At 39.9% G+C, this 142,741-nt stretch overlaps 1 protein-coding gene across 4 annotated transcripts; it reads right to left on the bottom strand.

The window, feature by feature from the left end:
• Positions 1 to 56,653: 56,653 nt before the first annotated feature.
• Positions 56,654 to 116,097, bottom strand: LOC126354138 (calcium-independent phospholipase A2-gamma-like). Of its 4 annotated transcripts, none has more exons than XM_050003536.1 (9): positions 115,143 to 116,097; positions 114,133 to 114,538; positions 92,726 to 92,863; positions 91,183 to 91,337; positions 84,581 to 84,699; positions 84,296 to 84,501; positions 78,693 to 78,884; positions 68,886 to 69,087; positions 56,654 to 57,955 (listed from the first exon to the last, which is right to left on the bottom strand). In XM_050003536.1, the coding sequence occupies exons 1-9, from the start codon at positions 115,196 to 115,198 to the stop codon at positions 57,699 to 57,701; spliced, it is 1,731 nt and encodes a 576-aa protein (XP_049859493.1). In that variant the 5' UTR covers positions 115,199 to 116,097; the 3' UTR covers positions 56,654 to 57,698. The 4 variants fall into 4 exon arrangements, with proteins under 4 accessions (XP_049859493.1, XP_049859492.1, XP_049859495.1 ...); XM_050003535.1 differs by having other exon boundaries at positions 114,133 to 114,561; positions 115,143 to 115,576; XM_050003538.1 differs by lacking the exon at positions 115,143 to 116,097 and adding an exon at positions 114,804 to 115,118.
• Positions 116,098 to 142,741: the final 26,644 nt, after the last annotated feature.

The raw sequence follows: 142,741 nt of genomic DNA, 5'->3' as shown, positions 1-142,741 counted from the left end.
TGCCACTTCAATTGACTACATTGTCACAAATATTCAATCAGAGAATTATACTGTAAACATTGCTGAAAACAATTTATCTGACCATACTGAACAAATAATTACCATAAATCAAAACCTAAAGGACAGAAAGTATAATATTAAGTACCAGCCAATACACAAAGAAAACATAAATAAGTTTACCACCAATCTGGCTAAGGAAGGTTGGACTGAACTACTAGATAAAAGCAATGAAAACAATGCTATTATTTTTATAACAAAGTACTGTGAATACATCAATGAGGCTTTCCCCTACAAAAACAAATGTGTCTTTAGTAAAACAAAACAAAATAACTGGATAAGCAGGGGCATTATGGTATCCAGTAATAGGCTCAAAGAGCTGCATGGATTAGTTAAGTACAAAACAGAGGGTTCAAATCTTAAGATGTATTATGATAGGTACAAAAAAATATATAAAAAAGTCATAAAATGTGCCAAGAAAAAGGCTATTGAGAAGGCCATCAGCCTTTCAGAAAATAAGGCTAGGACAGCATGGCAAATCTTAAATGAAGAAACAGGTCATAGAAGGAATAAAAAGGACTGTCCCAAAGAAATTAGATGGAATAACACCTTAATAAAAAGCCCAGATGCCATAGCAAATGTCTTTAATAACTACTTTGTAAATATCTGCAAGCATATGACAGACAATATCAGAACTTCAGCAAATAATGCTTTAAATGGGTTAAAGCTGAATAATCAGTCATTAAGTAATTCAATCTACCTGTTTCCTACGAGTGAAACAGAAGTAATTAGAGTCATAAACAACCTGAAAAACACTAAGACACAGGATGTTTACGGGATCTCAAATATGCTGGTGAAAATGTCTTCTACCTTTATAGCTAAGCCACTTGCTAAATTATTCAACGAATCAATGGCAGAGGGGGTGTTTCCAGAAAGCCTGAAAATAGCAAGATTAATACCGCTATATAAAAAGGGTGATGCGAAAGAACCAGAAAACTACAGGCCTGTGAGTATTTTACCAATAATAGCAAAAATTTTTGAACGTATTCTGCACAACAGGTTGATGAAGTTCTTTACAACATACAAAATATTATCCAGAAGTCAACACGGTTACCAGAAAAACAAGTCCACCACTACTGCTACAAAGGAACTTATTGACTATGTGCTAGATGCTTTTGACAGGGAAGAAACTACAATAGGGATATTCTGTGACCTATCCAAAGCATTTGACCTAGTAAATCATGAATTGCTTCTGCAGAAATTAGAATTCTATGGGATCAGAGGCACGGCACTTGACTTATTGAGTTCATATTTGACAAATAGATATCAGAAAGTGGAAATATCTGATGAAAAAGGAAATACATTTTACTCTGACACACAGAAAATTACACATGGTTTACCACAAGGAAGCGTGCTTGGGCCACTACTCTTTTTGATTTATGTAAATGATCTCCCCAGTGGCATCCAAAATAAGGCCATCCTCTATGCTGATGATACCAATATTGTGATAAAGGGTGCAAACTTAGAAGAATGTGCTCCAAACACTGAAGGGATTCTTTGTTATCTTGATACTTGGTTCTGCAACAACAGATTAGTACCAAATTACAAGAAAACTAATTTTATCTGTTTCAAAAATAACAGACCCAAACAAAATTTGATAGGATTAAAAATCAATGACAACAGTCTTGAACAAGTAACAAGTGCGAAATTTTTAGGTCTCTACATAGATGACAAACTGTCTTGGTCAGAGCACATCAATGCTGTATGTCATAAGCTTAACTCGGTTTGTTTTGCAATTAGGAAGCTAAGTGAAATTGTTAATATGGAAACTCTGATAAAATATTACTTTGCACAATTCTATTCCATTATGTCCTATGGAATTGAGCTTTGGGGGAGTGCATCAAATATGAAAAAGATCCTTATTATACAAAAAAAGGCAATCCGCATAATGACAAGACAAAAGTGGCGAGCCACTTGCAAACCAAAATTTAAAGAACTAAATATCCTAACGGTAGTAAATGTCTACATCTACAGAATTCTAATACTCACTAAAAAACACATTAATCTCTACCAAACGAACGAACAGGTACACCAATATGAAACCCGGAATTGCTGGAAACTAAGGGCAATTCAGCATCAACCAGCCGATATGAGAAAGGGACTACATACATAGGAATGCGCCTCTATAACTGTCTACCAAATGTCATCACAAAAGCAGAGAGCATAAATGAATTTAAAAAAGGTATTAAACCAATACTGACAGAAAACCCATTCTATACTATACAGGAATACTTTGATTACAGCAAAAGTATGAATAAATAAGGTATGATAATAAACTTGTATAATTGTAGACTATCATGATTACTAACTTAGGTGATTTTAACATGTGTTATTATTAACTTTTTATAATATTGTTAATTTGAAGCTGTATAAGTAAACCCTTTTCATTCAATAAAGGGATATTTCGACTACAGCAAAAGTATGAATAAATAATGTATGATTATAAACTTGTATAATTGTAGACTATTATGATTATTAACCTATGGGATTTTAACATGTATCATTATCACTTTTTATAATAGTATCAATTTGAAGATGTATATGTGAAATTGTAATGTATTCTCAACTTCAATGTAAAACATGACAATGCCTATATGTAAAGATACAACATGTATCAAATGTATTACATCAAATGGCTGCTGAATAAATCAATCAATCAATCAATCAAGCTGTTTGTCAACACCTGTGTGTCTTCTACTACCCGTGCTGCCATCTGTGTGCCAAGTCGTCCGCCGTCTCGCCGCCGCCCTGTGTCGAATGTCAATACCAAGTGTCGTCTTGTAGACCTCTCGCTCAGCACCTACAGTTAAAGGCAGCCTGCTCCGTTCTCCTCTTCACCTCTTCAGCGGTTGTATACACCACTCATCGTCATCCACTGCCATCAAACGTCTGGCCATATTAGTCATCTGCACATGACCATCTCTTACACTCACTGTTGCCAGATGGAGCATGTTCAAGAAATAAATAATTTTTATTCATCACTGATCATTTTACAATGAAATAGACTTCGTCATTGTTGTATCATACAGGATGTAGCCATACATATGGATATATAATAACAAAATATACTAATGTCAATTAACTGTAGTATACATAATAAGTACCATAACAATAAGATAAGCTAGGGGAAGAATTGCAAGAACTAGTGTCTGTAAGTTATAGGTGTGAAGTCAGGGGCGCCGAATTATAGAAAATATTGGGGGCCCCCGGGAAACTTTCTAAATTTTAGAAGAAAAAATTGGGAGTTTTAAAGTTTTTTGAAGGATTTTAGAGTCATATGATCGACAATAGAACCCCGAACTCTAGACTCTCGATAATTCGACACTCCGAGAAACTCGACAAGCCAGACACATTGACTTTAAAAAAAGAAAGAAAACATAAACACGCACGGTATTTTCGTAAAAAGCTACTTTAATTTACAGTAATAATCATGCTTATGACTATTACAGAGCAGTTAATATATATATATAGCTCTGAAAAGACTGAAATTATATTTAATTTAACCCTAGACTATCATTAAAAGAATAAAACATTAAATATTGCTGTCGCACAGTAATAGCACTTTGATTAATAAGTGGAATAGCTAATTTAAGCTTACTTTGAATAAGGCTCAGGGTAAATTATATAAAAACAATATCTGAAAGTTAATGCTTTAATACAGTTAATAAAGTTAATAGAGTATGCCTAATACATTCAGTCAAAAAGTATATAAATAGTGGGGTTTAATTGGGTCTTACACCCTAAAAATATTTAAGTATTTAAAAATAACTAATACAGTACGATAGTAATACAGTAGTAAACTAGTACTAATATTTCGAACTGAAAATTTAACATTGTGTATATATTTAATTCTCTATTTTATAAAGATTTTTAATATTGCTCTAAATGCCATTATTAGGGCTGAGTGTCTACAAAGGTACAAATGTCTACCGTCTAACTGGATTGCTGACAGTGGGCATGAAGAACAGCCAAGTTGTTCAATCGCTTCTGTCCCATTGTTGATCGGAGATATGACTTTACACGTCTAAGGCCGCTAAATGACCGTTCTGCTGTTGTTGTGATTGGAACAACTTGGCGAAACTTAATGCACTTCATTACTTCTCATAACATTTTTGAAACTGTAGGCTCTTGTTTATATACTTTCTTACATCAGGCATGTTTTTAAGACCAGTTGTTGTTTTTTATGAGCGATGTCAGCAAACATATTCAAGTGTAAGTGCAGTCTAGGTCACTTTCAAAAAACTCAGATGATTTCTCCAAATTTGTTTCACCTTTGTTTACTAGAAACAAGTACCCTTGTTCAACTGCAATGACCTGTGTGAGTCCAGTTGAAGCAATCCGCTCAGTCGTGCAAGATTGCACCATTTCACAAACGTCAATGTAAATAGCTTTGTAGCATTCCTTTGGGGTTTTGAAAGTGTGCAGTGAGCTGGCTTAATTGTTTTCATACTTCTTTGGTATACTACGATTCCGAGGAAGCGAAGGATCATCAACTTGTGAAGGTTTTCTTTTAAACACAATTCCCAAAAGCGTTCAAAACTATCACGTCCTCTGTTCACTATATAAATCGAGACCTCATATATTTTTTCCAGATCAGCAACACTTAGATGAGGGCATTGAATTTTTTCATTGACATCCTCTACTGGGTTCATTGCATGGCAATAAAGACGTAAAAAGAAATAAGTTTTGAACTGTAACTTTGACTCAAGGTAGCCTGCACATTTGTAACCTGCCTCTGCTTTGTACTCTGCAGAAAATGTTTCAAAAAGGCTCTAGAATTTCTTCAAAGTTTTTCAATATTCTCAAGATACTAGAAGATTGCATAGTCCATCGAGTCGGACAAAGGGATCGTAGACCAGCTTGGTCGTTGGCGCTCTCACAGCATATGCTTCTGAGAAGTCCCATCCTTTTGTTGGATTCCCTTACGGTGTTTATTAAGTCTGTCTACAACTGCCAAGTCTAAACTGTGAGCAGTGCAGCGTACATAACGTGTTTTTGGTCGTATATCCAAAACTAACTTTTTTAGTCTTTTGAACTTACATCTCATATTCAAGGCACCATAAAAGCACTATCCTCTTAAGTTATCCATTGACAAATCAAGACGAGCTAAAACGTCTTTTAAAATATTAAACAGAGTTTGTGATTCAGTGTTGGGGGTCTCGTATAAACCAATAAATTCTTCGTTGATGATTAAGGAATCATCAACAGTACAAATACAAAATGACACTTGTTTGTGAAGCGAAGAATCACTTGTTTCGTCAACCAGAATAGAAAAATGTTGTCTTCTTTACTGAAGTCAATACTTTTCTCAACACAGACTTTCCTTGTAGATAAATGATCTCGTTTTGAATATCGTGGGACATCCACTTATGGGCTCAGCTATGTCATTCTTTCGGAGTTCCAACAATTGAAAAAAAATTGAGTTTACATCTTCGTGCCCTCTAATTGCTAGTCCTTGTCGGCACAGAAATCGCACAGTAGTAAACATTGTCTCAAGAGCTAAACGGCCTTTCTTCATATCACGATCTAACTGTTCATTCAACTGGGACGTCACACTTAGGTTAGTGACAGAATGTAGCTTCAGAACACCTTCTTTATGCATAAACATATTCTCATCAAGACGGAATTTTTTCAAACACTTTTTCCAGTTATAAAACCCTACGGAAGCAAATGCATCTTCTTTTTCTGAAGAATATTGTAATAGGTTTTTAGCATCTGCCTCTTTGCAGGTTTTGCAAAAACCTTTTTCATAGATGCTTCACATTCTAGCCACGTTTATTTGATCAACCAAGACTTCTGAAATGATCTTCCCTGACCGGATTTTCCAGGTTTGAGCTGTGAACGGTTCTCGCCTGAAGACCACAAAGCAACTGACGACACAATAATTGTTGGTGGCTGACTTGCAGTATCATCAACTTCCAAGCGCACCTTTTTGGTAACAAATTTATCCATTGCAAACTTAATTCACAGAACAATAAAAGACTAAAGTAAACGAATAAAACATAGCCATATAAAATAGTCAACTAGACATTAAAGTCGGAACACTAAACACATCTGCAGCATGCACTGATCGGAACTATCAACACTGAATGACTGCTGCTGCTCTCATCTATTACTTTCCCCTCTTTGGGGAAGTGTGAGGGGGAGTTTGTAGCCTTTCGGGTTTTACTCCCCTGTGTACGTGTGTGTGATTTTTCTATAGTTTATTGGTGTCTGTGATATGTGATGATTGTTGTGAATGTATCTGGTACTTGCCTGAGGTAGGCGAGATTATTGGTGTTGTATGGGAAGGAACAGGATTAGGGATTGGGTATTGGGATTTTCTCTTCGACTTGATCGTCGAAGATCGTCATAGGGCGCTTGTGCTTATAGCGGGACATGTCATACCGACCTAGGGAGTGGATGAGTGCGTTTCCAGATCTGTAAGAACCCTTATAGAAGGCCCTTGCCAGATCCTGGAAACGCTCTCCGAGGAATGGGATTTCAGCTGCGGCGTGCAGGTTGTCTGTGGGGAATCCAAGAGGTAGATGCAGTACCCTTCTGAGGGCGCGGTTCTGCAGAATCTGGAGTTTGTCCAGGTGCTGCTTTGCCGCGTATCCCCAGACAGGGCACGCATATTCCATTACTGGCCGGATCAGGGCCTGGTACACATTTACTGCTACTGGGCAGGGAAGGGAGCTGGTTGAGTTCAGGATAGGGTATAGGATGGACATTCTGGCGCAGACGTTCCTGTGGACCTCGTCTATGTGGGGTTTCCACGTAAAACGAAAGTCCAAGGTTACGCCAAGGTACTTGGAGGTTCTGCGCCAGGGGAGTCGCTTTCCATTTAGGTGAAGGTGGAGGGGGGGGACGTTGAGGAGGTTCGCGCCTTCCGAGCCTGCGTGTAATCAGCATTGCCTGCGTCTTCTCAGAGCTGATGGTGATGCGCCAGCGACGGGCCCAGGTTTCTGTGTCGTCTAAAACCCTTAGTAGCCTACGAATGACCAGGTCCTTGTTCGCATTTCTCTTGTAGAAGGCTGTGTCGTCCGCGAACTGCGCATTGTGCACCAGTGGGGCCGTTGGAGTGTCCGCAGTGCACAAACTGCACAATACGGGCCCCAGGACCGACCCCTGTGGCACCCCAGCACGATTACGCCTTCTGGTGGAGGTGGCAGTTTCTACTTTGATGGAGAAAGTTCTATTCGGGATATCGCTCTTGATCAGCTGAACTATGCTCCCGGGAAACCCTTGTGTGTACAACTTGTAGAGTAGCCCTCTATGCCATACTGAGTCAAAGGCTTTGGCTACGTCTAGTAGCACTATCCCGCAGTAGCCTCTGTGGTTGAAGCCCTCTGTAGCTGCTTCGACCACTCTCATGATCTGTTGTGGGGCAGAGCGGTTCTGCCGTAACCCAAATTGGAAATCCGGCAGCATTTGCTCTCTGGTAATATGTTCTTGTATGGGTCTTAGCAGGAGGCGCTCATAGAGTTTGCTGAGAGTTGGAAAGAGGTTAATCGGCCTGTAGTGCTGCGGGAATAGAGGGTCTTTCCCTGGTTTGTGTATCGTGACCACTTCCGCATGTTTCCAGCAAGCTGGGAACTCGCGGGAACGATTAATCTCGTTGAGGACGTACGCGAGGTGAATGACTGCGACAGCAGGGTGTACTTTATATAGCCCCGGCGTCGTGATGTCTCGAAGCGTCAAGGCGACGCGAGGCGGAGGGGTGCAGGCGCTTCTGCTGCAGTCCTTTTGATGTCGCCATGGCCGCAGCGCTGGTCCGCCGACGCCAGACTTAACCGAAGCTTCGCACACCGGGACAAATTCTAAGAGTGCCCACAGCTCCATAACACTATCATGATCCACACCACTCATTTTCAGTTAAACTGCTTACTACCGTAATAATTGTTTGTTTTAGCTCATTACTGAATGTATTTTAAAAGGTAGCTATCATTAGACAAGGCAAATAAAAAATTCTAACATAATTTTGTGATTTTACAAAGCATAATGTAACAAATAAATTTCTTAAATTATAGGTGGGGCTCCGCCCCCCCCTCCCCCCTCCCGCTCAGCCCCCCTGGAATCGGTACTTGTGGATGTAGTATGGTACAAACACAGTGTGACAATAACTGGATAGAGTATGCAGAACATAGTAGAAGCATAATTGTACAGAACAATAGAGATTAGAGCCCACACAGAGGCATACCGACAATCCTTCTTTCCACAAACAATACGAGACTGGAATAGAAGGGAGAATCGATAGAGGTACTCAAGGTACCCTCCGCCACACACCGTCAGTATGGATGCGGAGTATGGATGTAGATGTAGGACATAAAGAAAGCAATTATGATACACTGGACTAAAGGAAAATGCTAATATCCCCCTCAGGCATCTCAAATATTCTTAAATATTGTAAAATGGGTGATTTGATACTCATGTGTATCATTTAATTTTAAAAACTTTTAGATCCATAGACTGAACATAGATTGGTAATTTGTTGAAAATTTTGAGTTCTTACTACGCTGTGCCTTGGTATATCTAAATTAGCCTTGGCTCTGACGTTTCGTTCATGGGTTCCTAAGCTTCAAAGTGAGGTGTGAGACACAAGTTTTTTTTTCACATATGCGATTGTTATGTTCCTCCCAGTGGAGTTTGGAGTCAATGTAAATACCTAAAAGTTTTACTGACTTATTTTCTGTTTCATTAGACAATTCCATTTGGAGTTGGGTTTCATCAGTGTTACACAGGAGTTTATTAGCTACAAACGAGTCCAAGGCTGTATCAAGAGTTTCTTTTGCACAATAACACGAAACGAGCTGCCCTTCTTTGCACTTTTTCAATGGCCTCCGTCAATCCTACCTGATAAGGATCCCATACCGTGCAGCAATATTCCAGCAAAGGGCAGACAAGTGTAATGTAAGCTGTCTCTTTAGTGGGTTTGTCGCATCTTCTAAGTGTCCTGCCAACAAAGTGCAGTCTTTGTTTTGCCTTCCCCCACAATATAATCTATGTGGTCTTTCCAATTTATGTTACTCATAATTGTAATTCCTAGGTATTTAGTCTTTCACATAACAATAGTCAATGACACAATAGGCTCAGAGCTGCATAAAAACTCCATAGTTCTTCCTCTAAAACATCTATGTGATGCGCAGTAGGTAGGATTTTACTATCCCACACTCGTATCTAGAATATCATGTGTTCGAGATGATAGAAGCTGAGTGGTTCTAGAATTTACACAGAAATTCTCGAATCACTACATATCATCCCCCCCGCCAGATCGAGCATGCGATATTTTATACATAATCATTATGCAAGTAATATCATCAATAATAACATTTCATATCTTAACAATAAACATTTTTATATAGGTTTATATACATATCTCTCCTTTCTATAACAACAATCTTTCTGCTATTGTTTCTCTATTCTTTTCTTATTTTACTTTAATATTAAGACATGAGCACTCACTTGAGGTTTTAGTCAAATTTTCTAATATTTAGGAATCATGAGGATTTTTTCTCTTTTCTTTGTTTTCTTTTTCAATCAAAAACTTCAGGTGTTTATGACGCATGAGTAATCTATTTTCCATTCTTATCTTTTTGCACTACCTTTTTCCTAGTATGTACTATTTTCATTAGTTGTTACTTGGAGGAACTCTGGGTGATATAACAGTGTTCTTTTGACATTCATTTACTTCTACAAAACATAATAATGCTAATCATTCATAGAATGTATACTTTCCATTATGATTCTTATAAAATTTGTGGCTTTTGTAACAATACTGTCCCCTTCTCCTAGGATCAGCACCTATTCCTTACTTTTGGGTTGACCTTATGAAAGCACTTCCTCTTTCCATTTGGTAGGTACGCCCCTTGTAAAACATCCCTATTTTTTTAGGCCACAGGTCGTCCTATCTCCACATAGGTATGCCTGCCCTTTATACTTAGTGAATGCTGGGTATGCCCCCCTTATCCTTTCTGAGTAGGCCTCATGGTTCATTACGTTAGTATACATTTCTATGTATAACATAATTACGTACTTTCTGGTAAAGATATAAATCTATCTTAAGCTTCACATTTATTATTTAATACATCATTTACACCCTAGAGTCCTCCTCTACTTATTAACTTCTATACTTTATATAGATATCATGTTAACATACACTATTCATGTCCTACTGTCCTTCAATTCATTAGAGTATTAGTTATACTGACATTTCTTATTGATAATCATGGTTAACGTTCTCTCCTGCTTCCATTTTCTCTCTTTGCTCATGCCTCTTTCTTATTTTAGATACATCTTTTCTTATGTATATTTGATATAGAACTGTCATAGCTTGCTATATAGGTGTGCATATTTTTAGATTTACCCACATTTTCCTCTAAAACACTTGGCGGTACTCATATTGTGACAGGCTTTCTAGTCTGTAATTGTATGTTTGTGTCTAAGTGTGTACTTGTGTATATGCAGATGTGTGTTCATGTAGTCTGATTCTTCGACCTTCTTATCTAAAGATAAGATGTAGGTTATTAGAAACCATGGAAATAAGGAAGGACTTCAATGATAGAAGTTTATGATTATGGAAATAGGGAAAAATAGACTGGTCCTCAAATGAGAAGCAAGAAAGGCAAAAATAGATATGGATGCTAGGATCGATGAAGAGAAAGAAGATAGCCCCAAAGACAGGAAACCCTTCCCCCCGTCCCCCTTTCCCCAGAATCCCTACTTCTCAGGTACTTGAGTGAAATACTGAAGGAGGTTTGGTGCTAAATAGTCTCCAACTGAATGGACTTGTCCCACCTCACCATCGAGGTCCCCGAAGGAAATCCTAGCAAGCCTATGGATACAGCAAATGATGAAGGGTCAGGCACATTTGTTTATGAGGGTTGTTTGAAAGGTGTACTGTGTGTTTTGTATTAGTCATGATTTACACAAACAGATAAATCATGCCGTTATCTACAATACCCACCTCTTTCAAAATTTATACAAACCCTCCCATCTATATCACATCTCATAAAAAGTATAAAATACTCTATACAAAATAGAAAAGCTATACATTTTGGTATCACCATTGTTTAACTAGTCACATCATATTATATTATCCATAAATATAATAATTTATTCGGCTTATGTTGTCTAGATATCACTTCTTTTCAGTGATTTTCTTAAGTTGTTCTCTGTTTTATAGTCATATTCTGTTTTCTAAGTAATAAGACTCTAGGGTAGTTCTACATTTTAAAGAATAGATGACAGAATAGTTTAAGATTTTATAGGAATTTGGTGCAGAAAGACTATTTTGGAAGAAACACCGAAAACAACTCAGGATCCGACAGTCATCACTCTGCCCATTAACTCAATGTTAACATCCCTGGGGGTATACAATTTTACATCTTTTATATTGTATTTCCCCTTCTCTGATCCAGTTGTAGGATCTACTAAAAATAATGTCTTAGGATGGATCACCGTTTATACCCAGTATGGTACCTCATATTTTTGGAAAAACTTCTGGGTCTCTTTCTTCGGAGTCCAGCTTTGAAGATGTTTTATAAGGACAGGTCATCGACTTGGTATTGAGATTCTACAGCTTTTTCGTTACGCTTATTTACTCTTTGTTGCACTTTCTCAACTAAATTCTTGGAAACTATTTCTAATTCACTTCATAATTGACACCCGGTTGTTTAAGCCAATTAAAATATTTAATTAGAGGTTCTCCTATAAAAGGTTTGTCTATAACTTCTAAACGTGTCATCCCAGTTGATAAATGGGGTAACTCATTTTTTGTTGCCCACGAAGTATGTTTTTCACGGCAGTAAGTACGACATAATTTTACAATTTCCTTCATTACTCGCTAACATGGGTTTGACGATGGGTTATACTTGTATATTAACACTTGTCAAATACCTTCCCATGCTAGGAATTCTCTAAATTCATTACTGACAAATTGTGGTCCATTATCCATAAGAAGCCGTTTTGGTTTACCTACTTCTAGGAAGTATTGTTGTAAGCAGTGTATAACTGTTTGTGTAATTGCTTTTTTAACGGGATATAGTTTAATATATTTTGACCAGCATTCTATGAAAACCAAAATATATGTTACTCCTCGCTTTCCTTGTGGAATTGGTCCACAAAAGTCTGCTGCTGCTGTGAGGTCATGTAATGACTTATGAATAATAGGATATATTTTGTATTTCACATGAACATTATTCAGTAATAAAACTTATTCATATGGGATATACATTTTTTGATTCCAAAGTGTTCATACCCTGTGTGAACATACCGTTGATGTTCGTCTTCCATTACCTTCAGAATACATAAATGCCAATGCTGTGGTGTTACGCTGTCTCTCCAAAACAAGCTACGATTTATAATTTTTCATTTTCCTAATTGATTAGGAGGTAATGAGTTCTGGATACACACAGAAAATATTTCCGTGAAATAGCGATCATGACAGATATTTTCTGTTATTCTTTGAGCCATTTCCTTTACTCTGATGATCGGATATTCTGCTGACATAAAATTAATAGCAAAAATAACATCAGGTCCTTCCATACGTTTCAATTCTTCCATTCCTATGGGTAGCTTAGACAAAACATCAGGTACACTATTTTCAGAACCTTTTACGTACTGTATCTTAATATCGTACTCCTGTAGGAAAAGCGTCCATCCCATTAGCCTACTGTGTAGTAATCAACTACTCATCAGAAAGGATAAAGCTTGATGATCTGTATAAATATGTATTTCTGATCCCCATACTAATGTTTGAAACTTTTGAATATGCCACACAATAGCCAATAGTTCCTTTTCAGTAGCTGTGTAATTTAGTTTGTGCTTATTTAGATTATGGCTAACAAAAGCTATGGTTCTGTGTTCTACATTACTCAGATCCCATTCTCCTTGGAAAAGTTTGGCAGCAATACTGTAATCAGATGCATCTGTTGAAATTTTAAATGGTTTGCCCATAACTGTATGAGGTAATATGGGCGCCTCAACAAGCGCTCTTTTAACGTTTTCAAATGCATCATTTGCACCTTCATCCCAAGTCCATGGTACTCCCTTTATTAATAAATATAAAATTCTTGGGTCATTTAACTCTTGCCCCCATACACATCATTGATAGTATCCAGCCATACCTATAAATCTTTTTAATTGTCTTAAATTTCTGGGGTGCAGACATTCTTTGATAGCTTTTACACTTTCAGGGTCTGGTCTAATTCCCTCTACCCCTCCAATATGCCCCAAGAACTTAAGTTCTTGGTGCTCAAAAAACGATTTTGACAGCTTCACCATAATATCTTTCTCTTTAAATTTTTTCAGAATCTTGCATAAAGTTAGACAATCTTCTTCCCAAGTATCTGATATTAGAATTTTGTCTACATACATTAACAAATCGTTCAATAAGTCTCTTCCTAGTGCTTCATCTAATGCGCATATAAATACAGACATAGAGATATTAAGTCCAAATGGCAATACGTTGAAATGATATGATTTTCCATTAAATAAAAGGGCTGTATGTTTTTTTGGATTCTGGATGTAATTTTATCTGCCAGTATCCCATAGTCAAATCCATTGTGCTAAAGGATCTTGCCTTTTCAAATTTGGACAACAATTCATCAATATTAATCGGTTGGTCGCTCTCCGTCTCTATACATCAATTCCATGTACAAGTGTCTAAGACTAACTATACACTGCCTGTAGCTTTCTTTACCATGACCATAGGATTATTCATCATACCTGAACTTCTTTCTATAATATTATTATCAATCACTTCGTTAATCTCATCCCAAACTGCTTCCTTCAAACTCAGCGGTATTGGATACGGTTTGCAAAAGAATGGAGTGACATCTTCAATTTTGAACTTACAGGATACAGTCGCTGATGTTACCTGGACAGAAAACAGTACTTCATACTCCATTAAAATTTTATATAAATCTTGCCTTTGTTGATCGGTTAATACCTGGGATTCATTAACTTTGTATAATATTTTTAAAAAAATATGTTAGTAACTACAAAAAGTTATATAGAAGGGTAATTAATCTAGCAAAAGTATTAAGTAATGATAGACTAATTAGGAAGTCAGACAATAAATTAAGTACCACATGGGAAATTGTTAAAAGAGAAATAGGAAAAAGCTCTAAAGATCAGGATATTGTACTTAAATCTAGTAATAACATTGAAATAAAGAAGGAAATCTTGTCCAATTGCATTAACAACTACTTTGTAAGTGTGCCTGATAAATTAAGGAAGAGCTTTACCAAAGAAGGGAAAACAACACTAAAAGTAGTCAGTAGCATAATAAGTCCCACTAATAAATATGAAATATTGAAAGTAATTAACGGTATGAAACCCAAAATGTCTGGATGTAAAGTGCCAATGACAACAATGAAAAAAGCCACCTCACAAATCTTGTAACCACTGGTACATATTGCCAATTTATCATTCAACGAATGTGTGTTGCCCCAATGGCTGAGAATTTCTAAGGTTACACCATTATTCAAAAATGGGGATACACATAAGATAGAAAACTATAGACCTATATCCCTCCTTTCATCTTTATCAAACATTTTTGAAAAACTGATGAAAATTGAAGTTCCGGTACCTTACCAATGCAGCTTCGACAGTTTACAATTACAATACTGATTGCTGCTTGGTCCCCGCATGTCCTGACTTCGCCCCGCACCCTTTGAGGCTGTTGCCCTTTCTGTACTTGCCCTAGGCCATCTAACCTAAAAAACCGCCCAGTCCACGCCACACAGCCCCTGCTACCCGTGTAGCCGCTTGCTGCGTGTAGTGGACTCCTGACCTATCCAGCGGAACCCGAAACCCCACCACCCTATGGCGCAAGTCAAGGAATCTGCAGCCCACATGGTCGCAGAACCGTCTCAGCCTCTGATTCAGACCCTCCACTCGGCTCTGTACCAAAGGTCCACAGTCAGTCCTGTCGACGATGCTGCAGATGGTGAGCTCTGCTTTCATCCCGCTAGCGATACTGGTAGTCTTCACCAAATCAGATAGCCCCCGGAAGCCAGAGAGGATTTCCTCTGATCCATAGTGACACACACCATTAGTGCCGACATGAGCGACCACCTGCAGATGGGTGCACCCTGTACCCTTCATGGCATCCGGAAGGACTCTTTCCACATCTGGAATGACTCCCCACCGGTATTCACACGGAGTGCACATTGGTTTTCTTCCCCTCTCTTGCTGCTATATCCCTAAGGGGCCCCATTAAGTGCCTACATGTTAAAACAGCATGTAAAAGAACAACCCATTAATTCAATGTTTTGATTTTCAACATATTATATAATGTTAATTTTGTGTGTCTGATAGAAATTTGTAATTTTCTGCTGTGCATATTCTGGACAGTATTATGAAAATTCTTATATCATGTACATGATGCAAAGGATGATAATAAATGAAATGAAATAAAATAAAATATCAGTTCGATGTGTTCCTTGGGCCACATTATTGATATTTGTTGACAATTGTTATATAGCTGTTAATCGTAGACACTGAAACTCAGTTGTTTGTTTTCAGATGTAACTATCTGTCATTAATGGTGTCCAACATCTACTGTCACCTCTACCAAAGTTTCGTCAAAGTTTGAGATGACTTTAAACTCTTATAACCAATCCAAGCCAAACAATACACCTCTATTAATATTCTCAACTATTAATAGTGTTTGATGAAATAATATATTTCCCATACTGCAGTTCACTTGAGTTTCATATTTCACAAGTTTACTTTTGTTCCTGTTATACTGAATATGTACAGTCCAGTCACTGGCAATAACAGTAAGTGCTGTTTATTCTGCAGCGAGTTAAAAAATGCATTTGAGATGAGTGATACCTCACTTCCCGAATCTATAAATATGTTAACCTCGGAAGTTTCCATTGTCCCTGCTATTATATGCTGTGGGTTATTAGCGGCTAAGATTGGTTCTTCAAGTAGCAACCATTCCTTTGTGGGTATTCTGTGTGTAAAATTAACATACTTATATGGAATAAGGCATCCTAATGTATCTCTACGGCCTGGGCCCCAGCCCTGGATCCAGGCCGAACAATGCTTCCCTCATTACTACCAATTACAGATTGGTTACCGAAACGAGATAATACTTTCCCTTTTTGTGTTCTTTGGTTACTTGGTACAAATTCTTGAGAATTTACTGGATCCAAATTTCAATGTGGATTCTTCTTTTGATAATAGCCGTTACAACTTTCTTATTGCACTGATGTACTTTTGCTATGTTTGTCTCTTGCTTTTTAAAGTTATTCCCGCCATTCCTTATATAGCTTGAACTTTCACCTTGGTGTATAGTTTTGTTGCGGTCCTTATTTATAACATCAAGTGTGTCTACAAAAGACAACAACTCATCTATCATTTTCCAACCACTACATAAGATGTCTTTTCTCGCATAGATGTGCAATTGTCTAATTAAAATACATACCAATCCCTCTTCTTCCATTGGCTTATCTAAATACTTTGCTCATATTAATTGTCAATTGAAATATTTCCTCATAGTAGCCCAAGTATTATTGTGATATTTTTGGGTCCCATAGATCTGATATCAACTTTTCTTGGGCACTGGTAGGCCAGTATTTCTCTTTAAATTTCTTTTGAAAGACCTCCCAAGAGGAAAAATTCTCAATATTGACAATTGTGCTGTAGCCCATTCTGAGGCTTCCCCTAGAAGGTACCCCACAGAAAATTCGATTTTCTTAGAATCTTCCTAATTTTTTAGTAATCTTTTTAAGAAATGGGTCGGATCTACATCTACATCTACATCCATACTCCGCAAGCCACCTGACGGTGTGTGGCGGAGGGTACCCTGAGTACCTCTATCGGTTCTCCCTTCTATTCCAGTCTCGTATTGTATGTGGAAAGAAGGATTGTCGGTATGCTTCTGTGTGGGCTCTAATCTCTCTGATTTTATCCTCATGGTCTCTTCGCAAGATATACGTAGGAGGGAGCAATATACTGCTTGACTCTTCGGTGAAGGTATGTTCTCGAAACTTCAACAAAAGCCCGTACCGAGCTACTGAGTGTCTCTCCTGCAGAGTCTTCCACTGGAGTTTATCTATCATCTCCGTAACGCTTTCACAATTACTAAATGATCCTGTAACGAAGCGCGCTGCTCTCCGTTGGATCTTCTCTATCTCTTCTATCAACCCTACCTGGTGCGGATCCCACACTGCTGAGCAGTATTCAAGCATTGGGCGAACAAGCGTACTGTAACCTACTTCCTTTGTTGTCGGATTGCATTTCCTTAGGATTCTTCCAATGAATCTCAGTCTGGCATCTGCTTTACCGACGATCAACTTTATATGATCATTCCATTTTAAATCACTCCTAATGAGTACTCCCAGATAATTTATGGAATTAACTGCTTCCAGTTGCTGACCTGCTATTTTGTAGCTAAATGATAAGGGACCTATATTTCTATGTATTCACATCACATTACACTTGTCTACATTGAGATTCAATTGCCATTTCGTGCACCATGCGTCAATTCGCTGCAGATCCTCCTGCATTTCAGTACAATTTTCCATTGTTGCAACCTCTCGATACACCACAGCATCATCTGCAAAAAGCCTCAGTGAACTTCCGATGTCATCCACCAGGTCATTTATGTATATTGTGAATAGCAACGGTCCTATGACACTCCCCTGCGGCACACCTGAAATCACTCTTACTTCGGAAGACTTCTCTCCATTGAGAATGACATGCTGCGTTCTGTTATCTAGGAACTCCTCAATCCAATCACACAATTGATCTGATAGTCCATATGCTCTTACTTTGTTCATTAAATGACTGTGGGGAACTGTGTCAAACGCCTTGCGGAAGTCAAGAAACACGGCATCTACCTGTGAACCCGTGTCTAAGGCCCTCTGAGTCTCGTGGACGAATAGCGCAAGCTGGGTTTCACACGACCATCTTTTTCGAAACCCATGCTGATTCCTACAGAGTAGATTTCTAGTCTCCAGAAAAGACATTATACTCGAACATAATATGTGTTCCAAAATTCTACAACTGATCGACGTTAGAGATATAGGTCTATAGTTCTGCACATCTGTTCGACGTCCCTTCTTGAAAACGGGGATGACCTGTGCCCTTTTCCAATCCTTTGGAACGCTTCGCTCTTCTAGAGACCTACGGTACACCACTGCAAGAAGGGGGGCAAGTTCCTTCACGTACTCTGTGTAAAATCGAACTGGTATTCCATCAGGACCAGCGGCCTTTCCTCTTTTGAGCGATTTTAATTGTTTCTCTATCCCTCTGTCGTCTACTTCGATATCTACCATTTTGTCAACTGTGCGACAATCTAGAGAAGGAAGCACAGTGCAGTCTTCCTCTGTGAAACAGCTTTGGAAGAAGACATTTAGTAATTTGGCCTTTAGACTGTCATCCTCTGTTTTAGTACCATTTTGGTCACAGAGTGTCTGGACATTTTGTTTTGATCCACCTACCACTTTGACATAGGACCAAAATTTCTTAGGATTTTCTGCCAAGTCAGTACATAGAACTTTACTTTCGAATTCATTGAAAGCCTCTCGCATAGCCCTCCTCACACTGCATTTCGCTTCGCGTAATTTTTGTTTGTCTGCAAGGCTTTGGCTATGTTTATGTTTGCTGTGAAGTTCCCTTTGCTTCCGCAGCAGTTTTCTAACTCGGTTGTTGTACAACGGTGGCTCTTTCCCATCTCTTACGATCTTGCTTGGCACATGGTTTTGAACTTTGTCCACTGATCCTCAACACTATCTGCACTTGAGACAAAACTTTTGTGTTGAGCCGTCAGGTACTCTGTAATCTGCTTTTTGTCACTTTTGCTAAACAGAAAAATCTTCCTACCTTTTTTAATATTTCTATTTACGGCTGAAATCATCGATGCAGTAACTGCTTTATGATCACTGATTCCCTGTTCTGCATTAACTGATTCAAATAGTTCGGGTCTGTTTGTCACCAGAAGGTCTAATATGTTATCGCCATGAGTCGGTTTTCTGTTTAACTGCTCAAGGTAGTTTTCAGATAAAGCACTTAAAAATATTTCACTGGATTCTTTGTCCCTGCCACCCGTTATGAACGTTTGAGTCTCCCAGTCTATATCCGGCAAATTAAAATCTCCACCCAGAATTATAACATGGTGGGGAAATCTACTCAAAATATTTTCCAAATTATTCTTCAGGTGCTGAGCCACAACAGCTGCTGAGCCCGGGGGCCTATAGAGACATCCAATTACCATGTCTGAGCCTGCTTTAACCGTGACCTTCACCCAAATCATTTCACAATTCGAATCTCCGTCAATTTCCTTCGATACTATTGCTCTTCTTACCGCTATAAACACGCCTCCCCCTTCACTGTCCAGCCTATCTCTGCGGTATACATTCCAATCCGAGTTTAGGATTTCATTACTGTTTACGTCTAGTTTCAGCCAACTTTCTGTTCCTAGTATTATATGGGCGTTGTGACCGTTTATTAATGAGAGCAGTTCTGGGACCTTTCTATAGATGCTCCTGCAGTTTACTATTAGCACATTAATATTGTTATTCCTTGTTGCATTTTGCCTACTCCTGCCTTGCCGTGTCTCAGGAGGCGTCTTGTCGGGCCTAGGGAGGGAATTCTCTAACCTAAAAAAACCCCATGTGCACTCCACACATACTCCGCTACCCTCGTAGCCGCTTCCAGCGTGTAGTGCATGCCTGACCTATTCAGGGGGACCCTACATTTCTCCACCTGATAGCGGAGGTCCTGAAATTTGCACCCCAGCTCTCCGCAGAATCGTCTGAGCCTCTGGTTTAAGCCTTCCACTCGGCTCCAAACCAGAGGACCGCGATCGGTTCTGGGAACGATACTACAAATAGTTAGCTCTGATTCCACCCCGTGAGCGAGGCTTTCCGCCTTCACCAACTCCGCCAACCGCCTGTACGAACTGAGGATGACCTCTGAACCCAGACGGCAGGAGTCATTGGTGCTGACATGAGCAACAATTTGCAGTCGGGTGCACCCAGTGCTCTCTATCGCCGCTGGTAGGGCCTCCTCCACACCTCGGATGAGACCCCCCGGCAAGCAGACAGAGTGAACACTGGCCTTCTTCCCCGACCTTTCCGCTATTTCCCTAAGGGGCCCCATCACCCGCCTAACGTTGGAGCTCCCAATAACTAATAAACCCCTCCCCCCGTGTGCCTGCTCGGACCTTGCTGAAGGAGCAGCCACATGTCCACTCACAGGCAGAGCGGGCGATGCCACACGGCCAGCCTCCACATTGACCCTCCGCCTCGTGCGCCGCGAACGCCGCTGAACCCGCCACTCCCCTTGGGGAGAGGGTGGCCCAACCGCACCCGGTACCTGCGAAGATGTCTCGACAGCAGGGACAGTGGGTGAAGCATGTAACACCTGGGGTGTACCTTGCGACGCACCAGACTCCCCACTGCCGCTACACTCCGAGGCAGCAGCCTGAAGATGGCTGACCGCAGCCATCAACACGCTCAGCTGTTCGCGAAGAGTGGCCAGCTCCTCCTGCGTCCGTACACAGCAGCCACACATCCTATCCATCCTAAGAAATCAATTTACTATAGAGTGTTAATCAACTTTTAACTAGACTGCTAATTCACTAAAGGTGGTTGATTATTGACTAAACTGTGATTGCTAACCACTTCTTGTAGAAAACAAGGAAAATAGCACTACCTGTCTCTGGACTGTATTCAAAACAAACACTAGCACTACTAGCACTATGGCTGACTAAAGGGACACTCTGACTGTATTCAAAACAAACACGAGATCTATGGAACACTTAATAGCACTCGACTATTAAAGCTTCCTAAAAGCAAAAACACGCAGAAGAAGAAGTGACAAGTAAGAAAAATACAGTTAATACTTAAATTAAGGTAGCTCGCTGCACAGCAGACGTGGAGCAGACGGCGGTTAGGGCGACACTGACACTACTGGCACTATGGCTGACTAAAGGGACTCTCTCTGACTGTATTCAAAACAAACATGAGATCTATGGAACACTTAATAGCACTCGACTATTAAAGCTTCCTAAAAGCAAAAACACGCAGAAGAAGAAGTGACAAGTAAGAAAAATACAGTTAATATTTAAATTAAGGTAGCTCGCTGCACAGCAGACGTGAAGCAGACGGCGGTTAGGGCGACACTGCATGTACATCTCCGTCCAGCTTAAATTTAGAGAATTGTCTAGATAACCCAGAATTAGCCCCCCATTGTAAATCAGTCACACCTTCACTAGTGATGTTAACCTTTTTTCTACTTTATCCTGAATAAGCTTGAATTCTCTCCGCAAGTCGTCTATACCCTTCCTGGTATCACCAAGTTCGGAAGACAGAATAAGCAGTACGTTTCCAGAGGTTATTCTCAACTTTTCGATCTATAATTTCTTCAAATTGTTCCTCCAAACTATTTCCATATATGACATCAGAGTACATTATTTTCTCTTTGAAGTTTCTTTCTACATTATCTACTCATGTACTGACACCTGTAATTTGTGACTGAATAATGAGTATTAATCCATTATTCTTATCTGCACTCTCTTTCAAAGTATTCAATCCCTGCTTTACAGCAATAAACTTAACATTACACTCATTTTCAAAGGATCCTAACTTTTCACTAATTTCGGATTCCACATTAGTACATCTGTCCTCAATGTTAAATTCTAACTTTTTTGATAAACTTTGGAAATTGTCATCCTGTTTCTGAATAAGGTTAGTAAACATTTGATTTACATGAGTGGTCAAGGAATTAGTCAATTCATTCTTTAAATCTATTTTTAAATTCTTTACTCTTCTTTTTAAGGCATCAAATTCAGTCTTAAGAGCACCCATGCCTTTGCATAGATTACTAAATTCTTTGCTTTGCGAGTTGGCTTTGGCATTTAGCATACCTATATTTGTCGCTTGATTATATAGAGTTTCATTCTGGGCATTCAAAACTTCACTCTTTGTATTTAATTGTGAATCTAATGAGTTTAACTTAAATTCTGAGCATTTAATTGAGAATTTACCAAACTTAGTCGCACTCTGAGCTTTGATTAAATTAACCAACTCAGCCCAGTCAGGTGTTTCTTTGCTAAGTCTCATAGCCATAGGGGGTTCTAGAGTGTCCTCAACTTGTTGTTGTATATTGTCCATGTTTTTATAGGCTTTAGCCCTAGTAAGCATTTAAAACTAACGTCAGATACTATAATTACACAATAAAAGTTCACTCAACAGGATGTACCACTTCAAACCAAAATAATGAAGTTTTGTTTCATGCTCACCCAGCATAAAAGTCTCATTGTGTAAGTGAGCAGGTATAGACGCAGGTCAGCACAGGTGAACAGCAGCTGGCACCGGCGGCGTCAGATGTGCTTGGTTTCCACGTCTGCGTCTCCGCAATGTGTGCGAGAGTGGTATACTCGCCGCACTGGATCTTCTTGGTTGAAGTGTTCTACGTGTATTTCTTCTTACACGAATGCGTCAAAATATTCTTTGCTGTTTTATAGTTGTGAATTTTCCATGTCTTCACTATTTTTCATTCAAATTTTGCTTCATTGGATACTTGAACATATTCCAATGCCTCAGAGTAAATGCCTTGTCATGTTATGTTTGGTTGCTTGGATAACATGTAACAACTTCTTCTCTAGTTTTTGACTTATATTTCCCACCTTCTCTGGTCCTTTCACACAGGTCACCGCGTTCTAATGTTTTTGATGGCAATTTAAAGTGTGAAGTAGACGTTCAAAGTTCCCACTCCTTTTATAGAGGTGACTTACTTTAGATTCCCAGACGATCTTCTTTGCTGGCTAGCTGGCTCGTGGTAAACTCTCTTGACTTCATCTCCATAGAATGATGCTAGGTACTGGTATATTTAAGCCTCTCTCTTTACTTGTGAAATAAGTAGACATGCAAACTTTACTTTTCATAAAGCAATGGTATATTTGAACTCCGTACAGAATAAAATTCTTACTTTTCACATACATATATGACTTCCAGTAAGTCACTCACTCCCTCCAATGTCAGAAACAAATTTAGTTACATTGATATAAGACTCTACTTCATACAAATCATAAAATAGGTTTTGCCTCTACCAATGCTGGATTAAGAGTTTACAAGATTACTTTTTCAACTGTTCTTCTTTCACATAACAATAGTGAGAGACACAATAGGCACAGAGCTGCATAAAAACTCCATGGTTCTTCCTCTAAAACATCTATGGATTGCCCGACAAGTACTTGTCGGTGCCGTTCAAACGTCGTGTCTACTTTTTTCTCGTGGCAGACTTTAAACTTACACACACAAACATGTGATCTGCAGTAGGTAGAATTTTACCATCCCACACTTGTATCTAGAATATCGTGTGTGCAAGACAGTAGAAGGCTGAGTGGTTCTAGAATTTAGACAGAAATTCTCAAATCACTACAATAGCTCTTGGAGACTCCATACTTATTAACTGATTTTCTTGCAACAAAATGTTTGCATTAACATCAGCCACATCTGTTTTCAAGGCTCTCCCTCTTATAGCATTGATAAGGTCTGCCACCGACTTCCTTAATAGACATTTGAAACAACAGAAAATGTGTTCTTTTAGATACTTACAGTAATATTATTTTAAAAAATGGCAAAAACCAAATATTTTGCAAAAATGAAGTTGAATGATATTATTTATAAACCTGACATAATAAATATAATAAATCTGACCAAGAACCAACTGAATATGTTTCCCTGTAGGTATTTACAGTAATATTTTCTTGAAGATGTAGAATTAAACACACTATACTGAAAAAAGCTGTGCATAGTAATCTCAAATATTAACCTACAGTAATTTAATGGAATCAAACAGTGGAAATTCCAAATAGAAATATCAACAATGTAGAAAAAGATAGGTTGCTACTTATCATAAAGAAGACATGTCAAGCTGCACACAGAGACAATTAAAAGACACTCACATGTAGCTTTCGGTTGCAGCCTTTGTCAATGAAGAGGACACACACACACACACACACACACACACACACACACACACACACACACACACAAAGCAAGACCTCACGCACACACAGTCACCAACTCCAGCATCTTGGACTGGATTTCAACATCACGTAGGATGTAAGCAGCAACCCAGAGTGGGTGAGGAAGGAGCAGAGTAAGGGGAAGACAAAATTCATAGCAGTGAGCATGCAGAATAAAATGCAGGTACTTTTGTCGCAAATTGTATCACTTTTTTAACACAAATCCAGTACACAATACAATACAAACATCTCAGTCATGAGTGCACAGTAAGACAGTAGTGAAATAGAAAGATGAAGAGATACACTCATTATTGCTCTTAAGATCAGTTTGGCATGGCCACATCAATTTTGGTAGTCAGTATGATGCCACAGAGGGTGGAGCATCAAGGACTGGATGGGAGGGGCGTCCTACTCCAGAACGTAATCTTGCAGGGATGCTGGAGGGCAGAGAGGCCTGCTGTAGCAATACTTTAAGCAGGTGACTAGATATCAAATTCCATTGTGAAGGTCGGATGTTTGGCCTGTGAGGCCACATTGGTATAGGCGAATGCAGTTGCCAGTTGTCCTCTTACTCTTGGTCCCCCAGTATCCAAGCTGGCTTAAGGTGCTAGTTGTAGACTATTGATCATTTATCATTAAATAGGATGGAGAAGATCTGTTCAATGCCTTAAGCATGAAAACTCACCTTACACTGTAAGCATGATGAGGCAGCATACAGATGTGAGTAATGTGATGTCTGGATGGTAATGCTTCAGTCCTTTGCTAACTGTGACACATCAATGCTGCCACCACGCGTCAGTGCAACCAATCCGTAGCTTTGAGCATGGTACGCTGTTGTGTGTAAGAGTTGCACTTCACACAGTATACACAGTTCTTCAAAAATAAGTAATTCAAGATTAAAAATTTAGCACAGCATTGATGCAGAGGGAAGTTTGTTGTAAAGCATCACCCATGATTATATCAGCTGAATGACCCAGTATTGGACAATTTGCAAAGCTTCTCTTTAAAAACAGCATGTGTTCTCATCACCTTTAGGATCCACCAAGTCTAAATCCAATAAAGCCTGGGTGAGCAACACATCAACATATCTAAATTCATTGTCATCCTCGCAATTGTTAATGAAGTTTCCTAACCTCATCTGTAGGTTCCTCGTGTTTCCTCAAATTCCAATGCGGATGAAGTCCTCTAATGACAGTTAATATATGAAGTTTTTAATGATGAAACTGATGTTTAATATCTGCCAGTTTGATGCATTTTTCGCTCAGTATCTCTTGCAATCCAAGACTTTTCCTTTTGGTGTCCATGTGTAGTTCATTAGTTGCACCCAATTGATCATTAGGTGAGGACTGTAAATGCTGTAGCTTGCACACAGGGGATCTAAATTCTTCTGCAAGTTGTAGAACAGTCCTAAACAAGGTCTCCTGATCATACTCTGATGCTATCACTGACTGTTGAAGAGCACTCCTTTTCTCTCAAATGACACAAGTGAAAATAGTTCCCAAAACTGCCCCTAACAGGGCCTCATTCTCATCTGCTTGCATGGGGGTCCACATAAGAGTCTGACCATTTCCAACGTCAATGTTGCGTACAGAAGAGCTATAAGTTGAAATAATCAAATGATTTGTCACCTTCACTTGAGGTGAGAGATCTGCAGCATGAGGAAGGATAAAGGTGTTTCGAATCTTGCTGATCTCGGCATCTGGGTCAACCAAAAAATATTGGTTGGTACTAGTACTCAAGTTAGAGGCGAATTTTGTGGACAGATGTTGATTCAAATGGCTCTAAGCACTATGGGACTTTACATCTAGGGTCATCAGTCGCCTGGACTTAGAACTACTTAAACCTAACTAACCTAAGGACAACACACACATCCATGCCCAAGGCACGATTCGAACCTGCAACTGTAGCAGCAGCACGGTTCCAGATTGAAGTCAGATGTTGGAAGCGAATTAGTTTGATTCACATGGTTGGAGTTTTGGCTTACTTTCATAATATCACAAACTATGATGCCTGATGGAGATCACGAGTGGCATTTTGGTGCTTGCGTGGAGCAGACTACTTAATGTGCGGCAGCTCTGAATCACATTTGGAACCAGCACCATCGGGCGATCTATTGGTACTGGTAGCACTCTGAATGGTGAGTGGTGATGGTTAGTTTGTTTTTGTCCACTGATTGTGCTGCATTTAAGTTGCCAGGAGTCACCGATGTGTGGTGGGAGTAGTGGAAGTCTTGAGATGCCTCCAGTCCTGCTCAGCCACTGCCCACTGTGGTGAACATCAAGATGCCTTAGACAGCTCTGTAGGTATCACGTTATGAAACACGGGATGCACTATGCTGTGCTTGGTAGTTGCCTGCTATGCTGAAGCACAATATGGTTGCCGAGAACACATTCCATTCGTGACTGCTGGGTCGCAAGAGTATTCGTCTTGCAACATGAAAACATTGTCTGTCATCTGTAATTTAGTCTCTGGTGTGAGTCCTCCACTACACATTAAGAGCACTTGAACCTCTTGAGGCAGTATACTTGCTCATTGAGTTGCTCAGAATTGTTTGATATTAATGTAGGATCCATCAGAATTCGTTGATGGCACCAAAACTGTGAGGGTGTCTGTCCATTCCTGTGCTCTGGGATTTGTTGCTCATGTGACTTGCACAGTCTTTGAAGTGATGCTATCTTGTCTGTCTCAGATTTGTTAAAAGCAGGTGGTGATAACATAACATCACTGATAACAAAAGAATACTCTCACATGTGACACAGTAATGCAGAGTGTTCTGCTGTATTCTCAATAATGTTGGGATTGGAGAACACCAAATTTACAATGGTGAACCAGGTTTGTGGTTTCAATAACACATGCTGATCAGCAGAAACATTGCTGGAAAAGTGTGCATTTGGCACTAACTGAGTTGTCTGGGGCTACTTTTGGGCATAACCCTATCAGTTGGCCATGATGAGGTAAAAGACATGGAAATCTTCTGGTGTGGTTAAGCCAGCCAAGCTCCACCTAGGGTAAGAATGGAATCATCACTTTCAAAACCAGAGCAGAAGCTCATGCAGAATTGAATGAAATGTCCTGTAGCACACACCGGTATCACTCTTTGTTGCTTCTCTGCCACAGGTTAGTCAATCAGATCTGTGGGAGGCAACACAGAATGTCACCATTAAGGCTGTACATAAAATATCATATTTTTTTCCAAAAAATATTGATATATATTGGCAATATGCAATATATTGTTATAAAAATGGTAATATTGAGTACTGATATTTTTATTTTAGATTATATATTTATTCACAATTTTTGGTAAATATCTAACATTGTTCTTCTGACATTGTAGTAGAACATAATTTTACTTTTGCTGTGTGACGGAGTCTTACTACTTTTTGAGTTTTCATCATTTCCAATCTTTCTCTTTAACTGTGTGAATCAAGTACATGTAGCACAAAGAAAGTAGTCCAATTGCTCTGGAGTGTGACAGTGTGAATGGAATAAGAAGATTTCTGATGTGAACAAATATTATTACACCAGTTGTGTTGAAAAAAACTTTTTAACACAACTAGTGTGCTGTTTCTTTAGAGTGGCATTCTTAAAAAACAGTTATCGAAAATGGTGAACAAAAATCTAAATGATGATGAGAGTGCTCTTTGCAGAGGGTGGAGACGTGTTAGGGGAAATGCTAACATAATTGGCACTTGGCTGTACCAACAGAAACAACAGCATTTAGCTTTACCATGCAATTTTGGCACTGCAGTTGCTAGGTCACTGGCATTGACAGAAATGAAAAAAACAGGGAAGTTGACATAAAGTGTTCTGGACAAACCCAATATGTGACAAAACTAAAAGATGGACCCATTGAATGGCTTCTGTTGTCCACTTACATGTGATTGCCATTGGTAACAAAGTGGTTATTGCCAAGCATGAACGTGTATCATGTTCCTTTAAATTATTGCTCTAAGAAGGGTAGGCAGGCTGCTAGCTTGTTGATGTACAGAATATCTAATAATAAATCAATACTTAAATGTACAGCACTAAAACTGGTAGTATATTTACAGTGTGCAGATGATATTTTTATAGGCTGGTACGTCGATATGTTTTTGGTTGATATATTGATCCTTTTTTTCGATATATTGAGAGCCAATAATGACTTTATTTTTAGATATCGATATATCGGATTCCCGATATTTTTAAAAATATCAACAGCCCTAGTCACCATATGGATTCTACCTACCCATTTACATTTGTGAGAAGAAGGTTGTAGCCATTTTGACTAGCAGCTTCATACTTGGGTGACTCCATATTTGCAGTCTGTGAGAAGCACAATCAAAAATGGTGAAAGATCCCAATAACCTTTGATGGTGATATCCATTGTCTCAGTGGGAAGGTAGTGCTGCTTGTTTTGTGAGTTCATAGAAAATATATTGTTGTCATGAGTCATGAATGTGGGAACTTCGCAGTGCTGAGTATGCAGATAGTGTCACCGTGAATTGTATCTCTTTATTAATACAAATCCACACAAAAAAATACAAGACTTCAGTCATAAGAGTGTACAGCAAGACACAATGAAACAGGAATATAAAGACAATAATCAATACAAAGAGACACACTTGTGCATTGTTGTATGTGTCAATTCTATAAGTCTATATCAATTTCAGGGGTCAATACCACCACACACTCTATAGTCAGCAAAATGTAATGTTTCTGCACAATCAACAACATGTCTCAAGTGACCCCAACTTTACAGTGAATTTGAAAATCAATATTTCCAATACATAACATGAGTCCAAAATTCTTTCGTTGTTTAGTGGTCATTGAAGACATAAGAGAAGTTATAATTTAAAAATAAACCAGGTTTACACTATTAAATCACAACAATTAGTGGTCACTCCTATTTCGATAGCATTTTTTGCAAATTTTCTGATCACTTTTAAATATTTTAAGCTAGTACTTACATTGATAACAAATTGTATCCTTTAATTTGAGGGCATCCACAAATTATCAAGTAAATATTGCTCAAGTTGAAAAACATAATTATGGCCACCCATTGTTGCCAGCACAAAACAAAACAAAACACTACTAAACTGTTGCAAGTTACCCTGCCATCTCAAGTCTCTCCTTTGATGGTACTTTATCAATATGAATAGATGGACTGACTGATTTTTATTTGGTCCCATTTGATCATGTTACGTAAAAAGTGTGTAGTTGTAATATACAACAGATCAACTTAAACTAATAGCTTAAAATATTTGACCTACATGTTAAATATAAAGCACAAAATTGACAATACATACATACATACAATGCACACGGTACATATTTCTCTTGATTAACATTTAGATCTTAAAGTCAATAACATACTACAATATCTTCAAGTGATTACAGCAAATATACACAAGTTATAATAGCATTCCTATTCTAAATACTAACACGAATTCTTTACAGACGAATGGAAAAACTAGTAGAAGCCGACCTCAGGGAAGATCAAGGCAATACTGACCCTACGACTTATCTTAGAAGAAAGATTAAGGAAAGGTAAACCTACGTTTCTAACATTTGTAGACTTAGAGAAAGCTTTTGACAATGTTGACTGGAATACTCTCTTTCAAATTCTGAAGGGGGCAGGGGTAAAATACAGGGAGCGAAAGGCTATTTACAATTTGTACAGAAACCAGATGGCAGTTATAAGAGTCGCGGGACATGAAAGGGAAGCAGTGGTCGGGAAGGGAGTAAGACAGGGTTGTAGCCTCTCCCCAATGTTATTCAATCTGTATATTGAGCAAGCAGTAAAGGAAACAAAAGAAAAATTCAGAGTAGGTATTAAAATCCACGGAGAAGAAATAAAAACTCTGATGTTTGCCGATGACATTGTAATTCTGTCAGAGACAGCAAAGGACTTGGAAGAGCAGTTGAATGGAATGGACAGTGTCTTGAAAGGAAGATATAAGATGAACATCAACAAAAGCAAAACGAGGATAATGGAATGTAGTCGAATTAAGTCAGGTGATGCTGAGGGAATTAGATTAGGAAATGAGACACTTAAAGTAGTAAATGAGTTTTGCTATTTGGGGAGCCAAATAACTGATGATGGTCGAAGTAGAGAGGATATAAAATGTAGACTGGCAATGGCAAGGAAAGTGTTTCTGAAGAAGAGAAATTTGTTAACATTGAGTATAGATTTAAGTGTCAGGAAGTCATTTCTAAAAGTATTTGTATGGAGTGCTACACTCCATACAAATACTTTTAGAAATGACTTCCTGACACTTAATGGAAGTGAAACATGGACGATAAATAGTTTGGACAAGAAGAGAATAGAAGCTTTCAAAATGTGGTGCTACAGAAGAATGCTGAAGATTAGATGGGTACATCACATAACTAATGAGGAAATATTGAATAGGATTGGGGAGAAGAGAAGTTTGTGGCACAACTTGACCAGAAGAAGGGATTGGTTGGTAGAACATGTTCCGAGGCATCAAGGGATCACCAATTTGGTATTGGAGGGCAGCGTGGAGGGTAAAAATCGTAGAGGGAGACGAAGAGATGAATACACTAAGCAGATTCAGAAGGATGTAGGTTGCAGTAGGTACTGGGAGATGAAGAAGCTTGCACAGGATAGAGTAGCATGGAGAGCTGCATCAAACCAGTCTCAGGACTGAAGACCGCAACAACAACATTCTTTACACATATACTCCTTTACATTATAAAATTCTTTTTCAATTAAGTAATGCTTTAGAAGTTTCTGGAGTGCCTTTTGACTAATACTGTCTTGCAGGGGTGCCAACTTACAAAAAATATTGGGGGGGGGGGGGGGGGCGGGCATACTGGGGGCAATTTTCTGAATTTTAGGTGAGACATGATATGGTCCCACTCAAGCCTGGATTATCGTTACGTAGGACTGGGAGTGGTTAATTCTCAGACCTGTTGCGACCAAACACATGATTTAAACAGTACATACGTGCATAAAACTAGAAAAATGTAATCAACAAAAATACTACAATTGATGGCTGTAAGCTACCAGGTAAATATGCTGCAGGTAAGACTATTAGATGCCCAGAATTATTTTACTTTTTAAATATTAACAGACATAGATAAAGAACTACAACAAGCTAAACATTGAAGCAACAAGTAGTAGGTGTAACTATCTCACTGACAAACAGACCTGTTGCGACCCAACATACACATACACAAAACGGGCTTAAACTACAACAATATATATTAAAAAAACTAAAAATATGTAATCATCCAAGTCGCAAGCACAGAGTACATCTGCTAGTGGCTGTAAAACATTTGGTAATACCGTTATTTTCAACTACACACTGATTGAACACTCAACGGCACTCTGTTGAAAGGCTCTCTTGTGGCTTGCCATTAAACAAATTGTGATTCAACGGTGCATGTTAATAACAACAGGAAATATCAATGGTGGCTCTGTCAAGAGGTATGTAATCTTGCCAAGTTATTAATAATCACAGATCAATGACATATTTTGTAATAACAGTAATTTCAACTGTATGCTCATTGAACACTAAATGTCGCCCTGTCAAAGGGTTCCTCTTGTTGCTTGCCATTAAACAAATTGTCATTCAATGGTGCATTTTAACAACAACAGGAAAATTCGGGGAACAGTATGAGAAGGCCAGGACATGAATCCCCAAGATGCGAACTTGCAGATCAAGTTGACAATATACCATTTAATGGTGAACACACACCCACAACCACAGGCAAATTCAAACTGTCAAATGGTGAGTGTCACTCTACCAGGAAGCAAAGCAATCCCACTCCCAAAATGTGGCCATCCACGCAAGCCACCTGCAACCAACTGCCCACATGCTAGTACGTCCTCTACCTCCAAAAGCTGCCAGCGATCGTACGCTACACAAATGACCCCTTCTGGTGATGCGCCAAAGGAAGGAGGGCACGGCTCAATCTCCTCCTCCAAAAATGAAGTGGGAGGGGTGGTTCTGATGTTAGGAACTTCCTTATTCTGTATAAGGAATAGTAGTAAATAATAATAGTGATGCTGTCACTGTTGGTTGGTATTATTTACTAGCAAAGTGCAACCTAACACTAGATTGCTATCCAGCGCGGCCATTTTTCAGTATGACTTGAATAGAGAGAGAGATTATTAATTGATCACCGATGAGTCAGTTCTCGACTGTTTTCAGGAGATGTACAAATTGATTACGCGAAGGGGTTTTCTTGATTGACCTTTTGACCCAGATTGCCTTCACACAATCAGAATCTTTGATGAAAATACCTAAGGGACCTATTTGAATACGAAAATGGAAAAGAAAGCAAATTAGTGGAATTTCGCAAGAAAAAGATTAACAGATCAGAAATTAAACACACTAGTGGTCTCCCAAATACAATTGAGACACCGTGATAAAGAATGAACCTGTAACAAAGCTCATATACATTTGAATATCATTTTTGGTTAGTAAAAGAAAAGAATAAGAAGAAAATTACTACAGCATAAAATATTAATATATTTTGAACAAATTAGCTTTAAACTTCTAGACATTGACAAATACACAATAAATTCATGACTTACATCTGATATTTATTTTGTATGTGGCACAGTCCAATAATCGTTGCTCTGTCAGTCCATTCCTTCTTAAAATTAAATGTCCTTGCGTGCATGTAAGTACATTATATCTTCACCTGAGTTACCGAAATGTTTGTTCGACATTTCACATAACTTTTACACAAAATAAAAATACATCTTGTGGCAATGCTATGTAGTACGTCTTAACATGTCAGTGACCAAAAGTACAAGGGATAATGAAGTCTCTATAATATTTCTTAACAAGTGATAGATTTTTCTTTCCTCTGTTTCGCAGCTTCTTGCTATCAAGTGCTGCAGCAATGATTTTAAATTTCTGCACCCAGCAGGTCTTAGTGTTTATTTAGGGTATTTAAATGCTGGACACATGTTTTGGTATAGGTACACATTAAAAAATATATTTCATCTCTTTATTTTCATGCTGTGATGCTTAGCATTTTTACGAACTACAGCTCATTGGCTGTCCTTTTCTTTTATGACAAATATCTCATATGTGAAGTATCTGAAATCCAATAATATTACAGGGGGAATGGCAGTTTAGGCTTTAATTTGACTAACATGCACCTGAATGAACCTATTGTTAGCAAGGTTTTTAACCAGGAAGTTGACCGGACCCAATCGTTTGCAGACATGGAATGGACCAATAAAATGGGGAGCTAACTTACCAACACTAGGTGCTCCCCTGGTTTCATGTGCATTGAAGTTACATACAAAAACCCGATCCCCTACCTTTATTCAGATCGGGACCCTACCGAGGTAATAGTGCTGAGCTTGTTAGAGGTGTGCTCGATTAATATTGCACCTAGTGTTCTCCCAGTTGTGCTTAATTTGATGCGGATCCAAATTTGCTGGTAAGAGGCCTTTGATATTCCACAGATTGGCTAAGGGAGTATTAATTGGTTAAGGAAGCATGCAGGAGGCAGGGGTAGCAACGGAAGCCTCATGCTGAGCAGTGTTAAAAACAAGATTGAGCCATGGCAATGAATAATTTCACTTGCTCTGCGCGTTGGAATGATAAATAATTAAGGCTGCCTTTAGGTTTCAGTTAAAACGCTCAGCAAACGAAGGCTGAGGATAGTAAGTGGTGGTAACAGGTTTGATGGCATTATTAAAGCAGAACCTGTAAAACCCTTCCGAAATAAAGCCAGGTGCATTATTGTTAACCAGGGTCTTAGGGGGACCAAGGAGGGTAAAAACTTTAGTAAGATGGTTAATTGTGCTGCACATCATAATCTCACTGTGTGAGGGAGGAGCCATGTGAAGTGGCTAAAGGCATCCACGATGACCATAATATAGCAGTTCCCATTCTTGGTCCTGGGTAAGGGTCCCACGTGATTGAAGAAGACCTTATCCATGGGGTAAGTTCTTGATCGGATTGCAATAATCCATTATGAATGTTATTTCCTGGTTTCCCAGTTTTACAGGCCTCACATTGCTTAACTAATTGACAGACATCCTTATACATCGAGGGCCAGGTGACATACTGGCTTATTTTGGCAACTGTTTTGGCCACCCCTAATGTCCGCCTAGGAGTGAAGTATGAAAATACTTAAAGGTGGGCTGAACAGCACTCTGGGGCAAGCAACTCCTATTCTGATCGGACCTGCCAAACCACCGACATAGGACTCCTCTGTGTAAGATACAACAGTGGACCTCCTCCCCGTTCAACATGTCCCACCTAACAGGGCCCCAAGATGGGCTCCTGCGACTGTTGCTCTTTGAGGTTAACAAATAGTTCAGGGATCTCAGACAGGACAGTTCCAATAAGGATAAAATTCTGGCAGGTGTCCTTCTTGATATCTTCCCCTTTCTCCTCAAACATGCGACTCAGTGCATCGGTGACATGGTTCTCGGCCCCTTTAATATGATGAATCTTAATAGGAAAGGCCAATATGCATATCGCCCACCTAGCAATATGCCCAGTTTTTCTGGGCCTGGCTAATACCCAGCTTAATGCCTGCTTATCCGTTTCAAGGTCGAACTCCCTATGCTCAAGATAGAATTTAAACTTCTCGAGGATGAACAAAACAGCCAGAGCTTCACATTCATACACAGAGTACTTACTTCAATTCAATTGGACAGACACCTAGAGGCGAAGGCAACAGGGCGTCCATCCCCTTCAATTTGCTGCAGCAGGACGGTAGCAATGCCGGTGCTTGACATGTCTGTCTGGACAATGAATTGGTGACTGAAATCAGGGATGGCCAAAACTGGGGGTTTGGTGAGGGAAATTTTCAGGGCATCAGAGGCAGCTTGTTGGCTCTCTGCCCAAATAAAGCTCACCCCTTTCTTGTGTAAGTTGTTAAGTGGGGCAGCCAGCTGAGCAAAATTCGGCACAAACTTCCTGAAATAATTGGTCATCCCAATAAAACTTGCAACGCCCAGTGGGCGGGGGAAAATTTCTAAGACTTGTGGTCCACTCCTGATTGATGCAGATTCCTCCATGAGAAACCAAATGCCCAAGGAAGGAAATGTGTTCTCTGGCCAAGGTGGTCTTGGATGGTTTAACTGTCAGACCAGCACACTGAAATCTCTCCAGAATGGATTCCAAATGATTTAAATGTTCATCAACGGTCTTACTGTAGATGATAGCATCATCCAAATAATTATAAAGGAATTCAAACTTGATATCACCAAATACACCGTCCAACAGGTGTGATAGAACAGTGGCTCCAGTTAACAATCTGAACGGCCTTCGATTAAATTCAAAAAGATTCCAGTCGGTGCAAAACCTGGTAGCCTTTTTGGATTCTTCCACCAATGGAATCTGATGGTATGCCTGATTCAAGTCAAGGACGGTAAAATACCTAGCACTGGCAAACCAGGTGAAGTGGTTATGAAGGTCAGGAAGGGGAACAGACTCCAGAACCACCTTCTGGTTAAGTTGCCGGCAGTCAACAACAGACCAGTACTCTCATCTCTGAGCCTTTGGGACTAAGAACATTGGGAAAGTGTAAGGGGAGGTAGATGCTCTGATAAACCCATGACACAACATAGCTTCGACCTTCTGGCATAGGATCCGCATTTTAAGAGTGGATACCCGATAGGGGGCTTGGCGCAACAGGGCCTCTTCAACCAAGTGAATTCTATACTCTATCCTACTGGTTATTTCCAATCTGCCAGTAAGAACATCAGGATAACATTGGAGCACCTCGAACAGTTGTTGAGCTTTGGGCCTCTGGAGGTCACTGAGCTGAAACTCAGATGTAACCTCGTTGACCAGCAAGGGACACTGCTGACTAATCTCACATGAACAAAACCCTATTTTGTGGTCATGGCAAAATTTAAAGAAAAATGTCCTGCTGTTGGCGTTAAGGATAAGTCCAGTGTTCTGAATAAAATAGCAGCCAAGAAACAGGGTAACAGGAAATTTTCTCACCAAGAGTAGCAGTACCAGACAGGAAAAACCCACCACAGACAACTTGATCTGAAATTCTCGCACCAGAGGCAGCCTTTGTCCGTAAACTGTTCGACACCTCTGAAAAGTGAGAGATGGGGGTGGCAACTTACAGATCCTATGACATTCAAGATACCAGTCCAGATCGAGCAGGGACACAGCGCTTCTGGAGTCAAGGAGACCACAAACGGGCTCCTGATTGAGTAGAGCACAGACAAAGGGAAGTTTCGAGGAATCAGTTGTTCTGGCATGAGCACAGCCTTTCAGTAACCTAGAACAATTGTTCATACCCCCCCCCCCCCCCCCCCCCCCTTCCTCTGGCGCCATTGACCTCTTTTGGCCCCACGCTGCTCGGGGCAAGTCCTGACGTGTCAGATCCACACCTGAAACACCTCCGATGAGGCAATTGTGCTAGCTCAGAAGAAAATTCAGGTGCCCTGATTGCGGTACTACTAAGGCCTCTCCACTCATCAGCAACCCTAAGGGCCTCTATGGAGGTAGCCATCTCAGATAAGTGGGAGTAGGTAGTAGGCTTCCCTGCGAACTGAGCCCTTGACCGATCCTCAGGTTTCATCCCCTGCAGAATAACCTCCATACTTAAGGCACATTCAGCAGTACGAACTCGGTCGATATATTGTACTAACGGTTCAGATGGTCCCTGAATGCGTCAATAATACTGGTACTCCAATTTGTTACGGGGTTGCAGTGAAAGTTTAGATGTAATAATAGTCCACTGGAGGTAGTTAAGGGTAGGTCATTCTCTCAGTACTTACAAGAAGATCCCAGACAGGGTCCCCACACTTAGCAGATACAACAAACACAAGATGGTAGCTTCCGGCACCCCTAACGCGTCAGCATGTAACTGGAGACACATGACCAACCAGATAAAATGTTGAATTTTGTCAATACTGTCAATGGCGAGCCGGGTAACATATCGGAGAAAATGCATGACCGGGTTGGGCAATATGGAAAATTGTAACGTCACCTCTCCCTCTGGTACACCTGCATAATTTCGAATTCTTCCTCTATCCCAATAATACTGGCTTTGGCTTATAACTGAATAATTCTGCTAGCTAAATTGTCTCTCTCTTCCATGGATTGCTTATCGGTTTGCCTGGAGCTAAGATCACCTGATCTAGCCTGCCAGTGACAAAGTTAGGCCTGAATTCTTGCCCTTTGTTTAGGAGTGACTTGTGTACTCACCAAAAAATTCAAGCTCTGCTCAAGCTGGTCAACAGCCTGCTCAATCAAAGGTATAACTTGGTCAACCTTCCCCAGGATATCAGGAGAAATAACAATTAGCTCATCTAATGTAGCCTGCAACCTATTTACTAATTCGGTTATGGTCCCCTGGGTTGTCTGTTGATGAATGGTGAGCTCATAATGCAGATAGTCAATTTTTAAGTATGACAACCCTGGACAGCTCCTGGTGGCCATGCTCATATGAAAAACCCAACATGCTCCACTCGTAACCCGGAAAAAACCACGCTGTGCTACCATTGATTAGGTCCTACTCTAGTCTAGATTTATTGTTAAGTAGGACTGGGTGTGGGAGGGCTAGGCCAAGTTCCAGGGGATGAAGCAATACAGGTTCTGACAGACATAGCGAGTGGTGCGCCTCCGAATAGGCAACTCTTTCAATGCAAATACATGCCAAAATTACAGGGTACAAGATCATGGTTGGGTGCAGAACATCAGAAACCAATGTTGGCCCTGCAATGGTCATAAATACCGACTTTTCTTGTCTTCCCAAGCCTTAAATTGTAAGAATGTATATAAAAGGATATACCAAAATTATGGTCACTACACAATCAAACCAACAGCCAGGGCACAATTCTCAATAATGATAGGTTAATTCTCAAACCTGTTGCAAAGATTTAAACAGTATGTACATGCATACAACTAGAAAAATGTAATCAACCAAGCAACAAGCCCAGAATACTACAGCTGATGGCCGTAATCTACCAGGTAAACCTGCTGTGGGTAAGACTATTAAATGCCCAATATTATTTTACCTTTTAAATATTAACAGACATAGATAAAGGACTACAACAAGACTATCATTGAAGCAAGAAGTAGCAGGTGTTACTGACAACAGTAATACATAGTCTCCAGACCTGCTGTGGCCCAGCATATATATATATATAAAACAAAGATTCCAAGACTTACCAAGCGGGAAAGCGCCGGCAGACAGACACATGAACAAAACACACAAACACACACACAGAATTATGAGCTTTCGCAACTGGCAGTTGTTTCGTCAGGAAAGAGGGAAGGAGAGGGAAAAATGAAAGGATGTGGGTTTTAAGGGAGAGGGTAAGGAGTCATTCCAATCCCGGGAGCGGAAAGACTTCCCTTAGGGGAAAAAAAGGACAGGTGTACACACGCACACACACACACACACACACACACACACACACACACACACATATATATCCATCCGCACATATACATACACATGCAGACATATGTAAAGGCAAAGAGTTTGGGCAGAGATGTCAGTCGAGGCCGAAGTACAGAGGCAAAGATGTTGAGTGACAAGTGATGTACGAGGGGCGGCCGCTAAATTCAAGTTGCTGCCCCTCGTACATCACTTGTCACTCAGCAACATCTTTGCCTCTGTACTTCCGTTTGATTTCCAGCTGGGTCAGGGAATTTTCTCCGCCCAGGGACTGGGTGTTGTGCTGTCCTCATCATCATCCTATCATCCTCACTGACTGCAGGTCACCGAAGTGACGTCAAATTGAAAGATCAGCAACCGGCGAACAGCCTGCCCGACAGACGGGCCCTACCCAAACGATTAAATAAATAAAATTAATACAATTGCACAATGATTACTGTAGGCAGTTCACAGTTTAAGGTTGGATATATATCACAACAATAATACAATTTATCTTGTTTAATATTTTAGGCATTTCACAACATTGAATTAGGTATGTGTGCTTGTTAAACAGCAGATACTTAATTAGTGTACTTTGGATAAATAAAACTGACACTATGATAATTATTATACAAAATACAAGGTCACAATATGATGGAAATTTTAAGTTTTACAAATTCGTCTTAATTGGTAGAGGAATTTGGTTACAGAGAAAATAACTATAGACAGCCACAGAAGAATCTTTAGTTCAAGAAAAGAATGACTACATGAGCTCCGTCTGCTTCTGATGGTACATTTTTGGTTTTTGAATATAGTTTCACCACAGATTGTGATACCCCAAAGCATTATTCCATACATGATCGCACACTGCAAATATGCATGTTACATCTGTATCACTGTTTCTCTGTTAAAGCTTATGTTCAGTAACTGTAGCATATAGCAGAGAGATGACTGATTAGCTTCTAGAGATTGGACATGTATTCCATTTTAAATCATTCAGCAGATATATACCTAAGAGTTTCATACTCAGGCAATTTTAAGCTTTTGTTATTTGTTATTAACGATTTGTCATTTGTTTCCTTTTGACGGCACATGTGAAAGTTCATGGCCGTAGTGTTAGTTTTTAACGTGCACACGCGCACACACACACACACACACACACACACACACACACACACACACACACACGAACAAAGTGTGTTAGTTCTGTTTAGCCCTTTCACTAAGTACTGCAGTCAGCTGTGAATACAGTTTTCTGTTTGGCATCAGTAAGAGAAAGAGGATTGGCATTAACGTAGATCCTTGCAGTTCACCATATTTTATCAAAGAGTTTTCTGATGAATATGTTGTCCTTTTTATCTTTCCAGTGGTTGTGTCATCTTTAAGAACAACTTTTTGTTTCTGGTTAGTAGAACATGATCTAACTGAATAATCTGAAATACCTACAATTCCCTCACACACTTTGGATAGACCCAAAAATATTTCAGTAGCTGTTTCCAATTCATTTATAGCTTTTAGATCTCAAGTTGACCACCACTGTACATTAACATTGTAAAGAGACAGTTATAAATATGTTTGAAGTGTTTTAATGATTTAGCTGTTCCTAAGAGTAATACATGTATTTGGTGGAAACACACCATAAATCAGTCAACAAGCTTTTTAACATCAGATTTATTGCTGTAGAGGTGTGTCATAAATTTCTTTCCTCCAAAGAGAGAGAAAACTTCAAAATGATATGATTCTCTGCAAACGGACTGCCATTGAATTTGTTGTTGTTTTTGTTGTGGTCTTCAGTCCTGAGACTGGTTTCATGCAGCTCTCCATGCTACTCTATCCTGTGCAAGCTGCTTCATCTCCCAGTACTTACTGCAACCTATATCCTTCTGAATCTGCTTAGTGTATTCATCTCTTGGTCTCCCTCTACGATTTTACCCTCCAGTACTAAATTGGTGATCCCTTGATGCTTCAGAACATGTCCTACCAACCAATCCCTTCTTCTAGTCAAGTTGTGCCACAAACTCCCCTTCTCCCCAATTCTATTCAATACCTCCTCATTAGTTATGAGATCTACCGATCTAATCTTCAGCATTCTTCTGTAGCACCACATTTCAAAAGATTCTATTCTCTTCTTGTCTAAACTATTTATCATCCATGTTTCACTTCCATACATGGCTACACTCCATACAAATACTTTCAGAAACGACTTCCTGACACTTAACTCGATACTCAATGTTAACAAATATCTCTTCTTCAGAAACACTTTCCTTGCCATTGACAGTCTACTTTTTATATCCTCTCTACTTTGACAATCATCAGTTATTTTGCTCCCCAAATAGCAAAACTCCTTTACTACTTTAAGTGTCTCATTTCCTAATCTAATTCCCTCAGCATCACCCGACTTAAACTGACTACATTCCATTATCCTCGTTTTGCTTTTGTTGATGTTCATCTTATACCCTCCTTTCAAGACACTGTCCATTCCATTCAACTGCTCTTCCAAGTCCTTTGCTGTCTCTGACAGAATTATAATGTCATTGGCGAACCTCAAAGTTTTTATTTCTTCTCCATGGATTTTAATACCTACTCTGAATTTTTCTTTTGTTTCCTTTACTGCTTGCTCAATATACAGATTGAAAAACATCAGGGATATGCTACAACCCTGTCTCACTCCTTTCCCAACCACTGCTTCCCTTTCATGTCCCTCAACTCTTATAACTGCCATCTGCTTTCTGTACAAATTGTAAATAGCCTTTCGCTCCCTGTATTTTACCCCTGCCACCTTTAGAATTTGAAAAAGAGTATTCCAGTCAACATTGTCAAAAGCTTTCTCTAAGTCTACAAATGCTAGAAACGTAGGTTTGCCTTTTCTTAATCTTTCTTCTAAGATAAGTCGTAAGGTCAGTATTGCCTCACGTGTTCCAACATTTCGACGGAAACCAAACTGATCCTCCCCGAGGTCCGCATCTACCAGTTTTTCCATTCGTCTGTAAAGAATTCGCATTAGTATTTTGCAGCTGTGACTTATTAAACTGATAGTTCGGTAATTTTCACATCTGTCAGCACCTGCCTTCTTTGGGATTGGAATTATTATATTCTTCTTGAAGTCTGAGGGTATTTCGCCTGTCTCATACATCTTGCTCACCAGCTGGTAGAGTTTTGTCATGACTGGCTCTCCCAAGGCTGTAAGTAGTTCTAATGGAATGTTGTCTACTCCCGGTGCCTTGTTTTGACTTAGGTCTTTCAGTGCTCTGTCAAACACTTCACGCAGTATCATATCTCCCATTTCATCTTCATCTACATACTCGTCCATTTCCATAATATTGTCCTCAAGTACATCGCCCTTGTATAGACCCTCTGTATACTCCTTCCACCTTTCTGCTTTTCCTTCTTTGCTTAGAACTGGGTTTCCATCTGAGCTCTTGACATTCATGCAGGTAGTTCTCTTTTCTCCAAAGGTCTCTTTAACTTTCCTGTAGGCAGTATCTATCTTACCCCTAGTGATATGCACCTCTACATCCTTACATTTGTCCTCAAGCCATCCCTGCTTAGCCATTTTGCACTTCCTGTCGATCTCATTTTTGAGACGTTTGTATTCCTTTTTGCCTGCTTCACTTACTGCATTTTTGTATTTTCTCCTTTTATCAATTAAATTCAGTTTCTCTTCTGTTACCCAAGGATTTCTACTAGCTCTACCTACTTGATCCTCTGCTGCCTTCAATATTTCATTCCTCAGAGCTACCCATTCTTCTTCTACTGTGTTTCTTTCCCCCATTCCTGTCAATTGGTCCCTTATGCTCTCCCTGAAACTCTGTACAACCTCTGGTTCTTTAAGTTTATCCAGGTTCCATCTCCTTAAATTCCCACCTTTTTGCAGTTTCTTCAGTTTTAATCTACAGTTCATAACCAATAGATTGTGGTCCGAGTGAACATCTGCCCCTGGAAATGTCTTACAATTTAAAACCTGGTTCCTAAATGTCTGTCTTACCATTATATAATCTATCTGAAACCTTCTAGTATCTCCAGGGTTTTCCCATATATACAACCTTGTTTCATGATTCTTGAACCAAGTGTTAGCTATGATTAAGTTATGCTCTGTGCAAAATTCTAGCAGGCAGCTTCCTCTTTCATTTCTTAGCCCCAGTCCATATTCACCTACTACATTTCCTTCTCTTCCTTTTCCTACTGTCGAATTCCAGTTGCCCATGACTATTAAATTTTCGTCTCCCTTCACTACCTGAATAATTTCTTTTATCTCATCATACATTTCATCAATTTCTTCGTCATCTGCAGAGGTATTTGGCTTATAAACTTGTACTGCTCTAGTAGGCATAGGCTTTGTGTCTGTCTTGGCCACAATAATGTGTTCACTATGCTGTTTGTAGTAGCTTACCCGCACTCCTATATTTTTTATTCATTATTAAACCTACTCCTGCATTACCCCTATTTGATTTGAATTTATCTTGGGCAAAACAGGCCATTCTGCTGACAGCATGTGAACGGTATGTATGTCTTGAAACATTTTTTGTTATCTGTGGAGGTGTCTTACAACAGGTTGGCTTGCTGCCTAATTATACAGCAGAGACAAAAGCAGCTCACGTTTGCTCTACTTCTGTCAAATCTCTGCTACCACTTATGTCTCTTGTTCTATGTGCACATTGGGATCTCTGTTATTATTAGATTAACTAATACTACTTAGCTGAATACTTATCCAGTCAGATCACAGGCCCGATGATGATGTGTGACATGTTACTGGCTTATCATGGGGTGTTCCTCTGTGCAGTCACTGTCCAATGGCTCCATAACTGTGACTCAAGCACAGTCACTTTGTTGCCCTTGATTGCCATTCTCCACAAAGCCAGTTTCCAAAATGAGTACTGAGTGTTGACCCTTGACCTTATTTTTTCGGGAACAATCAATTTTTATCATCATCTCTGAGCTAATACTATGCTTTTGGTATCTATCCTATGTCCATGTTATTGCTGACATTGTGCCTTATGGCTACAAACCTTTCCCTCGTGGATATCAAGGCTGTGGGACTTTTTCAAAACTAGGATATCACTTTGCTTGAGTGGACAGTGCATCCACTGCCACTGCTTGGCTGACAATTTTTGTCGCCTTCCCACATTACACTTATATTAGTTTATGCAGCTATGACAACTGACAAAATCAAAAACATTTTAATACAATCATTAAAGTTACTTGACTGGATAGATAAAAAAATTACTCACCAAATGGAGGCAGAACACACACATAAAAGACTGTTGTAATTGGCAAGCTTTAGGAGCCAGTGGCTTCTTCTTCAGACACAAGGGTTGAATGGGAAGGAAGAAGAGAGAAGGAAAAGGACTGGAGGAGTCTAGATAAAGGGAAAATTTCTGGAAAATCACCCAGAACTGTTGGTCATGGGAGACTTACCGTGCGGGATGAAAAGGAAAAACTGTTAGGGATTGTATCGGATGAGATTTGAAAACCTGAGAGATCAAAGGTGGAAGACAGGGTAATATGCAAGACAGAGATTACTACTAAAACATTGTGTATGAGTTAATAAGAGTGAAAAGCTACGTACATTGTACGTAACAGAGGTGGGATGGGGCAGTGAAAAATAGACAGAAACAGCAATGAAAGAAGTAGAAAACTAAAACGGACTAAAGCAAAGAGTAGTTACAGTGAAGAAATCCTGAGACAGAAGAAATTAACGTAAATTATGGCCAGGTGGGTGAATGGACCTCATTTCAGGGCATCTTTATCATATGGATTCATGGCAAGGTTGACCTGCTAAAATTCCTGGAATCATGAATTCCTTCTCCCAGTTATATTTCACATGGTCCTATTCCGAATCCCATGCCACTTTCCTTAATGTTGGTCTCTTCCTCACCAAAGGCCAGATACACACTTCTGTCCACATTCAACTTACCAACAAACATTACATTCTGACAGCTGCCATCTTTTCCATGTCAAACGTTCCCTCCTATGCAGCCTTAGCATCCGAAGCAAATGTATTTTTTCGGATGCTGAACTGCACAGATGGTAACTAGCACTACAACATGTCCTTGGTTCTCGCCACCCACCTGGCCTTAATTTACATTAATTTCTTCTGTCTCAGGATTTCTTCACTGTAACTACTCTTTGCTTCAGTCCATTTTAGTTTTCTACTTCTTTCATTGCCGTTTCTGTCTATTTTTCACTGCCACTCTCCCAACTCTGTTACATACAATGCACGTAGCTTTTCACTCTTGTTAAATCATGCAAAATGTTTTAGCAGTAAGCCCTGTCTTGCATATTACCCTGTCTTCCACCTTTGAGCTCTCAGGTTTTCAAATATCGTCCACTGCAGCCCCAACAATCAGTCTTCCATTCTCATCCCGTATGGTAAGTCCCAGTGACCCACAGTTCTGGATGATTTTCCTGAAATATACCCCTTTTCCTAGACCTCTCCAGTCCTTTTCCTTCACCCTTCTTCCATCCCTTTCAACCCTTCTGCCTGCAGGAGGAGCCACTGGCTCCAAGAGCTTGTCAATTACAACAGTCTTTTATGTGTGTGTTCTGCCCCCACTTGGTGAGTAGATTTTTTTATCTATCCAATTAAGTAATTTTGTCAATGATTGATTGTTTTTGTTGTTAATCATTAAAGTTAAGTAGATTTACATCCTTGAATCACAATATTTTTACAAATTATAGAAAGAGTGGCTAAAAAGGTACTTATTTACTTTGTCTTTGGGTATATATGTAAGAGTGCCAAACAATATATAAAATCTAAGCATGATAATGAGAGATTACTGGTGGCATGTGACAATGTATCCCATGAATAAACACTTCAATGACTTGAGCTCTATAAAATACAATCAAGTAGGTAAATTTCTTTGGATATGGACTGGAGTTAGGGTGCATTGTGTGCTACATCAACAGAACACAACTACAATATATGACATAGGTAAAAATGGTACTTTCTTAGTTCACATTTATGTTTTGTGTGTGTGTGTGTGTGTGCTGCAATTCCCCTTATTATTTGCCTGTCTTTCTGCATTACACATTAACTGAGATACAGGTGAATGCTCAGCCCAAAGGTTGGTTTGACAATGGATTGCTTTACTAAGCATGGTTCTATTGGAGGTGGTATGATGTTGCCTTCTTCCAACATTGAGATTAACTTACACAATAGAGGCAAAAGAAGCAATAAGTGGCTGATGAAATCCTATGACTTATTAGAGATCGAACCCCAGAGACCTAAGAATTTGTAATCTGACAGTGTGCTACCATACCACACTCATTAAATATAGAGTATGACAATGTATATGATGCTGATCACTACTCACTAAACAGAGTAAATGCTTAACAGCAGACAGTCCAGAAGAAAAGGCTACTTGTTAACAATATGAATTCATATAGCTGAAGACTAATGCATGGAAAATTCTAGACAGCTTTTATCCAGTGCTGGAAGTCCAATGAATGATGATAAAACAGTGCATTCGGTATTCCTCAGTAGCCTCAGTGCCAAGGCTGATTTTCTAAAGTCAGAAATGTATTATATTCTCCATTTCAGGAAATTAAAGTGGAGCAAAGTCCATTCCTGGCAATTAAAGTGGAGCAAAGAATACATATATATGTCTTTTTGTTTTGTATTAAAATTTGCAAATCACAATTTGGAATCTCTTTGTATGCTCACAATTTAAAATACATTTCATAACTGAACTGCGTTAAATTCACTGAAGCAGATACTGCAAAGCAAGCTGCCAAAAAGATTTAAAAATAAGTGAATAAATGTAGAAGCTTTTCATACTATGTGTTAAATGTTTCCATCTACTGTGAAATAGCTGTCAACTCTCAAATTAGTAGAAGTTCAAAAAACACTTAATGTTCATTATTACAACTACATTTCTGAACTGGACATTGGTAGGTGCAACCTCCTGAGATGGGTACGGAAGATCTTACATCACTGACAATGGAAAATGGAAATGCCGTGTGGCTAGGGCCTTCCGTTAGGTGGACAGTTTGCCTGGTGCAAGTCTTTTGAGTTGACGCCACTTCATCGACTTGCGTGTCGATGGGGATGAAATGATGATGATGATAAGTACAACACAACACCCAGTCCCTGAGAGGAGAAAACCTCTGACCCAGCTGGGAATCAAACCCGGGCCATTAGGTATGACATTCTGTTGCACTGACCACTCAGCTACCAGGGGCGGACATCACTGCTAATGCTATAGAGTGAGTGAGTAAGTTAGACCACCTGATGTTGCTTGCTTATGTGAGCAAATGACAAGCATTTGTTACTCAAGATAGTGTGGACCCTGATCTTGTTCAATTCTCTTCATAAAGCTCAAACTATATCAGTTCAATAAACAAACCATTTTCGTTACTTATTAAAGTTTTGGTAGTACGGTGTCTATATTATTTACAGAAATCTTTCAAAACTGAAGCATTCATTCCTCTTTTGGGCTCAGTAGTTGGTTAAATACAGGGAAGCACAGAAACTGCACATAAGTGGACACAACAAAAAATTAGTCCCTCCCACCAAGAGGCACCACATCTATATAATGAAACACAGCCTCTAACCTTGTAATGGCCACAGTTCAGAGAGGAAGGGTGCCCACAAGTTTCTTTATGTATGCTGTATCCATATGAAGCCATTAATTGATGATAAAACCAAACTGCAAGGATGGTGATTACTAGAGCACTTGCCCGTGAAAGGCAAAGGTCCCAAATTCGAATCTCAGCCCGGCACACAGTTTTAATCTGCCAGTAAGTTTCATATCAGTGCACACACTGCTGCAGAGTGAAAATCTCATTCTGGAAACATCCCCCAGGTTGTGGCTAAGCCATGTCTCTGCAACATCCTTTATTTCAGGAGTGCTAGTTTTGCAAGGTTCGCAGGAGAGCTTCTGTAAAGTTTGGAAGGTAGGAGACAAGGTACTGGCAGAAGTAAAGCTGTGAGGATGGGCCGTAAGTTATGCTTTTATGCTTGGGTAGCTCAGATGGTAGAGCACTTGCCTGCAAAAGGCAAAGGTCCCGAGTTTGAGTCTCAGTCCAGCACACAATTTTAATCTGCCAAGAAATTTCATGGTGATTACTGTGGTTCACCAGCTGTTTCAAACAGCCCCTAACATTTTCTGTTTGATTAAGATCAGGTGATCAGTGGACTAATCAAAAGGGTGCCAGACTGTTCATCAAAAAAGAAACATATATGTGCAGCCCTGTGAACATGGATGCTGTTATGTTGGAAGGCAAGAGTGTCCAGACCATATTCACTGTGAAGAAGAGGAAAGGGAAACACTTGGTCATTAAAAATTTAAAAAAAAAATAAAATAAAAAACTAACATCCTAGTTCTTGTCCACAGAAACCTAAATGATTAGATCCAAGTCACAGTATGAAAAACACTGGAAAATACCACAAACCACCTGCAGTCTTAACTACACACTTTTTACAGCAGGCTGCTGGTGCACTCGACATTTTTCATCATTTGAAAAAAGGCAAAATCTTGACTTTTCAGATCACACTATATGCCTTCCATCAGCTAACGTCCAATTTTTGTTGTTTGGCTCACTGAAAACTGCAAAAAATGGCCTTCTAAAAGATACCAAATTCCAAATGTCAATTGGGTGCAACTCTCTTCACTATGTTCACTCGGGAATGGTTGAATTGAACCCAAACAGATAGACAGCAGCGATTCCTGCTGAGTTTGAAAAGGATTGTACTGTGACCACTGTCTCCAATACCTACTGTTAGGATCTCTTTGTAACTACTATTCTTATACTGTGTTACACAGCAAAGAATGATACACTATTGCTTGTAGACAGTGTAAAATCAGGATGGATACTCCAATAAATTGGGCAACTACAGTACTCTCACAGTATGACCAAATCCAAACAACAGCTCCTTTTTGTTGCTCATCATGTCTCCACACTTTATTGTGCCGATTCCATACAATTTACTGGCGTATTCACAACACTTCAGTGCCACAACTTGTGACTACCCAGTAACAGTTCTACACTATCTACAGTGCTCTATAGTGAGCAGTGTAAATTAATTAAAGGGCCAACTAATAATATTTATCCTGTGAACTTGTATCTACACTCTGCAAATCACTGTTTAGTTCATGGGTGAGGGTACTTCTGTGTTACCATATACTGAGGTTTCTTCCTGTGCCACTGATATATTGAATGCAGGAAGAATGACCACCTTAATGACTCTGTGCATGTTGTAATCAGTCAGGTCTTGTCTTTGTGGTTCCCAAGGGAGTTAAATAATGGCATTACGGAATCACCAAAACCTTCTGTAACAAACATTTATCAAACGAAAAATAGTTTAAGGTGAGCGACCATCTTCAAGTCAAAGAAATGTTAAGTAATGCTGTAGTGATTCCTAGATTACTCACTTTGTACTAGTTCTTGAAACTTGGTGAGTTGTTTTTCTTCATCCACATCTGTCATGGTACAATTGGCATCTATTTTTAAGTGTATTCCAGTTCAGGTCTTCAGCTCTTCCATAACTTTTCCATAACCTAAAAACCTCAATCTCTCATGCTGCCCTTTTATGTATATGTCCAATATCCCCTTTGTCGTATTTGATATGTGTCCCATACAACTGAGCAATGTTCTTGAATGGGCTGCAAGTGTCTTTTGTATGTATATTTCTTTGTAGATTGAGTGAATTTTCACAGTACCCAACCAACCAACCAAAGTTTGTTACCCACTTTACACACAACTGAAGCAATGTGAATATTCCACTTCATATCACATATTAACCTAGACAATGAAAAATCCAGGATGGAATAATAAGAATGCTATGAAAAGGATAGAGTGCTACTCACCATCCAGAGGAAATGTTGATTCTTCCCGCACTCCATATTTGAATAGCAAAACCTCAATAGATGGTAACAGGACGTAACCTCAACCATGCTCTTGACAGTGATTTTCAGTGTAGAAGTTCACTGGATAAATATTAGTTGCACAACAAAAAGATGGCTAAACATTTGATCTTTTGCCAAAATGCCTTTCTTCTTAAGTACAAAACACATTCACGCAAGCACAGCTCAAACACATAGGACCACTGTCTGGCTGCTGAGGCCAGACTGTGTACAGCCAACTGCACCAAATGGTCAAAGCAATCCTCTCAAAACCAACAAACCCTGCCTTGCAGACCTACCATATTTACCACACCCTCAGAAACTCACTCCAACCACCATACAGAATCTAGAACTTAACAGACCACAAACACAGTCATAAACCTTTCCTCCAAAAGACTTAGTTTCACAGAAGTACAGTATCGCTCCTTCCCAAACACCTTGCCTTTTGCCCACTCATACACAGATTCTCCCATCAGGTGCAATTGGCTGTATGCTGTCTGGCCACAGTGGAGAGACAGTGATTACACATTTGAGTTGTGTGTGTGTGTGTGTGTGTGTGTGTGTGTGTGTGTGTGTGTGTGTGTGTGTGTGCACGCGCATTTTCCTTTAGAAGAAGACCTTTTGACCAAAAGCTCAAATGTATAGCTGCCTTTTTGTTGTGCCTGGTTGCAACTCAAGTGTCTTTCCTACATGAAGCATAGCACTCTATCCTTTTCATAATGCATACTAATATTACAAATGTGAAAGTAACTATGTCTGTTACACTTTCATGACTAAACTGCTGAACGAATTCTGACAGAATTTGGTATGAAAATAGCTTGAATGCTGAGAAAGAAGATAGGCTACTTTGGAAAGTGTGTAGTACAACATATTTATTGATCTGAAGAATATAATCTGAAATATAGAACAATAGCTATTCTTTGAAAAAGCTATGTACTCTTTGTCTTTTGAACTTCATCATACCTGTGAAAATACTTTTAGTCTTTCGTATGTTGTACACAATATAATACAACATAACAAATACAATGTTTATACAATCCTCTAATCTGTTTACTCCATACTAATATCAATCACAAAACTGTCACATTTTAGCCATTGAGCATCATGCATCTTTTATAAATCCTTTATTGTGTTCAAACTTGTGTGAACAGCTTGTGGTCACATGGTTAGCACTGCTGTTTCACAATCATGTGTTCCCATGTTCGTTTCCCGCAGAGTTCAGTTTTTCTTTCTGCTTGCTTCTGGACATGTGTGTTGTCCTCATCATTTTATTATCACTGATGTGCAAGTCACTGTTGTGGTGTCAAATAAAAAGACTCACGCCAAACTCCTGAACACCCCAACTGGGGACTCCCAGCCAATAAAGCCATAACCACATTTCATTTCATTTTACTGATACGCAAGTGCAGCTGTGAGCAACATCTAGAATACAATGCTTATAGAATCCTCAATGTGTTTAGTCTATGCCGGTCCATAATTCCGTACTAATATTATAAATGCAAACATAACAATGTTACACTTTCATGACTAGACAATTGAACTGATTATGAGGATATTTGGTACGGAGTAGCTTGAACGCTGAATCCTCAATGTGTTTAGTCTATGCCGGTCCATAATTCCGTACTAATATTATAAATGCAAACATAACAATGTTACACTTTCATGACTAGACAATTGAACTGATTATGAGGATATTTGGTACGGAGTAGCTTGAACGCTGAGGAAGACCAAAGGCTTCTTTAGAAAGTTTTATCTGCATGAGTATTGTTACCACTTTTAAATATGGTATACACGAGTGACACGCACACAACACTGGTTTGATGGTTGGCGTCTCAGTGTCTATAGATTACTCTTGTGACATGCTAAATCCAATGTTACTGTGTGCATGGTTTATGATATTGAATGCATACACCACATGGCATAGCTGGAGAGTTTTGGTGGAGATAGAACAACAAAATCACATGGTAATCCCAAGAACCACATTTAAAACTATTACTATAAACCTCACAACCATCTCATTTAACACATAGTTCGAAGAGAGCTCAAGTTTGCGAAAGTTAATCAGCTCAATCAAACTTCACAGCAATGTCTGCCAAAACTTGGCTGCCGAACATCAGATGGCCTTAAGAGCTACAAAGGCATTAGATCAGTCACAAGCCTGTCACATTTTAGATGCATCTCTTAACATCTTCCAAGATGCTTGAAGACTCACGACACTGGCACCATTTAAAGGCTGTATGACTAACAGAGAGTCGTACCTCTACATGTGGAAAGTGAGAAGTTTTTAGTGAGACTGCATCTGATTATGATCTATTAACTGACTGTGTTAATCATAAATTAGTTATCAGAGGGGGGATAAATCAAAAAATGTAGGCACCATAATGCATTAAAATGGATGGGAGAAATGGCATATATTGCTCTGGCGGCCAATTCTTACATCCAGTACTAGGTGAGCCAGAGAAACCCCTAAGACGTTTATTTCTACATGAATGTAATGAATCAAGGAATTTTTTAAATATAGTTAAAAATATAATTCATGCTTTCAGATGCAACAAACAGCAAAATAATAGAATTGCTTTTATTATGTAACTACACACCGGCACTGCAAACATTTTTTATACATACATCTCTACACTACTACGAGGGTTGGAACTTAAATAGTGGCAACTATTTATTCACAACCAATACAAAAGAGTTATATGTTTGCACCTGTTACTGTCCTTCAAATAGTCACCAGCATTGTGTAGAACCCGTTGCCAGTGATGGGGAAGGTGTAGTATACTGTTAGCAGAGCCTGTTCTGTTGATGGTGCATATGGGGTGGTCTAAAGTTATGGTATTTCTCATGTACAACTGTGATGGTGTTATCCTAACGCAATACGTTTCTCCACAGCAGACTGTCAATGCACAGTATTACTGTTTGTTTTTGGTGCATCACCTGCGACCAGCTTTGCGAAAGAAGCGGCGACACTTTCTGCGCAACCCACCCATCAGTTTGCACGACAATGCACTCAAGCTGTGGCTGCTCTGTTCGATCGATGGGACTGGGAAGTACTGAACGATCCACCATACTCATTGGACTTAAGTCCTTGTGACTTTGATTTGATTCTGAAGATGAAGGAACCACTTCGTGGCATTTGCTTCAGAACTGTTCCAGAGATTCGACAAGCAGTTGACCGCTCCATTCGCACCATCAAAACAGAACACACTCTGCCAACGGTATACTACACCTATCACATCACTGGCAACATATCCTACATGGCGCTGGTGACTACTTTGAAGGACAGTAGCAGGTGCAAACATGTAACTCTTTTGTATCGGTTGTGAATAAATAGTTGCCACTATTTAAGTTCCAACCCTCATATATTCATAGACAGCTAATAAAATTACTAGCTTATTTACAATCACTCATAATGCAAGTACTGATATGAGACTGAAGCAGTGGATAAAAGCTAGTATTGTAATATTTAACACCCAGGTGTTTGTACGAGTTCACCGATTCCAAATGTCAGTCAGTGATATTGCAGACATCTACATCTACATGACTACTCTGCAATTCACATTTAAGTGCTTGGCAGAGGGTTCATCGAACCACAATCATACTATCTCTCTACTATTCCACTCCCGAACAGCGAGCGGGAAAAACGAACACCTAAACCTTTCTGTTCGAGCTCTGATTTCTCTTATTTTATTTTGATGATCATTCCTACCTATGTAGGTTGGGCTCAACAAAATATTTTCGCATTCGGAAGAGAAAGTTGGTGACTGAAATTTCGTAAAAAGGCCTCGCCGCGACGAAAAACGTCTATGCTGTAATGACTTCCATCCCAACTCGTGTATCATATCTGCCACACTCTCTCCCCTATAACGTGATAATACAAAATGAGCTGCCCTTTTTTGCACCCTTTCGATGTCCTCCGTCAATCCCACCTGGTAAGGATCCCACACCGCGCAGCAATATTCTAACAGAGGACGAACGAGTGAAGTGTAAGCTGTCTCTTTAGTGGACTTGTTGCATCTTCTAAGTGTCCTGCCAATGAAACGCAACCTTTGGCTCGCCTTCCTGACAATATTATCTATGTGGTCCTTCCAACTGAAGTTGTTCGTAATTTTAACACCCAGGTACTTAGTTGAATTGACAGCCTTGAGAATTGTACTATTTATCGAGTAATTGAATTCCAACGGATTTCTTTTGGAACTCATGTGGATCATCTCACACTTTTCGTTATTTAGCGTCAACTGCCACCTGACACACCATACAGCAATCTTTTCTAAATCGCTTTGCAACTGATACTGGTCTTCGGATGACCTTACTAGATGGTAAATTACAGCATCATCTGCGAACAGTCTAAGAGAACTGCTCAGATTGTCACCCAGGTCATTTATATAGATCAGGAACAGTAGAGGTCCCAGGACGCTTCCCTGGGGAACACCTGATATCACTTCAGTTTTACTCGATGATTTGCCGTCTATTACTACGAACTGCGACCTTCCTGACAGGAAATCACGAATCCAGTCGCACAACTGAGACGATACCCCATAGCTCCGCAGCTTGATTAGAAGTCGCTTATGAGGAACGGTGTCAAAAGCTTTCCGGAAATCTAGAAATACGGAATCAACTTGAGATCCCCTGTCAATAGCGGCCATTACTTCGTGCGAATAAAGAGCTAGCTGCGTTGCACAAGAGCGATGTTTTCTGAAGCCATGCTGATTACGTGTCAATAGATCGTTCCCTTCGAGGTGATTCATAATGTTTGAATACAGTATATGCTCCAAAACCCTACTGCAAACCGACGTCAATGATATAGGTCTGTAGTTAAATGGATTACTCCTACTACCCTTCTTGAACGCTGGTGCGACCTGCGCAATTTTCCAATCTGTAGGTACAGATCTATCGGTGAGCGAGCGGTTGTATATGAGTGCTAAGTAGGGAGCTATAGTATCAGCGTAATCTGAAAGGAACCTAATCGGTATACAATCTGGACCTGAAGACTTGCCCGTCTCAAGCGATTTGAGTTGTTTCGCAACCCCTAAGGTATCTACTTCTAAGAAACTCATGCTAGCAGATGTTCGTGTTTCAAATTCTGGAATATTCCATTCATATTCCCTGGTGAATGAATTTCGGAAAACTGCGTTCAATAACTCCGCTTTAGCGGCAGAGTCGTCGATAACAGTACCATCGGCACTGCGCAGCGAAGGTATTGACTGCGTCTTGCCGCTTGTGTACTTTACATATGACCAGAATTTCTTCGGATTTTCTACCAAATTTCGAGACAATGTTTCGTTGTGGAACCTATTAAAGGCATCTCGCATCGAAGTACGTGCCAAATTTCGCGCGTCTGTAAATTTTAGCCCATCTTCGGGATTTCACGTTCTTCTGAACTTCGCATGCTTTTTCCGTTGCCTCTGCAACAGCGTTCGGACCTTTTTTGTGTACCACGGGGGATCCGTTCCATCTCTTACCAATTTATGAGGTATGAATATCTCAATTGCTGTTGCTACTATATCTTTGAATTTGAGCCACATCTCGTCTACTTTTGCATTGTCAGTTTGGAAGGAATGGAAGTTGTCTTTTAGGAAGGCTTCTAGTGGCACTTTATCCGCTTTTTTAAATAAAATTATTTTGCGTTTGTTTCTGATGGATTTGGAAGAAATGGTATTGAGCCTAGCTACAATGAACTTGTGATCACTAATCCCTGTATCAGTCATGATGCTCTCTATCAGCTCTGGATTGTTTGTGGCTAAGAGGTCAAGTGTGTTTTCGCAACCATTTACAACTCGCGTGGGTTCGTGGACTAACTGCTCGAAATAATTTTCGGAGAAAGCATTTAGGACAATCTCGGAAGACGTTTTCTGCCTACCACCGGTTTTGAACAAGTATTTTTGCCAACATACCGAGGGTAGGTTGAAGTCCCCACCAACTATAATCGTATGAGTGGGGTATTTATTTGTTACGAGACTCAAACTTTCTCTGAACTGTTCCGCAACTGTATCATCGGAGTCTGGGGGTCGGTAGAAGGAGCCAATTATTAACTTAATTCGGCTGTTAAGTATAACCTACACCCATACCAATTCGCACGGAGTATCTACTTCGACTTCACTACAAGATAAACCACTACTGACAGACACAAACACTCCACCACCAATTCTGCCTAATCTATCTTTCCTGAACACCGTCTGAGACTTCGTAAAAATTTCTGCAGAACTTATTTCAGTCTTTAGCCAGCTTTCTGTACCTATAACGATATCAGCTTCTGTGCTTTCTATTAGCGCTTGAAGCTCAGGGACTTTTCCAGCGCCACTACAACAATTTACAACTATAATCCCGACTGTTCCTTGATCCAAGCACGTCCTGTAATTGCCAAGCACCCTTTGACATTGCAGCCCATCCCGCACTTTCCCGAGGCCTTCTAACCTAAAAAACCGCCCAGTCCACGCCACACAGCCTCCGCTACCCGTGTAGCCGCCAGCTGAGTGTAGTGAACTCCTGACATTGGATACTGCATTTCCATGTCTTGTGAATTATACAATTTCATATTTTTTACACTTGAAGCAAATTGCCAATCTTTGAACCAATTTGAAATATTACTAAGATTGAACCAAATAACACTGTAGTTTCTTTTTCAGATAATGTTCAGTACATATATCTGCATATTTGCAAACAGTCTAAGGTTACTATTAATATTGTCTGCAAAGTTATTAATATACTTCCTTGAGGGTGGGTTGGTACATGTTCATGGCTCTGTTAAGAAATCCTTAGTACACTCAGAAATTACACCTGATGCACCATATAATTATAATTTCATTATTAAGCATTCATGATGTACTGATTCAAATCCTTCTCAGAGGTAAAGAAATTCTACACCTACCTGACACTCCCTTCATCTACCTCATTATGTGTGAGCTCAGAGTATTTTCAACAATTCTACAACAGACTAATACATCTATTGCTGCTTTTAGCATTGAGTCACTTGTCACAGAACAAAAAATGTTTCAAAGTAGACCACTGCATTTGTGACCATGTGAGCTGCAGGTAATATGAAAAATGTATACATTAATTAAATAGTTAAATTTAAAACAGTGAGAACAGTATGAACATTAAGTGAATGCATATCTAGCAAAACTATAACTTCTGTACACTAGTGAATGTACATGGACCAAGTATCAAATTGGTTCAACATATATTCATTCAAAACTGTCAAATCTGAGCAGCAGCAGTTCAGAGAATCCCATCTGCTGCCAAATCCCATACCATGATGTTTCTGGATAGCTTACTTTGTGTACTTGATGGCAGCAGCTTACACAGATGTGGACTTTTATCTTCCACAGACTAGACAGTAAGGTTCATGGGTTACAGCTAGTGCATGAAGAAAATGTTGCTCAGTGAAACTCAAATGATACAACTGGACTGTATTACCAGACAGGAACAGAAATCAAAACACAAAGAATAAAATCTCTTTCATATATTTATTGCATTATAAAAAAATACAACATTGCACTAAAAATCAGCTGCCCTTTGGTATGAAATACTGCTCAGTGGCAATGGAAAAGCTATCTTTATATTTGTAAATGTTTATATACATATGAATTACTGTTTATCACAAAAGAACAAATTAAAATAATGCCATATTGAAATTTTATCATACATGTACAAGGTGCACAGACTAGCCAACTGCTACAGAACTAGCTGTTCAAATCAGACATAGTATTTTAACTTTCAATCACGCACCAAGTTCCATTTCAACAGGTATTAACATTCAGTATACTCGTATTACGGAATACAAGTTTCTTATTAAGTATTCACAAACATATACTTCAGCTTTTGCCATGAAAATCCAGCTTACTCAATGACACAGACAGACTTCGAAGCATACATAAATGTAAATTATTTTAGATATAAGAAACACTTAAAAGATTGTTCATTCTATGGAAATGAACCATGTCAGACACAACACAAAAATGTATCACAGAAATGAAATGACGCTGTAACAGCAACAGACAGAGCTGTCTGTTAAATCTTTTCGATCAGTTAAAATAATGTAGTAATACTTGTTCTTAACAGTTTTATTTTCCTTGAAAGTGCTTTTTTTTTTAAGTAGCTCTGAAATGACCGTATAAATTTAGTTCTATGCATAATACTTTAGGACTTATTGTGATTAAGACAACAAATGTCAACTGAGGCACTGCATGCCTCTATGGTGAACATTGAAATAGTAATAAAATAAGGCATAAAAACGACAACTATAAAAAGAAGGCTGGCATATGTGATACTTTAATTACTGACACAATATGCCTACGTCAGGATGTACGTGCAGCCAAAAAAAGTGAACATTTAATTAACTAATGTATAATGGCAAAAATAAAAAAAATTAAATGCCTAAGGTGGAACACTAATTTGAAATAGCTAAATAAATTCAAAGTGGGAAACATTAATTTGAACATGTTCACTACCTGAGATATAATCACATATTCCGTTGAATTTCTTGGATACTGTTACTTGATACCTAATAATTCTCTTTTTAAATTAATCCAATCTTGGCACCATTGCCCAAATGTTTTTGCTGCCATAAGTGCTTTAGCTGCCTCCTGGAATGTCTCTTCATTTCGTCGAAAATACATCTCTGCATCCATTTCCAACTGTGCTATTTTTGCTGGATTTATTTCAGCCATAGAGACCATTTCTGTTAAATACGGATTGAATCTATAATACACATTTCCCGGCAGAAGATCATTCAGCATTGTGTGAACAGCTGAAAAGGAAAGGGGTGACAGTAAATACTTGTTCAAACTTGTGATAACTGAAAAATATAAGCTACAACTTTATAAACATTTTCAAATATTAATAAGAATGTCCAAGTGCTTTGAATTCTATGAGTCTCTTTCTTTTAGTTTCTTTAAATATGTCAGTTTACTTAACACACACAAATACACCAGTTTATTTAAAAAATAGTGTAGAGAAATTATCAACCAGTTCAGTTGGAAAAAATGAGCAGTCGAAGAAGAGAGGGAACTCTCCGACTAATTCAATGGAATCACAAATAATCACTGAAAAATACATCTCTGTTTTGCAGGAAAGAATTCTATTTTGTATCCCTCTCCCACATCCAGTTTCCCAATATGCACAAAGTTTGTTGAATCATTTAATTTGACACTGTTTGATGTAGAAGCTACATACCATATTGCAGTCCAGGTTTATAAATTTGTCAATACAGAGATCTGAGTGCTCTACTGCAATGAGCTAAATGTTCTATGGATTACTGACATCACAGCAGGCGCATCAGGCAGAAAAAATTCCTTGATACACTTGTTATAGTACTGAAGTGTATATCTGAAGTATCAGTAACTGGTTACTAATTGCTACAGCATGGAAGCACTGTAACAAATGTGTATGAAAAGGCCGTATGCAGAATCAAGGTTTTTTTGGGGGTCTTGGTGCTCAGTTCCTATTTCACAAAGGAAAATTGGGTAAAAAGTTTTTTGTTTTGACCAGCCTAGTGGCCATTTGTATAGACGTTGGAACATTTGTCTTCCTGTAGCTATGTTATAGTACATTAGCCAACGTTTGAATGACAAACCAGACCTAGCACCCAGGAAAATTGAGTGAGTTGCTTAATTCCTCTTGCAAAAGATTTTAATTGGGCTGAAATTAAAGTTCAGCTAATGGCACCATTTTTATGTGCCCCATTCAGATTTTACATACAAAAACAGTCACCACTAAATAACTCTGGACTGAAGCAAGACTGATGGTTCAAATTTGAATTTGGTCCATGAGTGTATCGAACCTTGAGTTAAAGTAAGTTTTAACCACTTGAAAAAAATCTTGCTCTGTTTGGATTTATGTTCAAAAACACATTTTTCAGGTGGTTTTTGAAGTGTGTCATCTCTATACCTTAACCTTATACGAAACAGTTTAAGCATTGCACAAAAATAGATAAATGGATTAAGTCAAAATGAAATTTTTTCATCCAATAATCTTCATCCATTGTCAAGATATGACAGTTTAAACTCGAACTAAATGTAGCATGCAAAATTTGTTCTTATGTGAACTGAATGCACAGGGGCAGGTTAAAGTGAATCAAATACATGACAGATGCATTCTGACAATGAAATTGTAAACTAGCTTTCAAAAATCTAGCTTCATTCAGATTTTACACGAAAAAACATGTTTTCTATGAGTATTTTTACATGGACCACTTCTAGGTTTCAAAATTGTGCAAAATGGTTCAAATTTTGTAAGAAGATAGACAAATACATGTAATTAATTGTCTCCACGTTATTTCCTGAAAGCTTTATCTGTTGCCATGATACAGAGGTCAAAAATTGCACATAAAATCCAGTTTTACACAAATTGCACAAGCTGAGACAGTTTACAGTGTTATAGCTGATGATAAAAAATATATCTTTACAGTAACTGTAAGAAGTATTTACCAAAAATCTTTCATCATTCAAGTTTTACATACTAAAACTCATGTTTGCACATGAAATTGTGTTTTGTAGAAAACCACTGCATTTTAAGCACTGCATTGGATATAATTTTAAAAACTGATTATTACAGTTGATTATCATTTAGTTGCTTATACATTACATTTAACAGTGGCTTCAAATCATCAGAAAATCTTTGGACATGCAAAACAATGCATGTAACAAACCAGAATTATACACAGCCCTGTACAAAATGATACATTGTTTCATCAAGCATGCAGAAAGTTAAAAAATAAGCCAAATTTACTATAAAAATATTTTTCAGGGGAAAAGATCACCTTATTTCTGAGCAATAGAAAATATTTTACTGCATTTTCTCCCGAAACTACTACATTATCTTAGAGAAAATTTATTTTCAGGCGAAGAAAGCTTATGTTAACCAACTTTTGTACAAGACTGACATATCATGCATGCACTGTTTCACAGTTGTTCTGCTTATTTCAGCCAATCATTCTCGTACTTAATTGGGATTGTTTTTTGCAACATTTTGTGACAACATTTTCACACAAGTTTTCCTAATGGCAGTTTCTTAATTTTCAGTTTTTATCGTGACAATAATTTTAAAATAAGAGATAATAACAAGATTTAAGCTTTTTTAATAGTTTAATATTTGTTGCACAAATCATTCAGCTTGCAATATAGTAATCTTTTGTGTAACTTCATCTATGTATGTGGTGTGTAGTAAGTTTATCTACATAATGTAAACTATTTTGCCATTATTTTGTGCACTGTATTAAGTATTTATGGTTATTTTTTGTACGAGGGCTATTCAGAAAGTAGGGAATGTTTTGGCATTAAAAAAATTAAATAGAAGAAATACATTTTATATATACACTTGAAAGAGTAACTGACATACTACTACTTCACACAGTCACTTGATCACAGCGTTGCATTGCAAGACCGTTCTTTATCTTGGGAAACAAGTGGAAGTTGCTTGGTGCAAGATTGGGATTGTAGGGTGGATGAGGGAAAATTTCCCATTTGAATGAATTAAGGAGTACATTAGTGTGGTTTGCCATGTGAGGTCAGCCATTGTCGTGCAAGAACAAAATTTTGAACTTCAGCTTTCCTCAGCATTTGTTTTGAACTGCTATTCTAAGGCTGTGCAAAGTTAGACAGTACCGCGTAGAATTTATGGTTGCTCCACTTTCAAGAAAATCAATAAAAAGCACACCTTGCCTATCCCAAAAAACTGTCCCCATCAATTTCCTTGCTAACAAGGTTTGCAAACATTTTCTTGGTTTTTGGGTGGGACCTTGTGTGCCCCCACTCGGTGGATTGTAATTATGTCTCGCGATTGACGTATTTCATTCAAGCCTCATCACTGGTTATGATTCAATCCAGTAATGAATCACCATTTTTGTGGTAGGCCTCCAGAAATGTCAACGTTGCCCATTCACTGTTCTTTATGGTGCTCTATAAGGAGAAAGACAACTGGCGTTCTACGCATTGGAGCTCGGAATGTCTGATCCCTTAATCGGGCAGGTAGGTTAGAAAATTTAAAAAGGGAAACGGACAGGTTAAAGTTAGATATAGTGGGCATTAGCGAAGTTCAGTGGCAGGAGGAACAAGACTTTTGGTCAGGCGAATACAGGATTATAAATACAAAATCAAATAGGGGTAATGCAGGAGTAGGTTTAATAATGATTAAAAAATAGGAGTGCGGGTAAGCTACTACAAACAGCATAGTGTACGCATTATTGTGGCCAAGACAGACACGAAGCCCATGCCTACTACAATAGTACAAGTTCATATGCCAACTAGCTCTGCAGATGACGAAGAAATTCAAGAAATGTATGATCAAATAAAAGAAATTATTCAGATAGTGAAGGGAGATGAAAATTTAATAGTCATGGGTGACTGGAACTCAAGAGTGGGATAGGGAGAGAAGGAATCATAGTGGGTTAATATGGATTGGGGTGAGAAATGGAAGAGGAAGCCGTCTAGTAGAATTCTGCACAGAGCATAACTTAATCATAGCTAACACTTGGTTCAAGAATCATAAAAGAAGATTGTATACATGGAAGAATCCTGGAGATGCTAAAAGGTATCAGATAGATTATATAATGGTAAGACAGAGATGTAGGAACCATGTTTTAAATTGTAAGACATTTCCAGGTGCAGATGTTGACTCTGACCACAACCTAGTGGTTATGAACGGTAGAATAAAACTGAAGAAATTGTAAAAAGGTGGGAATTTAAGGAGATGGACCTGGATAAACTGACTAAACCAGAGGTTGTACAGAGTTTAAGGGGAGCACAAGGGACAAATTGGCAGGAATGGGGGGAAAGAAATACAGTAGAAGAAGAATGGGTAGCTTCGAGGAATGAAATAGTGATGGTAGCAGAGGATCAAGCAGGTAAAAAGATGAGAGCTAAGGAAATCCTTGGGTAACAGGAGAGATACTGAATTTAATTGATGAAAGAAGAAAATACAAAAATGCAGTAAGTGAAGCAGGCAAAAAGGAATACAAAAGTCTCAAAAATGGGATCGACAGGAAGTGCAAAATGGCTAAGCAGGCATGGCTAGAGGAGAAATGTAAGGATGTAGAGGCTTATCTCACGAAGGGTGAGATAGATACTACCTACAGGAAAATTAAAGCGGCTTTTGGAGAAAAGAGAACCACTTGTATGAATATCAAGAGCTCAGATGGAAACCCAGTTCTAAGCAAAGAAGGGAAAGCACAAAGGTGGAAGGAGTATAAAGAGGGGAAATGGAAGAGTATGTAGATGAGGATGAAATAGGAAATACGATACTGCGTGAAGAGTTTGACAGAGTACAGAGTGGTGAGTGTTTCTTTTTCTGATGAAGGCTGTGGCTAAAAGCTTAGACGTATGTCTTTTAATTATGTCTGTCTGTAACTTAACATGTCATCTTTATGGTAAGTAGCAATCTAGCCTTTCCTTACATGTTTAATGTCATGAAAAGGTTGAGTTGCAGACAAGCACAACAAAAAGACAACTAAACAAGTGAGCTTTAACCCAAAAGCCCTTCATCCATCCTCCCCCCTCCCCCCTACACACACACACACACACACACACACACATACACACACACACACACACACCACATGCACATGAAGCTGAGCATTTGTAAGAACTACTCCCAGGCCCTTGGACTGAAGTGGGCCAAATTTGATAAACTAACTCCTCATAAGATCAACATTTTGGGGAGCTTAAATAGTGGCAACACTGCTGTGCAGACACTATGCAATGGAATTTACTTTTGCCGCTGATAGCACATGTTGACGTACCTATCTTACCTCCAAGCAAATGGACTCGCTTGTCCCATGTCACTGTCATGCGCACCATCGAGGGAAAAACAGTCGCTAGTGAATGAGCGGCCTAATGTAATGGTGTCACTATGTTGTACGACTGTGATGGTGTTATCTTAACACATTACGCTCCTCCATGGCAGACTGTCAATGCACGGTATTACTGTTTATTTTTAGAGCATCACCTGCGACCAGCTTTGCGAAAGAATTGGTGACACTTTTTGCACAACCCACCCATCATTTTGCACGGCAACGCGTGGGCGCATACAGTGCAAGCTGTGGTTGCTCTGTCTGGTCAATGGGACTGGGAAGTACTGTACCATCCACCATACTCCCCATGACTTTGATTTGATTTGATTTCATTCTGAACATGAAGCAACAACTTTGTGGCATTTGCTTCAGAACTGTTCCAGAGATTCGACAGGTAGTAGACCGCTCCATTCACACCATAAACAGAACAGGCTCTGCTAACAGTATATTACGCCTCCACATCGCTGGCAATGGGTTCTACACAATGCTGGTGACTACTTTGAAAGACAGTAACAAGTGCAAACATGTAACTCTTTTGTATCGGTTGTGAATAAATAGTTGCCATTATTTAAGTTCCAATTCTCGTATTCCAGCTCTAGTATTTATGGATGTAGAAACATGCACGTTTTTAAGCCTGTGGCATATAGTTGATCTGAATGATAGGTGTGTTGCATATGAATAGTATCAACCTGCCTTATCGACCTGCTTTGCAGGGGCAGCCTACACATCATGGGACACACAGTGTTTCCAAACCCTTGTGCTGCACAAGAAGCATGTTGGGGGAGTACACCAGCCTGCTTTACTGACGTCTTTTACAGGGTCTACAGATGTGGATGTGGGTGGTCATGCCAAGGAGGAAGGTTGAGATGGATAGAGGACAAGATTTGAGAGGAGGGAATGAGGGGCTGACCTATGGGGAAGAGGGGGCAGGCAGTGATCAGTAGGGATAGTTGTGCAGGAGGAGATACAAAAAATGAAGGAGGGGAAGGAGGACACACACACACACACACACACACACACACACACACACACACAGACAGAGAGAGAGAGAGAGAGAGAGAGAGAGAGACGAGCTGAGACATAGGAGGAAGAGATGGACAGGTAGGGAGGTGAGGAGGTAATTGGCAAAGAGAGGGGATCAAAAGATGTGCGAATTATGACACATGTACAGAGGCAAAGAAACAGGGAAAATGCTAGTATCCACTAAAATTATTACCAACCATATAGAAACTAAACAATATTTTAATCTAGCAAAGATCTGTGCATGCTTTAGATGCAGGTATCACACAATGGACCACTTTCAAAGTCATGGGCAAAATTATGGAAGGAAACAAAAGATTATGAATAAATGCTTTTTCTGAAATACATACATGTTGAGAAAAGTTTTCACTCCGTTTCAAGCAAATCTGTACTGGCACCATAGGGGAAGAAGGCATCAATTCATTCTAAATTATCACACTGAGGAATGAATGCATATAAGGTACAGCTTCTACATATTCCATCTGGATAGTGGGAAATTCAGAACTGAGGAGAGTCCAGCGAAGTGATTCCATACCACCAAATATGTTCTCAACAGTCTCTGACAACATTTTCAGATCCTCAAAGCAGGCAAATGAAGAAGGAAACACCTTAATTAAACACATCCAAATCACTCTCAGTTTGCTGATTACACTGTACTTTTACCCTATGACAAACATAGCCTTTCAGAACAATGAAAGAGCCTTATCGAGCAAGTTTGTAAGTAGGACAAAGACTCAGTTATAATAATGTTAAAGTAAAGAACAATATATTCACTGAAGAGGAAATAATCATAGAACCAGCTGATGAGCTTTTGTATTTAGGACAGCTGAAGAAAATGATGGGATGGACAGCAAAAGAAACAATCAGAAAAATAAAAATGGCCTGGAATGGTTTAGGTAAACAATATACATTTTTCCAAAACGTAGCTTCCAACATTCTACATGGGAAGTTTGAAGTCAGTGTGTACAATCTGTTTTGACCAACAGAATGAGGCAATGGTCTTTAAGAGTCAGAAAAGTAATCAATTTGAACAGAGAAAAGACTGGACTGCATGGCAGAATTGTGATTAATGATAATTAAACAGAGGTATGCATAACTTGTAACCAGGTGAATAGGTGGAAGGTGGACCACAAAATTTCTTTGCTCAGTCCAAAGTGATAAGAAAACACTGTAATGATACCCTTTCCTTTTCATAATTGTTATTCCATTATGGATTTTCAATTGTTTGATTTAATCTAATTGAAGGTGGATTAATGGCATTAGAAAAACATGAAGGAGCAACATAAATACATCTCTAGCTGCTGATGATGATAAATGTGAGCACAATTTTGTTCCCTAATTTTGTAACAAAGTGATATCTGTGAGATTCGTTTTCCTTCTGGGCAGCTGTTCATGACTTTTCTGAAAGACAGGAACTATCTGTACTATTTTCTAATCACATGGAATGCTGCTTTGTTTCATTAACCTGAAGTAGAAGAGGGACCATGTCTTCTGCATATTCAAAGCAAACTGACAGTTATTCAAGTGGGTCCAGTGACCTTCCTTTATCAAGTGACTCCAGCTGTTTTTCCATCTCTCTCTCATGTATTTCTGTCTCTCAAGAATCTGTCATTTCTTTGACCATGCAGGACTCAAGAGTATTTGGGCCAAACTCGTCTTCAAACATATACTTAAAGATGTATAAAAAAGAGATCTGTCAACTAAAACTTTCACTGCCTGTGTGCAAATAAACATTAATTTTTAACAGTATTTAACACAGAACTGCCAGAACAAGCCATTCCACATCAAATGAGTAATCTTGAAATTCAAAGTTATATCAATAGAATGTCTGGAACTAACTATAATTTATGGCAATGGAAATATCAGAGCCAAATGTAAATAATGATTTAGAAAACAGATCACGGCTGGTTTCAAGCACACAATATAATCAACATTCAGAGGCAATTTATGTGCCTATTAATGACTTAACATTTAAAGTGAAGGCAACTAGTAAATTATTATGGATAATACAGAGACATCTTTTAGATTTCGCTTTTACTATGGCTTGTACACAGTGATCTTAAAAAATCTGTGCTAATGTACAAAAATATATGCAACTACCTGCTGTGCTAACAAGTCCCAGTTTCTATAATTTTTATTAACAAAATATATTCAAAACATTGTGGGGAAAAGAAACTCAATCTCTCTAAGTTGAATAGAGGGTGGTAAAAAGAAACACATGAAGTATCAATTACTTCAATGTTCAAATACTGTTCTATGGTTGCATAAAAATGACATAGATCCCAAACTATTCTCATAGTGCCCATGTATCCCACTAATAGAGCTGTATGGGTGTGACCTCAGACAGATATATCAACAGTCAATACTCATTAGCATAGGAGGGTTAATCGAAACTGCAATAATAATCTTTGTTGAACAAACATTGACTTGGTGAATAAAATCTTCCACACTGGCAGTTAAAATACTTTTACAAAAGTCACTATCTGCTTGGCATCAATAGAGATGCATCTTCAGATGATATGTTTTTTAAACAGTCGTGTCACAAAGTGACTGCTTACAGCCAAGTCCTATCGTTCATAGATAAAAAGTATATATAACTTGGCTCTAAGTAATCACTTTGTCATGGCATGAGTGTTTAAAAAAAACTATCACCTGAAGCTGCATCTCTATTGGTGCAAAACAGTCAGTGACTTTTAATAAAGTATTTTAACAACCAGTGTGGAAGATTTTATTTGCCAAGTAGAATTTTGGCTGCAGTTGTCCAACTTTTTAAATAATGTAAACACTACTTGTTCTATAAATCTTCGAGTCCAACTGCATCATGGAACTTTGAATATGTAGACACTGTTAAATTCATCTTACATCACAAGATCAGAGATGTAAGCATTTGTTAAATTCTCATATTGAAAAGAAGAAGAAAGCAAGTTCAATACTCAGCAGTGACCATTTCCCTGTCCAATACTAATCATTTTGTCTTTAAAATAGGTTCTCCCTCTTCTCTCTGTTGTTATAATTATGAAAATTTTGGAAGGATAAGTCTCTCTTCTTTCTTCATATTATCTCTTAAAAAGAGGAGAAATGAACGATGGACACAATAGCTAAAAATATCTTTTGGGTCTCTTACTTCTCCTCTACCAGTTACACTGATGCTGCAAAAAGGTGTTAGTCATCTTTCTTTCTGGATTAAGATACTGCCAATTACTATGTAACTACCGTATTTACTCAAATCTAAGCCGCACTTTTTTTCCGGTTTTTGTAATCCAAAAAACTGCTTGCGGCTTAGAATCGAGTGCAAAGTAAGCGGAAGTTCTGAAATATGTTGGTAGGTGCCGCCACAACTAATTTCTGCCATCAAACATATGTAGCGCTAAACAGGCATGCTTTGCAGGCACAAAGATAAATTCTGGCACCAAATTCTCTGCGTCAGTAAATAAATTTAAAAAAGGTGGAAGACGAGCTTTTTTCTACGCCCCGAGTTTTGAACACTGCATTTTCATACATTATCCAACGAAGTAAATACAAATTCCATATTGTTCATCTTTGAATGTAGCAGCTTTTCAATGTACTACAAAAATCCGACTGGCAAGACTGTTTGCAATGTTTGTCAATATATGTTCTGAATTTTTTCCTACCTGTGAGAAGCAATGGTTGCTAATAAGAACCTGATGAAATGTGAATCACATGCAGTATTCTCTTCGCCATAAGAATAATACCAATATAAACATTTTGCCATGTATTCTTTTGTGTTTGCTGCTATCTCATTTAAATCCTGTCTGCCTAATAAACTACAAAACTAGAGTGAGACAACAGCAAACGTGGAAGAATACACATACCATGTCATGTTTATATTCGTATTATTCTTATGCCTAATAGTGATACAGTCAGAAATGAAGCATGGCAATTGAGTAGATTTTTAAATCTAAGATGACTAATTTCTGTGCAGAAAGTAATGTACTAAAGAGGCGTCTGCAAAGATTTTCAAACAGAGAAAATTTTTCGCTAAATTCTCGTTAAGAACATCATCTATCAAACGCTATTTATTATTTGGTTCTTGCTGATCATTATCAAAGAAAGCAGCAGTGTAAATAACAACAAATAGCAGTCGCTTGCCATTGTTTCGCTAATGAGACGATTCCTCTCTCTCTCTCTCTCTCTCTCTCTCTCTCTCTCTTTTTTTTTTTTTTTTTTTTTTAATTGTAAGCGGCGGCAGCGCACACCAAAGCAATCCATGCCAAGAGCGGCGACAGGTCGTGAACACACATTACCAGAATGCGACAACAATGCATGACACAGTACAGTAATACATTTTCAGTTTAGAGTGACGTAAACACCTATAACAAAGAGAATGGCATTTATTAGATCAAAGAAAAGTAAGCAATCAATTCAAACCAGACAAAGCACGTGAAAAACGAAGGATACCCGTATAAATACGGATGGAGCGCCTGACGCATAGCAATGGCTACCTGGTAAAGCTTAACTGCTAAGCTTACGACTCGAACCAAACTACTGTAGCTCTATCGTCATTCATTCGACTTAAATTGTGTCTCATATCACAATGGACTAACTTTGTTTCGATTTGGAGGTGCCGCCTAAAACTTTTCCTCTCCCCTTGAAGTTCGAGTCTCAAATTTCAGGTGCGGCTTACATTGGGGGAAAAATTTTTTTCCTTGATTTTGAGTCTCATTTTTTAGGTGCGGCTTAGATTCGAGTGCGGCTTAGGTTCGAGTAAATACGATAAAGCATAATTGAGACTACAATGGCCAACCATAATAACCTTTCTACAATTTTAAATTAACATTTTCTTAAAAATGTGCATGTTATTGTATAACTCAAGTAACAATACAGCAGAAAATAAATATGCACTGTTACAAACCTTCAGTGTCTGTAGCACTGTCTAGAATTTTCAAGAATTTTGTTTTCCATGACGATGACAAAGATTCCTCTTGAATTCCTATTACTGGTTGACAACGGCCAGTACCAAAAGAAATTATGCACTGAATAGGAGAGCCAGGCCACAGGTGTCGTGCCTCATGGACAGCCACAGCACATGGATTATTTACGAGAATACCACCATCCTAAAAGTAATGCATATATTTATTAGAGTATTTAGAGTAGAAATGTAATGACATAATGAAAAAGAAAAGCATAAGTAGCAGAAATGGCCAGTCAACTAGTAAGAAAATTTTATGTGATCACATTGTAGTTCTCATGCTTGTTCTGGGTTATTCAAGATAGATCTGAGTGAAAATAAGTAATATCCTAAATAACATCAATATTTCTTGTTTATGTTATAGTAATAGAAGAGACAGGATGTAAATGAAAAAAAAAATGACAAATAAGAATTACTGCAGACGACTACACAAATTCAACTGACTGAGACACATAGTCATAGGTAACTGTAAAAAATTTTTTCAGAGCTTTAAAAGACCATTCTTTTTTTAGGTTAAAGTGAGTACAGCTGCCACTCGCAACCCTCTCCCCCCCCCCCCCCCCCCCCCTCATTTTGCTTCTCCCACCCACTGCCCTCCCCCCCTTTTTTACTGTGAGTGGTTAGCAAGGCTATGGCTGATGAGTGCTGGAGTAAAAAGAGTGACGCCTAGGAAGAGGTAAGACATTTGTGGCCAGGTAGGACATGTGGAAGAATGAAGAAAGTTTCCTATCAAGCATAAGCCCCAAGAATTTCACAGATTCAGTGAATGGAAGTGCAGCAGGCCCAAGATGTAAAGACAATGGAAGAAACCCATTCCCCCACCAGAAATTCATACAAATGGTTTTGTCAGTGGAAAAGCAAAAGCCATTGTCGATGCTTCATGAGTAAAGACAATCAAGACATCACTGAAGGTGCCACTCAAGGAGACAAGTTCATGAAGAACTGCAATAGACTGCAATGTTATCAATTAAAAGGGAACCAAAGATACCTGGCAGGAGTCAGTCCATAACAGAGTAAAATGTAAGTGTCGTGTGACTAGGGCCTCACTTTGAGCAGACGGTTCGCCAGGTGCAAGTCTTTCGATTTGACGCCACTTCGGCGACTTGTGCATCAATGGGGATGAAATTACGATGACTAGGACAACACAACACCCAGTCCCTGAACTGAAAAAATCTCCGACCCAGCCTGGAATCGAACCCGGGCGGTTAGGATTGATATTCTGTCGCGCTGACCACTCAGCTACCAGGGGCGTACACCATAACAGAGTTAATGGCTATAGCAAAGAGGACGATGCTCAGGATGGAGCCTTGAGGCACCCTCTTTTCCTGGATAAAGGTGTCCAACAAGGCTGAAACTCTGTTTTTAAAAATTCCTGAAGGAACTGGGACAGGCAACCTCAAAGTCCACAGTGTGTGGAGTAGGATACCAGTCCCAGCAGGGGTTGTAAGCTTTCTCCAAATCAAGAAACATGGCCAGTCTGGTATTTTCACAGAAAACTGTTCATGAAATGGGTTGACAAAGTGAAGAGATGGTCAACTGCAGAACGGCATACACAAAATCCACACTGTGCAGTGGGTAGTAGATTCTGAGACTTGAGCCACCATGAATCGTATGTTCTCACCTTGAAAACACAACTGGTGAGAGAAATAGGGTGGTAGCTAGAAGCAAAGTGTTTGTCCTTATTGGGGACAGTGGCTGCACACCAATGACTGGCAAATGTGGCATCTGCACAAATGCGATTGTACATACGAAGGAGAATGTGTTTGCCTGCAAAAGAGAGGTGCTGCAACATCTGAAAGTGAATATCGTCTGGCCATGGGGTGGTGGAAGATCAGGATGAGGTGAGAGCATGGTCAAGTTCCCTCATAGTAAGGGCAGCATCATAGCATTCATGATTTGAGAGGAGAAGGATACCACCCGAGCCTCCTTCACTTGTTTCTGAGGAAAGAAGACAGGGTGATGGTAGGTGGAGTTTGAAATCTTCCAAAATAGATGCCCAAGGTGTTGGAGATAGCAACAGGATCCACAATGACATCATCTGCTATAGTCAGGCTGGAAATCAGGGAATGAACCTTGGTCCCAGAGAACCAAAAGAAGTTACCCCACACAACAGAAGAGAGTGAAAATGTTAAAACGACTAGTAAAGGAAATCTAGTTGGATTTTTTTGTAGACCAAACAATGCAACAACACTGCATGTGCAACTGTTTATAATGAATACAGTTCGCCATCACAGGATGATGGTTAAAAATGTGGAGAGCATGTCTCCATATGCGAATCACACCTTGGTTCACCTCAGTCCACAAGGAGACCGGGACACGGTGGGGTAAAGTAGTAGTGTGAAGTGCAGAACATTCTCCGGTGGTAAGAACAATGTTCATAAGGTACTTTACCTGGTCATCACAACTGAGAAAATGTTTGTCAAAGGCCCCTGGTAGAAATAAGGTCTCCAGTCAGCCTTAGAAAGCTGCCAACTGGGTTTACATTCAGGTGGATTGAAAGTCACCAAATGGATAGCACAATGGAAATTGTCTGCTTGAGAAAACATACCATTCTAGATTACGGGCAAGCTGGGCAGTGCAGAATGAGAGGTCCTGATGAGAATAGGTGTGCATGGATTCTGAATGGAACATGGGTGCTCCAGTGTTAAGATAGATGAGGTTGAGCAGGTTAAGCTCTGTCAAGAGGGAACCTCTCAGACAGGTCCTTGAAGAGTACCAAAGGGGATGATGGGCATTAAAGTCACCGAACAGCAAAAATGGGTGAGGGAGCCGACCAGTAAGCTGGAGTCAGTCTGACCTGGTGACAGCTAATGAAGGAAGGATGTAGACATTATAAAGACAATAGGTGAAACGAGGAAGGAAAATGAGGACTGCAACAGCTTGCAGCCATGTGTTCAATGAGATAGTCTGATAGTTTGGCTATGGATGAGCCTTTATGACTGGCAGACGAGGACCCAGACATTTGCTGGTTGGAGGGACGTAAAAAGTGTTCACAGGAGTGTTTCTTTTGTCCCTTATGGCCTGCCAGTTGTGTAGCAGGTGATTTCAATGCCAAGGGCAAAGATTTGGTGGCTTGTCATGCAGCTGTAGGAGGAGACTGAATGTTATTATGATACTGGGTGACTTCAGAACTGCAATACTGAATTGGTAGTCGCAAGTCTGTGTGGCAATGTCCCTCATGGAGTGTGGCATAGCAAGGATGGTACTATAATTGTCGAATGGTAAAAAGCAACTTGTGTGTGACAGGGTAGCGTACTTTTTCCTTCACCCAGATCCCCTGGATGGCCTACATATAACAACTGAATCGCTTATTTCAGAAGGGCCCTACATCCATCTGACATTGTTTTGAAAGAAGTGGAAAAAACTGTTTTAATATTTTAGGGGTCATTTTCTTAACTGTTTGCAGTGACCATCTGAGATATGCGACTATGAACAATTATACTGATTTATTCTGTACTCAAATACTGTATGTATTTATTGACCAGACCTGAATATTTCTCTTGGACATATGGCTTTTCAGAAATAAGTGAGACATAAAAATCTTATAACTTTTACGGCACACAAAAAAAGGAACTGTCAATAAATATATAAGTAAATGTTAGACAATGTTAAAACAAATTGTTAATCAATAATGAATATCACGAATAACACATCATCTGTGTCCAGTGCTCCCACAGCAGTTGGCCACTGATGAAATGTATTTCAGAATTCTAGGATGTGTTCTTATTGCACTATGTAAGCAGCCAACTTCTTTACACCTATCATCATCTTGACATTGGCAGGAATGTAGTCATCTGAGTAGGCTTGAACAGCTGGGAAGTTGACACTGGATCAAGAAACTCCAAGTAGTCATAATCTGAATGGGTATTTAAACCACTGATCATGCTGCAAGCTGTTACAGACCCAAATACCTTATCACTGATGACAAAAATGATGAAATGTTTAAACACTGAATGCTACTTTCAAGTCCCTTTGTGATGTAACTGTCTCTAGAGAATGAGTTGTCGTCCTCTTGTAAAGTCCCATCCACTATAACTTGAAGTCAACGATTTCATCTGTTGAGACAACCTTTTTGGAGAATTGTCTTCTTGTACTAGATGATATGATCAGTTCAACATAATCCACAACAGTTTATACTCTACAAAATTGTTAAGGCTTTCGTGGCCACTTGTTGACAAACTGCCTATTGGCTTCTGTCTCGGGTTCTTTGGCCGACGTTCATCTAATGATTTTTCTGACGTTTTGCCAGCTCAAGTGGTTGGCATTGTCAAAGCTTCACCCTCCATTGCCGGTGGTGAACTGGAGTCGAGCTCGCGGGCGCAGACTATATGTACCTGGCGCACCAACGTCCGAGGGCTTCTCCGCGGTCATTTCCGGTGCGGTTCTCCTCTTGCTACCTGCAACAGTCATCGCTGCAGCACGGGAAGCCAGGATCCATTGACCTTAAGGCTTTCCTCTTTCTTGTTCAAACTGTTTGCGTGTTTTTGTATTTCTACAGCTTCTCTGAACAAGCGCGTGTGATAGTGCTTCTCTACAGCCAGAACTTCCGTGTCGGCAAATTTTATTACGTGGTCGGTCTCATTCAGTGCGGCCGATTTCTCCACCTGCGCCAACCTGCAATGTCGCTTATGCTCTTTGATCCTGGTGTTGATGGATTGTCCAGTCATTCCGACAAACTTTTCCGCATGTGCATGGTATACGGTATATTCCCGACATTGCAAGTGGGTCTCTTTTCTCCTTCGCTGATCTAAGACACTCTTTGATCTTCTTTGTCGGTTTGTCAACAAGTGGCCACGAAAGCCTTAATAATTTTGTATTACGCCTGTACGGGGAGGAGATTTGCAGATTGTACCGACGCCTTGACCAACAACGGAAGAAGAAAACACGACTTATGTCCTCTTGCCTTTCTGTCACGGTGCCGAGATGAATGTGCTACACCGAAGTTCTTGAGATGTAGGCGCCTATTCACCACTGCCCAAGCACATTGTATCTACGACAGAATGGAACGAGCTTTTCTTCGTGAGCGAATACATACAACACAGAGAGATTTGGCAAGAACGGATCAGGAACTTCTGGACATTTTCTATCAACTAAGTAGCAGAATGCATCGAGACAACTGGGACAAGATCGACAGCATCACTCACAGGAGCATGCAGAACGAACTCGAGCGCTGCACTGAGCGACAGAAGAAAAAGTTTGAAAGATGCCGGAATCAGACCGACAAGGCGATTCCCGACATGTCACACACAGTGGTCAACCTCACTGAACGACAATTGACCGAAGAGGAAGAGTGTGTTCTTCATCCCGAGAACTATACCTATGGAGGATATCATTGCCAACACCGAAGCAGCCATTCGGACCCTTCCTTGTGAAAGGGCAGAGGAAATACGTACGGAAACAGCCAGGATACTGTGCCGAGCAAAACCACCAGCTTGCAACCTGAAGAAAGAAGAGGTACAAACCATTAAGAATCTCAATGCCGACAAGAGTATATTGGTACTGCCTGCCGATAAGGCGAATGCGACCGTCGTAATGAAGACCGAAGATTATGAGCAAAAGATCCGAGACCTATTAGATCCGACGACATACCGAAAACTAAGCGCAGATCCGACACAGCGTATCACACGGAATACGAATCGATTAATCAAGACTTCTTCTCTGCCGGCGGACATACAGAGTAACCTGCGCAACACAGAAGCCCTACCACCTCGGCTGTATGGATTACCCAAGATCCATAAGAACAACGTTCCACCGAGACCGATCGTTAGCGCTCCTGGATCACCGACATATAAGCTGGCAAAACACTTGGCCTCTCTGCTCCAGCCACACATGGGGAAGACCAACACATACATTAAGGACTCAGGACATTTCATTGAGAAGCTGAAGAAACTGAAACTTGCACCAAACGACATCTTAGTTAGCTTTGATGTTGTTTTGTTATTTACGAAAGTGTCACTCAGTGACACTCTGGAGCACATCGGTTCCATGTTCCCGCAGGACATCAGAAAGGGTTCCATGTTCCCGCAGGACATCAGAAAGCTCTTCCATGCGTGTCTCACCATGAGCTATTTCACGTGGAATGGAGATTTCTACGAACAGCTGGAAGGCATCGTCATGGGTAGTCCTCTCAGTCCAGTGGTGGCCAACTTCTTCATGGAACAATTCGAAGCACAGGCACTGCACTCGGCGACTTGCAAACCTAAGGTTACTTTAACAGCCTCCATGCCAACATAACATTTACCACCGAAGTAGAGAAGGACAAGAAACTGCCATTTCTAGACGTGCTGGTCACAAGGGACTGCGAAAAACTGGGACACAGCGTGTATCGAAAACCGACACACATGGACCGATACCTGCACAAACTGTCAAACCACTACCCGAGCCACAAAAGAGGCATGATTAGTACGCTCGTAACGAGAGCAGGACGAATATGTGAGCCGCAACACCTCAAACGAGAAATGCAACACCTGGAAACTGTCCTAAGGAGCAATAGGTACTCCAAAAATTATATTAGAAGTGTAACAGAGCCTAACATTCGGCGAAGTAAGGAACCAGAAAAAGAAATGTCGGGTACGGCCTTTCTGCCATACGTTCCCAGAGTGACGGACAGAATCGGCCGTATATTGCGCAAACATGGCGTAAAGACGATTTTCAAACCGACAAGGAAGATCAAAGAGTGTCTTAGATCGGCGAAGGAGAAAAGAGACCCACTTGCAATGTCGGGAATATACCGTATACCATGCACATGCGGAAAAGTTTGTCGGAATGACTGGACAATCCATCAACACCAGGATCAAAGAGCATAAGCGACATTGCAGGTTGGCGCAGGTGGAGAAATCGGCTGTGGCAGAGCACGCACTGAATGAGACCGACCACATAATAAAATTCGCCAACACGGAAGTTCTGGCTGTAGAGAAGCACTATCACACGTGCTTGTTCAGAGAAGCTGTAGAAATACAAAAACACGCAAACAGTTTGAACAAGAAAGATGAAAGCCTTAAGGTCAACGGATCCTGGCTTCCCGTACTGCAGCGAATGACCGTTGCAGGTAGCAAGAGGAGAACCGAACCGGAACTGACCGCGGAGAAGCCCTCGGACTTTGGTGCGCCTGGTACATATAGTCTGCGCCCGCGAGCTCGGCTCCAGTTCACCACCGGCAATGGGGGGTGAAGCTTTGACAATGCCAGCCACTTGAGCTGGCGAAATGTCAGAAAAATCATTAGATGAATGTCGGCTGAAGAATCCAAGACAGAAGCCAATAGGCAGTTTATACTCTGTCAGTTCTTTGCAGTGATCTCTTGATTGTGCCAAAAGCTCTATCAGACGGTAAGACTGAGTGTCTCCTGATAAGAAAGAATACCTCTATTGTCCGAAATTTTCCAGCATCCGCAAACGCTTGACACATCCTTATTAAACAAATAATTTTTGTTTAGTGCTGAACAGTTATCACAAAACAGATGTACGAGGGCTATGCACAAAGTACATTATGTTTTGGAATTAAAAATAAATAAAGTATTGGAATTTTTTTTATTATATACAGATGAAAGCCACACTTAAATACTACTTTTCTACATTGTTGCCATTTATATTAAGGCACTTATCGTAGCGATGGACGCGCTTGGAAATTCCTTTGTCATAAAATTCGGCCGCCTGCACCTTCAACCATGTGGTTACCTCTTCTTGAAGCTGTGCGTCGTCACCAAAACGCTGCATAACCAACCACTTCTTCACTGTTGGGAATAAGTGGAAGTTGCTCGGTGCCAGGTCGGGACTGTACGGCGGATGAGGAAACAACTCCCACTTAAAAGATTCGAGAACTTCAAGAGTGGCATTTGCCGTGTGGGCCCGGGCGTTGTCGTGAATCAGCAAGATCTTCGAGCCCATCCTTCCCCTGCACTTGTTTTGTATTGCTCTTCTGAGGTTGTGCAGAGTTTGGAAATACCTTTGAGAGTTTATTGTAGTGCCTCTTCCCAGGAAATCCACAAAAGCACACATTTTCTGTCCCAAACGAGCTTACAACCTCTGTCTCTGGCCTCTGGCTCACACAAGCACAAACATACGACCACTGTCTCTGAGACGCTGAGTCGCAGACAAGTACAACAAAAAAACAGCTTAGCAGTATGAGCTTTCAGCCAAAAACGCCTTCGTTGAAAGTAGACAGCACATGGCCATATCATTCATACAAGTGAATTCAGACGTGACCACTGGTGCCAGAAACAGGGGTCGTGTGTGTGTGTTTTGTGCCTGCATGATTTTGTGTGTGTGTGTGTGTGTTTTGTCCACTTTCGACGAAGCCCTTTTTTGCCAAACATTCAACATCTCCACTATATGGAAAGTAACACACTATTCTTCTCATAAAACAGTATTAAATTCTGGACTTTCCATTGTTTGAAAAGATATGATGTGACGTGATTAATGTGACTCACTTGAAAAAATCCAACAAAAATTAAAAAGTTCACAGCAGAAAAACATGAATATCTGACCGCTGGGCTGGAAAAGGATGAGACAGCCAGTATGCAACACACTAAAACTTCCAATTAAAACTTTCGACTGGAGCCGGCATAAAACAAAATTTTAAAAGCTTTCTCTCATCTGTGTTATCCTCTTTAAAACAAACTGATGTTTACTATTTGCAGTGTTTACATTTTACAATGTACTAGGCAATGTCCTTCAAACATGCATGCATGACAGACATGACAAACAGTATTTACATGCCTAAGACTGGTCTCAACAAAAGTAATAAAATCTCTCCTCGTACGGGAGTCACAGCAATAGAGCCAGTGCAGGATATAAACACTCGCTGACATGTAGATATTTAGGTCAGTCCTGGAGGTGCGATCGGATTGCTGAAGTGGTTATAGTGAACGTTCATGTAAAGCGGGGAAATCAGGGTTTGGGAGAGTCCTGGGCCAGCACAAATTTTCATTTGTCACAAATAAATTGTGCAGCTAAAGTCTAATGGTATTCACAATTCTGAATATGTTTATTCCAAAATGACTTATTTCTACAACTGCCTCGTTGTGAAACCATAATGTAAATTCTGTTAAAATGTGACTACAACATCACAGAAACATTTACAAGTTGTTGACACCTCTTTGCTAAATAGTTACAGTCTCAACAGAAACACTGAAATGAGCAAAGAGGGAGCTGATGAAGTGGATGTTATTGCAAATAATGGATACCTCCCATTCCTTCCTTCCTTCACTGCCAGCTTACACTCAGTGTTATCAGTGCAAGCACATCACAGAGTAGCTATACAGTTTCTATATGTGATTTCTCATGAAGTTTTAGGTGAAAAGACTATCATGCAACTCGTTCAACTATTCATCTTGTGTGCAGATATTTGATGTACCAGTGCTTTAGTTGTTGCTACAGTTAAGTCTAATGAACATGGGCTGAGAATGCATCCAGGCTGGCTATCCCAGTTAGTTTTGTTCACTTCAATAGAACGAACTGTCATCCAACTTCTATCTGAACAAGTGTGTGTTATAAATGTTGCAATGAGACAATGCTAACTATTGCATTCCATAATTTTATGAATTTCTGCTATGGAAACAACAAGCTCAACTAACGTGTAAACAAAGTTCTCTGTTTACTCGCCTTAGTATTTCAATAATATGTGAAAACCAGTGTACACCACAAGCAGTAGTTAACCTAACTACGGAATATGCACACAAGGTATCACTTATAATCCAAGAAGGTAAGAAAAACAGTAAATGCATTACTGGACATTAAATTTGTGGTGTTCACCTGATGTAAATATTCTCCTAGTTTAAACTCCTCAAAGTAAGATGGTGCTGCTGCAGATGCTCTGACTGCCTCCCACAATGCATGTTTGTAACCTCCTGTATACTGTGAAATTATTCCATATGGCAGAGAATAATTTCTAAATATAAAGGCTTGTACTCGTGGTTGATTAACAATAGCAGAGACGACAGCAATCTAGAAAAAATGTACAAGATGACATTACCAATAGTTACAGATAACAAATAAATAAATTCAAGGTAAATGGGGTGCACTCTTTGATTTAAATGCAACCTTGCATCTCCCGTGACTAAGCTGAAGGCATAAAGTGGGAAAGCGAAAGGAAGATTATGGTTTAACAGCTAACAACAGGGTAATTAGACCTGAATAGAAATTCAGTTTGTGGAAGGACGGGGAAGCACATTACCTTAAGCACTTTTGGAAAAACACACAACGCAGTTGAACCCCAGCCCTCTGAAACATGCAGAGAAGTAAAGGTGATGGTAAGCAGGGTGGAGTGACATGGATGCAAAAATTACTGACACCTAACATAAAAAATCTATCATAATTCTTCATATGACAGCCAAAAATGCTACAACAATTTTGCTGGAAATTCTACGGTAAAAAGAACACAGCACGTCTAAAACTACCATTAGCTATTGTTTTAGATACGTCATTTTGAATGTACAGTGTACCTTCAGCCAGCTAGATAAAAAATAATAACCCATTTATTTTACTTTTTCAACACAACTCCCAATATATTCAGCCTTCTGATATTTCGAAAACAATCAAAGCACTTCTTCCAAGTGGTTCTGGCACCACTTTTCTTCTGAAGAAAACTACTGTCCCACCAGTAGAATCTTCACTTATGCAAACATGGCACAGTCCTTTCATCAAAATTATGATCATACTGAGAGTGCCCAAGAACTTCGAATCCTACGACAGCTAAACTATCCAAAGAAAATTTTAAGTCAATACGTTGCAGCACTGCCTTTATGAAATCCATTTGTTATAATATTGGAAGTCACTGTTAGAGTTTCTACTTTCAAGTAAAAACTGAGCACAACACATTTCAAAATACTCTTACAGTGAGTAACAGTAAGAACAGAAAACATCCTCTTGTACATAAATTGAAATTTTTCAGACACCAAATGAGCCCCAACCTACAAATACTTGTTTCTTATTCTGTGATTTAATTCCAATATTATATCAGTACAGCCAGTCTTATTCATCAGCAACAATGTTCTGGGTTTGTTTCTTATATTGGAACATTTCCTTCCATATGTTTCCCTATCATTCTCTAACAATGCTGTGTATTTGTTTCTTATTTTGGAACATATCCTGCCATCTGTTTCTACATCATGGAATACAATATCAGCAATGATGAAATCATCTATATTTTTGTGTGTTCTCTCTGTACTGTACAAATTAAAGATGCTGTCAGAACTAATGATTATTCTATCTGGTTATATCCCCCATGCACCATGGACCTTGCCATTGGTGGGATGGCTTGCGTGCCTCAGCAATACAGATAGCCATACTGTAGGAGTCTTTTCGGTAGATGCTGGGGCAACAGTCTGGATGACTGACTGATCTGGATTTGCAATATCAAGCAAAACGGCATTGCTGTGCCGGTATTGCGAATGGCTGAAAGTAGGGGAAACTACAGCTGTAATGTTTCCTGATGACATAGAGCTCTTCCGTGTGGTTAAATAATGATGGCATCCTCTCTTGGGCAAAATATTCCGGAAGTAAAATAGTCCCCCATTCGGATCTCTGGGTTGGGACTCTACTCAGGAGGATGTTGGCATCAGGAGAAACAAAACTAGCATTATGAATCACAGCACAGAATGTTAGATCCTTTAATCAGGCAGGTTAGTTAGAAAATTTAGAAAGGGAAAGGGAAATGGATAGGATGGTTGGTTGGATTAAAAGAGGGGGAAAGGGACCAAACTACAAGGTCATCAGTCCCTTGTTCTGAAGAAAAGAATGCCAGAAGTGTGAGAATAAAACAAATGAGACTCACAACTCAAAACAGAATGAAAGGAAAAATTACAAGAGCGGTGAAAGGCAACAAACATGTAAATGGACAAAAGGGGACAAGAAAATCACAGAAATGCAAGAAACGGGATGAAAAGATTAAAACAACAAAGTAAATTACCATGGCTGGCTGACCATGAGGATAAAAAAAAGCCAGCCACACTGCAACACATTAAAACCTCCACCCTAGAAGCACTAGGGTGGAGGACACAGAGGGACAAAGGATAAACCCACCCTCACGAATAAAATGTAAAACTAAATCAGCCAATGAGGCGTTGTCAGATAAAATTAGTGGCAATGAGTCCGGTAACCCAAGATTTCATTGCTGTGCACTAAAAGTGGGGCAGAGGACCAGAACATGAGCCACTGTCAACTGGGTGCCGCACCGACAATCAGGTGCTTATTCATGGCGCAGGAGGTAAGCTTGGGTCGCCCAAGCATGGCCAATGTGGAGCCGGCAGAGGACAACTGATTCCCTACTAGAGGCCTGCATGGAAGACTTCCACAGATTCACAGTCTCCTTAATGACATGCAGTTTGTTGTGTGTCCTGTTATGCCATTCCATCTCCCAAACCCAAAAAACCCTACGGCATAAGTCAGAACAAAGGTCAGGTTCAGAGATGCCCATCTCCAGAAGCGGTTTCCATGTAGCCTGTTCGGCTAGCCTGTTGGCAAGTTCGTTGCCTGGGATGTCGACGTGTCGTGGGGTCCACACAAACACCACTGAACGATGGGACCAGTCCAGGGTATAGATGGACTCCTGAATGGACACTACCAAAGGAAGGCGAGGGTAGCACTGCTTGATAGCTTGTAGGCTGCTCAAGGAGTCAGTACACAGATGAAACGACTCCCCAGGATATGAACAGATGTGCTCAAGAGCAGGAGGTGTAGCTACCAGCCCTGCAGTGAATACACTGCATCCATCAGGCACATATAACTGGTGAGCAATTGTGCACGTCAGATCTGCAATGTTGGGACTCTGGCCTCCACCACGACACTGGTCACCGGACTCATTCTAAAAGCTCCCATCGCTAGGCGATCGCCACAGTGGTGCACTGGGCAGAGCGCATGCAATGCTGAGGGCGCCACCGAACCATAAACCAGACTCCCATAGTCAAGGCACAATTGAACAAGGGCTCTGTAGAGCTGCAGCAGAGTAGAGCGATCTGCAATCCAGTTGGTGCTGCTCAGGCAGTGGAGGGCATTGAGGTGCTGCCACCACTTCTGCTTAAGCTGACGAAGGTGAGGTACCCAAATCAATCGGACATCGAAAACCAGTCCTAAGAATCGATATGTCTCCATTACAGTGAGTGGGTCATCATGAAGGTAAAGTTTTGGTTCCAGATGAATGGTACGATGCCGACAGAAGTACATGACACACGACTTAGTGGCCGAAAACTAGAATCCATGGGCAAGAGACCATGACTGCACCTTGTGGATGGCTCCCTGTAGGTGCCATTCAGCAACACCAGTACTGGTGGAGCAGTACGAAATGCAGAAGTTGTCTGCATACAGAGAGAGTGAGATAGACAGCCCTACAGCTGCTGCTAGTCCATCAACGGCCACTAAAAATAGTGTTACACTCAATACAGAGCCCTGTGGGAGCCCATTCTCCTGAATATGGGAGGAACTATTGGAGGCACCAACTTGGACACTGGAAGTACGGAGTGACAGGAAATTCTGGATAAAAATTGGGACTCTGAGACCCCACTCGTATAATGTGGCAAGGATATGACGTCGCCAGGTGGTGTCATACACTTTGCGTAGATCAAAAAAAAAGGCAGCAACCAGGTCTGGGCATCTGGAAAAGGCTGTTCAGATGGCAGACTCAAGAGTCACAAGATTATCAGTGGTAGAGCGACCCTGGCAGAAGCCACCCTGACATGAAGACATATGTTCCAGCAGCTTACAAAGAACTTTGGTGAGGCTGATGGGCTGATAGCTATCCACATCAAGGAGGTTTATATCGGATTTGAGCACTGGGATGATGGTGCTCTCCTGCCATTGTGATGAAAAGACGCCATCACACCAGATCCTGTTGGAGATGACAAGGAAATGGTACTTGTAGTCAGACGAAAGATGTTTAATCATCTGACTGTGAATCCGATCTGGCCCAGGAGCTGTGTTGGGGCAATGTGCAAGGGCACTGAGGAGCTCCCACTCCGTAAATGGGGTGTTGTAAGGTTCACTGTGGCAAGTAGTGAACAAGAGGACTTCCCTTTCCATCCACCATTTGAGGGTGTGACAGGCTGGGGGATAGTTCTCCGATGCAGAGACTCGAGCACAGTGCTCAGGAAACTGCTTGGCAATCACATTTGCATTGCTACATAGCACACCATTGATGGTAACGCCAGGGACAACTGTTGGGGTCTGGTACCCAAAAAGACGTCTGACCTTGGTCCATACTCGGGAAGATGACGTATGGCATCCATTCCTCGACACATACCTCTCCCGACACTCTTGTTTCCATCATTTTATAAGCTGGTACACACGGGCACATAGCTGCTTAAAGGCTATCAGATGCTCTAGGGAAGTTCGTCGACACACTGTAATTGCCTCAGCGGCTTCTGGTGACCACCAAGCGACTGTCTTTCACTGGGGCCAACCTAAAGAGCGAGGGATTGCGTTTTCTGCTGCAAAAACGATCGTGGTAGTGACCTGCTCAACCATGGGTGGTTGGTTGGTTGGTTTGAGGGATAAAGGGACCAAACTACAGGGTCATCAGTCCCTTGTGTAGTGTAACACTGCACTACAATACTTTATACATTACATATGATTGTACAATACATGCAGAAGCCTACTACAACAAGCTCTAAGCAGGTAAGCAGGCAGCGTGTTACACAGGAAAAATTTTTAAATGTCTCTCTTAAATTGTGTATGAGCTTGACAAGTTATGCCACATTATGCCTATTGCATTGTTTGGTTCTGAAACTGCATTACTGATATGTGTCATACTGGTACATTACAAAAATATGTCTACTACAGGAGGAATGAGGATCTAAAGTAACACTATCATGTATAAACTATACCACTGCTAGCAATGCATAGCTATCTTAGTCTTTTGGTGCTCTTGAAGTAGTTTTGGTCCTTATAAAACTCAGATAAGAGACAAGATGGAACAAAATGGAATTCTGAAATCATAAGAACTGAAAATGAAGTGATCAAAAAAGGACATTGGTAGACTCATATGGCCTCCACTGATACACACTACTTTATTAATTATCTTATGTTGCACTGGTATGCAAGAAGTTGGTATTTACAATATACCTAATAAAACTCAATGGCTTCAGCTTAAAATTTTATAATGAAAATTATAGAAAGCTAATCATCTCTTCTTATTTTCCCTTTCCTTATGTTATTAGTTTAAAATTGCTCCTCTCACACTTGACAAGACTTTCAGTCTGAAATCTGAAATTTATATTTAGTTTTTAAGGAGAATAACATGCAAATCCTATTCGACAGGGACAGTAAGATATGAAAATAAAAAGAAACAACATTAATAAATTTTGAACATTCAATTTATTTAGAATTTTTTTTTTCTTATAAAGCCACATTAATCTTCTACATACCTTTGGACAATTGGGACTTCTTGAGGTCTTTATAAGCTGCGTATCTCCAATATAATTTTTCAGCAGTTTCTCCCACAACTCAGTACTGTAATAGGAGTGAGACCATACTAAGCTGCTGGTTCCCCAAATAGGATTTTGAGTAAAGATTTCTGTACTTAGTTCTTTATACAGTGTGGATACTTCGTCTAATGGTTTTCTTTGGGCACCTAAAATCAACAAAAAGCCATTAATAACTGTAGAAGCAAGTGCAAAAACACATCAAAAAGTCTTATCTTGTATACATACCAACAACACAAGCTAGTATAGCACCTGTACTGACACCACAGACGAAGTCAAACAATTCATATACACTTTTCCCAGTAAGTTCTTCCAGTTTCTTGAGCATCTCTATCACAACAACACCTCTGAAAAAAGGGGTACAAGATCATTAGTGGGGCTTCAATTATGTCATGTATAAAAGTAATCTTTCCATCTCTGACATAAATGGGTGCATATAAACCTGTAATAACTATAATCATTTATGTTATTTGTTGAAAATGGAGACAATGAACTGTTGGCTGTGTGAAATACAGGTTAATTCATACAAAAAAAGCAACCAGAGCAAGCACCTACAGTTAACAATGCGCTGTTAGCAGTTTCAAACTGACAGGTTCATCATTACATGGTAGTTAAATGTGTACAGCCTTCTGAAGACCAACCCATCAGTTTGAAACAGGTAAAAGTACTATTTGTTCTTAATAACTAACATTATTAACTGTGGCTTGTTGTTTTCAGATTTTTGAGAATTAGCCTGTACAATTATTTATTTATAAAACAGTCAAAGAAGGGCACAGTGAGCCAAGAAGAACAGCAAACTAAGCATAGGACACCTGGTGTCAGATATAATACTAGTTATAAAAATAATTTCTTCATAGGCTTTCAGAATGGTAAAACATAATACAAACTGTTAAAATACAAAAAACCTAAAGACAAAGAAAAAAAACCACTACTCAACTGCACTGGAAGGAGAAACTGGAAGTCATCAAACAAAAATATAGCTCGAAAAAACAATCAAATTTTCTATACAATATACTGCATCCAATGAGATGCCACAAGAAATCTGAAGTGAGGATAAAGTAAAAAAAAAAAACAGTCCTGATAGTGAAAAAATAATGGTACATCACTTAGAATATTGGAAAGTATTACTGTTTCATCCACGAAAAATCAGAATCCATATTTGAGACCATGCTTGACACACAGACTGACTCTGCAGAAAATTTCCAGATGTAAGAATGTCTCATCATAATGCAAAAGTAGAATTGCTGACACACTCAGCACAATGTGAAAAAATTCATTGAGCCCTTTGCCAGGCACTTTATTGTGAATAGCACAGTAATCACATAGATGTAATGAGCATCCTCAAAGATGGAAGATATGTGGTGGAATTATTACAAAAGAGCAAGAAATTTTGAATTGAAGTTACAAATTAAGATAACTTGACACCATCATTGTAAGTGATTACAGTAATCTGTAGTTCAATTGATACTGATAACAGTTTCTGTCAAGTCTAACCTGCAACATTCACATGTTATTCTTTTAATTCTTTTGTCTTCTTTTTTCCAAAATTTGAAGTGTCAGTACATGATAGGTATATTTGATTGCACATGATTAGTTAAAACTGTATGCTGGTACAGGATTCAAACCCAGATCTCTAAATTTTGGTGGCAATGCACTACCAATTACACAAATCATGCATTCTCAGAAACGAGCAGTTGTTTTTCGGGTACTGTCTTACGTGATTAGGGGGTCTCATTTCATTTAAATAGATAACAAGGAATATATTACATTAATAATACTACCTCATTTAAGAAATATGGTCTGCACTCCACTTGCAAACTCAGCTGAAGGAAATTGCGATACTGTGCAGGTACTTAAGACCATTCATTATTAGACAACTGAAATTCAAATTTTGCAAGTTTTGGCTCTTGACTGAGTTTTGATAAAATTCATAGTGTAGTGGTAGACCACATGAAGTCCTTAAACAGAGACGGGCATAGTTCATATAGATTTCTGTCTACATAATGATTTCAATAAATACACTATTCAAGAAATTTTATCCATAAATAAATTGTTGGCGGAAAAAAGGTTTTTCTATCTCTGTGACTACAAATAATTATTTGTTATTTATTGTTCATAACTTAACTAGTAAATAAAGTAGAATACCACCACATTTTCTTCCTTAACTTGAAAAGAACTGGGTCACATACAACCAGTTTTTGTTCCTGCAATTCAGTGTAGTTTCTGTTTGATGCTTTATTAAGGCTTTGTAAGGAAGTGTGCATTGGTAGCTTAGTGGATAATTTCTTGGCTAATAAGTTAATGGCCTGGGTTCAATACCATCCCCCATTGGTTTCGGGATTTTTTTCTGTCACTTACCACTTCTTTCCCCTCTAACAATGGGGAAAATGTTCCTTTATAGGTTCCCCCGTAACCGGCTGGGTAAGTCAGTTCTGAGCTTTCAGGAAGGCAATGTCATACCAACTCCAACAGAACATGCCAAATAAAGCACTGCAGTGTTCAAATCAACCTTTGGGTCAGGCACAGCTTTATTTGCTTTACAGCATAACAAACATAATGTAACAACCCTTCACGGTGACTAAACAGTTCACACTACCAGTGCAATCCAATTCAACTGACACTGCTCTTGCCAATGCTTTCATCTCTCCCTCTCCTGCTAGGTAGGTAAAGATGAGAACGCGCCAACAAACTCTGATCTGCAATACCTACCTCAATTGCATGAAGATTGCTAACATTACCAAATATGGTTGTCTCATTGATACAATTACACAACTATCTTGTATTTGTAGTGCTATAAAATGAGGAAACAAAGTAAGGACTAAGTATTTGCTAGTTACTACCGCCAACATGCTTTAAATTTAACTTCTCCTAAAACAGTATTAGCCAAAGTTGATTGCAAACCTACACGAAAATGTCACAATTTGTGGAATACTTTTGGGTGTTCAAACTCATCCAAGATAGTTAAAATTATGTAAGGACTAACTCAGAGTAAGCTCTGTGCTGCAAGCCTTAATACTTTCTTGATCCGACAAAAATCTGTGTAATTACGTAAGGCTTTGTGACTGATAAATTTCATAAGAGACACTGAATCTGACTACATACTGCAGCATACAGGCAACTTTCTATTAAGAAAGAGTCAACTGATGATTTGTGGACTTTTTTTGCCTTTCTACACCAAATGGTTTCAGCAGAAACTTATCCACAATTTCAAAACCAGTAGTTCACCTATATCACTCTCCATTATCAAGGGGAGGTTTACAATAAGCTACAGACACATAACAGCCAAAGAAATCTCAAAGAACTCAGGTGAAGCTTTTCAAATTAGGTTCTGACAGGAAAAGAAAATGAATTTTTCGATTCTGTATGGGATTTGGGATATGAAACTGATATGGAGTCACTACAAAGTCATTCACCAAAAATTTTTACCAAATAAGATTATAAAATTTAAAGTCTTATACCTTTATGCTGAAATAAAGGCTACCTCTTTTGTATGTGAAGAATGTATTTTTCTATATGCCTAAATCAAAAGTATTCCAAAATCAAATAAACTTTCTGCCAATAAATTACCAAAAATTGGAGAAATAAATGCCATTGAATTTCAAATTCGTTTATTAATCTTAACGCATTTTGTTTATAGATGGCCAACAAATGTTTTTATTATCAGAAATGAATAATATTTCAAATAAATATTTTTATCTTAATTCATGTACAATAATTTTTATCTGTCTTTGTTACTCATCATTCGAATAACTTTTGTCCAACTCTGTCCATAAGATTGTTGAGATGATGGACATCTGATACAAACAAATACCGGATGATCAAAAAGTATAAATTTGAAAACTGACTAAATCACAGAATAATGTAGACAGAGAGGTACAAATTGACACACATGCTTGGAATGACATGGAGTTTTATTAGAACCACAAAAACATAAAAGTACAAAAAATGTCCGACAGATGGCACTTCGTCTGATCAAAATAGCAATATTAGCATAACAAAGTAAGACAAAGCAAAGATGATGATGTGTACAGGAAATGCTCAATATGTCCACCATCATTCCTCAACAATAGCTGTAGTCGAGGAATAATGTTGTGAACAGCACTGTAAAGCATGTCCGGAGTTATGGAGAGGCATTGGCGTCGGATGTTGTCTTTCAACATCCCTAGAGAGGTCAACCGATCACGATACACTTGTGACTTCAGGTAACCCCAAAGTCAATAATCACATGGATTGAAGTCCGGGGACATGGGCGGCCAAGCATGACGAAAGTGGTGGCTGAGCACACAATCATCACCAAATGACACGTGCAAGAGATCTTTCACGCATCTGGCAATATGGGGTGGAGCACCATCCTGCATAAACATTGTACATTCCAGCAGGTGTTTATCAGCCAGGCTGGGGATGATGCGATTCTGTAACATATCGGCATACCTCTCACTCGTCACGGTAGCAGTTACAAAACAAAAATCACGCATTTCCTTAAATAAAAAAGCCCCGATAATGGCAGATGTGGTAAATCTAACCCATACTGTGACTTTCTCATCGTGCAATGAAGTTTCCATGACAGTTCTAGGATTTTCTATAGCCCAAATTCTGCAGTTGTGGGAGTTGACAGACCCTCTGAGCATTAAATGAGCTTCATCGGTCCACAATACATTACTCAACCAATCATTTTCTTCCACCATCTTTTGAAACGCCCACTCCACAAATGCCCTCCGCTTCACTAAATCGCCAGGTAACAGTTCATGATGCCGATGGATTTTGTACGGATAGCATCGGAGGGTATGCATAAGTGCCAACCAAACAGTAGTGTATGGAATCCTGGTGCGAAGTGCAACTGCACGAGCACTGACTTCCGTGTGCATAGATGAACCCACTACAGTCTCCATTTCTTCCCGAACTGTCTCAGCAGCCTTGTGCTCAGTCGGCCACTATGGGGTCTAGCGTCTAAACAACCCGTGGCTTCGAACTTTGAAATCATTCTCGCCACAGCTGCATTTGTCAGTGGACCTTTACCTGTTTGAATACCCTTCCTATGGCGATAGAATTGTAATGCTGAACTAGCACATTCCCCATTCTGATAATACAGCTTCACTAAAAGTGTCTTTTCAGGCAACGTAAACATGCTGCAACTGCTGGCGCATCTGATTCTCTCTTTCATTGCAGCTCCTTTTATACATGCGCAGTCACTGACGTTTTGCTGTCCAGCGCCATCTGTCAGACATTTTGTGAACTTTGTTTTTTGTTTGTTTCTAATAAAACACCATGTCATTCCAAGCATGTGTGTCGATTTTTACCTTTCTATCTACATTATTCAGTGGTTTATTAAGTTTTCAAATTTATACTGACTTTTTGATCACCCGGTACACAATATTCTGCATGTAGTTTAGTGCCAGAGAAGCAAGAGAGGCATCATGTCTGATAACTCTAGATAAAATGCACTCAAGGAATGATATACTAAAAATTTGTTTGAAACAACTGAAGCAAAATCAGCAGTGTTTTTAGTATTACATGACTGCAGGTGAAATGTGGATCCATCATTATAACTCTGAAACAAAATTTCTGTAAAGCAGTGAGCGGGGAGAGGCAATGGAGCACAAAAAAAAAGTAAATAAATAAATAAATAAATAAATAAAAAAATGCAAAAACCATTTTGTCAATTGAAAATGTGACGGTGAAAATTTTTTGAAACTCATAGTGTATCATCTTGTTGACTATTTCTAAAATGTCAACATAGTCAGTGGCTCTTATTATGCAAAATTGACAGAATGAAGCAGAAACTATGAACATTAATTATCATGAAAGAGCTCATCCAATAGAATGATGCACCTGATCAGAAACTGACCATTGATATGGTAAATGTTCAAGAGGTGACCTTGAAATGTTTCCCCCATTTAGTCTAAACTCCAGGTCAACAAACTGCAGCATGTAGACAGTGTATGCAGTTTACGTGTACTGCACTTTACACACATATTTCAGTTTGCTTCCCCCCTCCCCTACCACCCCCCCCCCCCCTCTTCAAGACAAACCTGTTCATGGTAAAATTTACAAATTTCATAAACTGTACCAACTTACAAATTTCATAAACTGTACCAACTTACAAATTTCATAAACTGTACCAACTTACAAATTTCATAAACTGTATCAACTTACAAATTTCATAAACTGTACCAACTTACAAATTTCATAAACTGTACCAACTTAACAAATTTCATAAACTGTACCAACTATAATAGATGTATGCATACAAATGTTGAACGATTCATGGCACACGGTGGCAATGACTTGTCACAGTTGGCCAGTAGGTCTCAATTACACTCCACCAGAGAAAGGAGAAGTTATATTGCAACTCGCTAGTGGTCAGGTGTTCCACTTCAAAATATTTAGTAGATGTTGAGCACCGTGTACACAAATATAAATTGAAAACTGTTTCTGTTTCAAGAGAAGAGAACAGACACAAAAATGCAAATGGCAGATAAAGTTCTTGCCACAAGTGACTCGCCAATTCTATACGCAGGGACAGTGTCATATCTGTTATGAAACAATATAAACTAAGACTTAGTTCCATGTTTGCTGCTATTTTGCTATACAAAATACATAATTACAGTGAAGTGTGGGCAGCATAAAACAACTCTACAAGAACTTTCAGAACACACTATAGTTGTCACACACTAACATATGAAAGTCACTAATGACACAAACATCCTATTTGTGCGGCTCCAGTCCAAGAAATTTGATTCTTTATATATAAATCACACCGAATTTCATAAATATCCTTCTCTTGGTGACAAAAGTACAAGAAATATATAGCAAATGTGTGAAAACTTTACCTTATACCTCCACCGTCGATTGATAAAATCCTGATTCCTCGACCAGGTGGTGGATCAACATAGCCCAAAATTGAAAGAGCTTCACGAACTGTGGCAAGCGTGTTTTCATCTCTAGTTTGTGCACGAAGACGTAACAGGGTTCCAATACCTCCTTCCTAAGTAAAATATATATTTTTTAGATGTCATAGAAATAGAAGACACTTCATAAAGTTTGCTGTTTATACAAAATTACTGTTATACTATTCCTTTGGAAGTACTACATTTCCAAGTATTAAGCAGCTGAAGGGCAGATTGGTGGTTAAGCAGAGGTCTAGTCTGCAAATGCACAAGTTTTGGGTTTAATCTTTTGTCGGTCGCTGTATATTTTTCCTACTACATAATACTTTATCTCTGGTAAAGATTTGTATGTGTGACATGAGCTGAGTCACACTATGGTACATAGTTCACATTAAACTGTAGGTCCCCCTATAACTGGCTGGGTACATCAGTTTAAAAGTCAAGGGATAGAAAGAGCATACTAACTCCAATAGGACCTTGTTTAATGACAAACTGCAGTGTTCAAACCAACCTTTTGGTTATGCTGAAAATTTATAGCCTAGATCATCTATAATGCAATACTATTCTAGAAAGTGTTACGAAAACAGTTTGTGTGTGTGTGTGTGTGTGTGTGTGTGTGTGTGTGTGTGTGTGTGTGTGTGTGTGAGAGAGAGAGAGAGAGAGAGAGAGAGAGAGAGAGAGAGAGAGAGAGAGAGAGATATTCTGATGAAGGCGCACTTGGCCAAAATCTTTGTTTGACAGTCTTTTTGTTGTGTCTATCTGCGACTCAGCATCTCCACTATATAGTGAGTAGGAACTTTCCTTTTAATAATATTGTTACATTCCATCCTGGATTTTCCACTGTTCAATATTATTCCAGACGATTCACAAATTACTTGTTCTCTAACAAATAGCTGACAACATTCCTGAACTGAATCCTCACTGACTTAATCTTTTCCAATTAGTGTTATTTGCTTTTGAGTCAGAACGTAACAATCTACATGTAACTTAATTCCCTCCTTCCCTCTCCCCCCCCCCCCCCCCTTTTGTGTGAATGTGGACTTTATTATTTTCACTAAAACGGAAAGTATACAAACATGTAATCTATAAAGCCATCCTGAAGACTGGCTATCCTAACTCTTGACAAATGTTAGTGAAGGAGTAGACTTATGAACAACTTCACACGATCATAGACTACATTATTGAACATGAAATTTCAACAGTCTTAGGTGAACACTATGCTCTTGAGTATTTATAGGCATATAATAATATCTCACATCAACTTATATTAACAACACTAAACATCATGATTGATTTACAAGAAGTTATAAATGGTGTCAAATTCAGCACGATGTTTTATAAAATGTAGTCCTCATGAATTTGTGAAGCCTTCAGTATTGAAGTACAAAAATACACAAATTAGAAAAAAAGAACAGGGAGGAGAGAGAGAGAGAGAGAGAGAGAGAGAGAGAGAGAGAGAGAGAGAGAGAGAGAGAGAGAGAATTACCTTTATAACAAGATGCTTGGCCTCTGGGTACTGATTCAAATGATTCGTCAAATCTTCAAGTCGTTTATGTCTCGATAGCTCACTTTCAGCTGTGCTTATTGATGCAATCACATGTTTCGTTCTAGATCTCAGGCTTGGCTGCAAACAGAATTTGAAATTCTAGTTGAAGCAAATAATTTTCGAAAATGAGAAGCAAAATGTCCCAAAGATATCAATGGAAAAGAATATAAGATACAAAAATAATAAATTACTGTACAGATAGTTAAGAGCTCAGAAGCTTGGAATTATGGGGGCCTGTTTACAAAGTTAGATGGAATATGGTGAACATTGAGAAGGTAGAAAGTAATAAAGTGATGAAAAAGTCACTAAATATTTTTAAATCCAGAAACTCCAATAATTATTTATGTGTGTATGAGTAGTGTATATTCAACAAGGATTCCTGTAAGTCATTTCACACATCCAACAACATTCATTCATGGAACATTAAAACATGTAACCGTTGTAATAAGAAAGGGTATTTAAATTATACAAATGGAAAAATAACAGCTTTTCTCGTAGTATTTGTATATATGTGTATCTCCTTTGTTTTCTCATCCAAACCCCTTTACTATGTCACACGGACAGGGGAAAGGGGGGAGGGGGGAGGGGGAGGGAGTGTTCACTTTTTACTTAATGATTGGGCAGTTATTTACGCCAATTGTACAGGCAAATGCCAGCCTGCGATTTAACCAACAAACAGTATCAAACAAGACAACCTAGATACATGAAGGACAGACAAAACAAAGGAATATAATAATTTAAAGAAAAAGCTGTAGTAAAAAGTATGAGAAACTGAGGCAAAGACAAATGAGCAATTATACAACTTCTTTAATGTTTATCCTTAATGGAGGTGGGGCTAGTACCCTTTCACTTTGAAAATGGGAAACTATGAAATAAAAGAAATGCACAAAGGAAAATACTGGTAAAGATAAAAGAAAGAAAAAGTTAGAATATAGGAATCTGTATGAAATAAGTAGAAAGACAAACATATATGCACACAAATTGTCTTTCTGATAGCAAATATTCAGCCTCCTTTTACAATATCAACGTTAACAAAAACTTCGCAAGGAGGACCATGGCAGCTGGGATAACTTACTAAAGAACACAGCCTCTGTCACAACAACACCCTTTTATCCTCTGTTGTCGTTTTATTATTTTTCCTCTTCCTACTGTTTGCCATTCACTTTGACTTTTCTGCATTTTCCCATTTTCTTTCTGTATGGTATGTTGTCTTCCATATATTTAGTTCTCAAATAGGTTTTAAGAACATGCACACTGTCTGAACCAACTCCCTTGTGCAGCTATTTTGTTATGATCAACATTTCATTTCTTGTTCCACAAAAACTTTTTCGTTTATATTAAACACAATACATTCGTGTCCTAAAACCTCTGTAGTAAATAAACACAGTGTCACAGATTGAAATGAAAGCTTTATCTCTACCTTCCACAGCCAGTAGATACTCTATAAATTGAGCAATTACAGTACACCTCACAAAATGATGTAAAATTTCAGTAGGTTGCAACTTCTCCAGGATGTTTACAGACTCCACAGAAAATCAATTGTCAAGCAACCAAAACTATCAATATAACAAGAAAGGGTGAAAAATAATATGATGGACACACTTTCCAGACACCATGTACACTGAACTGCTGCTCAACCAGTCCCTTATTCTGCTCTAATGAGGCAACGCCCCCCAGCCATGCTCTCGGCAGACTGCTCGTGCAACATCACTTGGCTCGCATCATCGCCTAGCGCATTTCATTGGGGTATTATGTGTGAACAGCATAATTCTTACTATGCATTCATTGTCAGTGATCTGTCACTATTTCTTTGAAAAGAGTAATGCTACTGCATTTTCTGCACTACCTTTTTTTTAAGCTGCTCCCCATGAGGTACTTCTACTGACTACTGATGCCGGATGCCTGGTTCATCCTCCCAGTATCAACAATTGGAATACTGTGTGGAGTGGAATGTAAATAGCACAGCAAAGTGCAGTGCGGGCCAGGAGTACCAGGTGGGTTTATAGCTAGTACACACCCTGCTGTTTTGGCATACCCTTTGCCACGAAGCATGCCACTGAAGTGGGTTTTCCTGTCAGATGAGGCTGAACAAAGGCTGTAAGCCATTCAACGTCTGCCCTGTCCAGAGACTTCAACCCGAACAAGGGCCTTCCTTGATTAAGTGGTATTAATTCATTGAATTTTACTGTATTCATTATCTTTAAGAATAACCAGCCATTAAGGCTCTTCCAAAATATCCCATTATTTGTTGTCACCTTCCTCAATAAGCACACCATTTAGGCACATAGCCCCTTACAAGTATAGGAAGGAACTTAAATCGTACATTCACTGGTGACCTCCTCTATACCAAAATACTGGCTTTTCTTTTTTATTATTCCGATTAGCACACCCCACGTGGTCATGAAATCAGTTCCCATTAGGTCGGCCGGATGCATCCAGCTCGCACCCCCACCCACCCCTTGCCTTCTGCACACCTCCTGCACCCCTCCACACACACACTATCCCTCCACATGCATCACCTCCCCCCTCCCTCCACACATGCCCTGCCTTAACATGCACCACTGCTACTCTCCTGCACCTCTCCCTGGTCCCCTCCACATACACCACACCCCCGCATGCCCTGCTCTTCAGCTATTCACTGCACCCCCAAGAAAAGTTATTACTGTAAACTCAACACTCAAACCATCACTGACAGCTATCCGGTCCCACTCCTCCGCATCTACAAGAATGCTATCTTGGGAGCTACTATCTTTAGTTGAGATAGACTGTGGTAAACCCTACACACAAATCTCAGCTGCCTCAGCGGACATTGAGAAAACAGCCATAATCACACATTTCCATCTGTTCAAGAGTGTATTTATCACATTCAGTGTCCGCAACATTCCATATCTACAATGCCGCAGAAACACAGCAAATTTTGGACAACATCCTCCAGGGAGCACCAAGGTGTTACATATATATCATCTACTCCAGAGACCCTACTGAACATCCAATACCTACGCGAAATATTTTCCTCAACATGGCAAAATGTTTTTTTCTGGGTGAGCGAGGTCAAATGCCTCAGGCACTTAGTCTCTGCTGCCATTTCCCACTCCCTCCTTGAGACAGTACAAGCAGTAGCATACCTTCCACACCTATTACATTCAAAGGCCTCAGAATTTTCATGGTCACGGTCAACTTTTTCCGCTGCCATCTTAAGGACACTGCTGCCAGCCAAGAGTCCCTTATCACAGCACTCAGTAGCGATAAAAACAAAGGCAACAAGCTGGTCAGTTGGCCCCAGGCCATGGTCAAGAGCTTCAGAAAAACAAAACAGGACCTCACCAATGCGGCTCTCTGTTGTCCCCCACCCACCCTAATGGCCCCCTCACAATAGTGGCAGATGTGAGCCACACGGCTGTTGGGGCCATCCTGCAACAATACATGGACAATGTCTGGCAATCGATCACCTTGTTTTGTCCAAGCTATCCGACACACAGCACCGCTGGACCGTATATGACAGCGAGCTGCTCACAGTCCACAAAGCCATCTGCTATTTCCGAGCTTCAGTATAGTATCCATCTTTACGATCTTCACAGACCACTACCCACTGCCCCTTGACAATTTAGGCTACATAGTAACATTGCAGCAGATTGCCTTAGCCGCTCTTGTGTCATCACCCAACCCTTACACTACAATGAGCTGGCCACTGCTCAAAGACGGGGACCCGCACCTAGCTCACACCCTTCAAAATGCAGACTTGGGCCTCAACTTCCAGCTAAAATCCGTCCCCAGTTCTGATCGTAACATCTGGTGTGACATCCTGATGGATCCTTCACAGTCTGACAGTTCCAACGATCTCCTCCACCTTTTCTTTCCTCCTGCCTCCGAAAAACCAGTATTTGACATTGTCCACGGCCTCACACACTCAGGCATCCACACTTCTGCCACTCTCATGAAACAGTGCTTTGTCTTGCCGGTCATCCAATGTGACTGTAGAAACTGGGCCTGGGCCTGGGCCTGCGTCAAATGACAGTGCACAAAGGTTGGACACTGTGTTCACTCCCTCGCGTCCGCCTGCCCCCCCCCCCCCCCCCCCCTCCCCCCACTGTGCTGCACGCATGTTCATCTCAACATTGTTGTTCCACTATCCTCCTCCAATGGATATCGATATCTGCTGGCAACTGTATATCTGACATTTCAGCTGAAACTGTGGCTGCAGCCTTTGTTTGAAACTGGGTGTCCCGTTTTGATTGCCCACGTGTCATCACTAAAGACTGCGTGTGCCCATTCACCTTGGCCCTCTTCCACTCAACTGTCACAAACACTTCATGCAGTGTTGTATCTCCCATTTCATCTTCATCTACATTCTCTTCCATTTGTATAATATTGTCCTCAAGTACATCGCCCTTGTATAGACCCTCTATGTACTCCTTCCATCTTTCTGTTTTCCCTTCTTTGCTTAGAACTGGGTTTCCATCTGAGCTCTTAATATTCATGCAAGTAGTTCTCTTATCTCCAAAGGTCTCTTTAATTTTCCTGTAGGCAGTATCTATCTTACCCCTAGTGAGATAAGCCTCTACATCCTTACATTTGTCCTTTAGCCATCCCTGCTTAGCCATTTTGCACTTCCTGTCGATCTCATTTTTGAGACGTTTGTATTCCTTTTTGCCTGCTTCATTTACTGAATTTTTATATTATCTCCTTTCATCAATTAAATTCAATATCTCTTCTGTTACCCAAGGATTTCTACTAGCCCTCGTCTTTTTACCTACTTGATCCTCTGCTGCCTTCACTATTTCATCCCTCAAAGCTACCCATTCTTCTTCTACTGTATTTCTTTCCCCCATTCCTGTCAATTGTTCCCTTATGCTCTCCCTGAAACTCTGTACAACCTATGGTTCTTTCAGTTTATGCAGGTCCCATCTCCTTAAATTCCCACCTTTTTCCAGTTTCTTCAATTTTAATCTGCAGTTCATAACCAATAGATTGTGGTCAGAGTCCACATCTGCCCCTGGAAATGTCTTACAATTTAAAACCTTGTTCCTAAATCTCTGTCTTACCATTATATAATCTATCTGACACCTTTTAGTATCTCCGAGATTGTTCCATGTATACAACCTTCTTTTATGATTGACCATATAGGATGCAATAGAGAACAATACAGGTCATTTTCCACTGTAGTACAGTATTTTTTGGTACCTGTTAGTCTCAAACTCAAACAATTGTTGAAAATAAATTTCATCAACAAATAAGTGTGCACATCAATCAATAAATAAAATGTGGTTGTAAAAAGTCCTGAATGTTTGAACAAATGCCTTCAAAATATTTGCGTGGGGACGTCATACATAAATTTAGTTATTCTCTTTAGTGTATGGCCTATACAAACAGTTACTCCAAAATATTGCCCCATAGGACATCAAAAAAATGGAAAAACAAAAATACTAACTTCCTGATTTTTATGTTTCTCAGATACCTATAATTCTTTCAGAAAAAGCAGCTGAATCTAAGCAATGTAGCATGGCAGCTAGTAGGGACCTGTAAGGTACTCCAGTGAAAATTGGAAACTGTTACACCCACGCATTTGTACGAGCTGACCAATTACAACTATGACTCACTGACACTGTAGTCACTTCATACAACTTTCTTTGTCATTTTGTGAAGTGCAAAATTTTACACTGTGAACATTTAAAGCAAGTTGCTAACCCTCACACCAGTTAGTTAGTTAGTTAGTTAGTTATAGTACTTGTTCCATGGATCATGAACACGATTCTTTCGTAATGATGTGGAACGTGTCAAAGTACACAAGATTCATTTATCCCAAATAATCATTGTTAGTCTTATATACGGTACAACTGTTAATGCTTACTGTATTTCTTTGGCCTATGTCTAAAAATTCATCTATGGAGTAGAAGGAGTTGTCATTCAGGAATTCCCTTAACTTACTTTTGAATGCCGATTGGTTGTCTGTCAGACTTTTGATATTGTTTGGCAATTGACCAAAAATCTTTGTGGCAGTATAATTCACCCCCTTTTGTGCCAATGTCAAATTCAATGAACGGTAGTGAAGGTCACCCTGTCTCCTAGTATTGTAGCTGTGGACTGTGCTATTAATTCTGAAGTGATCTGGGTTACTAACAACAAATTTCATTAGGCTGTATATATATATTGTGAAGCTACTGGCAATATCCCTAATTCTTTAAATAATTGTCTACAAGATGATCTTGGATGAGCCCCAGACATTATTCTGATAACACGTTTTTGTGCAATAAATACCTTCTTTCTTAGTGATGAATTGCCCCAAAAGATGATTCCGTAAGAAAGCAATGAATGAAAACATGCATGGTAAGCTAACTTACTGATGTGCTTGTCTCCAAAATTTGCAATGACATTAATAGCATAGGTAGCTGAGCTCAATCGTTTCAGTAGATTGTCAATGTGTGTCTTCCAGTTTAAATTCTGATCAATACAGACACCCAGAAATTTTGAACAATCTGCTTTAGCTAAAGATTTTCCCCCACACTCTATATTTTTTTCCGGTGTTATGCCTTTCCCTGTACTGAACTGTATGTACAGTGTTTTTTCAAAGTTCAATGAAAATCCATTTGCGGAAAAGCACCTAGTAACTCTTTGAAAAACATTATTTGCATTTTCCTCAGCTGATTCTTGCTTTTTAGGCTTGATTACAATACTTGTGTCATCTGCAAAGAGAACCAAGTTTGCATCTTCATGAATATAATTAGGCAAGTCATTAACATATATTAAAAACAATAAAGGCCCAAGACAGAACCCTGTGGTACCCCATTCTTGATACATCCCCAGTCTGAATAATCTGATGCCCTTTGTGTACTATGTGGGTTTACTGTTTCAACCTTCTGCTTTCTACCAGTTAAATATGAAGTGAACCATCTGTGTACTGAACCATTCATTCCACAGTACTTCAGCTTATCTAAGAGGATTTCATGATCCACACAATCAAAAGCCTTAGAGAAATCACAGAAAATCCCAATTGGTGATGTTCTACTATCCAGAGCATTTAAAATTTGATCAGTGAAAGCGTGTATAGCACTATCTGTTGAAACACCTTTCTGAAAACCGAACTGACATTTTGTTAAAACGTTATTCCCACTAATGTGTAAAGTTACTCTTGAGTACATTACTTTTTCAAACACTTTTGAGAAGGATGTCAGAAGTGAAATAGGACGATAATTGTTGACGTCTGTCTTGTCACCTTTTTTATACAAGGGTTTAACTATGGCATATTTCAATCTGTCAGGAAATATTCCCTGATTCAATGAGCTATTACATATGTGGCTAAGAACTCGACTTATCAGGTGTGGACAAGATTTTAGTATTCTACTGGAGATACCATCAGTTCCATGTAAGTTTTTATTCTTAAGTGGATTTATTATTTTCTTAATTTCAGACGGTGAGGTGGGTAGGATTTCAATTTCATTTGTTTGCACCGGGAATGCCTCTTTCATATAGAGTTCTGCCCTATCTGGTGAGCAGCTGGTGCCTATATTTTCCACTACATTTATAAAATGATTATTAAAAATGTTTTCAACCTGTGATTTTTCATTTATAAGCTTTTCATTGTGCTAAACAGTAATACTGTTGTCCTGTGACCTTGGTTGCCCTGTTTCCCTTTTAACTATATTCCATATTGTTTTAACTTTGTCATCAAATCAGCTAATCTATCCTTCCCTGGACTATTTAGGTGCAGGCCATGTCGAGTGTATCCCCATCTCCCAATGCTACCAACAGGCACTGTATAAATGTGTGTTTTTGCACCGTCCAGCAGCTGCTCGCTCAACTCTCTGTTAACTCGCCGCACAGAAGGGTTAACCGAGGGCCGATCGTAACGCTGCAATACCTCAACAAAACCCACATTCGTACATCCTGTTGCAGCTCCTATTTTATCCAGGTCACTCTTAATATCATAATTCCTATCCTTAGCCAGGCTGTTTCCTGCCCCACCTATTACTATCACCTCATCATTCTTGTCAAAGTCCCTACAGAGTGGTCCTATGTCTTCTATCACCTGGCTAAGCCTAGCACTTGGCTTAAACAAACTCGTGACCTGGTAATCTGCTCCTAATTTCTCCTGCACTAGTTGGCCTACACCCCTCCCATGACTGCTACCTAGCAGCAAGACTTTTCTTTTCCTATTACTAGATTTTCCCGACCTAATGCTGTTACCAATTTTAGTAGTCTGCTGCACCCTACATTCAACTACTCCTGTTTTTGGCTCCTCCCTTCCTACTTCAGGTAACAAGGAGAATTTATTCATAACTGGAACTTCGACAACATCTACATGGCTGGTCCCTTTTCGCGATTTCCTTGTTACCAATTCCCATTTCCCGCAGTCCTTTTCCCCCTTTAACTTAGCTAATTCAGTTTTTACCGAATCTAAACATGATCTGACTGGATATTTTTGCAACAATGCAAGGAAAAGATGGCGTGCTACTACCCATAAAGATGAAATTTTAAGTAGCAGACAGGCACAATTAAAAGACACTTACACATTAGCTTTTGGCTGGCCACAGCCTTCATCAGAAAGAGACAAAGAAACACACACTATTCAGTCACACAAATAAGCATACCTCAGGCACACATGACTAAAAGCTCCGGCAGCTCGGACCAGTCTGTGCTTGTCTGCAACTTAATGTTCATCCTTAATGTAAGTAGAAATCTATCTTTTTCCTTACATTGTAGACATCCCAACCTGGAGTTTCTATTGCTGGATATTTGTGTAGTTCTTTCACACGGTACTTCAACACATAACTGAATCATATGCAAAAAGTTTGATGTTACCATTACTATTGTTTTGAACAATCATTGCATATAACAAGAACAGCAATGATCCCAAGGCACTTCCCTGCAACCTAAAGTTACTTATACACCTGTGCATGATTCTCCACGTAAGATAACATGCTGTGTCCTTCCCACCAAGAAATCCTTAATACAATTACAAATTTTGTTTAACATCCCATATGGTAGCAATTTCATTAATATTACGAGGCAGTCAAATGGAAACAAGGCAGATGGAAAGAAATTGCATTAACTATTTATCATTTCAAAACTAATCACCAAAAATGTTAATATGTCTACCCCACTGTGAGACAAGATAGTCAATGACTTCAAGGAAAAATGACTTTGGTAGCCTATATGATTGTACCCAGACAGGCACTACTTCATTCAAAATGAACTGACAGCTTTCCTCATGGCTCCAAACCTATGGCAATCACATAGAGAAAGTTCAAAACTGTATGGGGGATGCATAAAGGCTTCCCAACTGAAACATCTGTAGCACAGTCAAAATGTGGATGGACCAAGGCCATTCCTATTACACTGAAGCAGTTTCACTCTGAAGCCCTTACACATCCACCTAGTCCTGATCTCTCCCTGTGAGATTTCCACATTTTTAGTGTATTGAAGAGAGACATTTGTGGCCATTGACTTGGTTGGGATGAAGATTTGCCTGCCTGGGCAAAATCATGATGCTGTCGGTAATCTCAAACATCTTTTCATGAAGGAACAGTCTGCCTTGGCCCACAACGGAATAAATGTTTTAACAGTAATAGTGCTTACTTTTGGGGGGGGGGGGGGAGGGGGGGGAGGGGGGAGGGGGGGGAGGGGGGGGAGAAAAAAAAACAAGTTCATGTATTTTTTTCCATCCTTCTCATTTTCATTTGACTTCCCCTTGTGTATTTTGGTGTAGCAACTGAGTCAAATGCTCTTTGAAAGTCAAGAAATACTGTGCCATACAACTGCTTGACCCATGATTGTCAGATTGTCAAGTGGAAAAAGTGAAGTCTGATTTCATGCAATTGATAGTTTGGAAATCCATGCTGGATGGCACTGAGGAGGTCATTCTGTTGATAAAGTTAAATAGGCCTATTGGCCATCCAGCCAGTTTCCTTTTAATTTCACTGTTTCTCTGAAGTAAATTCTACTTTTTGTACAATTAACGGATGTCATGGAATATTATGACTGTCACAGCCTTCGCACTCTGCAGTAACTGAGTAGGTAGTTGCTTTCACAATACTTCCATTCATTCAAGAAGTTCTCTTCCAAACAGTCTTACACGTTTTCATACAAAAGGGGAAGTAAAGGATAATTACCACTTCTGGTCTCCTCAAAAAAATTGAAAATGTTACAAAAAAAATGTAGTTTACATAAGTTAATGTAACTTTTTCACAAACTTACAGTTAGATGGCAGGAACAGCTAATAAGTTCTTTTTAGCTTGTATGAAGCATTGGGAACTTTCTTTTTAATAATAATAATAATAATAATAATAATAAAAAAAGGAAATGTCTTATGTAGCTTCTGTGTAGAAGGGAAAAATCACAAACTTTTCTGACAAATTTATGTAGTTGAGCGACTGTAATTTGGGGTTTCCTTAGGGTTTGTTTGTTTGTTTTGTTTTAGTGTGCAAAAAGAAATAGGGTCATATGTGCCCACATCAGAACTGTAGAATATGAAGACAGAGGAGTTAAAAATGACTACACATTAATCCCAAACAACAGAAGAGAAGACAGCTAAAAAGACGGACGCGAAGAAACGTCTATAAAATACCCTATAGACAAATGGAGGTTCTGAACTGAAAATTAAATGGCTGCCATATTGTTATGACAAATAAAAAAAAAAAGGCATTCTGTCAGGAAATGGTGGACTGTCAAAGGTTGGGCGCAAAGAGTACAAAGCGGTGGAAGAGAACCACTTAACAAATGGAGATGGCTAAAAAGACAGTGCCTGATACGCAACTTAGCTAAAATGATTCCTCATAGTGAGAGGGCCAAGAGGAGGTTGTCCAGGCCGCTGGGAGAGGCTTAATAACCTGGAACTTGTTCCCATGAAGTGAGGGCCAACTGTGATGCCAAAGTGTCACCACTTGTTGACATACCACACCACAGAGATCAGCCTTGGCAGCAACGTCAGTGGCCTCGTTTCCTGTCAGACTGACATGGCCTGGAACCCACATAAATATTACAGTGATTCCATCAAAAGTGAGCAAGTGACAGCTTTCTTGGACCCGTTGCACTAACAGATAGATGGCATACAGCACACAAAATCTTGGAAGGGCACTGAGAGAGTCAGAGCTGATGACGCAGTTAAAAAGCCTGTGTCGTTGGAAGTACTGTGTGGCCTGATACAGGGTGAAGTGCTCTGCTGTAGATACTGAACAGTGTTCCAGAAACCAATACCAAAAAACATCAGTGCCAATGATGAAGGCACACCCGACACCACGGTCAGCCCAAGAGCCATCAGTGTACACAAAGGTACTATCGTGAAGTTCCGTGCAAATGTCGTGAAACTGAAGATGATAGAACGAGGCTGGAATAGTGTCCTTAGGAAGTGAATGAAAGCCAAGGTGAACATGGGCTGCTGCAGGAAGCGAAAGTGGTGACGGGTTTACACCCACTGGGAAAGTTGCACGTAGCATGAAGTTAAGCTGCCGGAGCAAGAGCCACAAGCAACTCCACAGGGTAACAAAGAAGAGGGACATGCCCCATACTGGCGATCAAAGCAGGCATCAAAGGAGGAGGCATAGGATGGGTGGCAACACATAAAAGACAAATGGTATGCATATCTGCTGATGATAAAGTCACAACGGTAGGACAGTGGTAGTTTAGCAGCTTCTGTACACAGATACTCAACCGGGCTAGTGAAAGGCACCAGGGCCAAATGGATGTCACAACAGTGGATACTACTGAGAAAGCATAAGAGTGACAGATGTGCAGATGTATGAATGGAGCACCAGTAGTCTAGTTTCAAACGAAGAAGGGACTGGCACAAACAGAGGAGGGTCGTTCGATCTGCTCCCCAGGAAGCACCATTGAAGACACACAGGACATTGAGGGACTGCGTACAGCGGGCTGCCGGGTAAGGCACTTGGGAGGACCAAGAAAGTTTCCTATTGAGGAGGAGCTCCAGGAAATTTGTAGTTTCAATGAATGGAACAGCAACAGGGCCAAGACATAAACACAGTGGCAAAAACCAACTGCATTGCCAGAAATTCATACAAATGGTTTTGACAGTGAAAAACTGAAAGCATTGCCAATGCTCCATGAGCAGATTGATCAAGACATCGGTGAAGACAGCACTCAATCAGACAAGTCCACGGAGAATTGCAGTAGATGGCAAAATCATCAACGAAAAGGAAGCTGGAGACAGGCCATTATAGGGTTAATGGCAATAGCAAATAGGACGATGCTCAAGGTACACTGTTTTCTTGGATAACGGTGTCCAGCACGGCAGAACCCATACATACCTTGAAAACTCAGTCTTTTAAGAATTCCTAAAGGAAACAAGGCATGCGGCCTCAGAAGCCTGTCGTAGGCTTTCTCCAAATCAAAAAACACAGCCACAATCAGGGATTTCTGCAGAAAAACATTCATCATATGGGTGGACAAAGTGACAAGATGGTCAACTGCAGAGGGTTGGGTTGTTTTGGGGAAGGAGACCAGACAGCGAGGTCATCGGTCTCATCGGATTAGGGAAGGACGGGGAAGGAAGTCGGCCGTGCCCTTCGAAAGGAACCATCCCGGCATTTGCCTGGAGCGATTTAGGCAAATCACGGAAAACCTAAATCAGGATGGCCGGACGCAGGATTGAACTGTCGTCCTCCCGAATGCCAGTCCAGGGTTAACCACTGCGCCACCTCGCTCGGTGTCAACTGCAGAATGGCGCATTCAAAATCCACATTGTGTAGTGGTTAGCAAATTGCGATACTCTAGCCACCATACCAACCGGGCATGAATCACATGTTCCATCATCTTCCAAACACAGTTGGTAAGAGAAATAGGCTGGTAGTTAGAAGACATACCTTTGTCCCTACCAGGCTTAGATATGGGTATGACAGTGGCTTCATGCTAGAGTCTGGGAAACGTGCCCTCTGTCCAGAAGCTGTTGTACTTATTAAGTAGAAAGTATTCGCCTGCAAAAGAAAGGTGCTGAACACCTGAATGTCAACACATCTGGCCCTAGGGTGGAGGATAGGGATGAAGTGAGAGCACGATCTAGCTCTCTCACTGTAAAGGCAGCACGACTGTGAACAGAGAAGGGTATCGCCCAAGCCTTTTCCACTCGTTTCCAATGGAGAAAGACATGGTGATAGTGGGAGGAGCTCAAAATGTCCACAAAACAACAGTCCAAGGTGTTGGAGATAGCAATAGGATCCAGAACGACATTGTCTGTGACTGTCAGGCTGGAAATTTGAGAATGGATCTTTGTGCCAGAGAGCCGCCATACAAAGGAAGTGGGAGTGGAGCTGTTAAAAGAATTAGTGAATGAAATCCAGCTGGTATTTTCGCTATTTGGAAGAACATGACCTTACTGTGCACGCAACTATTTATAATGAATGCAGTCTGCCATCATAGGACGATGGTTAAAAATGCAGAGAGCACATCTCCAAGCGTGAATTACGTCGTGGCACACCTCTGACCAGGACATGGCGTAGTAAAGAGGAAGTGCGAGGAATGGAACGTTCTGCGGCGGTAAAGGATAACGTATTTAAGACTTTTACCTGGTCATCACAACTGAGGAAATGTTGTTCATCGATGGTCGTCGGGGAGGAGTAAAGCCTCCAGTCAGCCATAGTAAGCTGCTATTGGGTGTGCACATAGGTGGGGTAGGTGTCAGAAAATGGACAGCACGTGGGAAATGATCGCTGACGTACCTATCCGAGAGAACGGGCCACTCAACACATAGCCAAACTCGGCTGTGCAAAAGGATAGGTCCAAAGGGGAAAAGGTACATGTGGAGTCTGAAATGAACATAAGTGCTTCTGTGTTAAGACACTTGAGGTTAAGTAAACTGAGAAGGTCAGCCAAGAGGGCACCTTTCGGATAGGTTCTGGGAGAACATCAAAGGGGATGGTGCCTGTTAAAGTCACCAAGCAGCACAAAGGGGTGACTTAGCTGCCCAATAAGCCAGAGGAAGGCTGGCCTGGTGACATCGAATGATGGAGGGACGTAAATAGTACAAAGGGAAAAAACAAGTGAGGAAGGAAAAGGCAAACTGCAACAGCTTGAAGGTAGGTAGTCAGGAAGATGGATTGACTATGATCATCATTCTGTATGAGCAGCATGACTCCCCCATGAGCCATCTTCAGGGGGAAGGTCAAAAATTCTGTTCATGTACTGTTGTAAAGATGTTATGTTGTAATGATGTAATATTAATATTTTTTTTAAAATTTAAAAAAAGGAAAGAAAATGAGTCCTTTGGGTGCATAATTTTTGGAAGTCAGGATTGCGTTCGCGGTAATCTGACAAATTCTTTCTTTATTTTGTTAATTTTTTATTTATTTATTTACTTATTTATTTTTTAAAGAACCTGTTGGCAAGAAGTGCAAGAGATTGTGAACATGCAATTTTGTTACCTGAAGGCAGAGAACAAGTGGACACTGCGATTTTAAGAGCAGCCATAAATCCTCTTTGTTGGACCGAAGACTGCAGAAGTTCCATTGGAGAGTCATGATGAGTAAAAAATGAAGCGGTGTCACCGCAGTGACTGCCGAGAGCCAGCTTTCAAAGACTCGCTGCTACACGGCACAGAGGATCCTGCTCCATGCGGTCATCAGAAGCATCGGCATTCTTGTGTTGGCTTGCAGAGTCCAGGGCAAAAAACGGCTGGTGGTACGGACCAGTGACACCGAGGTCGGATGGGCGAGGGTATCATACGGAGACACCATCAAAGAGGATCTTCGAGTCAGCAAAGGAGAAGACTGTTTACTTTTGCTTGACTTCTTGGAGCCTTTCCGGTTGGCAGAGGAAGACTCACACAAATATAAATATTAATGTGTATATGCATAAATATTAATGTACTTTTACTATTAATTCTAGACACATGAGCAGCGGTCACTACTGACTTTAAAATTTTAATCTTTCTTGGACATCTACTTATTGTCCACGCCACACAACACAGCCAGCGCCGGCCTCTGCCCTTGGCTGCCTGCATTGTGCAGTGCCCCATTTGATTTTGTGTTTCACATATGCCGTGCCGTCTCTGTGCTTCCTCTGCCTCATGCAGTGTCTGGCGCAGCTTAACGTAGCATCGCACTCTGTCGGCGATCATTCCAGTCGCACGTCCTGCCCCCTGGGCAGTTGAGGCGATCAACAGAACAGAGAGCCTCCTAGCAGAGAACATAAGAACTACTTGCAACAACCTGCTCGCAAGAGAACGGACGATTTGTATCGGAGTGGGTGACTGGTGGCCGTTCACCGCTCCCCCCACCCTTGGAACTCGCCCGCTCAATGCTCATCCCACCGTTCTCGACTCTAGCCAGAGCTTTGAGCAAAGCAACTCAGGTGTCACTCTGGTCTCTGCGGTCTTCGCTCATGTAGTAATATAGCTTGCGGCTCGACCTGCTTGACTCAGCGCCTCTGCATCGGAATTCGTCTCTACTGGATATTGTTCTTTGTAGTAATACCGCTATATATATTACATTATTATGTTATGTATACATCATATGTTTTTATTTTATTTTTATTTGTTTAAACTGATCAGATTAGGTTCCTGACGACTCCTCTTACTATAGGAGTTTTATTTTGGACACTCGAATTTACGCTTTAATTACGAGCGAACCGATAAACGTATCGCAAAATGTGATACACCAATATTTTCCTTGTTTTTTTCTGCGTAAGGCTATACGTAGCACTTTAGTCTTTTAGTCAAAATTATATTTTTTTTTCTTGTTCTGGTACAGATTTTGCGATTTTAGGCGTCTTTGGAAAGAAACGTTCAATTTAAAAATATATGACCTGCGATGTATTTGTACGAGATTAATGAAATTTCAATACATTATAACCAAATATACAGCTAATGTAAATCTCAAGTTACAACATTTTGCGATCACCCAAAAGACCACGACAGTGCAAAATAAATCAATAATCAAAAACTTTGTCATATCGTGGAAATTTCAATAAACAATACAAAATTCTTACTCATTATCTGTGTTACTTCAAAATAGGATCAAATAAGATCAAAATACAGGTATATTACTGGAATAAACCAAGTTTAAAGGGCAATGTGCGTTCCATTTATTTTCTATTGTGAATGAATGGTGAGTCATGAAAAAGAGCTAGTTCATTTCAGGGAGTGAACAGTTCTGATCCGATCTCTGAAAAGAACAGTTTTGCCCTTCTCTAGTAAAAAGACAAGGGGTAACAGAAGAGATATTGAATTTAATTGATGAAAGGAGAAAATATAAAAATGCAGTAAATGAAGCAGGCAAAAAGGAATACAAATGTCTCAAAAATGAGATCAACAAGAAGTGCAAAATGGCTAAGCAGGGATGGCTGTAGGACAAATGTAAGGATGTAGAGGCTTATCTCACTAGGGGTAAGATAGATACTGCCATAGAGGGTCTATACAAGGGTGATGTACTTGAGGACAATATTATACAAATGGAAGAGAATGTAGATGAAGATGAAATGGGAGATACGACACTGCATGAAGTGTTTGATAGAGCACTGAAAGACCTGAGCAGAAACAAGGCCCCGGGAGTAGACAACATTCCATTAGAACTACTGACAGCCTTGGGAGAGCCAGTCCTGACAAAACTCTACCATCTAGTGAGCAAGATGTATGAGACAGGCGAAATACCCTCAGACTTCAAGAAGAACATAATAATCCCAATCCCAAAGAAAGCAGGTGTTGACAGATGTGAAAATTACCGAACTATCAGTTTAATAAGCCACAGCTGCAAAATACTAACACGAATTCTTTACAGATGAATGGAAAAACTGGTAGAAGCTGACCTCAGAGATGATCAGTTTGGATTCCGTAGAAATGTTGGAACATGGAAGGCAGTACTGACCCTACGACTTATCTTAGAAAATAGATTAAGGAAAGGCAAACCCATATTTTTAGCATTTTTAGACTTAGAGAAAGCTTTTGACAATGTTGACTGGAATACACTCTTTCAAATTCTGAAGGTGGCAGGGGTAAAATACAGGGCGCGAAAGGCTGTTTACAATTTGTACAGAAACCAGATGGCAGTTATAAGAGTCGAGGGACATGAAAGGGAAGCAGTGATTGGGAAGGGAATGAGACAGGGTTGTAGCATCTCCCCGATGTTATTCAATCTGTATATTGAGCAAGCAGTAAAGGAAACAAAAGAAAAATTCAGAGTAGGTATTAAAATCCATGGAGAAGAAATAAAAACTCTGAGGTTTGCCGATGACATTGTAATTCTGTCAGAGACACCAAAGGACTTGGAAGAGCAGCTGAACGGAATGGACAGTGTCTTGAAAGGAGGGTATAAGATGAACATCAATAGAAGCAAGAAGAGGATAATGGAATGCAGCTGAATTAAATCGGGTGATGCTGAGGGTATTAGATAAGGAAATGAGACACAAAGTAGTAAAGGAGTTTTGCTGTCTGGGGAGCAAAATAACTGATGTTGGTCAAAGTAGAGAGGATATAAAATGTAGACTGGTAATGGCAAGCAAAGCGTTTCTGAAGAGGAGAAATTTGTTAACGTCAAGTACAGATTTAAGTGTCAGGAAGTCGTTTCTGAAAGTATTTGTATGGAGTGTAGCCATTTATGGAAGTGAAACGTGGAAAATAAATAGTTTATACAATAAGAGAATAGAAGCTTTCGAAATATGGTGCTGCAGGAAAATGCTGAAGATTAGATGGGTAGATCACATAACTAATGAGGATGTGTTGAACAGAATTGGAGAGAAGGGGAGTTTGTGGCACAACTTGACTAGAAGGCAGGTATTCTGAGGCATCAAGGGATCACCAATTTAGTATTGGAGGGCAGCGTACAGGGTGAAAATCGCAGAGGGAGACCAAGAGATGAATACACCAAACAGATTCAGAAGGATGTAGGTTGCAGTAGGTACTGGGAGATGATGAAGCTTGCACAGGATAGAGTAGCATGGAGAGCTGCATCAAACCAGTCTCTGGACTGAAGACCACAAGAACAACATTTTTCCAAATATAATTTTTTGAGCACAGGTTCATTCAAAATTCAGTATTCTAGGTTTAAAAGTCCCTCTCAGTGTTATTTCTGAATTTAAATATAGGTTTCTTCCAAACAGGTTTCTTTTTTCAAATTGGTAGTATGTGATACAGGTGTTTGTCTAAAATAAGCAATGGAACACTTGGTACAAGAATGTCAAAAAACTATCAACCCATACTTTGACATATGAGAAATAATATTCTCTGTATGTTTTGGCAAATTTTCTCACATTATATCTTTCTTTTGTCAGCACTGCAACAATCCTTTACTCGCAATGATGTTATGATTATATTATTACTCAATTTATTTACCAACTTAACATCTATAAGCCTTATACAATATGACACTGTTACAATTGTGCAGGAAGTAAATGAGAGTAAACATGAACTTCTGACTGCCATGTGCCAGATCTCATGCTCAGCTCTCTGGCTTTCATAATAGTGAGATATTACCTTCACTCTGAGAAGACATAGTGACTGATTTAACAGTACATATCATCCCCCCCCCCCCCCCCCTTGCATTCCACTCACTGTTTGCAAATTAGGCATTCACCTGCCCCCCCTCCCCCCCTCTGCCTAAAGGGAAATGCTTTTGTGCTTGTTTAATATGGGGTCTGGGTTAACAACACAAACCAATTTTACTACTTTTTATTTGAAATTCTTGATATTTGATCAATTAAACATTATTTTGTTGTGCTGATGCCTTTAGTGGGTGTCCTCCAAAGAATCAATAACTAGTTTCACTTTAAATACAACCTCACTTAAAATATAACCTTATAACCTAAGTTCTCTAGTTAATTCTCACACTATAATTACAAAGGAAAGCAGCACACAGACATTTGTATGTGAAACAGGATATTTTTAATTATGTGTATACTGGTAAGAACATGAATGTTATAGATAGGCTGATATATGGTCAGGCAGTTAGATGTCTCCATGTTCTGCAGACCATTATTGCCATCAACATCTACAGCCACACTCTGCAAACCACTGTCAAGTGCATTGATGTGGGTATTTCCCATGGCATCAGTTACACCATTTGATCAAAAGTATCCAGATACCCCCTACATAATGAGGAATTGACCACTAGATGCCTTTAGAGGTGGACCCACCAGTATAAAAGGAGGCTGGAAGTATTGTGGTATCAGTCAAAAAGCACTAGTAGAATGGGTTGGTCACATGAGTTCAGTGATTCTGAAATCGAGGAAGACACGTCTGACAGTGTCCCCAGCAGATTCAAGCAAAAGCAAACAATGCACACAGCCCATATTAAGCTCGACTAAGAGGCACCTGGATTTTGATCAGATAGTATATTTGAGATTCTTTCTGTTCCATTCATGTATGGAGTGCATGAAGAATGACTGTTTAAATGCTCCAATTGATGCTGTAATTAGTCTAATCTTCTCCTTGCAATCACTACGCGAGCAATGCACAGACTTGCTACGATTCACAGTTCATTGTGAATCACTGTATGAAGAAGAAGTGGCTTAAGACACTCATCAATTATCACACTACCATATTATTCACCAGGTATGTGAATAATAATTTTTAAACTGTCCCATTCTAAATCATATCAAGATATAACAGTTGTGATTTGCATAATGTGCAAATAATTGAATAATTAAATAACTGAATAACCAAATAATTACACATTATTATGAAGCAGAATGTGAGCACTTGTATCTGATAGAGGAGAGATCCTTGTAGTAGTGTATGTGGTAATGTTTCACACTTTTTGTTGCATTCACTTTAAAAGTTGGCTCTGGCTCTTACAATACTTACAAAACTTTCACATTAGTGAAAAAACCAACTGTAATTTTAGTTAGTCACTGTACTTTGCTGACAGTGGACTTTACTAGGGAGTACATTTACTGTGAAGTCTGAGTTCTGTTCTTAATAAATATCAATAACCTTCAGGACAGTTTAAGACATGGAGAGAAAGTTCTATTTGCTGATGGCTGCAACATCGTAATTACTGATGAAACACCAGAACTCCTAACAGGGAAGACAAATGACGCCCTCAATGATGTTTGTGAGTGGGCTGTACATAGAGAATTGACAATAAGCATAAGGAAAACAAACGGCATGCCTTTCAGCACAAACAGGGGCAAACGACTATCACACTGAGCACAGATGATAAACCCACAGATTATGTAACAAACACTAAGTTTTTAGAGATGAACTGATCCGACAAGTAACATGGAATAATTAAACAAAGATACTGGCAAAAAGAATGTCGTCAGCATGTTATGCTCTCTGGGTTCTAGCAGCAGCTAGTAACAGCCATTGTCTTGTGGTGATACACTGCTCCTACAAGCACTAAATTCTAAGGTATGGGATTACTTTCTGGGGATCAAAGACAGAAACATTGACATAGTTTCAAACTGTAATAAATCAGCTGTGAGAATAATATTTTGGAACAGTAACTGCGCTCATTGTAAAGAACTATTTAAAAAACTGGGTATCCTTAATGCACCAAGTGAGTACATTATCAATTTGTTGTGTGTATCACAGAAAACATTACTTAGTGTTTCACTATAGTTCTATCCATACCCATGGAACAAATGTCACTTTTGGATTTCACTTACAAAAACTCAAAACAAAGGTGTGTAATGAACTGCCCAAAGTGATGAAAAAAATTACTTAAATACACTTGTTTGAAATGACAGCTAAATCATGCTTCAAAATCACAGCATACTACACAAAGATTATTTAGAGGACACCGCCACCCTGTCACATCCAGCTCTATAGTGCACAGATGGTAATGCCTTGTTCTCCTGAGCTCAACATCTCACTCAACTCAATTTTCCAGACGGACTGATGTGACGACATGGAGATATGTACATTCTTGGTGCTGGAATCACCAACAGGCATACACAGTTTGTGCACTAAAAAACTGTTTTTAGCATAAAATATTTTGGGCAAGTTGTTTATGATCAAGAGAACAATGTACAGTAGGAACCAACTTAACTAAGCAGAGCAGATTTGTTGAGACACTGATTTCCGATTTGGGAGAATAGTGCTTGCTCTGTCTGCCCATCCTGATTTAAGTTGCCTGTGATTTTCCTAAATCATTTAGGGCAAATGCCATAACAGTTCCTGCAGCAAGACCACAGCCAACCTCCTGACCCATTTTCATAAACATACTCCTACGGTTCCATAGTGTTTGTGTATAATAGAGTTATTTATATTCGTTGTAGCATGATGACAGGTCTTCAGAGGGCAATAATATGATTTTCATTATTTTACAAAGTGTATAATGCAAACAAGCCAATCAATAATCACTTACTAGTCTATGCTACATTTAAGCAGTGGCTTTCAGGCTTTGCAGCATATTCATGTTATTTACATATATCTGTGCTTGTGAATACAGTGTTACTAATTGCCATACCTTTGACATTGCTTTATTGAATGATTTCCATTTTGGCAGCACTTCTTGTGACGAATCTGTAATTCGAATTTCATTTTGCTTCTTGTTCGGTCCCTCCAAAACATTTGCCAATTCCTGGGTACTGCTTTCCTTGGTGGTAACCTTCTGCAAACTCTGTGATATGGTCGGCGTATCTTGTTTCTTCAGCTGATTTTGAAGTGATGGAATCTTCTGAAGAACTTTCGCCCATTCATTATTCAATACAAATAATAAACCTTTGTTAATGGGTGTCTTCGTTACAAAATCCTTCAGTTGATTAAGCAGTTTCCAATGATTTGTGGGCATGTCCTTCGAGGCAGATTCGAGCAGCTTTTCATTGTCAACTGATGTAGATCTTTCATGAATGGGGTTACGAGTGGCGTATTGTCTGGAAGAAAACAGGCAGTGTACCTGTGACCAATCAATATAACGTTAAATATTAAGACAATAATGTCACCATTACGCAAATTTGACATGAGTATCGAAGTTACAGTTTTCTGCCTGGTAAACGTCATCTGCCGTAGCCCAAAAACAATGTATAAGCTCTATTCTATCAATACATGTACCTTTAACCTAAATTAATTACGGTATTGTGAACAACTGACGGAAGCGAGGGGTTGGTTCACTAATAACACCTTCCTCAATTTGCTTACAATAAATTTGTTCGCCATGTTTGTTGCAGCAGACGACGTACATTCTCACTGTCAATTGTGATAGTGAGGCGCACGTATTTGTGTCATTCGGATTAGATTATACCATTGAAGACGACAGCATATCATCATCTTTCGTAGCACTAGTGACTGCTATGCCAAATTATAAACCATACTTCACTAACTTCCTGAAGCACACGACTGTTATTAACTGAAATCCTGTAAGAATTTCGCATTATCACGCTTACAACAACATCATGACAGTAATTTCTTCAGCCTATCTCTAAATATTGTTTATAACTGACTAAATGCTACTGATAGTTACTGCAGAAATACAAATACCTTTTTGACATACAGATGCACTGACTGCACCGAGGAATATTTTTGCTTAGAGACATCTTTACACTGTACGACTGAGCTCAGCAACATCACTTATGCACTCATCGCAAGTTGTACACAAGTGCGCTTCAACCTTGCATTTATATTACTGCTCGCCCACCTTTACCTTTCTATTCGCAAACAATCACTGTAGCCAAAAATGTTCGCGTATAGGCCTTGAAACATGTTTACTACTGCAAATTCCGGGCATTCTTACTAAGAAATCGAAAGTCTTTCATTTACAAGAGCAAAATGTGACTTTTTAACATCTTTCTTGAAATATTTTCTCGCGAAATTTTTCTTGATTAAGTTAATCATGTCTGCACGTGTATATGATACGCTTTGTGTGTCCCTGTGTTATTTACGGTTACAACGTCACTCACTGACAGCGGATGGCGTGACTGTCTTCTGAAGGCTTGACCAATGAGAGAGCTCCATACGTCTACGTAGGTAGTATATCAAGAACAGGTTTTTCGCAGTGCTCGTAGTTCGTACACTCAGAACTACGCACAGCATTAGAAAAGACGTAGAAGCTACGTGGATTCAAATGACCTCGCTTATCTCCACACACAGCCAAGGGCGGAAGAAAAAAAACAACATTACACTTCGCCTGCCGTTAATAATGATATCTGACCGCTTGTTGTTGCGACTGGGACGCACAAATTTCCCAACCAGCACAAGCTAATTATTCGGATACCAATGCCGCACGGAATGTGGCAGTATCAGGCTCATAGCCTGGAAATACAGCAAAATTGCAGAAACAGGGAGGGTTTTATTCGTATCCCATCTCTGTAGCACCCAGTAGTACGTCTCGGTAAATTCAGATCAGTCTAACTTCCTGGCAGATTAAAACTGTGTGTCCGACCGAGACTAGAACTCGGGACCTTTGCCTTTCGCGGGCAAGTGCTCTACCAACTGAGCTACCGAAGCACGACTCACGCCCGGTACTCACAGCTTTACTTCGGCCAGTATCTCGCCTCCTACCTTCCAAACTTTACAGAAGCTCTCCTGCGAACCTTGCAGAACTAGCACTCCTGAAAGAAAGGATACTGTGGAGACATGGCTTAGCCACAGCCTGGGGGATGTTTCCAGAATGAGATTTTTACTCTTCAGCGGAGTGTGCGCTGACATGAAACTTCCTGGCAGATTAAAACTGTGTGTCCGACCGAGACTCGAACTCGGGACCTTTGCCTTTCGCGGGCAAGTCTCCACAGTATCCTTTCTTTCAGGAGTGCTGGTTCTGCAAGGTTCGCAGGAGAGCTTCTGTAAAATTTGGAGGCGAGATATTGGCCGAAGTAAAGCTGTGAGTACCGGGCGTAAGTCGTGCTTCGGTAGCTCAGTTGATAGAGAACTTGCCCGCGAAAGGCAAAGGTCCCGAGTTCTAATCTCGGTCGGACACACAGTTTTAATCTGCCAGGAAGTTTCATGTCAGCGCACACTCCGCTGAAGAGTGAAAATCTCATTCTCAGATCTGTCTCATGCGCAGACATTCAACTATCATCAATAGAATGCGATTATGACATATATGTTAACCATCTCAAACGTTTAGAATCAAAGATGTCGACTGGCCCAACTATCAATGTCACTTGGACGAAAAACCGGACTCAAACTGTGTAACAGCGAGGCGCATAAAATTATCCCCATAGCACAAGGAACTATATATGATTGAAAGAAAACTGGGTATCTTTCAATCTACCTTGCTGCTCACAGCTGGTTCAGGAGTTTACTGTGTAATTGCAGTATATGTGAAAGACGGAGATACTTACATGTGACATATTGAACAACACTATACAAAATGTGTATGTATGCTCGACTTGAAACTGCAACTGTCTGTGAACAAGCATGTGTAGCTTTGTCAACTGTCCGATTTTCGCGGGATGTTCACTTTTTTTGGAGTGTCATGACAAGCCGGGGCGCCAAATACCCCGACTTTTAGGCACTACTAACAATTCTAAATATAATACGTATTCGCCCCAAAAATTGTCGAAACAGAAAGGTGTCGATGGCATATAGGATACGCTAGGTGGTCACAATCAGCACACGAAGTAAACAGACGCCTCATCGCATGCCCGACTGTACCTTTCGAAAACACACAGATGCGTGGCTTCCATTGTTGTATTGTATCCCCCATGCTGCTGTTTTATGAATATGCTTCAATTTCTGCCCTCTTCTCACCCATTGACTGGCTGTGACTTGTGCCTCCATTCCATGGTGGTGACGGTCCCTCGCGTCCCCCCACTTGTTTGTTAGTGTTTTCATTTGTACTGAAAAACAAATCGCGGGAACCAGCTGACTTTTATGTGTCTGCATAACGCCGACGAATTCGTTCAATAACTGGAAATACGAATGATAAGTAATGTAGACAATAAGTATATATTTAGAAACTAGTAAACACAAACAATCTGAATGCAGTTACATGCTTGTTAGGTATATTTACCAACTACGCTAACGAGCGTTAACATCGACCTTGTAACCTGCCAAAATTTACGTGGCGTTTGTCATGAGACAAGGAGACGAATGTGACCCCAACTTATGCATCAATCAACAATAAGCAGATACTATTATAAATTAAAAGGTTTATGCGATTTCTTTGTGGCTTATTGATGTAAATTGTGACACAAAATTCTCGTAGACGAAAAGAACGGAGAAAGTTGCTGTGACCTGTTGGCGCAGGAGGTATCCAAAAGGACCGAAACTCCTTGGAGGCGACGGCTATACTAGGAGCCTGCACCGACAGCTGAAGGACATGCCGAGCGCCGCTTTTCACAATACTTCAGTTTTTAAGATTTTTAGAACCTAAAAGTCCGAAGTCTACTCGTCACAAAACATAGAGGTCGATTGATCCCCCATTGCATAATACAAGATGAAAGCTATCTGTGGCAGATTTGACGACAAAGTACAACGTTTTACATGAAATGTATTTGTATTTGTGAATACCGATAACCATCAGCTGCATAAAGGACGACAATGAATTGTGACGGACAGGGACTCTAACCAGAATTTCCCACTTGTCGTGAGAGGTCGCCTTATCAGTTGGCTATCCGATCACAAATCTGCCGACATCAGGCGAGCAACTTTCGAGTAAAACGTATTCCCTATGCGGGAACATACATAATGGATGTACGAGTGCAGGTTGTAGACACTTGGCTGACGACATATGGAAGTTTGCGTCTTGCCATAACTTGTGTTCGTAGAACCAAATGGTAAGCCGACCGCTCACCATAAGCGGGAAACCCGGGTTCGACTCTCAGTCAGGCACAAAGTTTCATTGTCGTCATTCCACTATACTGCGGATAGTTATCGACATTCGCAAATGCGAATACATTTAATGTACTTCAAACGACTGTAGTCGCCGCAGTGCTCGTTCCTTCGGACGTGCATGCAATTGCAAAGGAACATCGTAAGTCGGCATTAGGCACTGCAATATCGTATATGTGAGTACAATGCTGATGCATGGAGAACTGTTTTCAAAGGCCATTGTTGAACATGGAGCTCCACATCACACGATCCCTAATGTTCCTATGTTGACCCGACGACATCGTCAATTATGATTGCAATTGGCACAGCATCACTGAGCTTTCACCGCGAATCAATAGAAACGTGTCGCCTGTTGGTCGAATGGATTGTATTTCTTGTTACGGCTGGTCGACACTTGAGTCCTTACACGCCTTCATATCCAGGCGAATGACTACACGAAGCATGCTCTGCGTCACACGTCGAGGCCACACACATTGTTGAGGAAATGTGGGCAAGAATGGAATGGGAAGGAGGGAGGGGGGGGGGGGGAGAGAGACGGCAGGATGCATAAACTTCGAGTTTTCGGGAGGCGGTTGCGACTGGACGTCACTGATGTGTGCAGTGAAGACACTAAGCCTCTCACTTGTACTGGCAAGGACGTTTTCACACATGGGACTTGAGGATTCCAGACAAATTCCCCAAGACATTTTTGGTTTTTATTTTGAACTGTACTTAATTCTAATAATCTAAAATGAGATGTAGGGTGTTGTTTGAAATGCTGAGGTAGGTTGTAGAGTTTTTTTTCCAATTTAGAACTGACAATGGAAGTAAATGTAACTCTGAACCACTTGCAAGAAAAACCATTTTTCATGAGAATTCTACAAGAAAAATTGAAACTAGTTAAAAAAGGTAGACCAAAGTCATGGCCACCTAACCTAGTTTCATAGCATGAGGACAAAAAAGAACATTATGCTAGACATTATTTTCTGTTTCGCAATATGAAAATCTGATTGGTTGACAGGTTCACCTGATTCAAGTAAAACCTTCTGTTGACCATGTTTGTTGTTTTCCAGAGAATAATTGGCGTGAAAGGTACATGGGTTTTCAGATTTAAGTCACCTGTCAGTTGGGCAACAATGACATTCGAAATCACAAAATGACATTCAATCACTTTGGCAATTAAAAATGTTTGGAAAGGATAGAATAGGCATCTTATTAAATGTACAGCACTGTAGTAACATTAGCCAACACAACGAACAAGTTAAATGGACAGGGAAAATTTTAAAATATTATTCGATGCTGTGTGTTATGTAGCAAAACAAGAGCTGCTATTTAATGAATAAGATCCTTCTATTAAGAAAGTAAATAATGCATAAAGGGAAAGTGAACTAAATATTTTGCTGATGTCAAGGAAATAGAACCATTAGTAATTTGTTTGCTCATGTTGAATGCATAGTTCAAGAATTTGCCACTGCAGAGAAGTTGGTTGGCCAGATGTATAATGGAACATCAATAATGGATGGTCAGACAAATCAGTAATAAGGTTGTAACAAGACATCTGAAGGCTCTTCTCACTCACTGCTGAGTCCATGTATTCAATTTGGTTATGCAACAAAGTACACTCCTGGAAATTGAAGTAAGAACACCGTGAATTCATTGTCCCAGGAAGGGGAAACTTTATTGACACATTCCTGGGGTCAGATACATCACATGATCACACTGACAGAACCAAAGGCACATAGACACAAGCAACAGAGCATGCACAATGTCGCCACTAGTACAGTGTATATCCACCTTTCGCAGCAATGCAGGCTGCTGTTCTCCCATGGAGACGATCGTAGAGATGCTGGATGTAGTCCTGTGGAACGGCTTGCCATGCCATTTCCACCTGGCGCCTCAGTTGGACCAGCGTTCGTGCTGGACGTGCAGACCGCGTGAGACGACGCTTCATCCAGTCCCAAACATGCTCAATGGGGGACAGATCCGGAGATCTTGCTGGCCAAGATAGTTGACTTACACCTTCTAGAGCTCGTTGGGTGGCACGGGATACATGTGGACGTGCATTGTCCTGTTGGAATAGCAAGTTCCCTTGCCGGTCTAGGAATGGTAGAACGATGGGTTCGATGACAGTTTGGATGCACCGTGCACTATTCAGTGTCCCCTCGACGATCACCAGAGGTGTACGGCCAGTGTAGGAGATCGCTCCCCACACCTTGATGCCTGGTGTTGGCCCTGTGTGCCTCGCTTGTATGCAGTCCTGATTGTGGCGCTCACCTGCACGGCGCCAAACACGCATACGACCATCATTGGCACAAAGGCAGAAGCGACTCTCATGGCTGAAGACGACACGTCTCCATTCGTCCCTCCATTCACGCCTGTCGCGACACCACTGGAGGCGGGCTGCACGATGTTGGGGCGTGAGCGGAAGACGGCCTAACGGTGTGCGGGACCATAGCCCAGCTTCATGGAGACGGTTGCGAATGGTCCTCGCCGATACCCCAGGAGCAACAGTGTCCCTAATTTGCTGGGAAGTGGCGGTGCGGTCCCCTACGGCACTGCGTAGGATCCTACGGTCTTGGTGTGCATCCGTGCGTCGCTGCGGTCCGGTCCCAGGTCGACGGGCACGTGCACCTTCCGCCGACCACTGGCGACAACATCGATGTACTGTGGAGACCTCACGCCCCACGTGTTGAGCAATTCGGCGGTACGTCCACCCGGCCTCCCGCATGCCCACTATACGCCCTCGCTCAATGTCCGCCGACTGCACATACGGTTCACGTCCACGCTGTCGCGGCATGCTACCAGTGTTAAAGACTGCGATGGAGCTCCGTATGCCACGGCAAACTGGCTGACACTGTCGGCGGCGGTGCACAAATGCTGCGCAGCTAGCGCCATTCGACGGCCAACACCACGGTTCCTGGTGTGTCCGCTGTGCCGTACGTGTGATCATTGCTTGTACAGCCCTCTCGCAGTGTCCGGAGCAAGTATGGTGGGTCTGACACACCGGTGTCAATGTGTTCTTTTTTACATTTACAGGAGTGTATCATTGCATGATGCTTTCACATTATGGTGAGTTTGCGAATTCTATTAAAAAATGGTTAGTCGCTAGACGAATTCTCTGTGGCTGAACCTGAAAAATTTTTGTATCCTGCCTGGAAGGCGGCGAGCGGGTCTGCTCCTGAAACCTGAAAGGTTGGCCGAATGAAGAAAGTGAGTAGGAGCTGGAAAAGGTAATACACGCCAGTACTGCAAGAAAGTAAAAGTGATTTATTGGTGCATTTATATCTACAAGAGGATGAGCAAGCCTTAAACCCGTCGTAAGTAGAGCAAAGTATATGAAGCAAAGTGTCCCAGCCATCTGCTCTTTATCAAATGGGCTGAATCTAGAGCAGAGCTCGTAGAGCCCCACAGCGCCGGCTAGAGGGCGCTGTCGGTGTCTGTCGTAGTGCCAACTTAAGAACTTGCACCTACATCGTGGTATCATAGCTATCGAGACCACAAAAATGATAACCAGTATTAGCACAATTAATGCCGTTTGTGTCTACGGGGTGTCCAGCAAAAGAGTCACTGATTTCAAATTTAAATCTCTTGAAAATTAAGGTCAATAGATGACTGCAATAAATGGTATATTTATTATGAAAGCTGTAAAAATTTTATACATATGTTGTTCAGAGGTTTCGAAATAGTAAGAAAAGCTGCTGACAGATGGTACTGAAGAAAAGCTACTGACAGATGGTACTGTAACCGCAACTCATAGTGCTATAAATAGAGTACTGTCGGTCATTGTCAGTGCGGTCAGTAGCCATGTGGAAATGTGAACGTGAAAGCAGATTAGTGTAGTGAAGGAACAGTTTAAATCGTGTATTCTACCGAAAAACTCGTTTTTCTGGTATCTGAATACCACATACGAGGGTCGGTCAAAAAGTAATGCCTCCCATTTTTTTTTCTACTTAAAAAAATTAAGTTAAGTGAGAAATTTGAATTTGGCGCCATTCCTCAAACCTTCTTCTGCAATCCACTGCAGTAGTAACTTTCTGTGTCAACAGGTGGCAGCACAGCAGAAGTTTGTAAGATGGCCGACATCGATGTTCGTTTGAGACAGCGTTGTGTGATTGAATTCTTGAATGCAGAAGGTGAAACGCCCATATGCATTCATGAAAGACTGAAGAAGGTGTATGGTGTTGTGACAGTGGATGTCAGCACTGTTAGACGATGGGTTCGTCGTTGTAAGGAAGCTGAAGGGCAAACACCGTTGACTGACGAAAAGCGGAGCGGCAGGCCGGTGAGTGCAGTGACTCCACACAACATTCAGCAAGTTGATGACATCATTCGTGGTGACCGTCGGGTGACTGCAGATGAAGTGTGTCGCATTATTTCTCTTAGTAAAGGCAGTGTGATCACGATTATTAAACAATTGGGGTACTCAAAAGTTTGTGCACAGTGGGTTCCAAGAATGTTAACCGATCAGAATAAAGCGGCAAGGAAAACAATAGCCTCCCAACACTTGCAGCGCTTCCGTTTGGAGGGAGATGAGTTTCTGAAAAAAATTGTGACCGGGGACGAAACATGGGTGCATTTTTTTGAACCCGAATCAAAGAGGCAGTCAATGGAGTGGCGTCACACAAGCTCGCCGAGGAAGAAAAAATTCAAAACTGTGCGATCGGCAGGGAAAGTTATGGCAACAGTTTTCTGGGATACAGAGGGTGTGATTCTGGTTGATTTTTTGGAGCAGGGATGCACAATAAATTCTGTTCAATACGTCACAACCCTCAAAAAACTTAAAGCACGTCTTCAGCGAGTTCGCCCAACAAAATCAATGGCAGATGTTCTTCTTTTGCATGACAATGCAAGACCACACACCAGTCGTCACACCTCTGACGAGATTGTCAAAAGTTTTGCCTCATCCCCCATACAGCCCTGACCTGGCACCATCAGACTTCCATCTGTTCGGGCCACTAAAAGAAGCTCATCGTGGGATTCATTTTGAAGATGAGGAGGCCGTCAAAACATCCGTGCGTCAATGGCTTAGGAAGCAGAGCTGTGATTTTTACCGTTCTGGGATACATGCCCATGTTCAAAGATGGTCCAAAACTGTAGAGATGGGCGGAGATTACATTGAAAAATGACAAAATGATCCTCAATGTTGTGGTTTTCAACCTATGTAATTGCATTTAAATTTCTTGACAATTAAACGTAGAAAAAAAAATAGGAGGCATTACTTTTTGACTGACCCTCGTACTACACCACAGCCCTACTGCAACAAGGAACAGCTTTCAATCACGATTTAATGTTCAAAATAACCCCATGTGAAAACAATTCACAAGCTTTTTTCCAAATTCCATTGGACAGGCAGCGTGGCTGATGATCTTGTAGGGATGTTGGCCCAAGGAAACTGTAGTTACTTATGAAAATATCACCATGGTTTCTGGAATAATTTATCAAAATCCAAGGAAATCTGAAGAATTGTAGGAAAGACTGGTGTGAAACGATCCAGCATGCAGAAAATAATGAGACAGAGCATCAGTGATGGCTCATGCAAAATTTTACCAATGTTTTACATTATTACAAAAGTAAAGAACAGATTGTGTTTCACTATGTCAACATGATAAGTGTGACTTAATATTGTTGTGATGTTAGCTTTAGCTAATATACTAAGATCAAGCATGTTCTTTAATTATGTTTGATTTCCGCTATGTTTTTTATTGGTGCATTAATATGGCTTATATCTTTCACTCCTTCTGTACCCAATGCATCACTGTGTCCACACAACAAACATGGAAAGCTTAACAGTGCATTGGGAACATAACAACCACAGATACAACTCTTTTCATGTGCTCTCATAGTAAATTTCCTCTTATGCTCGCTGTTTTACCACTAACCATAGCGTTTTGACTTACAAAAGTGGTAATCGTAATAAATTGAATATACTAATTTCATAGTTAATCATTTAACACTGCAAGGAATAAAATGAAAAGGAAGATGCCAGCAGGGGGAATGGAACCTGAGCCAATAAATTGCCACTCAGCAGCCAGAGATCACAACCCAAGGCCTTGCCACCGTGTCTCCTTGACACTTTAAGGAAAAGGGAGGGAAGAAGGATACGGCAAACCAAAAACAAAGACAAATATCGCAGTCTACAGCCATAGAGCTAAAATGTGGGTGTGTTTTTGTGCTTGAAAAACCAAAGGAGAAGAAGACTCATGATATGCCATGCTAAATGTGGGAGAACTAAATGATGTTTCCAGCACGTGAGGGACACTAAGGAGAAAAATGAAAAACAAAATAATAACATTCATGGCAGAAGCGATACAGCATTCTACATGATACCAATCAGCCACTGTGTTGTACAACATTCATTCGTTACAGTACATAATCAGTCATATAAACTTCTCTCACCAGGGATGGCCCAGCTTCTCAGTCGATGGTGCAACACAATCCATAGGTAATTTAAAAAAAAAAAAAATTGACCATATTGTGGGTGGCGGACAATGACGTGGTACTGCCCTTGTAGGTAACACCAGAAATGAACACCATGGCTGAGGTCATGAAGGCAAACATATTTCATGGCCTGAAAGTGGTTCCACAAGATTGCATTTGTCCGAACCATGGGGTACATTGTTTCATCTGATATAAGAATCATGTGTGCAGATCTGATAAAAAAATCATATGTGCAGCAATATTGTGTGGTGTTGAACTTAGGTTATATGCTAAAATCCGGCACACAAGGTACCACAACTGCCTGCAGTCCCACAGCTGAGGCAGTGTTTATTGGTATAGGCCTCATGGCATATATCCCACGTGTAACGCCACACCATACTGGCGCATATGTGATTCTTTTATCAGATGAAAAATTCTATTCCATGAATCAGACAAATGCAGTCTTGTGCATCGTAAAAATTTGAGTATACAAATTTTATAATTAATTGTTTACATTGCAAGGAATATTATAAAATGAAAAAAGAATATGGCAGCAGTGCCCCACATCCACACAACTGAGACGGCAAGTGGGTGAATCTGACAGGTGGATCTTATACAGGCATCAGGTGACCATTGATGAGTTCCCATGACAGCGCCTCATGTAGGAGATGCATGACTGCATCAAACAATATTGCATAGCACTGCAATGATATCCGTGTGGTTGAAATGAAGAAATGCCTGACTGGAATCCAGTGAGGGTGGCACGTGTGTGAGGCACTGGATCTGTGCTAGGGAGAGGAAGTCCCTGTATTGATGCAGAGAGGACCTGACTGATTGTATGAACCTCCTAGGAAAGATTGGTCCTTGAAGATGACATGGCAGACTGAACATAGCAAATAGTTTGCCAGCAGCCATGTGAAAATTTTCAAGTTACTGTTAAGCATTGTCAAACGTCAGTAGTCTTGTATTTGGTTTGTGTATCTGCATTATCAGATCTTTGAGGAATGCCTCAGGCAGGTGTGTGTTGGGGGGGGGGGGGGGGGGAGATATCAATTCCCTACAAATCTCAGTCCAACATGGTATCACCAGTCATTGGGAAGTCCTATAAAACTCCAATGAGAGTTTTCCCTTTACAGAGAGCATCATGAACTTCATCTTCCGTCACATCCTGCAATAAGTCCATTGTCACATCATGTCGAACTGTACCATGGAGTAATCCAGAAATGGTGCGTACCATCACAGGATCTGTGCACTGTGCTGCATAGAGGTGCAAGTAATATCCATGGAAGGCTCCAACAATGTCCCATTGCACGTCTCTGAGTTGGTTGTCGTCAGTCAACAAGTTGTCTACGAGTACCTTTTACGCTCCAAGTTAACGTGGTGCATCAAAGGACATTCGTGAGGCACCACATCATAAGTTTGTGTATTTATGGAGCAACCGTGTGGGTAAAGGGTAACTAGGATGACGACCTTAACTTTAGAATGACTTACCAGCATCTACTGATCTGGTGAAGATGGCATAATGGAACATTCTAGTAGGAAGGTATAATAAAAGTCCACCGTGTGTCGTCTCCATGTTGCTGTGCGCCTGCTGTACACCATAAGTCTCCACCAGAGAGCAGGCTTGACACGTTTCATCCATCACGTTAATGCCAAGTGCGACAGCCGAAAGCTTGGTACCACATGGTCTCCAACGCATCCATGCATTCTTTGAGGTGAAATGGTTTGTGTTCATCTCCCAAGGGAGTTAACTTCTTACTACACAGAGGGGACAGAGGGCAATAGCACATGTATATGCCATGTGGTCGGTGAAGACCATAGACCATCCTTCTGCACATTTATCATCGCCATTAAGATATGTGTTATGTAAAACCGATCTAGCCTGCTCAACGAACTACTGATACGTTGGGTGAATCTGGGACCATCTCCATGTGTGTATAGCCACATGTCGACCATATAGAGATCTAGTGGAAGGGTCTCGAGCTCCAGTCAAGGTGAATGGAACAGCAGCTGGTCGGTAGGTGCTGCATACAATTGAAGTTGCCATCTCTTACTATGTCATCAGGTCGACCCTGACAGAGTTGTACTATATCCTCTGTGTGAAGAAACACAATCATTTTCTCTGTTGTTCCAAGCCACAAGTAGTACAGATGTTAACAATCTGCATGGTGTAGACTATAACAGCCATGACCCTCTCATTTGGGAGGTATGACATGTTGATGGCCGTCAAAGCCTTGTGGAGAAGGATGGCAACACCACTGTGAGTGAAGCAAGCGTTTGTAACACAACCCATATATCGAAGAAGTCAGGGAAGCTTGTTACATTGACTTCTTGTAAAAAGGCAAAGCTGACATCTGCTTCAGTTTGTGTTTTTCAGAACAAGGACAGCTTACATTGTGTCTGGATTATATTGATATAATAGTGGCTAGATGGAAGATCTGTTGTCTAGATCAGCCCGTTGGAGATGTCGTAGCAGACAGTTAGGAGCTAGACAATGTCTGAAAATCATGGTCTGCATCCCTGGTTAATGGGGCTGGTGGTCTGAGGTGGCATACTACATGCCACAGCCCTCCAATTCCCCTTCTCCATATCGTCAGAAACCTCAGTGTCATCAGCCCACTGCACAAGAGCTGGTGTCAATCTGAGGACTGATGCACCATTCCATTCATTATGGACTTCTGTGTCATTGGTTGGTGCTGCAGGATGGTCGTCCTAGCTGTCTGATACCATTGTCTGGCTTGGGAGTGACATGATACCAGTGTAATGACTGAGATGGGGAACCGATCGTCTAGTACCGCCATCCAGCTTATCTTTCAGGTCACCATCAGCGCTGTCGTCCTCTCTCAGGTCATTTGTGCGAACGAGGCGTTCGTCAGAAGAAGTGCACTGCCGTTTCTTGTGGCATCTAGGTTGGCATTCTGTACAAAAATGGACGTCCGTATTGATGTTTGGTGGACATTCATTGGTGCCTCATTATCTGTAACAAAGGACAATGTTGGCACGACTCTAGCTTCCCCATCCATCTTCTTCTGAGATCAACCATGAGTGGCTGGTGATCTGTGTCATTGGGATAGTCGAAAGTTCTGATGCTGTGGCGTCTTGCCCTCCTATGACTACAGTTTCCGTTAATACATCGCCCCTTTCCCACTCTTGGAGGGTGGTGTTGGAGGAATAACATAATGGAGAGGGAGAATAGTGGTCTCATGGGTACATCAGCATCCTGTATCAGAGACCTTGTAAAATGATGCTGAAGGGAAGCTGACGTAACATGGCCTTCTTGTCTTCCACCAGAACATGTTCAAGGTTGGCTGTTGTATATGATGATGGCAAGACATCCACCTATGTACAGGTATGACAGGTCTTATTTTGAGAGGTCGACTTTCACCTGGCGTGCTCCATTGTAGACTCTGTAAGTTTCGAAAATTTGCCGTTTTTCTACAATATGGCTGATCATATTGTCATATGGTCGACAATCTGTCTTGGCAGCATCTTCCAGCTCTTCAAAAGAAAGGTCAAATACTTGCAGCATCCATATGCCAAGACATGCATGGTCCACCATTAGTGCTCCAATATGACCATTGGAATGTTTCAACTTAGGAGCATCAGCATACTTATAGACCATGTGGTTACATGTGGCCACATACGTCATCTTTACATAAATGATACTGGCCATGATGGAAAAATGTATGCTCAAACTAAGTGATGGATCCTATCTGAGTTACTCTTGAAGGTGCTGCTCAGCTTTTTAAGCACATAGTCGGGTGTGGTCCAGTTGAACAGTGATCTTTATCATGTCCTGCTTATATGAGTTTGCCACAGTGTGCTGAATATAAGAAAAAACTAACCCATGAGCGACACGAGTCCCACTGGTAGAACGCAGCATACATCCTGGCACTGTTACTGCTGAAAGCAGACTACCATTGGGCTACACTGCCAGTTCATGAACTGCTGCTAAAAAGTGCCTTATACTCTACATGTAAATATTTAGAGAGCATTTTACGTTTTCCTATTGTGCACTCAGGCGAAATATTCTAGGAACTTGAAAGGGGTACTGCTTGCTTCCTCTCATATAGTTTGAACGAAATCGTTGAACCCCATTCCACGCCCTCCTGCTGTTACATTTACATTTGAAGTAGATCTACCTAACTCTTTAAATGTCAGTTTTTCTCCAAAGACCTAATGGAAAAAGGTCTCTTTCACAGCAAAAACTTTCATACAAAATTTACCACCATACATAGTCATTTGAGCTAGAAAGGTAAAAATCACAACTAAATTGAGTATACAAATTAAATTTTATAATTAACAGTTTAATATTCTGAGGAATCAATTTAAATAAGAAAAATGATGGTAGCTGCAGGATTTGAACCCAATCTGACAAATTGCCACACAGTGCACTGGACCACTGGGATACAGCACTGATATCTTGAGTGCTCCTCAAAAATCCCTGGTACTGTGTTAGTTGCACATCAGTACTCACACTTTCAAAGAAAAACGCTGACATGATGCTGTGAAAAACGTAGCGCCCTGAGTGCTGTGATGTGTTAAGCTCTGGTATTTGAATAAAGTGCCAAAATTTGTAAAATGATGTCGTCAAATGCATTTACTTTCCCTCTTAATGAGCAATGGAGGGAAAGTCATTGCTGATGCTGGTGTACATTCTTCCTACTGCATCTGATATGTGTTTTTACTATTTACGAAATGTAGTAATTTACATCTCCATCAGTTCTGTGGTGCTTGTGTCTGACAGGAGCAAGAGCAGCAGATTCACAGTTTTGCAGACAATCTTTGCTTATTGCAGAATGAAATCAGTGGTTGAATGAGAATTGCATTCTGCACATTGTGTCATTTCATCATGATCTGCTGAGCTCGCAGTTCCATCTAGTTTTTCTGAAACAAATATTAGAAAACCAATAATTCATGTACATAACTTTATGGAGAACTTTTATTTATAAGTGAAAACAAGAATGTAACCCATTTTTAACATATTTAATTATAAATCAAATATATATCTACATGGAGATACTTATACAAAATATGTCTGCTCAGTTCGAATGAAAAAGGAGCAGAAGTGAGTTTCAGTTTTCTGAGGAAAGCTTCGCTTAAAAAAAATTTTTAATGCAATTCCTCTGAATCGTTTCAGCCAAAGTCTGATTTCTCTGTTATGTTGCTCTGAATTTACAGTTTGTACACGTATTATTACATTTTTCTTAGACAACTTGAACTATTTCTGTAATAAAAGAACATAAGAAAAAAATCTAATTTGCCTTGATGTGTCTTAGTCCGTATCAAATTCAAAATAATTTCTTTCCCCCTAACATTGAAACAGCATGTTCAACTATGGAGGTCGATTTTTGCATTCCTCCTTTGTAGAATTGCATGCTGAGTACACAGGGCACACACAAACATTAAGTATGAAGAAAGTAAATTTTATCGGTTCACTTTTGAACAACACATCAATCTGTGCCTGCTTTCCAAACCCCTTGCGTTCGTGGACCAGTGTCTCCTGAAACAAGACAATTTACCACTGGTAAAGTCGGAACATTTTGCCCATGGGAGGAAGTTGAGAAAAATTTGTCGGTGGTGGTCCCCGAAAATGCGGCTGTAGCTGGTTCACGTTGCTGTGTTGATGTTGCCCCCAGTATCCTTGATTATTTGTATGTCTATTATTCTGACATTGCACGCTGCCATTTTTGTGACATGCAGGAGTCGTGGCACTGCCGCTGTCACCAGTGTGATTCTGTCAATTGTTGTGTTGACTTCAGGAATGCTGCGTGCCCCCACCATCGTTGCCGTTCAAACATTTCATGTCATCTTCAATTAAATCAAGAGAGTCTGCAACTGATATAAAGTTTTCTACAGTGTCTTCTGATGCTTGGATGAGCTTTTCGCAAATAGAAATCAGAGATTTGCTTTTTAGTATTCCAATTACATCTATAAGCGCCAGGGATTATCCCAATAGAGTGTTTTTGTCGAATATTGTCCGAAGTATTTCCCGAGACTCCCTTGTTTTGCATCACAAGCCCCAGAATTAAATAATTCTCTTCTCGAACGAGCCTGAATATGAGTCGACCAATATTTGTTCAAGAACGCCTGTTTGAACTGTTCAAATGTTGAACAGGATTTTCATGCGTGTATCTGAAGCTGCGAATTGAACCTTTTTGCTTTCGTTCCTTGTTTTAGGCAATGTTCCTTCAAAACTCGAGTGAAAATAATTGAATGTGGGATTTTCGTCCCACCATCGATTGGCGGTGCTTCAGAAGACTCTAATCGACAACGACAGCTGCCAGTGTGGATGCTGTTGCTGCAGTATCATAGGTACATATGTCATGTGGTGTATTACATCTTATATCATTCGAAATATGCTCGCTGTTCATTGGAACATTTCCATAAGTTTGCGTCTGTGTATCGACATGTTTGTTGTTTCACACAGTGTATTTCTTATTTGTTCGACCCGTTGTTTTAGGCCTGTTTGTTAGCCGAATTTCAGTCTCCTTGCATCACTTAGGTAATTCATCTGACAACATCTGTCTTATGTGACGAAGTTATGTGCGATCATTTTCGCCTCCAATTCTTGGTCCTGATACTGTTTCAGGACTCACAGCCTGGAGCAGTGCACATATCTCTTTTACCACTTTTTTCCATAATGTCTGTGTTTGTCTCAGAAATCCAAGTGTCAAATGTTTTACTAACTTTTTCAGCCTGAGCAGGCAGGCTCTGAGATATTGTCTGAATTTCCTCAAATGACAATTCGTTAAGCTGATATTTAAGATTTAAACATTAGCTTCTATTTCTGTTTGTGTGATTTTTAACTTTTCCACATCATCTGATAATTGACTGACAATCCGTGGTATTTTACTATATACGACAATTAAATTGGACCTTCCTCTTTAGACCTCATCTAATGTTGTAGTTGTCTGTTTGTTTTACCATGGTGGCGAATTTGTTATCCTTTCTTGCCGATTATACTTCGCCAAATTGAACAAAATTTTGTTTCATTTTACCTAACTGTTGCCTGGACATTTGAGCAAATTTTTCATTCTTTTTCATTCTTTTTCATTCATGGTTCATTTGCTATGCATGTAAAATTTGCAGCTTATCGCATAATTACTACATCAGGTTGTGCTACTGAATGCCTTGTTGGTGTAACTTCCATGCATAATTGTGGTTGTATGCTCGGTTCCCCAAATAAGTCACTTATTTATTCATTCGCGACACCAGTTTCTACCACTTCACTATCAGAATCTGCCTTTTCTTTAGTCAGTTCGACTGTACTGTCGCCATCGGCTGGAATGTGTGGTTGGGATCCATCTCCATTTTCTTCACTTTCCAGAATTTTCTCGTACTGTTAAAAATGAATCACTGAATTTCAATATAATTTGGAAAATGAGAAGATACTAATCATTGAATCCAAAGTACACTTAAATGCATATTCGCTGCTACAATATTATGTAATCTAATACTACAAGCTGGTCGCTCATTTAAAAGACAGAAGAATGGCTAGCGGTCCATCTTGCTGATGCACTGCTTATAATGGCCATGTAGAACAACTTCAATTTTAACAATGCTTTGTATAACTTATTATTACAAAGCAAAATATTAATTTTCATAAACTTTAGAAAATTGTGCTGTGCATTAATTGCTCGAAGTTTGAGAAATTGTCCAACATGCTAAGGAAGGCTAGCTGTAATGGCGTCCCATACCATTTCGTTACAGTTCGTTGTGTTGGCAGATACGTGTCAGATATGTGTCCATCTGACATGAATAGACAACAGATGTGCCTTCCCACAGGCTGGGTACGTAAAAATGAAAATACAACAGGTATTAGACATACAATATTTTTATACTGCGTAACACAATGACACGTTTTGCTCTAGTATTTGAATAAGGATGTCAATGAATTTAATTTCTCTCCTGAAATTTTTACCATTTTCTAGCTGTTGTATTTTAACACATCCATCAGTTCTGCTGGACGTGTATCTGAGAGTAGCAATAGCGCCAGATTCACAGCTCAGAGACAATGGCCAGCAGAAAAACACAGTTTCCCATCAGGAGATCGTCTACAGTACAACTGTCTGTATCGATGTTTTGGTAGTTTGTGTATATGACTCATGTGTTATAAAATTAAAACTGTAGGCATAGCAAACGAATGGATGCATACCATCTGACACCCAAATGGAATCTTATACCTGAAAACAGAATCCAGCATGTGTTCCACCTGGTGCAAAGACCAACAGTATTTACAATTTACTTCACTGTACTCTGAGAAAATGACTTCCATGTTGTACCAATCAACAAAAAAATTACACTCCTGGAAATTGAAATAAGAACACCGTGAATTCATTGTCCCAGGAAGGGGAAACTTTATTGACACATTCCTGGGGTCAGATACATCACATGATCACACTGACAGAACCACAGGCACATAGACACAAGCAACAGAGCATGCACAATGTCGCCACTAGTACAGTGTATATCCACCTTTCGCAGCAATGCAGGCTGCTGTTCTCCCATGGAGACGATCGTAGAGATGCTGGATTTAGTCCTGTGGAACGGTTTGCCATGCCATTTCCACCTGGCGCCTCAGTTGGACCAGCGTTCGTGCTGGACGTGCAGAGCGCGTGAGACGACGCTTCATCCAGTCCCAAACATGCTCAATGGGGGACAGATCCGGAGATCTTACTGGCCAGGGTAGTTGACTTACACCTTCTAGAGCACGTTGGGTGGCACGGGATACATGCGGACGTGCATTTTCCTGTTGGAACAGCAAGTTCCCTTGCCTGTCTAGGAATGGTAGAACGATGGGTTCGATGACGGTTTGGATGTACCGTGCACTATTCAGCAACCCCTCGACGATCACCAGAGGTGTACGGCCAGTGTAGGAGATCGCTCCCCACACCATGATGCCGGATGTTGGCCCTGTCTGCCTCGCTTGTATGCAGTCCTGATTGTGGCGCTCACCTGCACGGCGCCAAACACGCATACGACCATCATTGGCACCAAGGCAGAAGCGACTCTCATCGCTTAAGACGACACGTCTCCATTCGTCCCTCCATTCACGCCTGAAGTGACACCACTGGAGGCGGGCTGCACGATGTTGGGGCGTGAGCGGAAGACGGCCTAACGATGTGCGGGACCGTAACCCAGCTTCATGGAGACGGTTGCGAATGGTCCTCGCCGATACTCCAGGAGCAACAGTGTCCCTAATTTGCTGGGAAGTGGCGGTGCGGTCCCCTACGGCACTGCGTAGGATCCTACGGTCTTGGCGTGCATCCGTTCGTCGCTGCGGTCCGGTCCCATGTCGACGGGCACGTGCACCTTCCGCCGACCACTGGCGACAACATCGATGTACTATGGAGACCTCACACCCCACGTGTTGAGCAATTCAGCGGTACGTCCACCCGGCCTCCCGCATGCCCACTATACGTCCTCGCTCAAAGTCCGTCAACTGCACATACGGTTCACGTCCACGCTGTCGTGGCATGCTACCAGTGTTAAAGACTGCGATGGAGCTCCGTATGCCACGGCAAACTGGCTGACACTGACGGCGGCGGTGCACAAATGCTGCGCAGCTAGCGCCATTCGACGGCCAACACCGCGGTTCCTGGTGTGTCCGCTGTGCCGTGCGTGTGATCATTGCTTGTACAGCCCTCTCGCAGTGTCCGGAGCAAGTATGGTGGGTCTGACACACCGGTGTCAATATGTTCTTTTTTCCATTTCCGGGAGTGTATATGACAACTACTGTGTGATGGTTAACAATATCCTGCAGTTTTTATACTGAGATAATAATCCCCTAATGTTAATGTGTTAGGTATAGCAATTAGAAAACTGTAACTGAAGGACATGGAAGCCAAGAAACTAAACCTGGAGTATATTGAGAACACAACTGCCATAAATGAAGAATATTTACTGCAAATGGAAAAAGAAGATGCTATTGCGAATGCACAAGCAGGGTTTACACATTGCTTTAAACACAGTTTATAGAGGAATCTTGCAACATCTGGGAGATAAAAGATATTACATATACTCTGAATAGCAATGTTAAGTTAACCATGTGTTGAAGTACTGGTTGGAAATATCATAATCAAGACAGTTTACTGCATTAAGCGACACACGAAAATTTTGTTTTATAAAGATTCATTCACTTCTGGATCTACTTATAGAGAATAGTCACATTGAATCTAAATGTGGGGAACTAGATGTTGTTTAACAACCCATTTATGTTCGAATCTGTAGGACTAATGTGTGACGCATACAAACGGAAGAATAATATGAATGTGCTGCACTTCGATTATCGAGTATAGAAGAGCCATCTTAACAGAAACAAATAAGACTACAGAAAACAGTGTAACACAGTGAAAATAGAAATGAGAATAATATGTACCATACATCACCCATGGTGGACACTTCAAATTTGAGCTTAACACTTACTTCTTTCGATTTTGAATACATATCACACATAAAATAAATACTGGAAAAGGTACAGCATAAGTAGATTTAGTTTTTACATTCTGGTGCAATTTCCAAGATGATGAAAAATCAGAATATTTCAAGAAAATATTATGGAAATTGTTTGAAATAATGATGAAATACACATTTTCCCCAAATTATCAAAAAATCACAACAAAAAACGGTCACTGCAAGCCATCAAATAAAATAGACCGTTATTCACCAACTGTAATCACATTTCCATCACTTTTCTAAAATATTTACACTATTTTTCATGTTTTTCAAGACTTTTTTGAAACTGTTTTTTAATGACCAATCATTTGCACATCATTTTTTAAATTTTCAATCAGTTTCAGTAAAATTTACATGATATTTCATTATTTTTCATCTCCCTGAAAATTATATCTACTGCAAGTAATTAATTAAGACAAAAAACTGCGAAAATATATCAAGTAAAATAATTTTCGAACTACAAACCCATAATAATGATGTTCATTATCATCATTTTGAATTTTTTCTTCCTTTCTATGTCAGTTTAGAGTGTCCAACTTCAAAAAATTGAAAATCACATTCAGTTGTTAGTTTCAAATATTTGTTTGAAAAATAACTTTAAAATTCCTTATTGATATTTAAACAAATTTTTTCTCCATATTTTGTGTTTAGATAATTTCATCCAGTGATGGTGTGTAAAACATCTACTTCTGATCTATTTTCTAAACAATTTTGCATTGTTTACATTAATGAGCTTTTTAAGTAGAGACACCATTTCTACAGAAAAATAATTAAATAGAAAAAATTAAATTCGATCTAGAAGGAAATGTTAAAAAAGTTTAATAACATATAAAAGTTAATTTATTTTTACTATTAAAATTTTTCTACAAAATTAGAACAAATAAAAAGTGACAACTTTCTATGACATCAAATAAAGCTGAATTTGACAAAGGGCCATAATGCATTTAAATTTAATAAAAATATTTCGTTGAGAGAAGTAATACAGCAAAAAGGAAGCAAGTTCAATACGGTGTGTCTGTGGATACTATTTTAAACCCTCTTTAATTATGGAACATTTGGGATGTATAAAACATAATACTAGCACTGATTATATAAAAGGCAATAATGGGATGATTTGTATGAATTTGAAGATATTTGTATTAAAAAATTACAGATATTTGGGAAGAAATTGTTCGTGTAAATTCTCTTTTTATGCCTGCAAAATGTGCCAGGCATCATTATAATTAGACAATAAATATTAAAATATTTTTTTGGTGTTTTTATGTTATTCTTAAACCTTTATCACTCAATAATCACAAATTCTGAGAGACAATTTTTTCTGTTAATTTAGGAATTGTTAGTAACTATTCTATGCTGAGTATCATATATTAAAATCATTTTTACACAAATAATTACATAAATAATTGTATCCATTGATATATTATAATTAAAACTCGCATTTAACTTCATTGTCATTCTTGTATCACCACAATATTTTTTCGGCTTATCATGGTTATTACATTGCTAGGATGATTCATTATGAAATTATATGTATTTACATCAACATCTTCTTTCAGTTGTGTAACTCGTTTAAAATCATGAAATGAATAATAAGCTTCCAAAAAAATTATCTGGCTGCTTTATATTCCACATTACTTGCAGAAATAATTCATTTCTTTCACTTTTAAATATAGTATATGTAGTTGAACATGATTGTACAATAATGAATCAAGCAATTCTTTATTTTTACGATTAATCTCAAACACAACAAATATAAAACAACTTGTCCTACTGCTTAATCCTGCTACCTCAATAGTCTGTAAATTCATAAAAAGAAATCGATACCTTAGGATTTTTGAGTGCAAATTCTTATTATTCAAGCTCGTGCTTAGGTTCATATTTAACAACAATCACTCAGATCTTTTGATATTGTATCTATTATTTTGACCTCAGAAACATTATAGTCAGCCTATCGAAAAATAACACCATTTGAAATTGAACTCTAAAAAAAATCGTAGTAAGATCTCCTTCCCATATCATAAAAAAACCATCAAAAATTTCCAGTGGATATAGTACTTTATTTATTTGCTCTTGATTTTAACATGATTAAGTGTATGTCATTCCACACATATTTCATCAGCATGAGAAGAAGTTCAGTGTAATAAAACCGATGAAGAAATAAATGGATGTTCCGTTTTAGATAAAATATTATTTCCTCTCTTTATCGTGACAAAATCAAATATTTCTGATATGTAGTTACCAATTAATTTTTCGTTTGATGTTCCATAATGTGTCGAATAATCTGTTCCATCAGCAGAAACAATTTTAAAAATCATATACGTTTTAGTATGATTTGGATTGTAGCCAGCTATTACCAATGCATATATACATTTTTATTAGGAATATTTAGATTATTTTTACTTTTCTCATGAGCAGGAAAATAATAAAACTGATAGCCCTCAATCTTGTTCAATTCCAAGATTAAAATTTATAAATTTACTTCTAAAATACACCACTGAAATTTATCAAATTAACAGTTTGATCAGTAATAGTTATTCCAAAATCCTGAGTTTTATCATGAATTGAAATAAATAAAGGAGTATTTCGACTAAGAAGTTTGAAGACAGGTTCAAATGAAGCAATAATATGAAGTTTCATGGTGAAATTATGATAATTTTTGGAAACATTCCATCAGCAAAAGTCAACTTAAGATTAATAAATGCAAATGGTATAATTTTTGGACTATTATTAACAATAATTTTTCATTGGCCACAATAATTTGATTAGTAAATCCTAATGCACTTCTGGTAGACTACTATTTCTATGAATGTATACAATTTAACATCACTTTCAGTACTAACTCTATCTACATTTTTAATCTACTTTAATGCATATACTTATTTAGTTTTTATGCGAATATATTTTTCTAATGTTTTTGAACAGTTTTCATCAACAGGTATTTCTGTTATTTCTCCATCTCAATACAGTTCATTAGTTTTTGATGTGACATGTGAAGTTAAAAATCATATACAAAAGACCATCTAGTGCAACATTTTTAAGACCATCTACACTCCTGGAAATGGAAAAAAGAACACATTGACACCGGTGTGTCAGACCCGCCATACTTGCTCCGGACACTGCGAGAGGGCTGTACAAGCAATGATCACACGCACGGCACAGCGGACACACCAGGAACCGCAGTGTTGGCCGTCGAATGGCGCTAGCTGCGCAGCACATGTGCACCGCCGCCGTCAGTGTCAGCCAGTTTGCCGTGGCATACGAGGCTCCATCACACTGGTAGCATGCCGTGACAGCGTGGACGTGAACCGTATATGCAGTTGACAGACTTTGAGCGAGAGCATATAGTGGGCATGCGGGAGGCCGGGTGGACGTACCGCCGAATTACTCAACACGTGGGGCATGAGGTCTCCACAGTACATCGATGTTGTCGCCAGTGGTCAGTGGAAGGTGCACGTGCCGGTCGACCTGGGACCGGACCGCAGCGACGCATGGATGCACGCCAAGACCGTAGGATCCTACGCAGTGCCCTAGGGGACCGCACCGCCACTTCTCAGCAAATTAGGGACACTGCTGCTCCTGGGGTATCGGCGAGGACCATTCGCAACCGTCTCCATGAAGCTGGGCTACGGTCCTGCACACCGTTAGGCCGTCTTCCGCACACGCCCCAACATCGTGCAGCCCGCCTCCAGTGGTGTCACTACAGGCGTGAATGGAGGGACGAATGGAGACGTGTCATCTTCAGCGATGAGAGTCGCTTCTGCCTTGGTGCCAATGATGGTCATATGCGTGTTTGGCGCCGTGCAGGACTGCATACGACCGAGGCACACAGGGCCAACACCCGGCATCATGGTGTGGGGAGCGATCTCCTACACCGGCCGTACACCTCTGGTGATCGTCGAGGGGACACTGAATAGTGCACGGTACATCCAAACCGTCATCGAACCCATCGTTCTACCATTCCTAGACCGGCAAGGGAACTTGCCGTTCCAACAGGACAATGCACGTCCGCATGTATCCCGTGCCACCCAACGTGCTCTAGAAGGTGTAAGTCAACTACCCTGGCCAGCAAGATCTCCAGATCTGTCCCCCATTGAGCATGTTTGGGACTGGATGAAGCGTCATCTCACGCGGTCTGCACGTCCAGCACGAACGCTGGTCCAACTGAGGCGCCAGGTGGAAATGGCATGGCAGACCGTTCCACAGGACTAAATCCAGCATCTCTACGATCGTCTCCATGGAAGAATAGCAGCCTGCATTGCTGCGAAAGGTGGATATGCACTGTACTAATGCCGACATTGTGCATGCTCTGTTGCGTGTGCCTATGTGCCTGTGGTTCTGTCAGTGTGATCATGTGATGTATCTGACCCCAGGAATGTGTCAATAAAGTTTCCCCTTCCTGGGACAATGAATTCACAAAGTTCTTATTTCAATTTCCAGGAGTGTATTATAGCGTGAGATAATCTTATCTTGAGAGCTGATGAATTACCACTTAAATGAAATAAGCAACTTATTTACTACTAATAAACTGCTAATAATTAAATGAAAGGAGATTGGGATCGAAAAATAGGAATTTAAGAGAAGATATAAAAAATAATCATGGAAAACATTTACCTAATTCAATTCACTACGCAATAATAGGACCAAGTGGATGTGAAGAAATAACATTAATGATCAATTATATTTTAGCTTTAGGATACTTAAACTCAGATAAAATCAAACCATTAGATGTACACTCCAAAAATTTCTAGATCAACTAAAATATCAAGGCTTTATGAAATTGTGTAAAAAATTTAAAGAAAATGTTATTACTTCTATTGAAAATAATGATGAAATTGTACCATTGGATAAATATGAAAAAATTAATGTATTTGACTTGATGATTTCATTCTTGAAACTCATGGTATCATTAGAAAAAACTGACTAGAGATAGACTTCAAAGAATAGGTTGTTTTTATTTAGGTCAGACGCACTAAAATATATTTATATAATTTATGGGAAATAACTTCACTTTTCAAAACATATTTAGACAAGACAACACAAATGTAAATAATATTTAGCTCGACTTTATTGAAGAGAATTTAAATTTTGATGGTTTTATGAAGAGTATAGAAAAAGTTGGAATGGGGATGAGTTTGAATTTTGATAATTAGATGAGAAAATATCGTAATAAAATTAAAAAATTCTAAAAATCGCAGGCTTTGCTATGTGACTGGTGGTCTTAATCCAAGATATTTTAAATCTGTTATTTTACATGAACATAGAAGAGAATTTACAGAAGCTCTTGATTTTTTAGAACAATATGAAAAATTTTAAAGAATGTAAACATTATATAAAATGTCTATAGGCCAATAATAAGCCTAAACATGGCCCAGATACATGTTATTATTAATTTTTGATAAATGTAAATTAAAATATTCATCTTATTAGTTCTTATAAAAATATGAATATAATTTAAGTCAATCAGTTACAAGTTATTAAACACAACTATAAATTCAAACATAAAAAGTGAACATAAATGTTAAACATGAATGTAAATGTGAAACATAAATCTTAAATATGTAAAATATAAACACAAGTGTGAAAAAGTAATTTACTACAGTTTTTTACCGTAATTAGTTGTTGGAAAAATAGCATTTGATCCACAAGTAAGTGAACAAGCTAAACGAAATATAAAAAAGTTAAAGAATTAAAAGAACTACCGGAAAAATGGAAGAAACAACTAGGAAGAGAATATGAGGAATATTATTGTTGCAATCGAAAAAGTTAAAGGAGTCGAAACTTTAGGTGACAATAAGTTAAAAGCTAGTGAAGAACATATAGAAACTGAGAACAAAACATAGTTTACATCATGCAATGTCCAGCTTTCTGTGAAGAGCCAATGGATCGAAATGTGTTGATGTTGGTTTAGCACTTTACACAGACCTCGAAGTCATGGTGGACAAACAAAATGTATTGCAGTGTATAAAGCTGTAGTCATACAGTGCTTGGATGCTTTACAGCAGAAAAACAACGTATAAAGCTGTTTACGAAAGAACAATGCAAGGACCATCTCTTCTGATTGATAGTCTGTGGGAAATGGTCCTCCTACAGTACCAGTGACGAAGCTGGTCTGTGCAAGTGACTTGAATCTCTGGCTACTTGCTCCAGTGGATCAATACATGGATATTTAGTAGGATCGCATACGTTCGATGTCTGCATGCAAGCTATATTTTGTTTTCGATATGTTGGAAGGGAGGAACACAGTATTATCTGAGAGAGCTCTCTACTTGTTACTTTAGCAAAGTTTTTATGGTTGATAGTTTTTCTCCATTGGATTGTATAAAATAACATGGAGGGAAAGAATGTTTGAGTTACTGACATGAACGCATCCTGAGAGACACAGATCTCCTTTGGACTCCAGTAGATTTATGTAGTTTGAAAACACAGCAGAATGCAGTAGGAAAATCCTTGTTCTTCTTCCAGTTTCCATATGATGTGAAGTCTTCCTAACTTCCCTGATAACAAAACAACTGTAACTCCTCATACTGTCTTTGCTACTACCTTGTGTTGCAGAAGAAAATTTCCTTTGGTACTGGCCTTACACACCGTACATGTTTGGTGAACTGTGGCAACATATTCCGATTTCCACTGAGCATTCAAAACACAGTCCCATCGCATTGACTCAGCTCACCCTGTCTCTCCACAGGACGCAAAAGATGGTGGATATAGCGCTCTCGGACGTCCGCTCAGTTCCAACTTAAATTGGAATGATCACATACACAAACTAGCAAGGAGGGCAGAGCAGAGACTGAGGAACAGTCGCTGGGGTTTTGCTGTGTGAAGTACTCAGAAGATAGGTTCGAAAAGGGTTACTCGTTTTGAGATATGAGAATGTCACACATATGATTCACCAGACAGAATTTCTAACAGAAAGCATAACACTAGTCATTTGAAAAGCCAATGTAATGGTCACAGGAGTCTATAAATATCTCACGACTTCAATGTAGCGTTGCATTTTTTGAGTGATTCCTCACATAACACACCATCTACTGTATGTGATCATTCTCAATCAACCATCATCCTCTCTTACCTAGAATCCCTCACCTAAATATCTGGCAGCGACATGAGGAAGTTACAGATATTGGCTTAATACCACGCTCCTTAGCCGAATCAGTTTATAAATTATATGAGAAGGGTGCTTTTATTATGAACTTACAGCGCTGGTGACGTGCACCCACACATTTCGGTCTATTAATACACCCTGCAATCACCGCACATATTCAGTGTCACGGTATTTGCGTGGAATACCACTTTATTTGGAAGCAATACCATATCTCGCTCTATAGAGCATTTATAGCTTTTAACATGGATATCGTTCGTCACACTTGTATGTGCCTGTAGAACCAAGACCGCTCTTTATGTGGGGTCAGAGTAACATCGTGGCTGCGATCGTATTTTTTAAAGCTCGTCGT

This window comes from Schistocerca gregaria, chromosome 3 (assembly GCF_023897955.1).
Source record: "Schistocerca gregaria isolate iqSchGreg1 chromosome 3, iqSchGreg1.2, whole genome shotgun sequence".
Classification (NCBI taxonomy): Eukaryota; Metazoa; Arthropoda; class Insecta; order Orthoptera; family Acrididae; genus Schistocerca; species Schistocerca gregaria.
Note: the sequence above shows the minus strand (reverse complement) of the source record. Positions and strands in the feature narration are given on the sequence as shown.

Coding starts and splice junctions, on each gene's coding strand:
- LOC126354138 (XM_050003535.1), bottom strand. CDS start 115,229: ATGTTGCTGAGCTCAGTCGTACAGTGTAAAGATGTCTCTAAGCAAAAA. Junction 91,338..92,725: donor CCAAGCATCTTGTTATAAAG/GTAATTCTCTCT, acceptor TATTTTACTTAG/GAAGGAGGTATTGGAACCCT. Junction 84,700..91,182: donor ATCGACGGTGGAGGTATAAG/GTAAAGTTTTCA, acceptor CCCTTTTTTCAG/AGGTGTTGTTGTGATAGAGA.